Genomic DNA, 124,468 nt, shown 5'->3' on the forward strand with positions numbered 1-124,468 from the left:
CAGTGTTAGGGGTCAAGTATAGGATGACAACTGAGATTTTTTATTGAAAGCGGCAAAAATAGGGTCAATAATGTTATCTTTCAAACGAGGATGTGTTGTGCCTATATATAAAACACATCAATTATAAAGCTGAGGTTCACCTTTCTAGAAATGGGTTCAGGCTATCTTGGGTACCATTTGCCCACAATGAATTTCTCAAAAGCATTGCTCCAGGTTGTCAATTCGTTTAAACTAAAACTATTATATGGGTTGGTGTAAATGCCAATTGAGATTGGATTTGTAATGAAAGCGTACACGCGATTACGTTACTAAAATCGCAGCATCTTAATATACAGCAGACTGATCTACATGCTTATCTGCAAAATCGACATACTGAATTTTCCGTTATTTTTATTGCGAAAAATAACGGCAGGCTGAAAAACAAATGAAAACGGTTCGATTAAGATGGCGACATGGCATCATACCAATCCACCTAAACTCGATTCGCAATTACGCCATACTTGCAACTTAATCCATTCAAGCCGGTATAAAACCGACATTATCATTTTTATATTACGGTTGTTTTACTTAGTTTTATGAGTTTGTTTTTACGATTCTTAAAAATTATGCTTCTTGTGATGTATCGTGTAAAAAAAAGTAGCCTATGCCTTTTCTCCCAATATATTATCCCGTAATCCAGTTGTGCTCAATCTTGAGTGGGTGTACCTCTGGTGTCTGTGAGAAATATTTAAGCGGTCTTGCAACATCTTTGAAATACCTTTGACAAGCAAATTAACAGTTTTTCATGACTTTGCACTTGAGTCACTGTTATCAAATGTCTTGACCTAAAACGTTTTGGTAAAATGACTTGACATAAGTCGTTTGGACAAATGACTTTACTTGGACTTCAGTCATTGAGTCAAATGACTTGGGTTGAAATTAGGTTTATTTATTTTAAAATTAGGCTATTCATTTCAGATTTTTCACGTAAAACGATTCGAAGCAAGATGTTTTTTTGGTAGTTCCCAGTTAAATTATTGGTCAAATCGGACGAGTTTACCAATTTTAACGGTTTATCGTTTTATTATTATATCTGACTGGGGATTACTTGCCTGGGACTTAAGTCATTTCAAAATCACTTGTTTATAGCACTACAAATTAAATTAGCGTAGTGCATTCTTTGTCAATATTTGTATGCAAATAATTAATTTGACAGCTTATAGCAAGTGTGAGTCATTGATTCAGTGTTGTACCGTGTTTTTAAAAAAGCAAAGGGGTTCGATAAAATGTTCTAATGTTTGCAAAATTTCGCAACTCTTCGTTTTTTTTTGTCAAAACAATGCGATAAAGCAACAAAAAATCATCAGTAGACGCTTATGTATGCCGCATGGTAACGGGAGTGTTTTTTTTCTGGCAACATTTAGAGACAATATATTCTTTTATAGTTCTACAATTGTATAACAACGCAATGTCTCACACGGTATAGGTTGAACTATTGTACTCACACAACGAAAATTTCCAGCCTGTTCACGCAATCGTTTGCGGAATAACACGCGGACGATAAGCTCCTTTGACATTAAACAGTTTACAGTTTTACCGACTCCAAAAAACAAGGTTTTAAATATACTTGTTCATGAACGATTTTACTCAAGTTTTCCGATCCATTTTGATTCGTTAAAGAGACAGCGAAGCTAACAAAATGGCTAAATATGACACTCGTTTCGTGCAGCGGGCATTGGGCAAAGAGAATGATATTTTTACGATTACAAGGCTTTTAATGCCTGTTTGGCGCAGCAACATGTTAAATCACAATTGCAAAGATAAACCTGTTTTTATTGTGGTTACACGTTTTTAATTTTATTACACTAAATTACTAGTGGACGCTATTTCCTAACCTTCGATTTAGCAGAAGCCAAAAGACTCGACTTATTCAATCGTAAACAATTGATAAAACAAAATAATAATACGGTCAATTAATTTATTACAGTTATATATTGCACGAAACAAAACAGTAAGAAATAGAAAGATTTCAAAGGCGTTACAAGTCGCCCACTTGTGTCAATTTATTTGCATTTTTACATTTATAAAATGATATGCATGATAATGACTGAATAAGATTGGATATATGTAAATGGAAAAAGCGGAGTAAAGCTGAAACACATTTAACAGGTGCTCGCGAATGAGACGACTAGAGGTGGTCAGATTATTCATGGGTGATAAAAAAAGCATAGCATAACACACTTCGAGGACCTCGTATAGTTTCACGCATCAGTTTTTTCCCGAAATCATCGATAAAACGATTAAAAAACGGTGCGCTCACGGAATTACTGTTTAATCGTAAGGTATTGGTGACCCTTGATTGGCGAAAGTACGATGTTAAACTTCAGGATGGAGCAACGGACGAGATTTGGTCCCTGATGGTGGCCAGCGAATGAAGCATCGTATCCAGACTCGCTTTACTCATCTCAATATTGGCCGGGCTTGCGCTGCCCACTGTCTGCGGCCGAAAAACACAATTTACAGGTCAGGTTTTTTTCCGGCGCGATTTTGAGCGCAAGTGCTTACTTTAATGTTGAAGACGCAGGTCGCCTGACGTGTCGTTCCCTGATTGGCTCGAACTTTCCACGTCATCTCGTCAAGCTTCGGAAAACTGACTGAAAAGCAAAAGTATGGCCAAAGGTAAAGGTGAATTCCAAGGGCCGGAGTCCGCAATTTTATCGTTTTATTGGGCCTTGTATCTTTTTTTTGTTTTTCACTTCCTAAACAAAAAAAGTTAAAGTTCAGTACTAAACGTTTCCAGCATTGCAGGCCTAAAATCGGCAGAAAATTTTTATTGCTCAGGTCAGTGTTTCAAACAAGTCATTATAAATTGACTTTACTCCCAGTTATTAGTCGCTTAGCCAGTAAACTCGTTAGTTCGCATAGTTTAAATATTGAAGTAAATAAATCTAACTTTACTCAAAACGTTAAATAAAAACACCAAGTCAGAGTGTAATTTGCCAACTTAAGTCATTTATCTACAAGACTTCACGTATAGGTAAAGACATTTTGCCTTTAAGAAAAACATTGACTTAGTGCACGTAAATCAATCAATAGATTAAGTCGTTATCACACTACAGTGTAGGCTAAACATTTCTTCGAAAAAAGTCATGTGATAATTTAACGGAAGTACAATATATGTAAAGGCCAATGCGAACCTTTGCACAAAATAGCAGCTTTAATTTGAATATTGCCTGAGGTGCCATGTTTCTTTCTTCAGACAAGCGTAGCAAAATATTGTGGCAAACAACATGAATTTCAGCTAGTAACTATTATGTGGGTTCGCATTTGGACAACCTAACAGTACGAAGGGTCACTTTCAGGTTAGCAAATCAGGTTAGCTTAGCCGACAACTTCAAAGTTCCCTTATATTTGCACAATTTCGTATTTGTGTTGCAGCCAGGCATACAGTTGATGCGGCTCACTGTATCTTCGAAAGGCCAAAACAAAATCTGGGGCGCAGCAGACGCAGATTGCGATTGTAAGTTGTTGACGGGACCGGTTTCGCCCGCGCAGATCGAAGGGGAAGATTGCTTGGCGATCTTCTGACGCGCGCGCGCACACCGCTGCCCTACTTCTGAGCCGCAGCTTACGCATCCCGCACTTTAGCGGGCTCAGCGCCGACACGAGCCTTACCAAGAAAAAGAGACGCGGGCTTTCATGAGCCAGAACAAACAACCGCCGCCGATCGATCGATCGCTTCCCAGAGAGGCTCGGCGAGCGGCAACAACACGTACCTGGGCCGATTGTCGGCTAAACAAGCAGTTCGCGCGAAACATCGTTTTTGCAGAGTCCGCAAAAAATCGCCGGTTCGTCGCAAGTTCACGCCTTGCCTGACGGGGTGGGATTGCGTCGTGTTTTCCAGCGAATTGCTTGATTTGATTTTTGCGGATTCGGGCAGTCTTCTTGATTTTAAGGGCTGGCAAACTGGTGAGCATTCGATTTTGAAAATAGGCACTAAGGTAAGGAATACCCTAAGAAATTGCAGTTTTATCTAATGTTTATTTCTGTATATTTGAATGAAACTTTCGCATTAATTGGTAGTAAACGCGAAGTAATAAACGTTATTAGACAGTAAGGACTTCACACAATATTTTTTTCTCTTTCCTTTTTTTTAAATCTAAAAGAAGAAAATTATAAAACCTTAAAAACCTAAGCAGACCAACTTATACCGGAATAAACAAATACTTTTCAGCGGGAACAAGCGTTGTTCATAAACGGTAAAATCGTCGAAAAAGTCGATGCGATATGTAAGCTGCGGCGCGATCTTCGTGACGCCGTAAGCCTTTGTGACGCGATAAACAAGTCGACCGCGAAATAAACGAGAAAGGCGTGAAGCTTCGCAGAAATCTGGAATCAGGCCATTTCGGCAAAACACGTCTTTTGTGTGCCCGAAAACGGTTCGCGGAAGCCGTCGGACACGTCGGTTTAGAGGTGTCGCAAAGTTGAGGCGTAGACATCTTGTATTTTGCGCTCGTATTCGTGCAACGGGGATCAGATTGTCATCTTTTAATCTTGTCGCTTTCAGGAAACATTTTGAGTTTCAATTTCCCGGAAAACGGCAAAGCGCATTTCTTCCACACAACGCTTTTTTCTGTTTTTATTTTATTTTTTTTAAAGACGACGGGCCATGCAATTGTTTGTTAGTTTGAAACCCATTTCTATTCAGTTCCGCCGTCAAATACAGGCATTTCGCGATATCAAATAGCAGTGTTGGAATGACTGGAGTCAATGACTTGACTCAAGTGCATTTAAGTCAGTCTTTTCAAATGACTTGACTTAAGCTGAGGTATTTTGGACAAACGATTTGAAATGGCAATAAGTCATAAAACATGGGTTGAAATTAAGTGTTTTATTAAATATTTTTTAATATAATTTTGTTTTTATTTTAATATGTGCACGTAAAACAAAAGTTGCTATATGTTGGATTTTTGAAATTATTTAGTTGAGTTATTGCTCATCAGACGAATTTACAAATTTAGTGGTTTTACGTTTTTTTTATATCAATGTCTTGACTTGGAATTGACTTGACTGGGGTCTGGAGACTTAATGACTTGTTTACAACACTGTCAAATAGTTAAATCGAAATGGCGATACAAAACATGAAATGTATCAGTTCAACAAATAAATAAAAAATGAAGCAAAACGAAACTAATGGCATCTACCTTGATTTTGCAATACGTCTCCCCTCCAACGATCGAAGTTATCGCCGATAATTTTTGCGAGCAGGTCGCTTAAGTTTGGATGAAAGTCGGCCGGAAGAGCTTTTTTAATGGATGGCGTATCACTTGAACCTGTAACAAATTAAAACAAATTTCTCAGCTGTTCAAAATTCATCAACTGTCTCATTTCACTTGCCATTGTACAGCACATCGCTCAGAAGTTTAGTCAAATCTTTAACGAGTGAATCGGCCTCGGCTTCACTCAGATTCAGGTCGTCGCGAACCGATGTGACAATGCCAGACGCGCCTGAACCAGAAATCACTTGGGCGACCTTGCAACATATCTCGACCACAGTTTTCTTGTTTGAAGCCTGGGTAAACAAAAAAAAAATCGAATTGCAAGAATAGAAAGTTTATTTGAAGAATACAAAATGTCGAGGTTAAATGCTTAACAAATTGTCTTCCATTTGAAGAAATTTACGTTTAAGTTTTGCATTTCATAGAGAATAAACAACAATACACATATAATTGTATAAATTAACATGACACTGTGTTAAATTTGGGTTCTGTGTTACATAAAGAGTTCAATGGTGAGTAACCAAAACGGAACTATGACATTTTAAGTTTATCAAATCAATAGAAAATCCAACCAATGTCGCTCATTTTTAAAAGCGAAACAACTGCCATTTTGGACACAAAAATGTCTGTATTTAAAATATAAAAAAGTACGGTTAGCTATAAACCTTGGGAGAAAAATGAGCAATCTACTTTATTACAGAAATTGCACAATCGTTTTGTTTTACATAAATACCTTTAAGAGGTGTAGAAGACCAGCGTAGTCACCTTCCAACTCTGCGCCCATGGCAAACCAACGTCAAAACCTATCACTATAAAATAAAACCTCCTGCAAATAATAAAAAAAAAACAATGTAGTGCAATTCGGAAAAAATTCTCTTTCTGAACAAGGTGCTGTCGTTTAGCGCTAAACAATCGAGAATTGATGGCAACCGTATAACGAAGTAATTTCAAAAAAATAAAAGATATTTTACCGGAGACATCAGCGGTACAATTTTCGTTTTACATACAGTCTAATAATATCGCAATAGTTTTACATAGCAGTTTAGTTGCACAACATCGCAAACAAAAGACTGGTAATAACAGTTATGTTGAGTATTAACAAATTCTTAAAAATTCAGGTAGTGTACACGTAAATCAGCTTTTACAAATTCATTTAATACACAAACGTCGAAATAAACTTTTGTCATTGAAAATTGCAAGAAAAAAAGATATTAAATTTAGGATTTATCTTAGAATAAAGCGGCTCAGGTCAGCATTGTTTACGTTAGAAGTGTGTAAAATGTTCAAAATGTCATGAGTGTCCGAGATGGTTGGGGTGGCGCCTAGGCCCTAGGCGTGTGATAATTCCAATTAACAACCAGGCGCTCGTTTCTTTTGAGTGCGAACGAAAAAGTACATCAGCAAAAGTTTCGCTCCGAAACATCCGCCTCGCTTTTTGCTCATTTCGTTCTTCCCAGTTGAGCAAGCACGTGAATGTAATCCTGGCGAGCTTCGGCTATCCGTATAGTGAGGTCGCCCAGCTCACTCTGGAACCGCATCTGCGACACATTTCGGTTATTTTTAAATTAAAAGCTTTAGCCACCATTTGACTGTTTTCACGCTGAATCTTCATATTGCTCGTTTATGAGTCACATATCTTACAAAAATAGTTTCGCGTCATTTTAAACAGTTTTCTTAACAGCCGGTCTGCGATAAATTTTTTTCCAGTTCGTCAAAAACGACTTTATTTGTGCAGCTTGTATCGTGTTTTTACATAAGTAAAAAAAACAGTGGCTTTGACATTTTTGAAAAGCACTGTACAAAATAGCAGAACGTTTTATTAAAACACCTGGTATGGGTTTTCCAGTAGGCTGCGATGGTCTATGTGTCGCTACAGGTAGGAAACCCATGATAACAATACATATTGTTTTTAGTGTAGTTGTGATCCACAAACGTGAAGAAAGCAGTAATATTCCTTTTAAAAATACATACCTTTAACTTTTCGTTCTTAATGTTTTCCCCCTTGATGAGGTTTTCTTTACGCTGCTTTCGCTTCTTTAGCTCAGCCAGTTCTAAAGCAAGTTGCTCCAAGCGAACTTCCAACCGAGCTATGAAGAATAACAAAATTTGTTTGGAACACTGTAGCAGAATATTTAGCTCCAATGAATGTATATAGAAAGAGATGAAGTTTAAAATTATATTTACCAATTAAAAATCAAATAAAAAGTTTGCATGCTTGTCCATTTATGAACACTTATAATTATAATCTTAAGTCATAACTATTAGGTGTTTGTCAACCTAAAAAAAAAGTAGACACATTTTTTTTGTATCACAAACAAAAGCTATCATAGAGACTGACCCACGAAATGACAACTATACATTTATTTAGATTAGCAAAGGCTTACATCTTTCCTGCTTGTCTGTGATGACGGCAACTGATTTAGGAATTTCACTGGGATCAATATCCTTTAAAAAATGCATCAAAATTGTTAAAACTTATAAACTAATATTTAAATTAAGTACAAATGAGAAAGTCAAACCTTTATGTCATCAACCTCGTCAACAATGATCTCATCCTTTTCATTTTCACTCTCAGAACTTGTAAGATCTTGAAAGATTTTGTGTAACTCATCTTGCTCTGTAAAATGGAATTGTAAACAAGTGTTTATACAGGAATCAGTTAATTGTCTTACAAGCAAAAAAACATATTAATTAAATTAATAAAAAAATGAGCATGAATACCAGTGACATCGCTGTCACGAGATTGTGAAGCTCCAGCCTTGGGTTTATCAACTGGTTTGTCTTCTTCATTTATAATCTCATAGTCTTTGAAGTAAGTTAGTCAGACAGTAAAAGAAAGAACATGACAGTAAATGCAATTATATACAATAAAATGCTAACAAAAATGCTTGAATGCATTAAATCAACATTAATTTTGATTTAGTAAAATAAGAATTTTTTTTTTTAATATATTTAGTCCTATTTTCTTTTACAGGTTACATTAATGAGTACAGTGGTGAAGCATACGCAAGTTACAGTCTTTGCAAAATTACCACTAGTAGCGGAGTTGGTCATCTTAGAAAAAAAACTTTTTTTCAATGATGTGCATTAATTATGTTGGATACATTATGTAATGCAGAAAATAAAAGTTTGCTGACATATTTTTGTATTATACTGTAGTTATTCAGAATAATGACAAAGGATACGGACACTGACTGCTTCCATATCGGCTTTCAAAAGTCGCTTTACTTCCTTTTCAATGTCAGGAGAGTCAATATACTGTCAACATAATATAATAATTATTAGAAAAAAGAACAATCCTGTAAATGAATAGACATTCATATATTTTTTTACAAATATTCTGTTATTAATACTATTTCCAATTTAACAATTTTTTATGTAACATATACCTTTTTGCGTGCAGTCTTGCGAAAGCGCCGTTTACGGACATTTTTCAAAGGAGGTGTAACTAAAATCACGTTTAGTTTAAAAAATCTCTATATGCAAAAAGTTGTGTTGTATTGATCAGTACAATTACCTCCATGTGGCCACAGAAACTTCTTATCTTTGCCACCAATTGTTTTATCGGGTGTTATGTTTTCGGCGTTGTCTTCAGGTATAGAACATGAGAGAAGCTGTAATATTAAAACACTTTTTATATGCATTAAAATTTTAGTTTATTTGAAAAATGTTAAGAAAAGTTTTTTTAGGACTGCCTGTTGAAAAAATATAAATAACAATACGGCATAAGTTGTTTTTTATTTGATAAATTAGGTGAACAAATAACCTAAAAATTGGTTATTTATATTTAAATTTATCTTTTCATTTATTATAACATATCTCACCACATATTTATAAATAACTTTATACTTTTTACCTGTGATATGTCTGATGTTTTATAAAAGTTTTTCATGTCAAGAGTTTTTAGACTTTCAATAATGCTGGGTAAATCCACAAGTTTAGCTGACAACACTTCACCATCCAAAGACACCATTCCATGGCGATTGTCAGCTAAAATCAAAAGTTACTTTAGATTTGTTCAACCAAGGATATTACAGACTTGTGTGCAAAATAAATAAAATGTCATTCATATACTTACCGTGCATTTCTATTGAGAAGCGATCTTTGAGATTTCCAGCTAGCAGTATTTCCTTTAGTTTTTCGGCTTGCTCCTGTGAAATTGCAAAGCTCAATTATTTACCAAATTTATAAAAAATTAAAGCATAGCTTACAGTGATTAGTCTTTTGACAAGTGAGATTTACTTATTTAGGTAGTTTTAGCTGGTCATTCATCAATACAACATACATAAACTAATTATAAGTAACCTACATCGGGCAATCTTAGCAAGAATTGGTTTTCAAGCTCATAAGGTTTATCAAACACATCCATGGTTGTGGCGTCGGCAGTGATGAATTACTGACAAAATCACGAGTACTGGTTTATTTGTAAACTTGTTGTTGTTATTCAACTGTATAGTTTTTGCAAATCAGATACTAAACAAATGGGAATTCCCCTATATGTAACTGAATTAAGTCGTATCCACACCCTAATGTTAATTTTTTTTCAACATAAGCTAAAAGAATACATAAATATCCAGTTATATTTAAAATAAGAATGAAAACATTTCCACAATGTAAAAACCCTACTCAGACTTTAGTTAGAAATATACAACAGCGAAAGTAAATAAATTTAATTTACGTTTTGTTTTTAATATTTTTGAGTTGTCCAATGAGCGTATTATGGTGTTGTTCGCTCTAGTTGCGTACACGCAGCAGCACGTTGTTCAGGCATTGCACGGCTTTCTCGTAGTATGATTTACAAAATTTAGCGTTATAAGAGTTTTAAGGCGTTTGTGAGGAAGGTGTTACATCTTTACACCACCCATCGCCTAATTGGTACAGCATTTAAGGTTTGTTAGAATTAATTAGTTTATTGGATCGTCCTAAACAATCTGTATATTCTAACTATTAAACAATATGTTTCGCAGCACACAAATTTAGGCTGCGATTAGTTTGAAAGTATATTAGGGAAGTAAAAATTCAAAAGTTTCGTCGTAATCAAATTTCACTCAGTAAGAGCTTTCATGTTTTAAAATGTGAGCCATCAAATTTTTATTGCCAAAAAAATAGTTTTAAAGTTGTCAAGTTCAATTTTCCAACAGCAAATGAATACGCCAGGAAGAGGCTATTTGTCTAGGAACTAGGGATGGAACTTTTAAATTTGCACTTACACCATAAACGTTATATAAATGTTAAATTCATTGTTTGGCAACTGGCTAGAAAATTAATTTGAATAGTAGTTACAAAATTGGGCGCTGGTTTAGAATCCTACCACAACTAGGGTTCCTCTTTTTCCCGGATTTCTTCACTCCCGGAAATCGGGATTAAAAAATGAAACTTCCTTTTGCAATCTTGCAAGACCTTCTCGTACTAAAGTCAGGACCTTTATTTGTTTTAATTTAAAAAAAGCGCAGGCAGGGCACATTTTATTGGTAGAATAATAATTTTCCGCTGGTAAGCGCATATAATGCAACAGGCAATGATGCGCTCCTTCACTTCTGCACATAGAAATTTATACAAAAAAAACAAAAATACCACATACCATATAACGCACATTATTTGGGTTAGGGTGAGGGTGAGGGTGGGTCAAGTGTTATTATATTTATTATTAATAATACCACCTTACCCACCCTCATTCAAATGCTAACGCGCACCCTAACCCAAATATTGTGCGTTATGGTGTGCAGTATTTATAGACCTTGTTTTTGCATAACTTTCTACGTGCAAAAGTGAAGGAGTGCCCTATTTTTTTCTTTTTATTTGTCAAAAACGAATTTTAAAGTTTTGCTATGTTGCCGAATACCCGGGATTATAAAAAAATTCCCGGGATTCGGGATTGTTATTTTGCGGGAATTTCCCATCGAAACAATCCCGGAGAGGAACCCTAAACACAACGCACATTTTTTTGGTTAGGGTACGGGTTAGTGTTTGGGTTAGGGTGGGTGAGTATTATTATTAAAAAATGAATATAATAATACGAAACCCACACACACTCAATACGCAAACTCGCACCCTAACCCAAATATTGTGCGCTGATTTAATAATTGTTGTAGGAGTGCTCAATTTTGGGCGTACTACACACATATAATAGTAATATTTGACCCACCCAAACGCTAACTCTCACCCTAACCCAAATATTGTTAGCAACATAAACCCCCCATTAAAATGTGGTAGGATTCAACACCAGTGCCCAAAATTGTGGTCTATGAAAAATTGCAGGTATCATGTGGCCACTGAAAGAATGTCAAGTGCTCCAAGTATTTTTACCAACCCAAACTTGCAAAATCAAATATGCTCACATAGACCACTGTGGAAAGTGTGCCGAGTGCACCGCGAGTTTTTTTCCACCTTGTAAAAGTGCACCCTGAAAAAATTCTGAACTGCACCCGAAATGTGTAAAACGCTTAGCGGCATAAGTTTACAGTGCAATGTATGCAATACAGAGTGCAAGTGAACCCGGAAATTTAAAAGTGCACCCAAACCTTTGTTGCACCCGGGCACCCGGATTTTTTCGGCCATGCATGCTCGAGATCTTGTCAAAATCTTCCATACATTTGATAAACATAAAGCTTACAACTGTTTGGGTTAAAATAGCATCATTAAAAATTATAAAATTTATGTTTTTAAATTTGTATTATTTTCTATTTTAACCTCTGTTTCTAATCTAAATTTCCATAACTCTTTTTGGGTACCTGTATTGAACTTCCATAACTCTTTGTGGGTACCTGTATTGAATTCCACTTATTCACATTCTGGAACTATTTATAATTTAAATAATAAGCTTTACCTTTTAAGACAATACTTTTTTGTTGTCTATGGTACTATATTGTACCATACTTGAAAAGTTTTATATCTAATTATAAGGAAAAAGGCCAACGATGACGTTGCTCTGTCTGCCTCTTTAAGATTGATGCCAGCAACCGACCAGGCGAACATGTTGCATCCGACAATCGTCCACCGGTCAAACTTTGCCATACAATATATTAAATATATATTTCTTTAATTATGACACTAATCCAAGGTTCACCCTTCCTTATATCAACAATTAGGTTTTTAAAAGGGTTACTTAAACAGATATCACTAATGAAAAACAATTTTTATGCTTTAAACTCATTTGACTTATCTTAGGACATTTTTTTAGTTGTATTGGTATTTGCTTCTCTTATGAACAACATGGTAATCCTCAGGAACAGTCACCAAAAATACTAACCCTATTATCTGTTGTTTGTAGTAAACTGTTAGGTTGAACAACGATAAATGATAACAAAACATAAGCAACTTCATCAGGTATGACTGTGTCACAGCAGATAGCTGCAGAAGTCTTTAAACCCAAAAGCCAATCAAACTCTGTGCGCAATGGATTCAGCATTGATCAGCAGCTTCGTTCTAACGCAAAAAAAGTATTGCTACAAAAGATCAAATTTGTGGATGCCAAGAGGCCATACAACATGGACATTAACAAACTGAAGGGCAAATATGTGAACCTCAACCCTACTGCGCATTTAAAGCCTGTTTCTGAACAAAACAAAACGAAACCTGTCAACGGTGAAAGCAAAAGTAAAAATGACGGAGTTCCAACACCAAAGTGTGTGCTCTTTGATCCTAAAAAGGTGGAATTACATTGGAAGAAAAATGGCAGAGTTGGCTCTGGCTTGGTCAATCTTGGTAACACCTGCTTTCTAAACTCAGCACTTCAATGTCTAAGCTACACACCTCCGCTTACCAATTACCTCTTGAGTGGAGACCATCGTATGGTTTGTAAAGTCAGTGGACAGTTCTGTATGCTATGTTCATTGCAGCAACATCTTCGTGCTTCATCTAGTAATGGAGGTCAAGCAATACGTCCTATGTGCATTCTGAAGAATCTACGCCTCATTGCAAAACACTTGCATTTTGGAAGACAAGAAGATGCCCATGAGTTTATTCGCTACAGCATTGATGCCATGCAAAAGTCTTGCTTGCAAGGTTACTCCAGCAAGTTGGATATTCACACAAAAGCTACAACCCTTGTGTACCAGATTTTTGGTGGATATCTACGCAGTCGTGTTCGGTGCTGTCAGTGTAAAGCTGTTTCTGACACCTTTGATCCATTTTTAGACATCAGTTTGGAAATCAGCAAAAAGAACTGTAATAATATCCCAAATTGCCTCAAACACTTTGTTAAATCTGAACTTTTGCAAGGTGACAATTCCTACAAATGCCACAGGTGCAAAAATTGTGTCCAAGCAAGCAAAACTTTTACCATTCACAGACCTCCCAATATTTTAACAATTCAACTAAAACGCTTCTCATCTTTCATGGGTAACAAAATAAACTCTGATGTCACTTATCCTTCCAAACTAAACCTGGGGCCGTACCTAAGCAGCCCACAGTCTGATGGTCCAATGTATGATCTTTATGCAGTTTTGGTACATTCTGGGTTCAGTTGCCAATCTGGTCATTATTACGCTTATGCAAAAGCATCAAATGGTCAGTGGTACTGTTTCAATGATTCTTCAGTGTACCAAGTCAGCACCAATCAAGCTTTAAACCAGCAAGCTTACTTACTATTCTACCATCGTTTAAAGGGACAATCCATGCACTGCAACACAAATGGAAATTCAAAAGTATTACCAGGATTTCAGAGGGAACCTATTCTAAGTGTTCTTTCAAAGGAAATTAGTAGGCAACCAAAAAATTCTGATTCCGCTTCACAGAACAAGAACAAGGAAAAGGTGATTCAACAAAATGGATATTCACTTCCTTCCAACTCATTGTCGACACAGGCCAGATCAAGTTTGTCAGAAAAAACAAAACCCTCATACTACAAGCCTGACTATTTTAAACCAGTTCAAAAACCAGTGAACAGCATTGATTCTGCTAAATTGGGTGGAAATATGAAACCGAAAATTACCTCTCCTGAAAAGGTAATTCCGACCAATCACACTGTTAAAAGAACTGAAAACAAACAAAACAAAGCTTTTGTTAAGGCTGAAGCTACTAACATTCTTAGCTCTGTTAACACTGCTGAAACAATGACAACAGATGACTGGTTGCAGACTAAAATTCGTCAACGAAGAGACAGTGAGGAAAGCTCCTCATCAAAAAAATCTGGAACAAAGCAGAGCATTTCTTTTCAAATCCGCCCATTTTCGGCCATGCCTAATCATCAAAAACACTGGAAAAAACTTCACTCCAAAGCAAGAAGTGACAGCTCAAAATCAAAACTGATCAGTGATAATCACTCTTCTTCTTCTTCAAACGACAGTCGGCGGTCAGACCGCGATCGTGAGATCTATGCAAAGAAGTTAAAACTCTTAGGAAAGCGGAAATCTCCAGAAAGAGACGGCTGCAATGGAAGTAATTTTCAAGAAAATAGTCATAACACACAGGAAAGTGGCCAAGCGAAAAAGAAGAAACTCGTGTTAACTGAAAATGACAAAGCACCCAAGGAACGCACAGGAATACTCTCAAAACTCTTGCAACAATCTTCAAGCAAAGCTTATGGCGGCCTGGTAAAGAGCTGGAGTGGGGAAAAGTCGGTTGTTGAGGATGATGCCAAGAAGGACTACGCCGAGCAAAAACAGTCACATTTGGACGGCTGGGATCGCGAATTTGACAGGGGAAAAGTGAAAAAGGTTAAGACCAAAAAGTTTTTTCACCACAACAACAATGGCAACCTTTTTCAAAAGTTTCAACACATAAAGTGGGACAAACGATCAAACTCTTTGTAGCTTTACTTTTTATAATTATAATGTCGTTTATTTAATTTGTGTGCTTGCAGTTTTATATTGGTTGACACTAAATTGTTTGAATATAAGCATCTAATTGCTTGTTTTTTTCATTGTCGGAAAATACTGTTTGTTTCTTTTTTAAATGTGTGAAAAATCTGAATACTTGTGTGAAGATGCTACCAGTTCATTAAGCATATTGAACTGCTTTTCAAATTAAATTGTTAAACGGCATATGAATATATCACTGGAATGAATGTTTGTGTGTAACGTTTAAGAATCGTTTTAAATGGTCTGGCGAGAAATAACTTTGTGTGTAAGTGGTTGAAGATTATGTTTACTGCTGTTCACTTTGTTGCTTATTATACAACAAGAGAAAAACTATTGTAAAGCAGCAGATGTGCTCGATATCCATTTAACTGGTATTATATATATACATTGTGTTTGTATATATCATAGTGTTTGTATGCAGGAAAGTTTTTTGCGTTAGCGGATTAATGGTGCTAGTTTGAAGAAATGTGTATTGTCATGTTATACTGAACTACTATTATTTTTCAAATGTCTGTGTGTAATTATGATATATACTGAATGATATGTGTTTGCATATAATATTAAGAACAAGACTAGTAATGATTTTTTTTTTAGTTTTACATCTGTTGTATTGTTTATTTAAAAAGGGTAATATAACTATAAATTTTTCCAAAACATGCAACAGGCTAGTGAACTATGTTATGGTGTGTGTTGGAATAAATGTTTGGTGAGTTTGTGGCTTGGTGGCTCGATATTTCTTTATTGCTCTTAAATATTCTTTCTTGCAATTTAAAACCACTCGTTTTTTTGTGCATTAACTCTCTGTCCGGTAGGCTGTATTTCTGTAACTCACTAGAAGATAGAAATCGTACATTTTTGTGCCAAACTGCTGTACTTTTATTTGGTATTCTATCGAACTACTGTCATCGGATTCTTGTGTGCAGCATTTTCTTTTTAAAGTCATGATTTGGCTTTGTTTTGTTATACTTATTATTTGTTGAGAGAAAAATTGGCAGGGTGTGTACTACATAACAAAAGAAGACTTAATTATAAAAATTGTGGGATTTCTTTTCATTAATGATTTAAATTAACATTTTGTCTTATTCACTAACAACTTTTTTTAGTGTTTTTATGTATATGAGAATGGACTTAAACCGTTAACTACAACTCAAGTTTTGAGCATATTATCTAATCACATTAATTGCTACATTTGTTTATTTTTTGAACTGCCAACTAGGTATTGTTGTAATACATATATTATTTGTCTGTCATTTAAAGCTCTGCCCATTCTCTTGTGTAATTTTAGATTTGAATCAGATTTGTTTGTGATAAGATGCTACGAAAGCACCATAAACCTTGCATTTGTCAAGATTATGCCTATAGATGTAATCATGTGGGTGTATATTTTGATTTATATTATTCGTAAACTTGATAGTACTTTACGTTGGCAATTTAAATGAATTTAAAGTCAAAGTGCCTACAGCTTGATCGCATTTACGTGGCTGCTTCCACTTAGTAACCTGACTTATTTCTGTACGCTAAAATGTGTTTTGTGTTGTGCCATTTGGCAATGAATCTTGTTCACAACTCTTAAGTAACTGATGTATCTCCTGTTTTAGATCTAACCAACTGTTTTAGACTTAACCAAGAGTCTTGGTAATATAAACAAGTAGAATCTGCAGCCGAAACATGTCAAAACGACATCGCCTTGACATCGGTGATGATCACAAAAAGAGGAGGGACAGAGATGATGATAGGTAACATGCACAATTATAGATTAATGTATAAAATTATATTTGCATTTAAGTATTACTTTTGTTCACTTTCAGTTGCCTATTGGGTTTGGTTTTCTGACAATGGCACGCTTTTATTTATAACTTTATTTATAATATTGTGGTAAAATAGTTCCAAAAACCTTTTATCTTTACTATTCAGATACCGAGATCGAGAAGACCGTAATGAAAGAAAAGCATCTATTACAAAATCTATTTCTGCCAACAAGTTGGTCAATCCAACTGCTGTAAGTGTTTACTAATATTTTGATTGTGTACTTTTAATTATGTTGCGTATATAATTGTAATTTTGATTTTCTGTGTATTGATTTTAAGGCTATATCAATAAGTATCTCCCAAGGTTATATTTTGCCTACATTTTCCTGTATTTGCAAGGTTCCTACCAACTCACTCACTGGCCTGCCATTCACCCAAAAGTACTACGACATTCTTAAAAAGCGACTCGGTCTGCCTGTTTGGGAATATAAAGAGCAGTTTATGACGCTTCTCGCAAAACATCAAACTCTTGTGCTTGTTGGCGAAACTGGGTCTGGAAAAACTACCCAGGTATTTTCCCCCTTATTTTATTAACCCTAACAGCTTGTTTGTGTATCACAAATTAAGCCAATTGAAGAAATTGTCTATTTTTCTGTGTGATCGATACTATTTAGCATGCAATTTGTCAACTTGGTGGCTAACTGATAATTTTACACTTTATCAATATATATATAAAGTTAGAATCACATTTCTTTGAAAAATATTACATCAGACGATCAAGAATAGTTACGTCTCACTAGTTGGTCAGCAGTGATATCATTGGTAACAGCGAACAAAACAAAATACTTTAAAAATGTCCTACTAATTAATTATCAAGCACAGCCAGCCTGGTCACTCAACCAAGGGTGTTACTAATGTGAAAATTTTGTTGCCGCAGATCCCACAGTGGTGCGTGGAGTACATTCGCCAGCACACCCCAGTAAACAATCGTAAGTCAGTGGCATGCACTCAGCCTCGACGGGTGGCAGCAATGAGTGTGGCGCAGCGTGTCGCCGAGGAAATGGATGTTATGCTTGGACAAGAAGTTGGGTACACCATCAGGTAATACTCTCTTTACAAATTCAATTTGCTAAGTTGCGACTTTTCATCCTATTGCAATGGATATTGTAAGTAGTTGGTTGCCATTTGTTGCATTAATAATTTGAAGATTTTTATTTTTCGTCAACCTTAATTTAGGGCCTTGAAAATGTATAAACATCCGGTAGGCAAATACACACTGCTAACCATGCCATACACTGCTGAACAGTGTTGTCAACAAGTCATTTCAAGTCCAAGACATGTTGTTTGCAAAACAACTAAAGTTCAAGTCAAGCCATTTGAAAACAGTGACTGAAGTGCACTTAGTCAAGTCATGACAACATTGCTCCTTAATTATGGCATACATATTAAGATTTGTTGCTTTACTGACTTTGATTAAGTCTACCTAATAAAGTACTATGTCAAAGCAATATTAACAAATTAGTATTCCATTTTTTTTAATGTCTAGGTTTGAAGATTGCTCCAGTGCGAAGACCCTGCTTAAGTACATGACTGACGGTATGTTGCTAAGAGAAGCCATGGCGGACCCTCTTATGGAGCGTTATGATGTTATCTTGCTTGACGAGGCTCACGAACGTACACTAGCCACCGATATTTTGCTTGGAGTGATCAAGGAAGTCTGCAAACAGCGACCTGACTTAAAGGCATGATTTATTTTTATTTTAATAAATAGGACCATTTATATCAGGGGTTGGCAACCTACAACTTGAGGGCTGGATCTGGCCCGCCAGTGTAAATCATCGAGCAGCTACACCTCTTTTACAACTGGGCTTGAGGCAGTATTTTTGTCTATTTTAACTATGTAAATGTAAAAATTTTTGTGATTAGCATGAATCTTAGTTATACTTCTAGTATATTTGTGTTTTATGAAGGAATGTTTTAAGCCAAAATACACCGTACATAACCTGGAACTATCAACGATGAAAGTTTTGCCAACTTAGTATATATATGAATTCATTTTATCATGCTACACACTAGTTCATTGCGTCTTTTAAATATTAATATAATTTTAAGAGCTTAACATTTACATTTAAGTAACACCATGAACTAGATCAGTGGTCCTTAACCTTTGTAACCTGTCGAACCCCCACGTTATTCTGCAATTGTTCGTTGAACCCCAAATTTATGCTCAGAATCCGTTTCTTCCTCCTAGCAGATGAAACTAGGCAGATTCAAATTATAAACTAGCATTTATATAGGTTAAATTGGCCAAACTTTCGATCGAACCCTGGTTAAGAACCACTGAACTAGATTAACAATTAAATTTATCGCGTTTCCTAGTATTAATATTGCACCTTTCAATTGTGATCATGAATGACGCCATGCTGACTCTAATTTTAAACCAAAACAAATGCAAAGCATTTTCTTTGGCGCTTTCTGATGATTGTGCAATAGGCCCAATTTTAAACTTCACAATTTAACAACAAAAGTAACAGTTAAAGTTTAAAACATTCTGATAAGACCTTTCGGAGTTTGGGTCAGGCCCGCGACTGGATAAAGGTTGCCGACACCAGTTTTATATGAAGATAGTAATTGCTTCTCTGTGTTTGACATTTTTGTTTGTCTATTTAAATTGTTTCTCTTCGCATTTTCACCATCGCATCTTTTTTATTTTTTCAAGGTTTTTGTTGTTGCTAATTGCTATAGAGTAAGAGTCCTCAGAGTTTACGTTTTTTGCCTTTTTTCATATAAGGTTACTGTACAAATCTGTTATTTGTAAATAAAATATCCGAATAATTTTTACTCCTAGATCATTGTGATGAGTGCAACATTGGACGCCGGCAAATTCCAGCAATACTTCAACGACGCTCCGTTGCTAACGATCCCGGGTCGAACCCATCCGGTGGAGATTTTTTACACCCCAGAGCCGGAGCGCGACTACTTGGAAGCAGCAATTCGAACTGTGGTCCAGATCCACATGTGTGAAGAAGACGAGGGAGATGTACTGCTATTTCTTACAGGACAAGAGGTTGAGATTTTTAATACAGTGAATCGTTGATGCAGTCGTATCTACTTTTGTAGACCACCTTGTTTAGTATTTCGAGAACACAAAATCTTGTGAATTGAGTATCATGTTCACTCAAACAGATTTTAAATCAATAAAGACTATTTAAAAAAGGTAATATATATACATAGATGAATTTTGTTTTCGTTGACTGACTTTCTGTATCTCAACAACTTTAAATCATTTTCGCTTAATTTGTAATAATTATGTAGTCCATGTGGTGATTAAGAACATATCTTTGTCTGAAACGATATATTGCAAAGTAAATTAAAGGATATTTTCTAAAGTGCCAAATTTTGTCATTTGTACTTTTTGTATACTAACATGGCTATGGTTTATTTTGTTTCAAATTTAAGGAAATTGATGAGTCCTGTCGTAGAATTAAACAGGAAGTGGATAACCTTGGTCCGGAGGTTGGTGATCTCAAGGTGATTCCCCTCTACTCGACCCTTCCCCCTGCCCAACAACAAAGGATCTTTGAAAAGGCTCCTCCAAAGAAAGAAAACGGAGCGATAGGCAGAAAGGTAATAAAGTTCCTTCACATTAAAAGCAAAATAAAATGACTAATGTTCAACCATTAGAAACTTTAAATCAGGGACAAGCCGCTTGCATTCTTTACCTGATTTTATTGGCATCTTATGTTTCGAACTACAGTTTCAATTTTTTAGCAAATCATTGAATATACTCTAGTCTAGACTTTTTGCTCCCATTTGAAGCCATTGTCGTCATTTACGGGTAAGGGCGAGGAGAAGAAGTAAGGTTCTTGTCTGGTGACTGCTTTAAATGATTAATATTTCACTGTGTTTGTTTATTATTATTTTTTTAATTATAACTAAAAAGTGTTTAATCTCATTTACAGGTTGTTGTGTCAACCAACATTGCAGAGACTTCCCTCACAATAGATGGGATCGTGTTTGTGATTGATCCGGGATTCTCAAAACAAAAGGTAAACATTATCGTTCTTAAGAATAATATAAAAAAGTATTTTTTGTCCAGCAAACATTGAGATATTGCCGGACACTAGAGAATGCAACTTGAAACCGAGCGGTGAAATAAACAAGCCGACTCTAGTCACGCGTTCACCTAAATTTTTTAAAGGGCGGACAAATACACATAGCCATGGTTGAAAAAAGCGTGTCTTTACTTTTCAAGTAGCCTCTGTAACGCTACGACCGCCTTTTCACCACCCAGGTGTACAATCCCCGCATCAGGGTCGAATCTCTCCTGGTGTCGGCCATCAGCAAAGCGAGTGCCCAGCAACGTTCGGGCCGCGGCGGCAGGACAAGGCCGGGAAAGTGCTTCCGGCTGTACACCGAAAAGGCTTACAAGACCGAAATGCAGGTGAGTTTTTTCGCGCAATGTTACACATTTTATTCGGCCGATACTTGGAATTTTCGAAACAATTTTTCGAAATTTAGGCACAGAAATAACGTGGTGCCTGGAAGGACTTAATTGATATTTTCTTATTTTTGTTCCCCACTGGTTTTATTCATACCCCTTGGCCACAGCAATTCATAAAAAAATACCAAACTCATTTTCGGAACCAGGCGATTACAACTTGATCTACCAGTCCAGCATAGATTCATTTAGTTGTGAATGATATTTCCGGTATAAAGTATGGTATTTAGGTATTAATTTGTGTACGCTTTTTTTCATATTATGGGCATACTTGTAACAGTGTGCTCCGTTTCGACTGCTAGATACGTAAAGAAAAATCTAATAAAGTAAGGCTTTGCAAAATACGTTAAAATAAAATAGAACTTGCCAGGAGACGCCATTCTGAAAAAATATCAATAAAGCAAACGCTGAAACGAACAAACAAAAACCAACAAAGCTGTTTGAATGTCTGGTCTTAAATCTAGCAGAACCCAAAAAGTACATTTGAAAACGTGTACTCGTATCGCCTGTTTACTATCCGACAACCGTATTATGTGCTTGCCGGGAATGACTGGAGATTTATGACGTCACATTGCGTCACGCAGGACAACACGTACCCGGAGATTCTTCGCTCGAACCTCGGCTCGGTTGTTCTGCATCTAAAAAAACTCGGCATCGACGACTTGGTCCACTTTGACTTCATGGATCCGCCAGGTGAGAAAAAACATCAACTTGTGAGCACTTTCTAATCGTTAATCTAATCCACGATTTGCTAAACACTGCGAATTGAATATGTAAATAACAACAGCGAGGTGTAACATCGTGTTTAAATTGAACACGAAGATAAACAAGACTATTTTACCTAGCAGCATAGTTTTTGCCATCCGAGCGGTTTAGTCGTCACCCGAATATTAAAAAATGGCAAAACATTCCGGACCTTTTTTAATTATTTTCTTTACCTAACTGTCTTCAACCGATGGATGTCACAAACAGCGTAGAAATGATAGGTTTAGATTACAATCAAACAATGGAAAGTGATGGAGCGATTTAACTGTCACCGGGACCCATTATACGCAACGCGAAATTGATGCCCCTTTTATAAAAGTTATGCCTTTTTTTTCTATTTGACGATCATGTCTCCTCTAAAATAATTAGTCTTCAAATTTTCAACTAAAAATAGATGATGAAGAATCAGCAATCGGTCTTTGCAATCGGATCGTTTCAGTCCACTTCCATTATAATTGCAACATAAATAGCATGCGTATCCGTCGGTTTCTTTAAATCTGTCATGCTAGGTCGAGGATTACATTACATCGATTTTCGAAATTAAACATTCCAATTTCAAACCGAAAAAAGGTAAAGAAATTAAGTGACCATCAAAATTCAGTGGCTGAACAGGTGTTGTTGCATTCAGAGCGAAAAGCTATTGATCGCTAGCAGGAGACAACAAGATGCGATTAAGCTTGTCAAAATCCCCGTTGCCACAGCTGATATATTTTGTAATTGCGTTGAAGAGAAAAGTTCAATCGGCATAACCTAAACCAGAGCGATTAGCTCAACGGAGCGCAATAGCCGTTTGCATCTGGAGGCACGCACAGCAAGTAATGAGACTTCTGAAAAGGATCCATTCACCATTGATATCGCAGTCTTGCAATTATAGTGTTGCGTCTATTGAGCAGTGTCTGCAACTTGTTACAGAGTCTTGAACCATAATAAAAAGAGCTCTTGTCTTTCTATTTTTTAGCACACTTCGTTTTTTAACAATGTTCAAGTATTTGATTCTTTAAAACTCTTTGAATGGCTTTGATTGATATCATATTGGAAGGTGTTTGAAAAACCCTGAATAATGTTTTAATATATTTAATGTCCACATTGTCCAGCCTATGCTATGTGTTTTCAAAAGTGCCGTCAAAAAACAGTTACACAATATTTTTTGACGTGTTGACCATGACATCTATTCACTGTTTTGTTTCCAAAAAGCGTCGAGCAAACCAATTTTAGTTTTTAAAAACCTGCAAATTTTTAAAAATGTTTTGAATTTTATTCTTAAAAATTTGTGGCAACCCTGAATGTTACTCTTTCCATTGGACAGCGCACGCAGTCAGACGAAGACAACCAGATAATTTGGGTATCATTTTATTTTCCATTTTACCGAAAATTTTACTTTGTCCAACGTGGTTAGGTGGTGTCTCAGTCGAAACACGTTGTTAGTCGGCGGGGTAATTGTATAGGCTGGACCAATGTTGTAATTCACGTTCTTATGATAAAAAAAACTTCTATTTTACTTCAATTGAATTCTCGTGCAGATTTTCTAGTTTTCTCCAATTCGAGAATTCTAATCATAAGATAATCTTTAATCTTAGTTTTAAACTAATTAGGAGCTGAAAAATTTCTAGTTAATTATAAAACGTTATATTATCCAAATCTACAAACAACAGTCCTTCAAACAAGTCGAGTTCGGTTGGGACATTTAAAAAAAAACACCACTCGAATGTCAACACTGCCTTTTAAAATCCATCTGGCTGGCAGAATTTTGCCAGTCTTCTGGTGACAAGCTTTTTTGACCAAATTTTAGAATGGTACAACAAAATCAATCCCGCCAATCGTAGTTAGAAATGTTCCTTCCTATTCGTGCTTGAAAAATATGAGATTAAATATTTGGCACATGTTTTTTTTCGATGAAATATTTTTTTTGGAACCCATATCTTTGGTTTCTGGCTGATTCTTAGGCCGACATGGTCGCTAGATCGCCAACATTCTGCCATACTAAATTCAGTATCAAAAATCACCGCAATGACATTTTTTATTCAGCCCCTGAAACCCTGATGCGTGCGCTGGAGCTTCTCAACTATCTCGCCGCCCTCAACGACGACGGCGATCTCACTGAGCTTGGCGCTATAATGGCTGAGTTTCCTCTCGATCCACAACTCTCCAAGATGCTGGTTGCAAGCTGCGAGTACAACTGCTCCAACGAGATCCTCAGCATTACCGCCATGTTGTCGGGTAACTTTTTCTTTGTCTACGTTGTTTTTTTAGCGAAGTGATTATACGCGCACTGTACAATGTATAGTTCGGACACTTTTTCGTAAGCTTTAATGAGAAACTGTTTTAATTTTTCCAAAATGTGTTCTTGCCTTCAAGCTTGTACTCTCTATAAGTCCCTCGTACAAGCCCATCGTACATAATTGCGATGGTCAGTAGTTAGTACGCGCACTGTACAATGTAGTTCGGACACTTTGTTGGTTTTAATGTGCTTCTAAGTCCCCTGTACAAGCCCCTCGTACACAGTTGCGATTGTTTAAGCATTGACTATAAAGATTTGCCCCCCCCCCCCTCCAATACAATTGTGTTTTTAAAGGAATTATGTATTTTACTGTAAGTTAATTTCTAAATATTCCTAACGCTTAGCTGCGTGTTTTGTGTAACGCGACTCATACAAGAGTTTACCTCATCATAAGGATCCCAATAACATTTAATAACAAGTGCCCACCTATTTTTGTTATTATCGTCCGTCATCATTGGGTGTAAGCCCCTTTAACCGTATAATAAGCCAACAAATTGGGCTCGCGTTGTTCCTTTGGAACGTCCAGCGCCTTCCCAACCTCCCTAGTGTCCCATTGTTCTAACGCTGTGGGGCGTGACGCGGCTGTTCCTTGCCCGTCCCTCTACTCCCGTCAGTTCCGCAGTGCTTCGTACGACCCGGAGACGCCAAGAAGCAAGCCGACGAAGCCAAGATGAGGTTCGCGCACATCGACGGCGATCACCTCACCATGCTCAACGTCTACCACGCCTACAAACAAAGTGAGTCGTCAGTTTTTTTTTTGTCGTAATTTTGTCGGAACTTGGCATGCCACACTCGTTGTACAAACGTGGTTATTTATGCAAATCGCGGGGTTTTGAACTTTTGTCCATCTGGAATGCAAGTAACACAAGTCTCCCTGTAGCTACTGAATAATCGTTTCGAAATAACTAACGATTAGGCCCGACACTTCTATCGCTGTTTTTTCTACAAATTGAAAACGTCGATGTCGAGGAATTGCACTATATCGCTTCCTATTTCGCAACCATTTAGCCGGAATTTCAGGAAATTCTATTTTAATTGATATTGTTACTCAATTCGACTTTTCTGCATTACGAATTCAAACCTTGTGCAAGATACCAGTTATCAACGAAATATAGATAAAATTTATCATCACGGAGTTTACAATGCGTCATATAAATCCACCTGTAATTTATGAAAAAAACGCCTTTTTTACGAATGTAAATGTCAAAATTTGTACATGATTAGCCATTTTTAGGCTGGACATTTCTCTTACATTTTTGAAAATTTGTTGTTGACTAAAAAACTGTAAAACGCCATTAGACAAAGTTGGAATTAGATTAGTTTTATGTATGACAGAATATCTAGAACAGTGGTCGGCAACCACCCGGCCGCAGCATTGTGCCGGTCCGCAAGAAAACTCTAGGTTCGTAGGTTCGTACTTTATTAGTTGTCTCTTGGAGTTTTTCAAGAACGTAACTATATGTTGTCGTATTTCACGCTCTTAGAACTCGTTGCGGCAAACAAATTCAAGTCTCTCATTGAATCAAAGTTTTTATATAATTCGATTTTTCGTTGTTGTAAATTTGTAAGACCGGTCCGTGATTAAATTTCAGTTTTAACCCAGCCTGAGTGCAAAAAAGGTTGCCGGCCCCTGATCTGGAACCATCTAGTTGTTCAAGTCTGCATTTCTTATTACTACCCTAAAACAACAAAATAGAAAGACGGACGAGAATAAAAAATAGCACCTATCAAGAAGCGTCAGGTTGGGCTAAAGGCCAGCCCACTTAACTTTATGAATTGCGAGATTTTCTGAATTTAAAGCACAGATATATTAGAGTGTTTTACAGACTTGATCATAAAAACAAACATGGAAAGCGTCGGTAATGTCTTTGCATACTTAGAACGGTATATAACGAAGCGCATAACAGTAAGCAATTCAACAAATCATTGTCAACATAAGTTCCAAACAGGAGAGTTACAGGGTTGTTTTGTAAATAAATTAAAAGTTTTGAAGAGATTCAAAATATAATTTCTTCCCAATAGCTTCCAATATGACGACAATTATTAAATATATGCGATATGGTTTCAGGGCCATTGCGACAGAAAACACATTGGTCGGAGTCAGTTTTTCCAAAGAAATGTAATGTTTCGTTTGAAGTCTGATACTAACGAATCCGTTTATCCGTCGTTGCAGACCAGGCCGCCCCCCAGTGGTGCTTCGACAACTATATCAACAACCGCTCGCTGGCGCAGTGCGACAACGTGCGCACTCAGCTGGCGCGCATCATGGACCGCTTCGCTCTGCCGCGTAGGAGCACCGAGTTCACCAGTCGCGACTACTACCTTAACATTCGCAAAGCACTGGTTGCTGGATTCTTTATGCAGGTTGGTCATTGCGTTAATATTCGGAATTAGCGATGTTCGATATTGACATTTGATTCCGATACCGATGCGATAGCCGATATTTTGGGCAAAAAGTATTGAGATCCAAACCAATACCAGTGACGTCGTTATTATGCTCAAAAAAGAAAAAATAGATGAAATTGCAAGGTTTGAAGGTATTTTTTCCAGGTTTTTCTGCTGCAATTTGTTTTATTGTTTACAATTCAAGTTACGGCCAGTTGTTAACCTAATATTTTGGTTGTATTTACTATTTTCGTTTTTCGCGTTTTTGATCAGGGTAATAACTTCATTTGCTTTTGAATCGGATCACATGCGTTTTTCGAATGAAATGTGACGTGTCGGCCATTCCTGGTAACGTTATTTATACGACCTTTCTAAAACTCTTTAACCAAGTCATGCTAAAAGTGTTATGCTTATTATATTGAAAGTTTAAATTAACTAATGACAATGTAGTACGAACGGTAAACACTGTCGTGTTTTAAAAAAAACTACGTAAATTAAAATGTAGGTTATATAATGTTAAGATACATGTTCTCATCCATTTCGTATTGTTAGAATCGGCTGTAAAACAATCCCCCTTATAGCAATAACATAACATTAATAATTTACCGTCACCAAAAAAATCAAAAATGTTAACATCTGTAGAGGATGCGAAACTACCGATGCCCCATTTAATATGGTAAAATGTACATTTCTGTCATATAAACAAATGACATTTTTTTAATCAAATAAATATTTTAAGAAGTCGTAGTATTTCTTCAGTAACTAAAATTCGACCTATATTTTAGGCGAAAAAACATTTATATAATTTTGTTTATTAAAAACTCATTTAAACAAATCACTTAGCGACCGACAAAAGCAATTGTTTTTCAATTCAGCTTTTTAATAAAAAGCTATACATATGCGGTTGAATGCTTCTCTTCAACCCAAGCGGAAGACTACTGATTCACATCCGAATGTCAGCAATGTTTGGCCTGTTACAATATGTTATATTCATACATCGCACGTATCACATAATATAAAATATAACGCTTCGTTGGCAAGTTTTGAACTCCCTGCTGTTCCCAGTGCCTTGGACCGCTAAGAATGGAATTCGAAAATATATTTGACCTGCTTAAAAATATTTAATTCAAACAAAACAAAATTATAACCTAAATAAACAATTATTTACCTCTCATTTTAATTTAATTTTCGATACTTTTTTTCATTTTGCGGGATCCTAAAATTCGCCAAGAACCGCTGAAAGCGAAAACCGTCGCACAGTTCAACTTTACCTCATCTTGCGATCCCTTAAATATTCTTTATTCCTACTTTAGGTGGCGCACTTGGAGCGCACAGGTCACTATCTGACAGTGAAGGACAACCAGGTTGTTCAGCTGCATCCATCCACGTGCCTGGACCACAAGCCCGAGTGGGTGCTCTACAACGAATTCGTGCTCACCACCAAGAACTACATCCGAACTTGCACCGACGTCAAGCCGGAATGGTGAGCTGACCAGGGCGAAATTATCTGTGTCAAAAACGAGAAATTATGATTAGAAGCGCAACCGATAACTGGATAATAGTATTGTGTTGTTTTAATGCATAGAAATGCCGATAGGTCATGTAACATACTTTGTGTGCTAAAAGTGCTATGCATTTTACCCCCTATATTAAACCCCTTTCTTTCAAATTTCGAATTTACCTATTCACCTTTACCAAAAATTACATTTTTTAATTTTATTTATTTTTTACTCGGCCATAGCATTCTGTCTCAAACAGTATTTATTTATTTATTTCATATAAGCGCCAAAGCCATTACAAGTTTTTAACAAGGCACTGTTAGCTCGTTAATATTTATAGTGACTTTGGTAATTTAAAAAAAATTGTATGTCGCAAAATAGATTTAAGTTCGATTGTTAAATTACATTAAACCAGTTAAACAGGTATACCAACTTTTGCGCAAAATCATTTACTTATTGCATTTAAAAAAAACATTTTATTTTTATTTTTTTTTAATTTTTAATCGGTATTTTTTAAAGGATTTATAAATTCGGTCTTGTAAAATACTATTTTTTAAGATTTTATTTATAAAAAAAAAATCAAATAAAAATAAATGTTTAGTCCCGTTTTTTTTTCTTGCTTTCCGCTTTGCGAAAGTTTGCGGTCTCAATTATAAACAAAGTTGCCTCGCGCCAAATTTATTTCACAATTTAAAAAAAATTAAAAGGATAAGGAATTTACCTTCACAATTTTCAAGAACTAAGAGTATAAGGAAAACCGAAAATTAAGTTTAAACGGAGGGGCTGGTTAGCGGTAAGCATTAGCTTGTTTTGGTTCGAGCCAACCTTTGCTAATTTAGTTCGTTTCGAAATAGAATCTAAATTTTTTTTCTCTTAATGAGCCATGGAATTTTGCTTTAAACATTATTTGTCTATTTCGTATTTAGGCACCAAAGTCACTATAAGATTTACCGGCGTGGTTAAGAACACTTTTTTATAAATATTAGTGACTTATATGTAAAATATACACGGTAAAATTTATTTTAGTTTAATTGTTAAATTACATTAAAACTAGGTGTACAACGTTTTGCGCAAAAGCATTCACTCATTCCATTAGAAAATAGAAACACTTAAATCTCCTAATCCCCAATTTTTTAAAAGTTTTATAAATTCGGTCGTTTAAAATACTGTTTTTTACGATTTTATATTTTACAAAAATCCTAATAAAAATAAATTTTGAGTCCTGATACAATTTTCTTTGCTTTTATTTTTGCAAAGCTTCCAGTCTCAACTGTTTAACAAAAATTAATCAAACAACAACCTGCTTTGCTCTGCAGGCTAGTCAAGATCGCGCCGCAGTACTACAACATGTCCAACTTCCCGCAATGTGAGGCCAAACGCCAGCTGGAGCGCCTTGTTGCCAAGCTGCAGGCACGTGACCGTGTAGAGCAGAACTCGTGAGCTCATCGCTCGAAACCGAAGCCTGATCCGACTCTTTCTGTTGACGTTTTGTTGCGCACCGACCACTTCCACTGAGGCCACCGCCACTGCCGAAAAACACCCGTTCCGTGCGACCGGTTCGAGCTGGTTCGAGCTGGCGAGATACTGACGAATAACAAGTCATGCTTTCTCTCTCTCTCTTTTTTTTTGTCTGGCGGCTCTGGACCTGTTGTTGTTGTGCGCTGCCGACTGCGCACGTTTTTCTCGCTTTCACCGGGTTTAACGTTATGTGCTCTCTCTCGTGGAATTTGTATATAGTGTATCGACCGGTGTGGTTAAGTTTGCGCAAGTAACACGTTTTGTGAACTTGGTTAATTTATAACGCTCACCAGTAGACCTAAAAGCAACGTTCATGCCGTATTGGCCTTTTTGGTGTCAACACGACTGTTTGAACTTCAACGCACCTCTCGCATTTGGCCGTAATTAAATAAGTTCGAAAAGTACCAACTTTGTTCTCACGAGTTTGTTTTTGACGTATAGGTTTTATAATTGTTTATTGTGACAGTGGGTTAGGAAGCAGCTTGCATGTAAGTTTATGGAAATGTCCGAAGAGGAAGGTTTTAATGTCAACAAATCCAGTCGCCAGTGGCACTGTCTCTCATTGTGCTTTACTGGGCCCTAATCCGCGCTAGGAAAACTATTTTTAAAAGCAGACCGCTTTTGATCTTGTTGTGCGACCCAATAGTATCTAGAAAAAAATAAGTTTAAAAATATTTAAAAGAAAACTTTAAATAGCATTGTTTTAACAATCTTGCAAGATTCAGGGTCGGATCCAGCATTTATGTTAGAGGGGTAGACTATCGTTAACCTCACAAAGTTACCTCATAAATAAGGCCGTTTAATGACAAAATGGTGACATTATTCACAAAAGACTGTATTGTGTGGGTCTTAAGTTTAGAAGATTTTGTAAGGTGATGACGACCGGCGGAATGCAAATCAGTTTTTTCGTGTATGTTATGTAAAATACTTAAAAAAGCAAAGTTATTATTTGTGGCACATCCTAAAGACAAAGGCTACTCTATACATATTCTTTAAAAAAACAAAATGTTCGTTTTTATAAAAAAATGTTAAGTTAAGTTAGGTAAATAGTTTATTTGAAATCAAAGTAAAAAAAAAGCAACACTTACTAAGGGTAGTATTATACAAAAGTTTCTTTTTTTTAATCTGGAAATGATATTACAAAATTAAGGGCAAATATTCATTTTAGCGTGTACTTGGTAAGAGGCAACACAACTAAGGTAACTTTTTCTGATAAGCGGCCAGATTCCCATTAACAATATACTAAACTTTATTAATTAATCTTTAACAATAACTCAACATAAAACTATTTTAGAATTAGATTTGCCAAACACATCACATGAAATTTACCTTATTTACGCAAACTTGTAGCGGCATTAAAGAAGTAGCATAGGAACATATAGGCTAGGGTTGCCATATTTTAAAACGCGCAATCCCTGACATACTTAGCCCGGTTGCTTAAAAAAAACCTAGAAATGACCTCGAAAAGTTATTGTCGATACGTGACATATTTTTTATATTAAAAGTTGGAAAATATTGGCGTGCTGCGTAAAAAATGCCTTTGAATAAAGTTTAAGTTTGCCCAAATTTTCATTTTGAATGTGCGATGAGACGCACGGCGCATATTGGGTAATCTGATTTCAACAAAACGGGCTAGACATAGATTTCGCGCTTTTTCAACTGATGTGCGATTTTAAATCAGCGCTATCTTTGTAGAAACTGAGATGTATGTGCTTGGATTGTAGACTAAACATTCTGTTTTCCATATAAATTCATGGATATTGTACTTATAATACTCTCGTGGAATTACATTTTCCCTAAGAAGTAAATTTAAGATCTTAACAAAATCAGCTCGAACCTTTGGAGATCATGTTTGATATAGAAATTCGGCTAATGAACAGCATCTTGGCCAGATAAAAAATTTGTGTGTAGCTAAATTTTTTTAAACAAATCAAAACAAGTGTTTCCACACGAAGTAGTATAGGTTTAGACTAGAGGTAGGCAAATCATGTTTACCTGCAACTCCATATTTGATAAAGAAAAATATCTAATTTTGCTTGTTTAGGATTTGCCATCATTTAACTTGTAGTACAAAATAAAAAAAACATGCTGGGTAAAAGTTTGTAACTGAGTTTTCTAAAATAGAACGCAAAACGCAAAAACTCTTTTCAAAAGCGAAAAAAAAAATGATTAAAAGCCATAAACTTGGTAATGTGTGACGTACCAATGAACAGTATTTCGCGAGTTCACTTTGTGTATATTTGACCTAACAGCACTAAAATTTCAACAAATTTTGATGTTAACAAATATCGTTTTCGTCATTGTGAATGTATTGGCGATATATTTTATACAGTACGGGTAAATCCCAAACATATAAGCAGATTTTGTCATTTCTCCCTGACGCAGATTTTAACACTAAATTGTCGGACATGTTAGGAAAAATCCTGACGCATGGCAACCCTAATATAGACTAACACAGAAAGTTGTGTCGTTGTATGTTTGCATAAATGTTAATTTAGAGCAAGAGTTCCGATTGCTTGTTATAATGGCATTTATCAAAATGTTTTGGCAAAAGTTGCGAGGGTCATTAACACCAAAGTTGTACAGCTACAAAGAAACCACGCTAAAAGTTTATGCAAGACCTAAAAATGTAGACCATATTTGCTTTGAGTTCAAGATGTGTTACGCTACCTACGATAGAATTTCAAGATGGCCAAATTTCAAAGACGGTTTAAATTTTCAAACAAATTTCATTGCCTTAACTTATAGGGCAAAAATTGGATTACGGCTCTTATACTTCTGATGAGTTATTCATGTTTAAAAGATTAATTAAAAATGGATTTATATTTATAAAAAAAAAAGTTTGCCAAACCCTAACCTTATCAGGCCTATGTTATAATCCAACTATAAAAAGTGTGGTTGTCTAACACTTTAACAAATGTAGCTTATTCAACACATTTCTTTGACAATAAGGTAAACAAAACGCCTGACTTCCTAGTTACCACGTTTTGTAAACGCAAGGGTCGCAGTTGCGAGAAATAATCGTTTTGTGGAAAATCAGCCGCGGGCCGAATTACGTTGCCTGGTGGGTCGGATTCGGCGCGCGGGCTTTAATTGATTCACAACTATTTATCATAAACTTGTAAAAACAAACAATAAAAAATATTTGATAAAAGCAACTTTAAACGTGTTAAATTTGGTTTATTTGAACTTAAACCGTTTTTTAGGAAGCCATTAGGAAAACGATTTGAATTATCTGTCGGTTTCAAGCTTAATGATTTTTTTGTTGCGAGGCCGTGATATAAATTTAAGAATATTCAAACTACATTATATCTTCCTGGCAAAAATGACTAAAACTAGATCTCGTACAACCAATGTTGTGTAAATTACAACCAATGTTTGTGTCCTAAATTTTCTGTTTTGTGCTTTGTTTTTTTAACCGCATTTGTAGCCTCAAAGCACTTGCTAAATTAATGAAACCAAGTCTAAATACCGGTACACTAAATTCTAGGAAACGGTTGCAAAGACGATGGACTTAAAATATGGTTTTGGCCCGACCTTACGCCCGCCTCACCATAATCCTTCCTGTCTAAAAGAAGCAAATGAAGTACGTTTTGCATTTGGTGTGCGTAACAATTTTTGCAATTGCAGGATGTGCAATGAAATAGATCCGGGATGAATCTTGTATTTTTTTAGGGTGGATATAATATAATGTTTTTGCAATACAGCCTTTGCATTGTGTTACATTATACCATTTAAAACACGATTAGCTCAATGTTTATTTTCTACGCTTCGGGTGACATTATTACGTGGTTTCTATGCAGTCCTAAAAACCTGTTTTTATGTTATCCAGTGCGTCATGTCTCCTAAATTACAGTTTATAGCCAATCAAAACAAAATAAACAAGCTGTCTGCGGATACATATTTTTCTTACAACGAGAACTCATCCGAAACCTAACTTGTTCCAAGACCTTTTTGTATACCATTTGCGAACATCAAAAACGACGTTTATCTTCGAATAACGAGTTACTTGTACCCTACCAATCAGTCATAACAGTTTTCTTTTAAGAGTGGGATTATTGGTTGACCTAAATTTGTTTTATAGTCATAACCAACTTGGATGTAATTTATCTTTAGGATAATACATTAATGAAGTCTAGTACGATAAGTCTATTTCACATGTTGAAAAGTGTATTTTTTTAAATATAATATTTCAGTGCTATGTATCACTAACGAATACGACTTAACAACGTACAGGCCTAAACGAAAGTCGTTGTTGTTTTTGAACTATATATTTGACAGTGTGTAGAGCAAGCAGACATACGAAAAAAGGCGATAACATTGAAACAACGAAGAACCAAAAAAACAAAGATAAACTCTTTCAACGCTGCGGCAAATAACAATTTCATCCGGGTCGGCAATCCTACACCGTACCCAGGCCAACTCAGGGGCATCGTTTTGTGCAAAACACTGAAGCAACCCATCCACCGCTTGGCTCCTCTTTTTTGGAACTTGACTGTTCGGTGAGGTGAGAAAATCCCTTTTGCCTCAGCGATAGCTGCTGGTTGCCGCTTGTTCGCGCAAAAGCTCGAACGTTGCCTTCTTGTCGCCTTGCACTGGGGAATCCCCGGCATCCTGGGCCTCCTCGGCGCCGGTTCGCTGGTTCTTCTGCTTGCGCCACTTGATGCGACGGTTTTGGAACCAAACTTTAACCTGAAAGCAATAACAAAAGCATGTTAATGATGATAAAAGGCGCTAGGTTTTTTTTCTTGTTGGGAATTGTACATTTTAAAGTTTGGCCTACAACAAGAAGCTGCTTTTAATAATGCAGCAGGATTCCAATGACACAGCCAAAACGACATTTAATTAAACTTGGCGTACCTGGGATTCGTTCAGGCTCAGACGCCGGGCTAAGTAATAGCGTTCGGTGCCGACCATGTAATGTTGCTTTGCGAATTCGTTCTCGAGGCACTGCAGCTGCTCTGAGGTAAACACGGTACGATTCCTCTTGCTCTTTCCCTCGCAAGACTGGTCGTCGTTCACTGGTGAAGTGGCGCTGCTGGTCGGGTGTCGCCCCAGGTTGGAGTCGAATTCGTGACCGAAGAAGTTGCGCGGCGGCTTGCCTGTGGATCGAGGAAAAGTCGGTTAGAGCGCTAATAAGGTAATTGTTCTTCTACGCGATGATAAACGTATTATAGTTATGCTTCAGCGTAATGATGACACCATAAATAAGCTAGTATATATTGTTATTTTCGTTGTAATGATTTCTTTACACAAATGATACACAGCCCCCAATGATGGATTACCCCTTACCCGGCATATTAGTGTTATATACGTTTTCGCTGCGAAACACACTAGCTAGTAGGCGGTTGGAAAAAGCGCTCAACATTAAAATAGTGGAAACTTACATTGTGGGTGAACCGGGTAATGTCCGTGTGGCGTTGCAAAGGCGGGTGACGTTAGCATGCCGGGGTGGAACTGAAACGCGGTGCCTGGGGTCATTGGCGGCGTCGGGAATCCGTCGCGGAAGTCGGCCAAGGAAGGCTGGTGACCGAAGCCGGGGGTGGCGAAATGCTGCTGGTAGTAGGTTTGAAGGCAGGCCTGGATGTAAGCGGTTTGCTGGTTAATCAAAGGCGATGTTCGGTGCTGGGGCGCGGACGGTGGTGACAGCTCGGTGCGCTTGACTTTCGCCGGCCTTTCACCTGAAAGCTCGCAAACACGCTTCAGCTTGAAGCCTTCCTCCTGAGGCTGCTTCTTATCGGCCAGGATCGAGTCGATGGTGAAGAGAGGTCGCTTCTTGCCGCGACGCTGAACCGTGTTGTTCTCCTCAGATTGACTCGAAGTGGACTTTGGCGTGAAACTGTCGTTGCTTGACGAACTCTCGGACGACCACGAAGTTGAGAACGGACGAACGCCGCGGAAGCTGTCGCCGCGCGAGGAGTAGGGCGAACTGGAGCAAAAAGAATCGCTCTGAGTGGTCTTCTCGCCGTCGTCGGATGTGTTTCCTTCGTTGCTTGTCGTACGAACCGAACTCCTTTGCTTCATGTAGGGCACAAAAGGTAGAACGTGCTGGCTTTCGCCTGAATAGCTCACTATAGATGTCGGTTGGTACTGGGTAGCTCCTGCCATCACTCCAGGCTTCTGTGACTTGCTATAAATAACTGAGCCTTTGATTGGAATAGTTATAGCTCTTTTAATTGATCGAGAAAAACGCCTCTTTTTTAAATATAGTACTCTGGCGATTCTTGCGGTAAATCCAAATAGGAATGTACTTTCTGCGGTTGGGTCCACTATTTAAATACCCTTGCACGGCTTGCATCGGCTCTCTCGCTTTCCCTTCTTTCCACGCGCCCTCTTCGCGTCTTTTTCTTTCTCTCTCGCGGCACGCTCGTTTAATTGCTCAGATAGCGGCCGGCAGGTTCCATTTGAATGTGCTTTATTATTGTTTTATCGCCGTCGCGCAATTAGACGCACAACTTTGAAGTGACAAGGTGCTGCGTGTTATCACTGCCCGGCATCGCTCGACTCACCGGCGATAGAAGCGCACGAGATAATTATTAATTAGTAACAACCATTGTTGTGATGCCATTCCAAATCGGAGATAAAGGTTTGAACGAGGGGGAGATAACATTTGCGCACTGAAGGGATTCTTCTAGACGGGCGCATTGTTTGGCTCGCGTGAATGGCCTTTTTATTATGCTTTCGTGTAATCTCCCCAACCCTCCTGTGATCTCGGCACGGCGAGGTTTTACGAGGCCTGCAACGACAAACAATCGAAAAACGATTAACACGTATTACAAAAACAGTGCGGCAATTTTTTTTATTTGCACGAAACGCGAGATCGCTAATCGTGTTTATTCGCGCTGATAAACGCAAAACGCGTGTTATTTGCACGAATGTTACATTTGTTTGGGTCTCGTTCATTAGCGATATTCGCCCAGATGAGATTCTTTAAATGAAATTTACCGCACTGTCGTACAAAAGGGCTGAAGGATGAATCGCATAAAAATTTCACAAACAAACTGTCAGGCCAGTAGTAAATATATAATTGTTATCTATGGCATGTGATAGATTCTTCTTAGCTTCGATTTTCTGATATATAGAAAGTAAAAACATCTTTACATCTTAATAATAGAAATTAGTCTTTTACCTCTGCGAAGGGGCCACCAGCGATACCACACGTTGACCCAAGCATTTATTAAAGTGGCGTTGTTTCTAAAAATAGTACACATTTTATTGATTGCCTTCCCTCCGTGTGAACAATTTCTCCAAATGCCAAATTGCCTGCTTGCCTATTTACGGTATGTCAGGACAAAAATAGGTTGTCATTCAGTCAAAAATTTAAGTCGAAAGAAATCGATCTCTGGTGCGAAGTGGAATACTAAAAAATAATTGTTTTTCGGTTCAGTGAGTGATTTTGTTTTGTGAGGTTTGCCCACGTGTGTTCTTGTATAGTTTGCAACTAAAACTAAAGTGATTTTATTTGAAGTTTTGGCAGATTTGCAAATAATAGGGCGATAAATCTTGCAGTTGCGAATGCAAATGGCTGTGAACCTCTAATCCCGTTAATGACAAATGCTTGCAATTACTCCCTTACACATAATAAACTTTCCTACAAAGTGGTTTTATTAAAATCGATTAATCCACAGCAAGAAAAATGAACAAAGTCTCCTAAAAGTTGTGTTATACTAAAAAAACAGGCCGTTTTATGTACGCCCTAAATGAATTCAAAGTGGTCAGTAATTTATTCAAGACAAACAATGGTCTCGGTGTTAAAATATCACGAAAAGATTTTGCAAAACAATGTTTTTGGGAATGGGGTGTTATCCAAGGGAGGTAACATTCGTATTTAAAGATGAAAAATATTTTTTCTTTTAAATATATTCCTCTTATCTCTCACTATATTTAAAAACAAATTCTATAGATTTTTTAATGTGATTATTCAAAAACGTGTCTGTTGACAAACGACCAACGAAAAATATTGACTTGTTGTGTTGACATACTGCATCTCTGAAGTAACACATTGGCCGAGCCGCGAGTGCTAGGCCAATTGGCCAGTTTAAATACACCAGTAATTTACGCCTCCGTGTTATGAATGAACTCTCGTTGGAAAAGAAACTTTATCGGCCTTTCATCATGGCCGCGTCTGCGACGTAATGAACACGTGGAGGTATTGCGGCAAGTCAAAATACATTCGCGTACTTACTTACGACGCTTGACTTTTTGAACTCGGAACGGGGCGAAACATTAAACCTCTAATGTTTATGATGCTCTTTAATATCGACGTGATTGAATTCCCGTCGGAATTTCACAACACTACTACTCAACTCGTTTTACTTGTAATGGCATAGTTTTCTTGACAATATTTTAACATATGAAAACATATTTTGTGGAAACGCTCAATATAAATAGCATAGATAAAAATAAACTGAGCTTTATTTCGACTATACTTCTGATATATTTGTGATATATCCAATGTTAGTTGAGTTTGCATTTTTAAACGTGTTAAGTTTAAGTATTAAGATCCACTTGTACTGAATTGCGGCTTTTTTGCCCTGATCGTAGAAGTTTAAACTCTTATTTACCAGGCTTTTGATGTATTTTGATGTTTACCGGGCTTTTTAATACTTGCTTAATAATATACTTAAGCGAATTTGAAATTGCAAAATGAAAGCTCTCTGCCGCAAAAAAAACAAATAAAATCGCGCCCGTTTTACTGATAAGTTTATTTGAATTGTTTTATTAGGGCTAGTCGGTCTAATTTGTTGGTTTACTTTCACCTTACCTCGTTAATGATAAAACGCGTTTGCCGCAAGTAAACATCGGCTTCAGAAGTGGCGGTCCAATCAAAGGACTTACAAATGTAGGAAAATTAAATTCGCGTGAAGAGTTGTACATCTTAACACTTTTGTTTCGCGACCGTAGCAATTTCGGTACATTATTTGTGCGTGAAGTCGTTTGCAATGTATTGTAATGTTGGCTGATATAAAACTTCAGGGTTTCTGTATATATATTATTGCGTCATACGCCGTCGAGTAGTGTTCACCAGCGAGTCGGCAAAACTTATGAATCGTGTTACGAAACTGTGCAAATTACAAAATAAATACCACGACCATAGGGCTACCTTATTCAGTGAGCTAAAAACTTTAATGAAATCAATTTTTATCACGGTTGGTGTCCTGCATACCTCTGTGTTTATACATTTTTTTGAAGTTTTGTAACCAAGCCTTAAAATGTTTATCATCTCTGTGGTTATAATATTTTGAGTATTGCGTAATCGATTTTTGTAACTTAACCTAATAAATATATAAAGAAGTTTATCCAAAAGTAAAAGCTGCAGTCCCGAAAAAAACAAAAAAAATGTACAGGCAAAATATGTGATACGAATTCAAAGTAATATACTCTTAACCGACACTTGGCGATCAGTTCAATTTTTTTACGTGATTACCCAAATTTCTGTAAGCTTATTTACAATGCTGGAATGTGTTGTATAGTTGGAGGCAATTCACTTAAATAAGAATACTCTTACATTTACGCTTAATTTAAAGAACATAATGTCTGTTGGACTTCTAAGTATATCAAAGACCAGAAAATATCACTATGTGTTTAAAATATAATCCGCAGCAGCGTGTACGATTAGCGGCCAGTTAATGAAACTGAAACGAGATTGTCCGCATTGAACAAAACGCAACAATTGAACAATTGGCCGACGACCAACTGCGAGGCAATCGCTTATCCCGTTGTAGTTAGGCAAGGATATTGCAAATTCGGCAATCCCGAGCACTAATCAATCGCATCTTAACCATGTCTGCCACATGCGAGCAACTGCTTAAAGGTCTAACAGCGTTTGATATGCTTCAGACGTTTGCGCTGCTCTTTGGGCCTTTGAGCTTACTGCACTCCCGCTAAGTATGGGAAACTCGGATGATGGCATTAAAATACTTCGGCGGGATTAAAAGACTTTCTCGCTGTTTGAATTGCCAAGTAAACATGACGACTTACTTGCAAGCCTTTAGACGTAACTTTTTTAAGTTGGCTATATGACGCATAATAAGTGACAGAGGGTAATCTAAGTCGGCAAAAACAAGGTATTTTTTTAAGTGGAAATAAAAAAATTCTTTGACCTTTTTCGACTTAAAAAACCCATAACCGACATGGCAACCTTGTTCTTTGTTTGACAGGAGCTTCCGTTGGTAATATTTTCCATTAATGCAAATTCATCGCTTGTTGGGTTTTAATATTAAATTCATTATTTTTCTAATTCGTCATCTATTAATAGGCCTAAAAGGCTATTTTAGGCAAGGCATGCTATTTGCAGCACCGGTGAACATAGCAGAAAAAGGCCTTCGCTATCAATTTATGATGGATTATGTCATTTATTACCACCTGGTAGTTTGATGCAATGCCCTTTACTACCCACGCGGAGTTGCTTATAAACCAATGCAGTTTGTTTTCGAGGAAATCCGGATGTTTTGCCCTTTAATTAAAAATCATTTCGATTCGCATTATAGCAAATAACATAATTTTGGTAGATTTCGCTGTCCTTAGGCTATCTTATTTATATCCAAATGGTTTCCTGTTACTTAACAATTAACTGGGATAGAGATAAAGATTGACGTTTAACCAGAGTACGCGTACCGCCATGCACCCCCTTAGATTTTTGTCGAACACGTACCGCCATGCACCCCCTTAGATTTTTGTCGAACACGTACCGCATGTAACTCCTTAGTTTTTTTTGTCGATTACATATCATTAAATGAGACTTAAAGAATTCACAAATAGCCATTTATTTCTTTGGTTTAAGTTGATGCTTTTTATTGAAAAGAGATTTCACGCTATGTGCAGTGTGCACAAAAATATACCCCCCCCTGATATGTTTTTTTTTTGATTGATAGATTATTTACCCCCTAAAACTCGGACAATTTACCCAAGCCCCCCTCTACACGTCCAAATTTTTTAGGGAAACAATTGCACAGTATAAAAATGGAAATAATAGCAAGCGTATAGCACAGAAATGTTAAAAAACACTTTACAAAAATATAATAGTTTGATGGAGCTTGTGACTTCCCACAGTTCAAAACTACTTCTATCAAGATAAACGCAATTATGTTGAACAAATGAATGTTCCTAATCCCTACGTCTCTATCGAAATTGTGAGATATGCCAATTTAAACCAAACAAACGTGTTTTTTCGCACCTCGCACCAATCCTTTGGCGCCATCTTGTTAATTGTATTTAGATAATTTCAACTGCCCATTTCCCAAGAGCTCGGGCAGGGCACAGCAGTTTCTAAATGGCAAGACTTATAAAGTTATTAAAATCCGACGAGATTCACGAGATTCTGCTGTTTGTATACAGAGCAGTGGTTCTCTAACCGGGGTCTGTACCAATAGGGGCCCGTTTTCAATTCATTGATTAATAAAATGTATTAAATAAAGCACTTCTTTTTATTCCGTGTTTTTGATTTAAATCATTTGACAGCTTGTGATAAGTATAGCTGGTAAACACGATTGATCGTTAAACGTGATTTATTTACTTTTTTTTATTATTTTAAGGAAGCAAACAGGTCGACCAAGTGACAGATGAGAACCGCTAGGGAAAAAAATGGTATCAATGAAGTCCCGTCTTTCCCTGCTAATAAAGCCACCAATTAAAGCACGCAGAGCTCTTGTTCGTTACACATTAGTAAGGTAAAAATATTTTTTTTGTAAAAGCGAAAGCCTGTCAAAAAATATCCTTGCCTAAAAATAAAATATTAAATTATCTGATTTACATGCACGTATTCGAATCTAGAAAGTCTTCACATAAACGGTAGGTTTGATAAGCCTAAGCAGAGGCGGACCCAGAAATCCACTTAAGGAATGGGGGAACATTTTTTATTTCAAAAATATTTGAATTCTTGATTTTAGTAAAACTTTCTAATTACGCCGAATAACAAAGATGTATTTAGGTTTACTTATGCGCTTGGTTGTGCTTTCGATTGCTTCAGTAGTTACCAGTATGTCCCAAATTATATTTTTACGAGGACCTCGGGTGTATATTTAACAATAACAAATATTAAATAATCCTATTCTAGAACCAGCTTCAGCAGACAAGACTAAACTTGTTCAAACAATTGTCGGCGACTTTTCTATCACTTGTTGTCTACCTGGGAATTGGTTTGTGTGAAACTAGAACTGGTGTGTAGCTACAGCCTTGCAAGGTTTTGTATTCATATAAAACAAGGTATTTTTTCGAATTTTCTAAGGCGATCAGGCTGAATTCGCACGACGCAATTCTTTAAGCCAGTGATTCTCAATCTTTTATGGCTTACGGCACGTTCAAAAATATTAAATAGGTTTTCAGCACCCCGATTGGAATTTTCTATGTTTATTATACTGAAATTTAACTATAAATGGAACTTGAACAACACAATCAACTTAAAACATGTAGGAAAATGTAATTTGATATAATGGTCTTTAATCGTAAACAATTAGTTGTTTCAAGAAGCTTACCAACTGAGCAAAAATCATATTCTTAAAAATTCACAAATACACCCTTCAGCATTAGAAATGGCTTAACAGGGCGCCGCGAACCCGGTTGAGAACCACTGATTTCAGCGTTTAGCGCAGGTTTTACGTGTTTTTTGGGAAACTAAACTGTGGGTGGAAGTGGCCCTCTTAAAAGTATCTTAATACTACATAAAATACCCGGCGTTGCGCAGATTAGAGTATATACCAGTTTAATTTTAACTGTTAAAGGACTAATGTAGCTGGCCGTCTATGTAAATTAAAGCGCAATAATTTGTGAAGTTTAGCTGACAGGCGGTAACGCATTTCGGCCTCCAACGCATCCTTGATGCACTACACGGCGATACACGTTCGGTAAATGAAAATTTAAAATAATACCACAGAGTGATTTTGCCAAAGCCACGTATTATAAACCAATACGCAGCATTTAAACGTGACGAAAACATTACTTTTGAAAACCACCAATAAACTCATACGCAAATTTTCCGAATACGCTTTATAATTTCGCACTTTTGTGAAAGCACTTAGCAAAAAAGTCTTGACTTCGCAAAAGTGATGACTTTAATTTGTTTTTTAAGGTTACGAAAAAACTGCTTCAAGCGTTAAACAAACCCGTAAACCATTTGAAATAAAATTGCTTACTGTTAAAAGTATAACCGCTGCAATAAACGCGATATCCTACGAATTCTGCCTAAGAACCATTTAAACTTAAGAATCTTCACTTTGAACGTTACACTATGACTAGGTAGCGAGCGCTACACGTACGGTTAATATAAATTTCATTACGTGCAGCTATTGGGAAGAAATAACATCTTGGATTTCTTGAAAACTTTAAAAAAAAAAAAATTCCTGAAATAATTTTTCCTTGCAAAACGACCCTGTAACTCTCCTGTTAGGAACTAGTGTTGACAATGATTTGTTAAATTGCTTACTGTTATGTGCGCGCTTCGTTATGTAACGTTGTAAGTATATGCAAAGACATTACCGACGATTTCAATGTTTGTTTTTATGATCAAGTCTATAAAGCATTCTGAGTATATCTGTGCTTTAAATTCATCTGGCAATTCATAAAGTTAAGTGGGCTGGCCTTTAGCCCAACCTGTCGCTTCTTGATAGGTGCTATTTTTATTCTCGTCCGTCTTTCTATTTTGTTGTTTCAGCGTAATAAAAAAAATACTGCCCCACAATATGACTACCGCCTTACAAGGATAAGGTCTGTGTGAAAGCTACATTGAATCTACTGGCGGGGTATAAATAATTATCGCAATTATCTGCGTGACTGTAAAAAATAAAATAAAATTTTTCGTCTTTTGAGATTAATTTACTCTTGGTACACAGATTTTTCTACAATGCAAAAAATGTAACCCAAACGATGTTTTGTGCTACGAAACTGTATCCAACGTAAAAATAATTTTGTTTAAAAATCATAATTACTTATTGCATATTACATCGTAACATGAGAAAAATTGTCTAGCATACAAATATGTGTCGACCTCGTGGAAAGACCATGACCATGAAAAACAACGTGGAAATGCACACGTAACCCAAAAGTGATGTTATACGAATATGTCAGAGGGCTAAATAATGTAAAAATATATTTTAACCTAAAGGGTTTACCTAAATGCATTTTCACAAAAAGCGCATGAATTTCTATTTTACTCTATCGCCCGGCTTCTCGCTTAAGAGCGACGTTGCTCTGTCTGTCTCTTTAAAATCACATGCCGGCGACCGACCGGCGAACGTATGCCGGCGAACGTATGCCGGCGGACAAACTTTGCCATTTATTATAAGAGACAAAACTTGATATATGCTTTATAGTGCATCCTATAGTTTTATTTAGATAAAAGGTATTACAAATTAACGCAATTGTTTGGCCTCTTGTGTGAAGGGTAAACAGCTTAAATTTGCGTAGACTGAGTTAAAGTTGCCCATTCAAGTTTGAATGAGCATAAAACTTTATTGGAGTCATTTAATGTATCACTTGTCTCTGAAAAAGTTTAACATCTCTGTATTTACGGCACCGGAAAGTACGGCTTCGAGAAAGAGGCATTTATCCTGGCAACCCTCTTATCCAGGGGTGGGCAATTATTTGTAACCGCGGACCGCATAAGAAAGTTAAAGTGTTGTGGTTGGCCGGGTCAAAAATAGGCTCTCAAATCTCACGCGCATATGCGATAAGCACAGTTGAAAAAATGTACACTGCTTTATATATAGGCGTTTATCAAGTTATGGGGCGCGTTGAAATTAAGGTCAAAATACGTAAAAAATCGAACAAAATAACTTACAATGTATTTTTTGCCTTTAAATGGTTTAAGTTACCGATGTGTTACTTGCGGTACAATTGCCATATTGCAAACTCTGTATAAATCGGGAGATACACACAACATGGCATTAACTAAATTCGGTTGACAATTTGTAAATCGGTATGTTTCAGAGTTTAGAAAACGGCCGGTATTTGGTTCATATTTTAATGACGGAATACAATCGACCGAAGCGCGAAAACTGGATTTATAAATATTAGGCTAAATTTGATAAACTTTCGTTGGAGAGAGTGCCACAGTGCAGAGGATGCTTTTTTACAAATATGTCAAAAAATCACCGAGCACATACGAGAAAGACAGAATAGATTCGCGCTGTTAGAGTTTGGCGGGGTCATGACTAGATCCGTCCCTGGAAAGATTGTATCTCGTACCAATGTTTACCCAATAAGCCTAATCGTTACAGTACAGTTATTTTCAGCCTCATAGAAATCAGTATAACTAAAAATATTATGTATCTATATTTTGTGGTAAACCGCCTAGTGCAGACCGGTTGGAAATCGTATGGCTTACTGCAGTTTTGTAAGTAAGTCATTTCCAAATAACTTCAGTCCAAGTCAAGTCTTCTGCAAAAATAGAAAGTCAAGTCCCAGTCCAAATCATCGGTTGCCCAAGTCAAGTCCCAGTCAAGTCATAATGAGATTAAGTCATTTCAAGTCATGTCACTGACATAAAAGTAAACCGTTAAGCCATTAAAATTGGTAACCTCGTCCGATTATGAGCAGCAAATCAACTAAAAATAATGCAAACGCAATATACAGCAATAAAATTGTTTATTTTGCAAAACTTGAGACACAATTCAAGGAAAAACATTTAATTTAATCCCAAGATGTTTAAAAAAATGATTTAAGTCCAAGTCAAGCAATTTATCCAAAATACTTAAGTCAAGTCAAGTCAGCCAGGTCAAAAGACTAATGTCAAGTCATTTGAAAACAGTGACTTAAGTCAAGTCAATGACTTAAGTTATTACAACACTGTGGTTTGTGGTCTAGTGATATAAAACGATCTGGACGAATAATAAAAACATAAGTAAATATCTAATCTACTGAGGCTTTCTAAAACTAAAAAAAACATAGCCAAAGAACAGGCCCTACTTAATAATAAACCGTTTTTAACAAGGTGCTGACCGCCAAGCGGCGCAACGGCGCAGGGACTTGGAAGCGGCGTGGAAGTCACGTGTTTGTAAAACCCTAATCGGGCGAAACTTGAGAGCAAAGTTCAGACCACAACATGCAGCGGCAACGTGTTCGTCCCGTGCCCTGGTTTGTACTTGCATTTGCCCCGCGCTTGTTAGCCTACTGATAAATCGTGATTTGGACCGCGCAACAAGTTGTAAGTAACCCTGGGAGTCATGGTACTCTTTGCGGCTTTCGGCATTGCACTTGGAACTTCAAAAGGCAATGCGAAACATGAAGAATGTGTTGTCAGCCGTTATGTGCGGGCACAGCAATTAAACACAATTCACAGTTGCTTGTGCAATGCGTTCTGGAAGCGACACGAATAAATAGATCGCCCACGCTATGCTGACCTAAGCGATATCATCTCACTTTATATACACGAGCCAGTCTGGGTGGCTAAAAATAGACATTCGATAGGCTGACTCGAAGTCTGAATAGGAACCGTCAGTCCGGCTTGGTTTTGTTTGGTCGAGCCTGTGCGCGCCGCTTGCTCCAAATCAGGTTCCTTTCAGAAACTTTATCATCGTCGTTTCGCGTCAATAACACAACAGAGAAGCGAAACGCGCCCGGAGCTCGGTTGCGCCAAAGTGGTGTCATATGCTTGGCTGCGGTCACTTGGCGAAACAAAACACAAGAAACTCCCAGCAGGTAACTTACGAATCCCAGCGGCTCTGGGGTCGGCGTTTGGTGGGGTAGACTGGCGCGATGTTTGACATTTTCCGAAGGCGTGACACCGGCAAACAACCAAGTGCTGGGTCCGTTACAGCGTTTGATGCCAGACCCGGCGCCATTCCTAAATGCGTGTTTGTAAACAGCAGACTGTTTGCTGTCAACATTCGGAACATCAAGTTGACCTTAAGCAGAGCAGATCATGTCTTCTCTAATTCTAACTTGCTGGACAAATTAGTATACTGAAATCCGGTCTTGCGTCGCAATAAAATTATGAGTTTTAAAAAAATATAGATTAAATAAAAAAACAGTTGTTTAGCTCATGTTATAAGTATGAAGGTATTTTTATTTGGTAGTGTACATTTTGTGTAGCCAGTTTTGACAAAGTTATTACATTCCCAAACAGAATATATATTTACACAATAAAGATACAAATCTGGCCACCCTTTATTTAAAAACCGCGTTATTTTGTTGATTCGTTTTGCTGCCGCTACACCCAAATTATACCCCACCTTCTATTCGTGTGCAACGACCCCTTTTGTCTGGCGTTTTTTTGCAGAGTAAAAAGCAGAACGACTGCGGCAAACAAAATTTCTTGAAGCAGTCTGAAAAATACTTGTCGCGTGGCGGACATAAGGTGTTCTAAACACGCATTTTATTAAATTTTGACAATGATTTTTACATTAGGTTCATTAAGTTATAGTTTAGCAGCAAACCAGTTTCGTGTTTAAGTATTCGAAAAAGCATTAACTCGCAGCATTAATTTATATATTAGGATAAATAAAGTACAACACAAGTATAGATTAGTCAGTGAAAGGTACGAAGGCCGTAAAATATTTTTATGGTGCAGGTGCGCACACACCAAAGAGGTGCGCACCTCATTTGATTTGCGGTTTAAATAAAATATTAAGTTGATTTTACTGTCTGGTCGTAACCTGAAAAGAACGAGCGCACAGCGTTATATGTGTTTATTGTTGACAGTCCCACGATTTTAGCTTCATCCCTATACAAATGACGTAGTCGTAGCCTATGCCGGTTTAGCCGACTGGTTGGTTGCGAAAACTTGTTTCAACAGACACAAAGAGTTGGTCACGTGTCAAAACAGCTGATAACCTGTTCTGACTGCGATTGCCGAAGCTGGTGCGACGGCTGCTCTGCGCCTATATTCTCTTTAAAGAGTGCTAGCGGGCTGCTCCGTCGGTTGGCAGCGCTTACCTTTTGAAGCAGGATACCGTCTCAACCAGAATCTAAGATACGCCTCAGTGATTATCAACATGAGTACACCATGGTATTATTTGTAATATAAATCAACCTAAATTAAAACAAACTTTGCAAATTTCGCTAATATATTAATCTAAATTTGATTAAAATCTACTGAAAATTATTTCTCTTGAAATTTTGTAAAAGAAGCATCGCGGGTGTGGCGATTTGCTCATACCATTGTGTTGCTGCTCACTGAGGCGAAACTTGTTTGAACCGAGCTAAAACCAGTGTCAGCTGGTTTAGAGCTGACCGACTCGGCACCTTCATCTGCTGAAGGCGGCGTCGGCGGCAATTTTCATGCTGCAGCGACAGCGTACGAGCATGTTCCGGAATGTTTGCGCTTTATTGTTGAAAATACAAATAAGTTATGTTGCCTAGAGACCGTGCCGTAGGTTGATTGGACAATGTGAATTAGTTTTTTTGTTATTCGAACAGAGATTTTTAGATGTTATCGCAACGTACCTTCGTTGAACGTGGTAAATTAAAGGTTGCAGGCTCAGTGCAAATAAACTGTTAAACGGAAAATTCGATAATAATTAATGTATAAGCCACATAGCGTGAATATTTGAAGCAGACTGTTGCCGATTATGAAATCGGCCTAATTTTGATTTACCATTTATGTCTAGCGAATTCTGGTATTGTATTGTACTGGTGTGTTGCGACGCTGAATTGAAGCGTTGTTTCAGATAAATAATGCTGACGCCTGTCGGCTAAGGTGGTGCTCGCAAGGTTACCATTCAAACCAACAAATCAGAATAAAATATTCTTGAATATTTATTCATTATTTTTAACAATTTTAAATACAAGGCTCAATTATAGGATACTGTAAAAGTGAAACTTGTAAATTAAATGCACTTTTTTTCAGAGGCCTTGAGACCTAAAACTAACTTTTTACGTTGTTTCTTTTAATAATATTACTACTTTCTTTTTTGTTTTTAATTGAATTATTTTATTGTTTTAAGAAGCAAAAGACATTCCCTAGTTTAATTTGTGTGTGAACGCAATATTTTGCGCCTACTACTACAAAGGTGCCAATCATAGAATGAACAACCTGGATTTTTTGAGACGACCTGGATATCAAAGAATACTGGCATTACTAATAATTTGTGTTAACCGCGTCTCCGGAAGAGTTGGTTATTCAGCAGATTCTTCTAAAAAGGTGAATATTTATTGTTTTTTTATATTTTAATCTGGTAAGTATAACCCTAATTAAATCACCTGAATAAGTTTGTATAGCTTATGTCTTAAACTGTATTGAAAACTTTTATTTTTAATTTGTTTAAACCACAATTATTTGCTAGCAAAGTTCAACATAAAATTATACTTCTACTGCATGGAATTTTGCACTAGATGTTCAAGACTTTTAAAATTAAATCCTAATTTAATAATTAGATCTAGATTAAATACCTAAAATTACTTAAATAACTATTATTTATATACAATGGTTTATTAAGAAGAAACAACAGCCCTTTTTGTTGAAACATTCGTCAATCAGATATTCCATGTGCTTTTGCTGTTTGTAATACCATTTTATATAAATATTGAACTAGTTTAATTGACCAACACAATTCATTTACAATAATTGCCTGTCAACTGAAAAGTGAACAAATGTTGGTTGTAAAGTCATGTTGATTTAACAACTCAACTAATCTTTACACTTTGATGGCAATTAATTCTGGTCGCAACACTATTGGTGGACTGTTGTGTTTTTTGATTAGCTTCACTTAATCTTGGTACCCGAGCATTAGCTGGCAAATATGGGAAGACTTGGTGACCAGCTTTTAGATTTCCCAGATAGAAAGGCGTCTGGGCATTTGGTAAGTTAAGGACCTCTCAAGGTATGCTGCAATGATGGAAATCTACATTCCTATTATACACACTTTTCCATGTATAGGCTATACTTATTGTACGTTGCGATGAACTGTAGATTCAGGTTTTTGAAAACCTTCCCTTTAATCCGGAATTAAAAAGGTTTTACATTTTTGCTTTGCCTAAATTGCATGTCAATGATCCTGGATTTTTTAATCCTGCATGACACGACTCACCTATAGTAGTGCTGTAATTTTTCCAAAACAAAGCAAAATATTAAACAGAACTTGAATATTATAATTTGAGTGAAGTTCACCCCCACCGATGAGAAAACATCCACAAATATATTAATTTATCTGTAAAGTTATTTCGTGTTGCACATTTTTGTTTTGTTATACTCGCAATTTGCAATAAAATATGTAAAACATTGTGTGACATTGATATTTGGTTTTCTGCTTCATATTTGTTTTTTACAACTGGAACAAAAGCTGAATCTGTGTTTCAGTTTTCAATTGTAAATTAGAAATATAATAATATAAGCTATGTGATAAACATTAGATTATCAAAATAAGTTGTTTTTAAACTTTTTGTTTTTCTGTATTATTTTAGAATACCGAGGAAACTTGCATCAATGCGGACAATGAAGAATATGTTTGTTCTGTTGGACATTGTTGTGGTGGAGATGGATGTTGCACCTATTACTATGAATTGTGGTGTAAGTATAATTATGATACTGTAATTAATACAATTTGTTGCACCTACATTTATTGTTCTGTGTGATAATAAAAAAAAATAGTTTTATTTTTTTTTTCCAAAAGTAAAGAAATATCTTCTTTAACAATTAAATTATGTTTATAATGTTAATGTTGCTGGTTTAATTTGATTTTCGTTTTGTTCCCTCTGTCCTCTTAGAATTTAAAACTGCATAAATCCCCTTAAGCCACACAAGAGGAAAACAGGAAAGCATTTGAGTTCTTGATAGAAATATTTACATTTACTGTTGACTTACATTGCCTGTACTTTGTTTCAGGGTTTTGGCTGATATGGGGAGTTATTATTTTGATGAGTTGTTGCTGTGCCTACCACCATCGGCAAAAACGCAGACAGGGACGAAACAGAAGAAACAACCACAATGCGAATAGCAATCGCCTCCCATATGCTGGTGTATGCAACTATCCCGGACCACCACTAGACAATAGTATGTTACAAGTTCTGTATTATACTAAGTTCACTAGTGATGTCTGATAATATCAGGTTAAAGCTCTTCACAAAAGATTTTAGTAATTTCCAAAACCAAAGTAACTAACAGGCTTTTTGCAAAAACAGTTTTTAGGGTAATAATCCTGAAAATAACATTATCTTGCACACTTTGATTTTTTAATAATTTCATATTTGACTAGAATGATGTCATATCAAATGACTGTATTTTTATTCAAAAGTATCATGTATTGCCGGGATTGTAATAAAGTATGAAGTATCTGTCATCCCTACTGCAAACATATAAAAGTTTTACATATCTCAATTACTGTTTATATCCCCTATATGCACTTTTGTTGTAAATAAATTAAACTTTTATTAGATTAATTCCTGCTTAATAAAATTTCGATAAAAAGTATCTCAAGATATCAAAGTGTAACACACACCACACTTTTATATTGAAATATTAGACCCAATTTATTAACCATGTGATCAAAAAACAGTGAAAACAGTCTGTGAGGTATATATGTCTGATAGGATCTTTATGGAATTATATTTGTTGTGTTTGCAGAAGTACTAGGTTACTGCAAGTTGCCGGTTTATGATGAGATCATCTGCTACCCCCCCTCAGCATCCCCACCACCACCGTACTCCAGACGTAGGTCAATTAACACAATCGCTTGTCTGCAACCAAATGAAGCCGGGTGAGTGCATACCATATGCATTTTGTGTGGCACAATGCCAATGCCAATGGTAATGCATACGTGACAGTTGTCATGTAACAGTTCTGCATCCAGTCATTAGCAAATTAATGTTGGCACATAATAGTCTCTATATTAAATAATATGTAACATGTGTTTATAAAAATGCTAGCAGTTTAAGTGTTGTATTCACAGGCGCCGAACTTCTAGATTTCCTAGTTTTACTATAAATGGTAATTCAGCAAATTTAAATTGGCTTTGGCTATCTAAGACTGTGCTACAGAAATTATTTTGCACATTTATTGAAAACTTGGTCGAATTCCAGGGCATTTTAACGCTCAACGAAAAATCCAGGGCATCTAAAATACGCTCTACACACGTTCGGCGCCTATGATTGTATTATCATGATTGTGCAACGTTTTGAAACCTCTTTTTTTCCCTCCGCAGTGTAATGCAGATGAATATCATTCCATGCCACATAACTGGATCTATGCTTTCTGTGGCATCACTTTCACACTATATTCCTCAAATTGTTTCTCAATCTGGAAATCCTGTCCTATCTACGGTGATTAGTTTTTCTATATACAGACTCATTTTATTGATATATTTATGCTCCTAAATGCAAAACAAAGATTCAATTTTTGTCCACTTATTCATTAACCTTACCACTTTCCCTTGGAAGCATTAGTTTTGTATGATTTGAAATCAATTAAAAATGTCCATTTTAAAACAGAATATAAGTTTTCGAAGTTTTGAAAACCTTAATCAATTGCTTTATTATGTACATTCTACAGCACTCCCAGAAATATCATGCCATTTGGCGTTCAGCTTGACTTATTTTTAACTAAATTTTAGAGAAAGTTTGCTGAAAGCACAACATGTTGGGTACTGTTCACTTAAAGAAGTCCTAAATACTAATCAACACATTTCTATTTAAAGGGTACCACATCTACGCCTTTTCAACAAAGCAGTTCCATTTCTGCTGCATCCAGCACAACAGAAGAGCAAACAGCACCCCCTCTACCGAAAAAGGAATCGGTGGAAAACGGAAACAATGGTTTGCCCAAAAAATGCCCTCTTACAAAATCCGCACCACCTTCATCCCAAGGTTGCTCGCAACATGTTAATCGTGAATGCCCAATAAAATACAGTGACGTTTCATCACTAGATGGCAGCAGTGACGAAGAAGACGAAATGCTGTACGGCATTGATTCCAACAACAACATGTGTGGTCAGAAGGAGTTGCTTTGTCAAAGCAAGCCCTTGCTGCCAAATGACAGTCCTAGCTACGATTTACCATGCCAGGAAACCAGCCTATTGTCCCAAAGTGAAATAGTCCTTAATCTGTCACAGTGATGATTTGTACTGAATACTGATTGTTTACTGTTTTCTAGTGGACTTAATTGTATGTTGGCAATGTTGAGTACCAGGACTACTCTTCATACATAAATCTGTGTGTCATATCATACATTTTAGTGCATATGATGTACCCAAACTCTTCTAAGGAGTTTGATTGCACTAAGCTGCCAGTCGGCCATGATGTTCTTTTGAGTGATGTGGATAGCACGAAACTGTAACGTTGGCACATTTTATGTTTCTTTTTTTAGAGAGTTCTCCTGTGCCATTTTGCGCCACTACAAAAAAGCATCATCGTGTCTTGCAGTATTTTCGGATTGTCCTTTGAAATGTACCTTTTCCCTGTCAGCACTGTGGCCTCCCTGTTTTAAGCTGTAGCCGTTTTCTTGTACAAAAACTCGCGTGCATATATGCTCATTCGGTAGCTAGTATTTGCGCCGTTGATCGCTGCATTTCTCGTGGTGACAATTTTACTTGCAACATTCATGACAACCTTGCTTTGTCGCCTGCTTTTGCCTCGTACGTTCGCGTTATAAGTTTCCCGGGTTTTATACTCTTGTTTCTTGTTGTACTTTTATTCACTCGCTTGCTTCTGTGGTTTGCCTACAGAGAGTTCCAATGTTTTTTGCCATTACACCTTGTTTCTCTTGAAGAATTCGGCTACGCGTGATTATCACAGTTTTGTCGTTGGTCTTTCATGTTCTTTGTTTACCTGCCTGGTATCAAAAGGATCTCGCACAGAGCAATGGTTTATTCGTGCCTTGTTTCGATTTTGCCGCTTTTTTTGTATTGCAACAGGTTTTTTGGTAAGCATCCCGCGCGTTACTTTTTTTACTTCCTTCCAATAACAGAACAGGTTCTTTTGTTAGCAAAGGTTTTTCAAGCGTGTTAGCTTTGAGCATATTATACCAATTACAGCTTGCAATATTAAACTAGTATCATAAAGCAGCCTTAGTCGTCAGTTGAGGCGTTAAAAACCATTCGAATTTGTTGAGCAGCAATTCACAGCATAACAGAGTTTGATCTTATGAAGTGAGCAAAACTATTTCGTTACTAAATGTACAACGCCGGTTTAATCAAGGACCACAGTTTTTCGTTGCACAATTTACGTCGTTGGACGGAATGGTCGGAAACGACTCATTTCAATTGAATCACAAGTCCAGTCATATTGCGTTCAAGATAATTGATGTGTGCACTTTTAGGTTTAAGCTATAAAGACGCTTTTTTAACGCGTAATTTTTTTGACGGTAATGACTTGACGGTAATGATATTTTTAATTGCTATACACTTAAAACTCATTTAATTGTTATACACTATACCGTTCAAAAAGCCTAAGGGTGACCGACATCAACGGGGCCCTGAGAATCTTCAATTGTTTTTACAAATCGAATTCCGATCTCTATAGTTGCCGTATCGTTCATGTAGTTTGTGTGCGGCCAAAGAAACTTTACAAATAAGAGTTTTTTGTTTTTGGTAGGTTTACGAGTGGTGGTATTGTAGAATTATGTTGGATTTCAAAGAGGGGCCAAAACCGAAAGCAGATTGTCTCAGTAAAATGGATGTCGACGTGTATTATTAGAACAAAAGGTCTACTTAACATTGTTTACCTTTTTTGCCTCAGCCAATGCTTTTAATCTCTCGAACCAGAAATAAAAAAATGAACTTCGGTTTGCGTTGCGGAAGTTCGTATCAGCGTTTCCTCAATCGCCTGGTGACCTTTACTTGCCACAGGGCACTCCTGGCATGCCATTCAGTAGTGAGGCGACAGTAGCCTATATCACGCTAAGTCCTTCTTGTTTCTTCAGCAACAAATCAAACCCACGCGCATGTTGTTGTTGTTGTTTTCAACCAGTAGCCTCGGGCTACGGTTGAATTCAAGTTCAGCGATAGAAACTATAATCACGAGTATATCGCTCTCATTCCAGGAAAAACCGCACCACGCCATAGTGATTTTACGCTCCCGCAAACGGCGAAAAACTTATAGAACTAGAGCCTTACAAATAAAGCCTCAGCAAGCACCCATTCCTTAGACTTTATTAACTTACAATGGTCTAACTACACAAAAAATCGAAGATGTTCATGGGCTCTTTGTTCCACCTCTACTTGTTTTGCCATATGGCATTCTTAGTATATCTCTGCAATACTAGAATGCCGTGTGTGCTGTGTGAGCAAATTATATTGCACAATACAAAGCAGTAAATGTTTGGTGCACATTTGATCCATCTTTTTGAATGCGCGTTGCAATTTTATCGTTTTTATCAAACAAAGTTTTGCAGGAATGCATTCAAGTCAAAGATTTGGAACGCTGTCAAAAAAGTTTAGGCAACACTGCCTTATCTTGTTTTCAATTGCTTGAAAGCCTTATCCTACACTCTTTGGGATTAACAATCGTTAGCACTGTGGTTACGTTTGTCTAAAAGTTAACCAAGCCTATAAAAAATTGTTAAAACAATTTTGCATGTAAACTATTTAAGGAAACCACGCCACATTTTAGTTACAAATTGTACATAACACCCTATGTTGTACATTGTGGTGTAAAAAAAACTGTTCTACCATTTAACGCACTTGCCAACCCTTACGCGTCGCCCGCGCTGCCAGATGGTGAAATTGGGCTTAATGCTTCCAATCAGCCTCGACAATCATTGGGTTATAGCGTTATTACATCATATGCCGTATCTATAAAATTGAAATGCAATTCCTGGACTTCTTTTTAAAACCCTTTTTTGCTTTTCTAATGTGTTTTTATTCAACTGTGAGAAAACTCATATAAAAATGCATGGTTCACATTTTCCATTTTTTAGTGCATTCGTTAGGTTTTCTTTTTACTGCTCGTTTTTATTTCTAAACAAAGAATTGTATTGCGCCTAAATTATCACCTAGGCCAGGGATGTCCAACCTTTCAGCAGAATGGGCCGAATTTCGATGGGCCGCAAAACCTCTCAAAACGGAAATGTTATATGTACGTAAATGTGTAGACTCCCAGAATGATCCAGTGCTGACTTTTCTATAACGTCATACAAAATAGTTACGTGGCGTAAATGTGTAGATTACCAGAAACATACTCACAACGTTGTGCTTGCTTTAAAAATATATTAAAAATCAAATTTTAGAAAAGAAAAGCTATTGTGGGTGAATGATGTCAAATGATATTCCTACGAATCCATACTGTATTTCTGACATGCTATTTACGAAAAGTTGTAACAAAGTAAAATAAAACATAAAGTAACTTGCTAATTTATATTGGTGATTTGGCTTTATACTTATACTTTTTACTTGGTTATCTATCTATGCAGTCTACTGTTCCCACGTCGGACTCGGAAGTAGGACTCGAGTTGTTTCAAACCGACTTCGCAGTCCTCAATTGCTGGCAAAATGACACTTAACGACCTGGATAACCACTTCAACGCGCCAAAGGTTTACTTTTCAGCATTAAGGCAAGGTTCAGTTATTCATTTAGCCGTTGCTAATTCGGTGTGGGATGTCCGAAACCTGACATATTTTCCGATACCGACACCGGTACTCAATACTTTGTCCGAAAAGTATCGCGATCCGACACCGAATGACGTCATACCTATCCTCAAAATGACCATATATATAAATTCGTGCAAAGGCATTTTTTTCTAAGTTATGAGCCGAAATTTGCTGCAACGTTGAGGAGTTTAGTTCGGACGAGTATCGATACTATTACTTGACATCGTGCAGTGGCGTAGCCTGCCGAAAATTTGGGTGGGGCTAAAAAGTTTGAACTTTTTTGTTTAGCTTTTGTCATTGTATTAACTGCCGTAACGAACACAAATAACAATGCTAGCAAACCGTTTGAAGCAGCTGACGGAGTGTTAACGCAATACTTAAAAAACAGTCAAAGAGCAAAAACTGTCTAACAGTAGTAAAACTACAATAATGTATAGCAAACGTTATATTAACTACATCGTTTGTGACGTAACAATGCATGACAATTGACGGTGTGGCATTACTGTGATCGACTGTTATAATACTGCTCATAAATACTAAAAAACAAATTGTTAACAGTAAAATATATATATATATATTTTGGGGGGGCATGGCCCCTGAGGCCCCCTGGCTACGCCTATGATATCGGGTATCGGCTCCAATCTGATATTAACGCATATTCCTAATTAAAAGTGTTAAATTCGTTTTAGGTGCGAACGGTCCTTAATACTACGCTCTACAAAACGTCTTGTCGTAATGAATAGTCTGACAAGAGTTACTGTGGAATTCGCATTTCCTATTGTGTCAAACGTTGTACACCATTAAATTGATATTTTATGTGGATATATATATATATACTTGGGGAAAACACCATAAGGCAAACTCTAAAGTTGATTAAATAATATTTTTATATATATTTTTAAAACCCGTATACCACAAATGCACTTCAATGAAACTCCTCGCACCTTGGATAAAACGTATTTGCCCCCACTTTTTAGCGGGACACTTCATAAAAAGATAAAGTTCATATTTAAATAAATACTGAGACATTTTCCACACAATATTACTTACTCGGTAATGACTGTTCATAAATGATGTCATTACACTGCGGTTTTAGCAAGAGTTCAGTAGAATTTATTTTGGTAAGAAACTTTTCTTTTGCATGTATATGCATAATTAAAACGTCGGAGTTAGATTATGTACCTCTAGGTGCATGCATAACAAAAGAAAAAAAACTTATTCTTGAAGTATAATTATTTTTCTAAATTTTATTAGAATTTTGTCAAGTGTTAGTTTTGTGGTATACGCGATTTTAAAACATAAATATATTAAAAAATAAGAATTGTGAACAACAATCTGTTTACATTTTATGAAACTGATTTTAAAACAAAAAACTATGTTTTTTAGTAAATAAGTCCATTATTTGATTAACGTCTATGGTGCCGCGTTTACTTATAGGCCTATTTCATACACATTTAAGTATTATTTTTTAACAATATTGCTTAAGCCCACCCAAACCTCAACGCTCACCCGAATCCTAACACAAATAATGTTCATTGTGGTAGGATTCTAGACCAGCCCCAAAGCTTGAGACTAATTTGTAATGATATAATTTAGCATTGTTATTTTTTTGTTGGTGCTAATTGATCGCCCTGTTTAATAAATGTAACTTATGACGCTGATCTATAATCCTACACCATTTTTTTTTTGGGGGTGGGGAGGGCGTACAATAATGAAACCACCCGTCAAGATTGAAATTGCAAACTGCGAAAATAAATTTATTAATACTTGGCCCAGGGACTCACTATGAAAAGTATGCTAATTTCTAAGTGCACTGGTGATTTTTTTCAACAGACTAGACCTGCGCCCCTAGAAAATGAATATGCACCTGGTTTTCCCATATGTTATAATAGTGGGGTGCACTTTTGACCTTAGTTGCACCGAGTCCTCCTAATTTTTTCAGCCGTTCACACTCAAGATCTGCTATCTTTTGCAGACGGCTATGCACCCAACTCAAACGCTAACAGTAGCCCAAATAATGTGCATTGATTTTATAGTTATTTGAACGCCATGCTGGGTAATAGGCTCAAACTCTGTGGGCATAAAATAATTTTCAAACCGTAGTTTATAGTTTTGCTGACATTATTTGAGTTAGGGTTTGGATTGGTCAAGTATTTATTATTATATTCCTTCTCCCATATTTTTTTCTTCCTCGCAATTTCAATCTTGACAATTCGACAATTAAGTACTACATTTTGTTACTGTTTAAAATATGCTGTAAATATAGACCAGCACCAAATTTATTTAGTTGTTTTTTTCTGTAATAAAACACGTTTACTATTAGGTAAAAACTGCATTCTTTAAAATATTTCTTGTCCGTTGCCTAGCTTTATCTGGTCTATGTTGCAATATATAACATTTAATTTAATTTTAATACTATTTAATCTCTCCTGGTGTTTAGGTATACAGTTGTTGAAGCATGGATATGTACCTACACTGCATCAATGCTTCGCATCATGACATACTTTTACCAGATGGCAAACCCACTTTTATTGGTAGGTCTGCCCAGACCAAGATAACAGACAAAAAATGTTCAAGGTTAGTTGGATTTTTAATTTTACACTGAAATAGGAAGTATTAAATAATTTCAAAAAAATAACTTATTAATGACTTATGTTAGGGACTTACACTTTAATCCAGTGATTCCCAAACTGTGTGCCGCGGCACACTAGTTCGACCCCAGAGATTGTCAAGTGTGCAGCGAAACTTTTTGTAATTTCGGAAAAGAGAGTATTTGTATTACAAATAGGCATACATGCAAACATTTAAGACTTAAATATGCACTTTAATCATATTGAAATCTACATAAAGTTAAATCATATATTTACAAATTAATCATGTTGAGACATTTACATACCGGTATAGTTTGTCAGGTGTTAAGGGTGATTGTTTTATGGTACTATGTGTTGTATGTATATGAAACACAAAATACATTAGGTTAAAGTTTAACACATTCTGGCTAACTCCTACAAATAAATTTCATGATATTTAAAAATAAAATTATTATCCAAGCTACCTAGACCCAACCTAAATTCATAAATAGTATATATATGTGCAGTATAGGAAAAAAATAAATATGGAATTGTTATTTGGCCATAACCAAAGTTCTTGATGTTAATTATTATAAAAGCTAACATTATTTCAATTTTTTAGGCAACAGCTGGAAGTGGTGGCAAATTATGCTTCAAGGTCTATACAAGTAAATGTTGTTGGGACCACACCTACCACAGTTAACAATAATTCTTTACAAAAGGGAGACTGTGCATCTATGAAGGAAAATGAAATTTTGTACATTATAAACAACTTATACCCACATAAACTTATTTTACTGGACAACAAACCAGGCAAGCATTGAGCTAAAAAGATTATATATTCACTTTATATTTTAGGTTATTTTCTCTGATATATATAAATTGGATAAATGATCTGCCACTTATGGCTCTTTTTATTCCTGTTTTGTGCTTCTTAAAATTTTAATTGATTTTCTTGATTTCAAAGAATCTACCAGTAGTAAAAAGAGGACCATCTCAGATTTTTTTGGTGGAGACAACAAAGCTAAGAAGTCAAGGGTTGATCAAGACAATAAAGAACACTCAGGTTAACTATTTATTGTATGACAAAAAGTGTTACTTATTTTTGTGTAATATACAGGTACCTTTTTTATTGGCTGGCTTATAGTTCTAATCTATTGCATTTGGGCCATAGAAAGCATTTATTTAAACAATGATTTAATTGCTGTATACTGTAGATAAAGAAGAATCGGAAGTAATGAAAAAGTTGTCAATGTTACAGCAAAAAAATACTCCAAATATGCCAGGTTAGGAAAACTTAATCTCTTAAAAGATGCTTTTTGAAATTTAATTTTTTGGTATTCTCTATTTATTTTAAACATTTGTTAAAATTATAAAGTATAGTAAATATCTATTCTATAATTTAAACAACACATCATTTATCACTGCAAAACTGCTTAATAGGTTTAAAAATATTAGTCTTCCATATCTAGGTACTCAATTGCACCAATAAAATAGTAGGTAACTCTTTGGTGTTATTATATACTATTCAGATGTAAAATGTTCAGAAATTGAATCAACATCAGTACTAACCACTGAGAGCACCAGACCTCCTGGTTGGTACAAAGAGGGTAGTGACATGTTGGTGTTTGAAACAAAGGGATTGAAGCATTCCAATAAAGTCACAGCATTTGACATGGATTCTACTCTTATTACTACAAAATCAGGTTTATTTCAAATCAGAAGAGTTTATGTCAGTAGGTTATTACTAGGGCCCACAAAAGTCAATAAAGTTAAAAAATTTTAAGGACCTCGTCTGTCCACGAATCAAAGAATAAAGTTGTTTTTTAGCACCTATGGGACTGTTTTTAAAAAGTTTATAGGTCAAAATAAAGTTAAAGTTTACAATAAAGTTAAACATTTTTACTAAAGTCCAAATTTGTCAAATTATGGCTTTTGACAACGTTTTTGTGTTTCTTGAGAGTAATTTTTGTAAAAAATCGTCATGGAAACGTTGCAAATCAGGAACTGCGACACAATTAAACCATATTAACCCATAAATGCAGGAAAATTGTCACAATGCCCACTTGGATCAGCAGTAGTTTTTTTTTTTTTTTTCAAACTGTCCATTTTTTGTTTATTTTACGTATTTAAATAATTCTTATAAAACGCTTCATCTTCACAAACGTGGTCTTTTCGAAGATCAACAGTTTGGATTCTAGGAATAGCCTACTGACATTCTGTAATACAAAAATGCCTAAGCAAGCTAAATCTATCGCCAAGAAACCCGACGCACTTTTATAATCCATTTCATATAGAAGTTTCCTCCAAATTGCTATAAGCAATAAACAATAAGCAAAAAATGTTCAAAGGCCATACAAGAATGCATTGCAATTTGCAATATATTAAAAGTGGTGGAATTGACTTTGTAAACTGTACAAGCACTGGAAAAAATAGGGTTAAACCATACCAAAACAAATTTTAACTAGTTTTGCATACAAACAATTTGTTTTATGTAGCAGTATTTTCCGGTGAAATATGAAATTCAATAATAGGTTAAAATTGTGTAAAATGTGATTTTTTATTTTCCAAAAACAGGTAAAACTTTTGCAGTTGACAAAAATGACTGGAAAATTTTGTACAGTGAAATTCCTAGGAAACTTAAAGAAATAATCTCTGATGGTAAGTATGAATGTAATTTTCTAATTCAAACAAAATGCTAATATTTTAATTTATTTTCAAGGAGCAAAAATTGTTATAATAACAAATCAATTAGGAATAGGAAAGGGCAAAGTAAAAGAAAGTGACTTTAAAGATAAGATTGAGGCCCTTCTGAAAAAACTTGGTATTCCATGCCAGGTAGGTTAATAAATGTAAAAATAATAAAATGCTGAAGAAAAATTGGCAAAACTTTGCAGGTCATAGCAATCATAAAGCGTGGTAAAAACAGGAAACCCAATATTGGCACCTGGAAGTGGATAAAAAATGAAGGAAATGGTGGCACAGAGTTAAAAAATTTTACTTATGTTGGAGATGCGGCAGGGAGGCCTAAAAATTGGGCACCTGGAAGAAAGAAAGATTTCAGCTGTGGGGATAGGTAAATTATACGTTTTTGCCAAAGGTTTATATTTAAGGTTTAACAAAATTATTTTGTCACCTGCCTTCCAGCTCAAACAGATATTTTGTGTTTTATTAAGGTTGTTTGCATTAAATTTGGGAGTTCCCTTTTACACTCCTGAAGAATTTTTTCTTGGTCAAAAGCCAGCAAAGTTTGACATGCCTGAATTTAATCCTGTGAGTATGACGCTCTTATAAAGTTTTAAACTATGTTGTAAAGTAGGATAAAAAATGACTATATTTGAAGTAATAATTTGTGATACAATAATTCTAAAACTTTAGTTGCACTCTTAGAATGATTCTTTTTCCTGGTTATGATCTTTATTTTTTTAGAAAAGCCTGCTAAGCGACTTACCCCTAACAGAAGGTGGACCACTTACTACCGATAGTCAAGAAGTCATTGTTATGGTTGGATATCCAGCAAGTAAGTTATTTTAATCTTACAGACCAAAGATATCTTTGTGATATTTAACACTGAATTGGTCAATTGGGATTGTTTCCTATCAATAAGATAAAGGTTGAACAGTATTATAGAAAGATTTAAAAGTAGTTTAAAAAATTAAAAAGTTGTTTAGTATTATTCCAGGGGTGGAAGTGTAAAAAATTGAAACGCATTTTCTGTTCAGGTGGAAAATCAACTTTTGTGAAGCAGAATTTGTTGCCAAAGGGATACTACCATATCAATAGGGTATTTATGTAATTTTTCACCATAAACAAAGCTAATTAACTCTAGTCACCAACTGCTTAACTTTTATTAAATTAAAAAAATATTACAGGACAAAATGAAGACATGGCAAAAGTGTGTAGCAGCTTGCAAACAAGCTCTAACTGCCGGAAAGAGTGTAGTAGTGGATAACACAAATCCAGATATTGCATCAAGAAAAAGGTTAGTCTTCTGAATACTAAGTTTAAAAGGACACCATAAAAAGTGGCGTGATTACATTGTTTCTAAATAGGTCATAGACCAGGGATGGGCAATTATTTTAAACCGCGGGCCGCATGAGAAACTTAAAATGTTGTGGCGGGCCAGGTCAAACATAGGATCTCAAATGCACGCGCAAATGTACAATTTAAGTCGAATTAAAAAAAAATGCTACTATAGGCGATTTGTTTCAAAATGCAATTTTAATTTAGACATAAAGGGGGATGTCACGCATTGAACACGGATAAAAATATGTACATTGCTTGATGTATTGTCGTTTATCAAGTTGTGGAGCGCGTTGACTTAAAAATTAAGGTTAAAATACGTAAAAATTTCGTACAAAAAACATACAATGTTTTTTTGGCTTTTAAGTTACCGATGTGTTATTTGCAGTACAATGGCCATGTTGCAAATACAGCATTAATCGGGAAAAACACACAATGGTATTCACTAAATTAAGTTAACAAAGTGTGAATCGGTATGTTTTAGACTTAAGAGTTTAGAAAACCGATGGCATTTTTTTCATATTTTAAAGATAAATAAGACGTAATAAGAATATCAAAGCCCATACAGAAGTAGGTATCATTTTGAACGTTTCGAATAACTCTTTATTCATTTTCAACATTATTTTTTTTTCTATTTCATTTTCTGATGTTGAAAATGAATAAAGAGTTATTCGAAACGTTAAAAATGATACCTACTTCTGTATGGGCTTTGATATTCTTATTACGTCTTACTACAACCTCCAACCATTATGCTCTAAAGATAAATACATTCGACCGAAGCGCAAAAAATATATAAATATTAGGCTAAGTTTGGTAAACTTTTATTGGAGAGAGTACCACGGTACAGAGGACGCTTTCGTCTGTAAAGGTGCCCAAAAACTGCGTGGAACACGAAAAAGGTAAAAGAGAGTAGTGCGAAGCGCGAAAAAAAATTCATTTTAGTCTTTAAAACAGGCTTAAAATAGAGTTTGGATCAGGGAGTCGAACCGGAACTGAACCGGAACTTTATGAACCGGGTTTTGAATTATCGATTGTCGAACCGGAGCTAAACCGGAACTTTTAAATTGCTTCGAACCGAAACCGGAACTGATCCGGATTTTGAAAAAATCGTTGAACCCGAACCGAACCTGAACCGGAAAAGTCAAACGGTTCGACTCAAACTCGCCGTTTTTTTCGCTTAGCTTATGTATTTTAAGAAAACTAAGCCGCGGGCCGGATTGAATCGTCTGGCGGGCCGTATGTTGCCCAGGTCTGTCATAGACGATACATTTTTTCGAATAGAAATCGTGTATTAATATGTGAATAATCTCGTTTTTTAATATTTGGCTCAGGTATGTGGACTGTGCCAAAGAAGTTAAATGCCAATGTCGATGTTTTCTTTCAAAAACTTCTATTGAACACGCCTTTCACAATAACAGGTTTATTTATTTAGCTCTGTTGTGCATTTTTATTTCCAACTTAATAAAATAAATTGATAATAAATTTGTTTTAGATTCCGGGAACTATCAGGCGATGAACATGATATTGTTCCCGCCATGATACTATATTCATTTCGAAAGAATTTTGTTGAACCTAAAAAATCGGAAGGCTTTGATGAAATAGTCAAGTTTAACTTTGTACCTCAGTTTGCGGATAAAGAACAAGAAAACATGTACCGAATGTTTCTAGATTAAATAATCACAAAAAGTTTTTCCGTGTTCCATATATTTGTATTTTATATTATTAACTTGTGAGTAGAAGTGTTTTAATCCTGAATTATTTTGCTTTATTGTAATTTATTTGTTCACTGTTTGCGCAAATTGGTTCATGATCATGCGCATGTTTATTACATACCGGTATGCAATTTATGTTGTTCCGGTTAGATTTGGATTTTATGTGGGGTGTGTACTTTATCTAACCTGCACCAAATCAAACTATGACAATTACATGCCAAATAAACGTTTCTGTTGGTATAAAGAAAGGATTCAATTAAAAATGTTCGCTGGTATTGATTTTCATTTCCAATGTTTTGTTTCTGGCCTATCCTTTCTTAGATACTGAAAACATGTGTTATGTTATTATTTATGACTGGTACTTTTTGGCTTATATGCTTTAAAACCAACTATGGTATTTAGCGCCTCTTCTGGCCAGGTATAAGTTGAGGCTCCGCCGGACATTTTGCAAATCATCGGAATCTTTAAATGTAACTTCAAGCGTAGGCTATACATGCTTTTAGTTTTTTGATAAGGGATGTAGCGTATGCAGTGAAATAAGGGGAAGGCGATTTCTTTGAAATCTACTCATAATGAAGTTTGGCGTTATTTACGCTGTTTGCTGTATATTGTGTTTTTGGTATTTTTAGTTACAGTATTGCTCATAATCGGACGAAAACGTGTAAAATTTATGACAGGGACTCGGCTTTGGAAATGACGCTCTAATTTAGATGCGACTTGTTAGTTATTCAAAAATACTTCTCTAGGACTTTTTTATTTTACAAATGATTTCTGTGACTTTCAAAATGACTTGTTTACAACACTGAGTAGCCTACAAGTGAATCGTGATAACTTCTGCGTTGAATCGGCTTTACAGTACTTTCATGGTTCAGTATATCTTATTCGTCAACTGCTTGATTTACTCGCTCAGGGAACGATTCAGTTAAAACCGTCTTTCGCTTTGTTGTCAATCCTCCCTACTAATAAACCTTAGCCTGTAGAGATTTTCCAGAAGTGCTCAAGCTAAGAATGAATGTTTACAGGATTTTTTTAAAGGCATAAGATTTCCCAAGCGGTGGCACAGCAATCCAATCATCGTGATGTTACCGGCAACAACCATTGAGACTAAGCGGTCTTTTTCCTGCACATAAGGGGGTCAAAGTACGATAAGCGACGAATGTATTTTAATAGTCGTGTCATTGCTGATTTTTTTTGTAAATATTTGATTATTTTTTTGTAACTTAATATTTGATGTAAATTGGTTTTGTGAGGTAGCGGCTTCAGTGTCAAGTATTAAGTTATAGTTCGCCCACCTAACGTATTTTGCCTTCCCTAACAACTCTTGACAATATTCACATAAATGTGATGAATATTCGTTATTTGACTTATGGTTATCAACTACGCATCGTTCGAATAAACTTTTGGTTTTCTTTTGAACAAAATTACTTGACTTAAGTATTTTGAAAAATGACTTGGATTGAAATAAAGTGTTTTCATTAAGCAGTTTTCATTATAAAGTTAAGTTATTTATCTTAAGTCTCGCAAAACACACACATTTTGCTTGCAACACGTTGGGTTTTTGTTTTTTATTGTAGAGGGTAATGCTTATAAACGAAGTAATTTACAAATTTTACTAGTTTAAGGTCGATATTTATGACAAGGACTTGACTTGTCATTTATTTAAAATGACTTGACTTGGATTTAAGTTTTTTCACAAATGACTTGAATGGGACTTACGTCATTTCAAAAAACTTGTTTAAAACACTTGGAATTCCTCTTTAAAAATCTGTCAGGAAGTAACTTTGTGACGTCTCGTTATATTCCAAGATTTTCAAGGACAACTCAAACAAAACGCGAGCTATGCTTTCTGTGTTAACTGGGTTTGTTACCATCCAAGGGGTCCATCACACTGAAAAGTTTTCCTAAACCTATGCTCTCACAAAATATAATATACGTCCCCCAAATGCTTGTACATAGGACTACGCGCACTGACGTCAATTGTGTTGTGTTGTGCATTTTTCACTGCAACATATTCAAGCATATGTTTCTACTCGTGGCTGTTTTTCAATTAATCCAATGCCACATATGATTAAATTCTGGATATATCATTATATTACGGTTTATTTTAATCGTTTTTGCTTTAAAATACTTTAATTACCAATTACCATAATTTTAATTATATATTTAATAACATCAACTTAACTATAAAATTTTGCAGACAAAATGCTTGTTGTTAGGAGTTTTTTTGCAACATTAGTGACTGTAACGGCATGGACATGAGTGCATTCGACCGAATCAGTATTTGGCACGATTCTGTTAGAAATCAGGATCCAAGTTAACTTTTATTTTATCGAAGTTAATGTGGTTTGTGCTACTGCCCAGTGCCTACTGCGTATATTCATACTGTTAGATCTGTTTAATTTTTTTAGATATAAGTATTACGCTAAACGTAAGACATAGTTTGCTCGATATGAAGTTTTACCACTCTTACCTATGGAAAACGATAGCGGAAGTGCGGAACAAGGGCGCTGGTCTATAGTCCTACCACAATGAACATTATTTGGGTTAAGGTGTGGGTTAGCGTTTTGGTTTGGGTAAATTAAGCAATATCTTTAAATAATAAAAATTTACTCACTCTTCCCAAAACACTAACGGACGCCCGAACCCCAGGTTGGAAAGTTTGGCCTGCGCGGGGGATTTATCCCCCGCGCAGTAGCACTTTCAGCCGCGGTCACAGCCGCGCATTTTATAGAAAATGTGTTCAGCCGCGCAAATCTGACTCGAGCAAACGCGCAAAACTTCAGCCGCGCAAACTTCTGTATGAAACTTAACAAGCACAAAAAAAATTGGAGGGCCGCATACTGAAGTTGCATAACATTTTTTAACGCTAGTTTATAAGACGTATATAATATAATGCATCAAATAGAATCACTTGCGAAACGCTGAAAACGCACAGTTCGGCGATTTGGTCACGCATTAGTGGACAACGGTCACGTGTTTAGTGACGTCAAATTAGGCAATTTCGAGTAATATTGCATATTAAATGCTATACTATCCAACTTTTTAAATATTTACCTGCGCACTGCGCCCGCACACCAACCAAAAATTGCGCAGTGATTCAAGTATTCTATGAACGCTGTAAGTTTAATATAAATTCGCAATATACAACTTTCGGTAGCCTGATGGTTTATTTTCAGCCGCGCAAGTTCAAGTCGAAATTTTATTTTCAGCCGCGCATTTTTTCAGCTGCAAAACATCTCCCCCGCGCAATATCCAAAGTTTCCAATCTGGCCCGAACCCAAGTATTATGCCTTGCTTTAATAACTGTTTTAATGCTGTGGTAGGATTCTAGATCAGCGCCCGAAGAAAAACTAATGCTTTCATTCCTTAATAAATGCACAAAAAAATTCAGGCTTGCATTTTTTTTATTCTGTCTTGCATGATATGCCATTATCCTGATGAATGCGCCTTTATAGGACGTTGAAACGTCGATTGATTATAATAAAACTACTGGATGAGCAACACTAGGTTTTACATTTTTTTGCTCAGACATTTTTTTGATTTGCATGTCTTTGAAAAATAATGTATATAGGGTCCCAAATTGCATGCATGGTTTATTGAAAAAAACTCACAGGTTGTTACACTTTCCATAGCTGTGTATACAAACGAAGTTTACATTATTTTAAATTGGTGCAATTTACTAATTCAGGTTTATACATAGAGTGCTTGGAAACGTCTTGGTCATGTACCTGGCACAGAATGCATGCAGGCCTCGTTGAGGGTTTGATATGAAGGTTAATCGCAATTAATAAATATATAAAACTAAATTTTTGTTTAGATGAAATATTTCGCTTAATTTAAAAATAGAGTTTTAAGGTCTTTGGTGATTGGTGAACCTCCCAAAATGGAGATGTTCGACGATCTGCGTCGGATGAACAAGCGACAGGTAGAGATTACTCTGTTTATAAATTGTTGCATTCCATAAATCATAGTTTGTGAAAAGATTTTTTGCTGAAATCCTAGGCCAAAATTCTGCAAGATGTACGGCAGAAAAGTTGTTCTTTAAAGTGATATCAATATGCAGGCATCAGCAGCAACATATGCTGTCATTTGCAAGATTTTAGGCTGGGGTATCATGTCAAACATCTTTAGCAGAAATGGGACTCAAATGCAGTCCAGTTGCCCTGTATTATTTGTACTTTTATTTTAAATATTGCCATGCATTCACAGTAGAAAAATGGATAAATGTTTGAATAATCCTCATAACTTTTTGTGTTAGTAAATACTGTGCTATAACCTGTGCTGTAATGACTTAGGTAATTGACTTGACTTGAGTGCACTTAAGTAACTGTTATTAAATTACTTATGGTTTTAGTTAAATGTTTTTCATTACAATTTATTTCAAGTTTTGCATGTTAAACACTTTTATTGCAGTATATTGCGTTTATGTTATTTTTTTAGTTAACTTGTTGCTTGAAATTTGACGAGTTTACTGTTTACCCATTTTAATAGTTTTACAGTTTACTTTTCTGTCAATTACATTGACCTGAAATTGACTTGCTCTTTTAATGACTTGACTTGACTTGGGCTTGACTTGGGCAACCGATGACCTGGACTGGGACTTGACTTGTTATTTTTGCAAACTACTTTACTTGGACTTAAAGTTATTTTTCAAATGACTTGGCTGGGAGTTGGGACTTAAGTCATTTCAAAATGACTTGTTTACGAAATGACTTGTTTACAACACTGGCTATAACTAAAAATACTTTTTACTTAACATATTGTGTATGTATAATATTAAATAAGTCTTCTAAGTTACAATTAATACTTTTTAGGTTTATTTCCAATTTCTCAATTTTGCGATGATTGTTGCATCTGCCCTAATGATATGGAAAGGCTTGATGGTTGTCACTGGTAGTGAAAGTCCAATTGTTGTGGTTTTAAGGTAACATGGTTGTATTTGGACGTTATCGATATTTAACTAAACTCAAAAACTTTGTCAAGCTTAAAATTCTCTTAATATTGTAAAAAAACATGCATCTTTTTGGAAATTTTAAAATTGTTATACTCAAAATTTACGGTTACTATTTTGGATAAATATAAAAGTAGAAATTTCAGTAAGAAGGTAGTATTATATTTCTCTATAACAAGATAAAAACACTAAAACCTTTATCACAGTGGAAGTATGGAACCAGCATTTTATCGTGGTGACTTGTTATTTTTAACCAACTACCAACAAGACAAAATCAGAGCCGGAGAAATTGTTGTGTTTAAGATAGATGGAAGAGATATACCTATTGTTCATCGGGTGATAAAAGTACATGAAAGGTTTGTTTTAAAAGTATTTGTTGTTCTTTTGTTACCACTTAAAAAACGGAAGTATTTTTGTTGTTATTGGCATGTTGTTTTTTACCAAAACTTGAATACTTTACTGCTGCATTTTATTGTTTTTACATTTTTGGCTAAGCTGTTTCATCACAAATACTTGTTTAATTTATATATATAATATAAATATATATATTTTTTATATTGAAACTTTATACCACAGACCGGATGGCAAAGTAAAGTTTCTAACGAAAGGTGATAACAATGAAGTGGATGACCGTGGTCTGTACAAACCCGGTCAGCTTTGGGTGGAGCGTGATCATGTTGTTGGCAGAGCGCGAGGTTTTGTTCCTTATGTTGGAATGGTCACTATCTTAATGAATGATTATCCCAAACTAAAGGTAAACAATAAGTACTAATTGGAGCTTTACCAGTAGTTCTCAAGTCAGTTGTAAAATTCTAATGGCATCTGGACTCAAATAATACCTTTGAAAAATTAAGTCCGCTTTTATAGCTGGTAAGTGGAAGTGAGTCATATAGTGGTTTAAATAAGGTTCTTTCTTCCTTGGATGAAGTTCAAAACTTTAAGACATTGTTAAACAAGATGCACTTTTTATTGAAATATAGTTTTATTGTATAATTAATTAGTGGGTATAAAATTAATTAGAAATGATTTTTGAAATGTCTGCGTAAAAACCTGTATTCCTTAAATATAACTCCTTTGCTGCATATGTGTGTGTGTGTTTTTGGCTCGATTCAAAAGACTGGTATCATTTTAGTATATGTATTTAGATTTTATTTAGAATTGTAATTTTAAATTTTGTAATGTAGCCTTAATGTATGATTTTACTCATTTAACTGTAACCGATTTTTGTATTTGTCTTTTAGTATGCAGTACTGGGACTTCTCGGAATCTTTGTGTTGGTACACAGGGAATGAATTTCCCTCAAGATATGTTACCACACAATGAGTTCTTTTCAACCATGCGACTCTGCTGAATGCAGTAGTGTGTTTTTCTTTGTGTCATAGGCTGGAATTGTAACATTTTATAAAATGGTTTGTTCTGCTTAGCTAATGTGTTCTTAGGAGTAGTGGGAAATTTACAACTTTGCTTTCTTTTGTTCAAATTCTCTTAATGAAATACGGTTTGCATTATATTGAATTTTAAAAAAGCGTTAAATTAAATCTCAAACCTATTTCTGTTCAAATCAGTTCGAATTTGTGTTTTCCTATTTTCATCGGTGTGTTTTTTCTCGTTTTTAAACGTGGTTTATTGTGTTTGCAATAAAATAGCTTACTTGACTATCATTTATTACACTAGTTATGTCTAGTTTTCTATTACATTTTTTATACTCTTCTTTCGACCGTAGGAATGTAGATTTCTTGAAACATTTACTAAAAGTTACATATTAAATATAATTAATTGCTAAATCAAAATTTTGTTTTTAGCTGAATAAACACCTTAATTTATTGTAGGTAGCTAACTAGGTAATGCTGTTGTGGTTATCAGTTGTTCCGAAGTTAACTATTAGGCGTTTTCGTCTAAAACCAGGTGTCCGTATATTTTATTGCACATCCAAGGTTATTGGTTATAACGTGAATTTTAATTTAGTGTTCTAACAAATCCAAACCGTATTATGCCTATTTTTCGATATGCGCGAACTTTCTACGTGGTTTATTTGCGTGTTGGAAACCACTGATCAATTATTATTAACAGCCTTGCATCTAGGAAAAGTAATTTAGATGCCAGATTCATTTGTTCGATCCCTACAGTATTGTCATGATCCGTTTAGCAAGTTGTATTTCGAGTACCCGGTTACGAGCCTATATTTAACTTTATCACAAGTGGGCGGGCGATAGTAAACTGTTGGGTTATACGACGGCCAACCATAAGGCTCACTTTTAAGGCCTATGCCCCGGTCAGTCAACCAAAAGTCCTGATTTGGCATTTAGACAGCCAAAATTGTCCGCAACTACACATGTGTTTAGCCAACTTGCAAAAATATTTTGGAATAATTTGTGTATTTGGTTTATGGGTTGGTAATTGTTACGTCTGTCGCCACTATATAGCAGGTAACTGGTCCAGTCGTGGATTGTATGTTTCAGTTAAGAATTGGGCATCATTATTCGGTGCAAACATCCTGAATTATTTATATATGATTCGCGCGCGTGTTTGACTGGCAGCAACAGGCATATTTTTGACGTTAGGCCTTGGCGAATTTTTTGACGCCATGTCTGAATACCCACATAAAACATCCTGGAACCGCTGAAAAGCGTCCTGGTTTAAAGTTTCAAAAAGTTAGTACGCGTATATCCAGTTATTTTCAGACGATGAGGCGCTCTCATTGGCCACACCTTTGACATTTTTTTATCGTCTACAGCAGAGGTTACCAAACTGTACGTAGGACTTCGCACAATGGCCCGTTTCGTATTCAAACCCAATTGCGATATTAAAACGCTAACAGCTATTATTATGATTATTCCCTGACAAGTGCGTTACAACTGATTGTTTGTAAAACTGCAGGCATTGATTAGTTATAATATTCAGCACCGAACAAAAAATAAATTGGATTTAATGTAAAATTGTAATGAAAATTAGTAAACATTCTATGGCTTGGTGCGTTGTCCAAAACTTTTCTAAATGCGTCGCAAGAAAAAAGTGGACAACCAGGGCCCAGGGGTGTAGGCTAGGCTACACGAAGAATTTATAAAGTCGTTTAATACGGTAAATCGCAAGTAGGCTACAATGCCAGAATGCTACTTTGCAAATATTATCATGCCAAGTTTTAAGCTGTAGAGGTGGGTAGATAATGAGTCTCAATTCAATTGTCTTTGTGTCTCGGTGTATCAATCTCACGACTAAGATAGATACTGCATTCAAATTAAATTGTTCATTGTCGACTGCTTCTAACATACGAGCACTTCAATTGGTTCCTTGAGTAACTGACAAGACTTTATTCGATACAATTCATAACGATACTTCATAATTCATAAATCATTAATAATGATAAAGAATCTTATAACGCAAGCTTATAAAGGGGTTAGAAGAGATCTGTATAAAGAAAGGCAAGACGTACATACTCAATAAAATAGTTATTTGTTATATTATAATACGTAGGCATTCACGTGACAAGGGCGGTTCCAGTTTAGCTTTTTTCTCTCGACTCTCTTATACACGGAAATAATATTTTTGTCCCAATATGGCTAAAACAAAAGCCCTTCGATCGACAAAGCCACGTAACGGGCCAAACGCATATTCGATTCTAAAAATACCGAATTGTTGACAATATTGCGAATTTCAAAACATGCGTTAACATTAAAACCTGACTCAGTGAAAAATGGTGTCTTTGCAAAATCTTGCTAGATCGGCAATTGATGTTTTTTTACAGAAAACTTTCCATGACGAAACATTACAGCGATAAAACAAAAATTATCTGTGATAAATAACAATGTGACGAAGTGTTACTACAAGGCTATGGTCTACTTCTATGAATTAAATATGTAAAGTGTCATTCATAGCCTGAAGAAAGCCAGATGATTTTTCTTGCTTTAATTACGACAACATAATTTGGGAATTTAACCAAATGAGAGAATGGTGGTGTTGATATGCGAATATTATGTTTTAAAACGTTTCCCTATTTTCTTCGTGCAGAGCGCTAACGGGTATTGACTGTGCACAAACTATGACTTTACTGCAAGGTTCCGAGACCGCGTAAGCAGCGTGCGTCATAATAGCGGGTGTTGCCCATTCACACACCTCCTCGCCATCCAATCACAGACAAGCACGATCGTTTTGAGGGCGTTTTTACAAGTTTTAGTTTTTTGTTTTAGCTTATATTAGTTTAAGTCTTCAACATTCGAGGCAAAAGTTTGTTTCGCTGTTGTTTATAAGAACCTTGTTGTAACTTGGTAACACTTTTAAATGTTTAACAGTTATAGAGAATACGATTACTGCCACTGTAAGCAGCCAAGAATACGATTACTGCTACTGTAAGCAGCCTGACTCGTATAAATCTATTGATTAGTTTTGTTAGGCAGCGAATTAGAAAATTGTTTGGTAATTTGAGTAGCTTTGTAATCAATTTTCTCTCCCTGGGTGACTAAATTATTTGACCACGCCCCTGAGGCCAAGTCATTTACGATTTGTTACTTTATTGCATGTTTACTGACATACATTAACTTAGTTGCATTTGGGGCTTCTCTTAGCGCATTTTTGTCTGACTCGGCAATTTCGCGTTCGAGCATAACACGGGCCTACGTGACAGTGGCAACACGTCGTCGCAGACCAGAGTAAACAGAAGAAAGTTCGAGGAGCAGCAAACAAGATATATGCCACATGTTATTCAGTTTGTGGTTTAGTGCAGTAGAAAACTTGAGCCGAGCAGTCGGGCACGCAGAGTGCTCTGAAAAAAGTGTATTGAATGCCTTTAACTGACTTCGAGTCAAGTGTGCAGCCATTATTGTTAAGTGTACGCTATAGTTTTCGAAATGTGTTACATAAAATAAAATTATGCATTTGGAAATAGTTTTACCACAGTAGAAATTTGGTTTGCTTAAAGTTAAAACCATAAACTGAAGTCTTTAGGGCGACTTGATTAAGCGAAAGGTAATGTTATGCGTGCGACATTGCTAAGTCTCAGCCGGTTTCCGAGTACTTTTGTTTAGGTCACGTTTCGGTTACGCTTCAGGCCCAATCGTAACGTCAGTTCCAAAGTTCACAAAAACAAACAGGACACGTGCGCGCTGCGTGAGTAATAATGACGTTTTGAAGTAGAGTTTGTCGACGGACCCACAGATATAACTAACCTTGAGCCATGAAAACATAATAACGCTGTTTTAAATAAATTAAACTCGAGCAGACTAGAAATTCAGCGCCAAATTGAAATACAAAGCTCACATAAAACAGTTGCATTTTTGCACTGAGCTTACGTCTCTTAAACATATGTTTGGGTTATTTAATCGCACAACACACCATTGTCGGGCGGCGAAACAGCCGGAAAAATAGGTCACCGGAATGAGTTTATTTTCCGTTGCCTTTTTAGTTCAGTAGCAACGCACTAATGCGCAGCAGCAAAACGTGCATTGTGCAAAAAGTGGAAGATTGTTGCAATGACAACATGTTGTTTGTTGAAAACTTGACGGTTTTTGTCGCTAGTACTACAGAGCGTAAATGTAGACGAATATTTCATGTTTGCATTTTGCTACATAATATTGTTTTCGATATATGTCTACTATACAATTATTTGCATTTGCAGTTTTGCTTATAATTTTCAACTATTTTATTCAACCTGGGCGACATGTAATGATTATTATTGGCTGACTTTTTGTTTTAAACAATATTTTCGGCAAATATTACATATTGCTTTTAAGAATCAAGATGCAGTTGTTAAAGTTCGGTTCAGTTTTCAGCAGATCACAAAAATCTTGTAGATTGAATGCCGGTGGTAATTCTGCTGCTCTGCAGGTATTATTATTTTTAATTTTTATAAAACTATGGTGTTTATTTTTTGAATTAAAGTATGAACTATGCTTTTCACTAAATTTATTTCCATGTGTGTTTAAACAGGTGTGCCGTCATTACAAAACAACATTTGGAGTTACATATCCAAACAAAAGCTCAAGTGATGGGGCCATCAAACCAATCAATAAGGTTAATAAGAATTTATTTTATATAAACTTTGCAAGTTTGTTTGAAGGGTTTAATGAGATTAAAACCTGTATGCATCAAAATATAAGTTAAGACTGTTTTGGCATTTAATTTAAGTCCCATATTTTTTAAATGTTAAACATAAATATTAATATATTTCGCTACAATGGCCTACCTAAATGGTTTATTAAAATAGAAGTCAAAATAAGCAAAACATATTTATTTTTATTATTTCAAAATACTCATTAATTTGCAAGGGGGAGGCAATTAATTTAAAAAACAATTAGATTTTGCTATGCATGTATTTTAGTCTTTAGTTGGTAAATACTGGTTTACAATAACTGCAAGGCCAATTTTTTTAAGTTGACTTAATGTAGAACATTGGTAATTGCATGTTCTAAACTCTATGTCACAGGTTATGGTTGCAAACCGAGGAGAAATCGCAATTCGAGTGTTCCGAGCATGCACAGAGCTTGGCATACGAACTGTGGCTGTTTACTCAGAGCAAGACAGACAACACATGCACAGACAAAAAGCAGATGAATCATATCTCGTGGGAAAGGGACTAGCACCTGTTGAAGCTTACCTAAATTATCCTGAAATCATTTCTGTAGCAAAGGTACTGTGCAACATTTAGTTCACTTAAAGAATTATTTTTTTTACTTTTGTCAAAATCCACATATTTGTTGAGTTAATTTGCTGTACTGCAACCCGGACTCATTTTAATTTAAACAAATGTTAATGTTTTTGCAGGAAGTAGGAGTAGATGCCATTCACCCAGGTTATGGATTGCTATCAGAACGGTCTGATTTTGCACAAGCTTGCATTGATGCTGGAATACGATTTGTTGGGCCTTCACCGAAAGTTGTTGAACAAATGGGAAACAAAGTTGAAGCCCGAAAAATTGCGGTGGCAGCAGGTAAATTGTTTCCATTTTTTTTGTTTTTTTTAACAGGAAATAAAGCTTGAGAATTGCTTTTCCAAAGACCAGTTTTCTAAACCAGTGGTTCTCAGCCTTTTTAGCTTACGGACCGGTAAAATTTTAAACAAAATTTGCGGACTGGTGAACTTGAAAAATCAAAATCAACCCAAAATGTAATTACGACAAAACTATGCAACTTAAAACCAAACAACGGAAATTTAATCAACAACTTCCTGTTGTCGTTTTGATAGCGTATCATACTTGAAATATGTAATTCTATTGAAGTTTTACATATAACTGGTCTTAAAGTTTAAGACTTGAACGAGTTGTAGCCTACCGTACTTTTAAACAGTTGGGCAAAACACTTGCAGCATTGTGACGTATGATAAGTCCAAAGTAGAGCATTCACTCTATGTTACGTCACAATGCTTCCTGCAAATTACGGAAATGGCGAAATTCTAAATTTGTTTGACAACTTTGCTTTAAACATCTTGCATTTGAGATATAAAATTGTAATATTTGGCGGACTGGCGGTTGAGAACCACTGATCTAAACTACCGGCTTTTATCACAGGTGTGCCAGTTATTCCTGGAACAGATTTTCCTATCACCACATTACAGGAAGCCCAGGACTTTGTGGGTCAACATGGATTCCCAGTTATCTTGAAAGCTGCTTTCGGTGGAGGGGGACGCGGAATGAGATTGGTGAACAGCATGGCGGTAAGAAAAATGTTTCAGTTACACAGTTTGCTACAAATGTTTTTACAAACATCTTTTGTTAACTTTGCATCATTTTGTTTAAGCTTTAAACCCCTTTAATTATCAGTGTTTACATTTGTGTTTTTCCAATAAAAAAGATCAATCTTTTTACCGTTTTGTTACTATTTACAAAATCCTTACCAAAGGCTAGTCGTTTAAGTTGTACTACTGGATTGCTTCAATTTAATACTAAAAAACCCGACCTTATATTGAATTATATATAATACTTGCTTAAATAAGGTGTATTTTAAATTTACCAAAACTGTATTATTTTGAGACCTACATGAAACATTGTTTTAAACATAACACAAAACTGTTTTGATATTTTTTGTTCAATATTTTTAAACCAGGAGCTTGAGGATAACTTTAGCCGAGCAGTTTCCGAAGCTGAAAAAGCTTTTGGTAATGGAGCAATGTTTGTGGAACGCTATTTGGAGGGACCAAGACACATAGAAGTGCAGATCTTAGGTAAATTAATTTTTAACACTTGTTTAGTTCCTTGCAGCTTGAAGTAAATACTCTTAACTTTCAATCAATGGGTTTCAGTCTGCTCTTCCTAAACCATAGTTTTGCAACAATATCAGGCGATCGAGCTGGCAACCTTGTTCACTTGCACGAGCGTGATTGCTCAATTCAAAGGCGATACCAGAAGGTGGTGGAACTTGCACCAGCTTCCAATTTGCCAATAACACTCCGTCGTATGCTTGCTGATGATGCTTTAAGGATAGCGAGATTTGTCGGATATGAAAATGCAGGCACTGTAGAATTCCTTCTAGATTCACAGGTAGGTCCCTTTGGTTTATTGCAGGGGTCAAGAACCTTTTTACCTAAGTGAGCCATAAAAGCGGAATACTTTCGGTTGTATTTCAATGAGAGTCATTTAACATGTTTTAACATCTAGTTTGTTGGAATTGGAACTGAAAACTAATGGATCCGATCCGATACTGAAGTCTTTATCAGTGTACACGTACAGGAATTTATTAATACACGCAAAGGCTTAAACAAGTGGATTCCTTATTCAAATAGAATGATACAAAACAATGTTAATAAAACAGAAACAGAATCAGTAAGTTAAACATCATTGCCAAACACTTACAAGTAACTAACAAAATGAGCTCCTACCGCGACAAGGTAGTAACACCAACTGCCGTAAGGACAACTACAATGTCAAGGCACCATGTGCTCAGTGGCCTTTGACCGCAAGTTATAGAATGATTACACAATTAAATAGGTCATAAAGCACTTACATAAAAATGCGGTTTAGCAAGCTCACTGTTAATCTTAACAGGAACAATAGTGTTTTTGAATAGGGTTTTTAGTTTGTTCTTATTTAAAAAGCAGGCCGCTTTTTATCGCGAAAAAACTACATTGGCTAAGTTTAAAAAACTTGGATTACAGGAAGCCATGATAAGAACATTATGTTTAAACCCTAATAGATTCCGTCAAACAGACTTATCGCCACCAACAGACAAATAGGCGAAGCGCTGAAAAATTGCTACTATTCTTGTTTTAAAAATATACAAAATACTATTTGCAAAGGGACTATGACCGCATGCTGTTTTATTCACATCATGCTAGAATGATAGATTAGATTTTACTGCAGGCAAAATTCCTTTATCAAAAGAGCCACATGGCGTCACCAAAAGAGCCATATATGGCTTGCGAGGCATACGTTTGTGACCCCTGATTTATTGGTATGTTTTGTTTTGAAAAGTATATTCTAAAATTTTTGTGACTTAGTTAAACAATATCATCAGATCTATGTTGGTTTGTGTTTAGGGTCGCCACTACTTCATTGAAGTGAATTCTCGGTTGCAAGTTGAGCACACCATAACTGAACAGATTACCGGGTAGGTGTTTTTCAACAAATAACTTCTTATTGCAATTTCTGATTACAGTCTCTTTATTGGTGCTTCCTTGTCAGTGTAATTGTACATTTCTATTTTTGTTTACTAAAAATGTGTTCACTTCACTTCAGTGTTGATCTTGTTCAATCACAACTGAGGCTTGCAGAAGGTTATCTTCTTCCTGACTTGAAGCTAACTCAGGAGCAAATCCAAGTGAATGGGTGCGCCATCCAGTGTAGGGTTACCACTGAAGATCCTGCTCATGATTTCCGACCAGATACCGGAAGAATAGAGGTATTATTTTTTTGGTTGTTACAAAAAAATGTTCATAAAAATTAATTTGTATTAAATCAAGTAAATTTGTTGTGTTAATTTGTTGTACTAATAGCAACACTATGCATGCATAATTATCTTGTTTTTTTATTAAGGTTTTCCGTAGTGGTGAAGGTATGGGTATTCGCCTTGACAGTGCCTCAGCATTTGCAGGAGCAATAGTGTCGCCGCATTATGATTCACTGCTTGTCAAAGTCATTGCGCATGCTGCAGACATGCCATCAGCTGCAAGAAAAATGCACAGAGCTCTTCGAGAGTTCAGAATACGTGGCGTTAAGGTACATATGAAATCACTATTTACATTTAATATTTTTTAAACATCAAACATTAATGTAATGTAAGCCGATTTCTTTAAAAAAACAAGTATTGGTGGTGAATTGTAAATACCAGGCGTATTAAGTTGACTTTGTTGTTTTAACCAATAGTGTGCTTTAAGCTTGGTTAGATAAAGGCTACATTCAATAAAACAGACAGGAAGCCATTAAAACTGAAGGCCCTAGTTATTTAGGAAGTAAGGCTGTGATGAATTATAACAAGTGACTTGTGTTCGGAATGTTCTTCGTTCAGTGGCAGATAGTTTTCACTTAGAGTTGCAACACTCCAGCATTTCTTTATAAAAAAAATTTCAAGAAAAAAAAATGTTAAATGAATAAACATAATCTAAAAAACATTTAAATTGATTTTATGTATGATATCCTTTTATTTTGTTTAGACGAATATTCCTTTTTTGTTGAATGTCATTACCAATGAAACATTTCTTCATGGCACCATTACAACTCAATTCATTGACAGCAACCCACAGGTTTGCATTGTTCACCTTTAAATTTGTGGACGTTTTCTATGTAGTTTTATATTTGCTGTATATACAAAATATGAAACAATATGTTTTAGTTAGACATTGCCATTATAAATGGCCATGAGAAAAAAAAACACTTTTTTAAAGAATCTTAAAATATAATTTGTCTATAGAAAACAAGTTTTTTGTGTTACACAATGCCTGCCGAGAATTACTTATTATGTTTTATCATGTGGTAAACATGAGTAGACAATAGGCTGTTTCACCGATCTGACTCATTTCAGCTTGAACTTTGCTTTGTTTGAAAGAGGGTTAACTGGGCGTGATAAATTTTATTGACTTTGTTGAAGGTTAAAACTTTGTCATGATCCAGCATTTTTTTATAGCTTTTCAAACTCGCCCCCAGCAAGAACCGAGCAGGACGCCTTCTTCAATATTTGGCAGAAGTTATGGTTAACGGGCCGTCCACACCATTACCAACCACTTTAAAGCCACCTTATACTGAAGTGGATGTTCCAAAGTTACCTCCAAGTAATCAATATTTTTAGTATAGCACTTATACAGAGCTTGTGTTTATTTGCCTTTGGTGTAAAACACTGAGCATATGCCTTTTTAGAATATAAGAGTTTGTAGCCTGACAAAATAGTAAAAAAACTAGTGAAATAAAAGTTTTAATTGGCACAAAATTAATATCTCTTTTAAGGGCAGCTTAACTTGAAGACTAGAAGCTTTTCATTGTTCTTTTCACATTTTAAACTTGCACAAAAATAAAGAAAATTGAAATCTTAAAGGCAAACTATTTTTAGCATATATACTAGTTAAGGGCAGCTTAACTGAATGACCAAAATGTTGTTGTTTTGTACTGTCTTTTCACATTTTAACTTTTAAGTCACACAAAAATAACATAAAAACTATTTTCAGCAAATTCTAATTTATTATATTGCTTTAGATTTCCTGCTGTTTCTCTTTTTATTATTCTAAAATATTCTTGGTTTAAGGTCAGTACACACCTACTGGCTGGAGGGATGTACTTCTGGAAAAGGGCCCAGAAGGATTTGCAAAAGCTATAAGAGCAAACAATGGTCTTCTCATCACTGATACAACCATGCGCGATGCACATCAGTCCTTGCTGGCTACTAGAGTGCGGACTTATGACCTAGAAAAGATTTCACCGTTTGTGTCAAGAAGATTGAATAACCTTTTTTCATTGGAAAACTGGGGAGGTATGCGAAAAATTGTTTTGTCAAACATCAATTGTTTAAAACAAAATAGGTTTTATTTGTAACTTAGGTGATGGTAAATGGATGAAAACGTACTTTTTGTAGTTAATTTCCATTTTGAATTCTTCAGTTATTATTTTAAATATAAGACATAATAAGAATATCAAAACCAATACAGAAGTCTCTAAAGAGTTATTCAAAACGTTCAAACTGATACCTACTTCTGTATGGGCTTTGATATTCTTATTGCATCTTACTACAACCTCCAACCATTATGCTCCAATATTTTAAATTTATTTTGGTTTATTAGGAGCCACTTTTGATGTTGCGCTGAGATTCCTTCATGAGTGTCCCTGGGAGAGATTGCGAATTTTGCGAGAAAGGATACCCAACATACCTTTTCAGATGCTGCTGCGTGGAGCCAATGGTGTTGGGTACACAAGCTACCCAGACAATGTTGTCAAAAGGTAAATGTTTGCCAACTCAAACAAGTTGTCTTATATGAATGACCTACAGGCCATCTCCTAGAATGTTACACTCACTGATAGGGATTTCTCACAATTTTTTTCACTTTTGGATTTCTTTTTCTTTATTATAGATTTTAGTTTCTGAAAAAAATTAAACTACAAAGTCAAGAAAAGCAAAAAAACACATGGCAGTATCATTATGCATGGAAACCTGTTAACTTAAAAAAAAAACTTGTGACTAGCTAAAAACATAAGTAAATTGCCTCCAAGCCAATAATATTGGCACATACCCTTTCTGAATTTACTAAAAACCGTTACTCAATGTGTAAATGTTACAAGTTATTGGTTTTCCGTCAATTGAATGTTTACCGATTAGCCAATCATGTTAAATTGATGAATGCTAACCAACTGTCATCCACAGATTTTGTGAGCTGGCTTGCGATAATGGCATGGACATCTTTCGCATTTTTGACTCGATGAACTATCTTCCCAACATGCAACTTGGTATGGAGGCAGTTGGTGAAGCAGGTGGTGTGGTTCAGGCTGCTATTTCCTATACAGGGGATGTGTCTGACCCAAGCAGAGTAACAAAGTATGATCTGAAGTACTACCTCAACCTTGCTGATGAACTGGTGAAGATTGGAACACATATTCTTTGTATAAAGGTAAGTTGTCTTTTTTTTAAATAGAAGTTGGCACTAATTGCTTTTAACAAATTCACAGTTGTAGCTAAATGTGCAAACAGAAAGAAGTGATTTGCAAACAAATTATTACTTTTATTTTAAGTCTGCGCTATTAATATTTCTTTCAGCCCTTTAAAAAAGATTTTTTTTGCAAAGTCTGAGTAAAAGAAGTCATTTACTATGTCTAAAAACTTCGTTAAGGGATTTTTGGTATGACAATTGTGGTACTCTGTTTTTCTCAAATAAGGTGCGGGTCTTATTTATTTTATAGTACAGAGATTTGAATAAATATATATATAATATATATATATAACAAAAAATAACATTTTTTACAATTTCCTGTTTCCTTTAAGGACATGGCTGGACTTCTTAAACCACAAGCTGCCCGAATTCTTGTGTCTGAGCTAAGAGAGAAATACCCTGACATGCCAATACACGTCCACACTCACGACACATCTGGTGCAGGTACTAAAACTTAAAGTTGTGCATTTTAAATTTTTGTAAACTACTAGTAATTAATTTTTTAACACAACCCTGAGATTGTGTGTTTGGTGTTTTCCAGTGGGTTTAGGCAACTATACATTTTGTATTTTTTTAATAAAATTTTCAGGGTAAAAGTGACATGATAAGTAAAAACATCTTGATTTTATTTTTTGGAAAAGGGTTACTGGAATTAGTTAGCCCAAGGATATCCTTGCAAGAAGACCAAGGCTTAAACGTTGTTATGGTGTTTTAGTAGGGCAACTAACCTAGTAGGGCAACTAACCCAGGTATTTGCTGGGGTCGAACCTGAAAACCTCTTTGTGAGTAGGAGGATTTTTTTAACCTGCCCTTGCCTGCACAAAATTATTTAACCATACTTTTTTGTAAGGCTTACAAAGTGCTTTTATAGTGATTTGTGTCATTGTTCAATAGGTGTTGCATCTATGATCGCGGCAGCAGAGTCAGGTGCTGATATTGTTGATGCAGCGATCGACTCTATGTCAGGCATGACGTCACAACCAAGTCTTGGTGCATTGGTTACATCGCTGGAAAGAACAAAATTAGATACAGGTCAGTTGTGTGAGTTGTATAACACTTTTAAGCTTGTTTGTTGATAAATATATCACCACTTATGTTTAAACTACAAAGCATTTATGGTTGTTATTAACATTGATTAAAATTGTTACTTCAAAGTATTAAAAGCAATTAATGTGCTTAACAGAAATATACCAACACAAATTTAATGACGAAAATCAACTTTCAAAAATAAAACACAAATACATAAGCAATTTGTTGTCAAAACAGTCAAACGTCATATGTAAAATATAAAGGCAATAGGAAGGCATGATTTAATGAAACCATAAATGGTTACTGTATGTTTATCCTAAACTAAAATTTCACTATACACCAGCAGTTGTTAAGCCGTTTACCTTTTGAAGATTGTTAGGTTTGCGCGAAACATTTCATAGTTTAGAAAAATATTCAAGTTACAATTGGCGGCAAGCGTGCTAGACTTCTATGCACACTATTCATTACAAAACTTAAAATATTATGTTAATACTTACTGCCTGATTTGACAAAGCTTTTAAAAGCTGTACTTTATTGGGAACCCTTATATTAGGTTTTACCTTCCCCGCTTAAGCAAATATTTCATGGGTATTATATATACAGGCCTTCCAATGAATCACTTGACCGAATACAATGACTACTGGGAACAAGCTCGTCAGCTGTATGCTCCGTTTGAGTGCACTATAACAATGAAGTCTGGTGACTCTGGAGTTTATAAGCATGAAATTCCAGGAGGGCAATACACCAACCTGCACTTCCAAGGTAACCCGTTTTGTTCATTCAACTGTAAAAAGTTATTTCAATGCTTTTTTTAATGATTTTAATTTTTCATCTTAGTTTAAAGTTAGACTGATGTTATTTAAAAAAAAATAATTTAACAGCACATTCCATGGGATTGGGGAACCAGTTTTCCAAGGTGAAAGAAAGATACATTGAGGCCAACAAGATGTTTGGGGATCTTGTAAAGGTAATTTATATTATATGCAATGTATTTGCTGTTAAAGGTGGTCTTACCTAGTTGGAGTGTTATTTAATAATATTAAAAGACTGAAAAAACTCGTAATTAAGTCAATTCCAATTTTTTATCTATCAATAAATTCTTCTTTATATGGGACTAGAAGAATATTTATAAATGATGTAATGTAAGTGTTAATAACATTAAAACTGTGTTACAGCTTAGTAAAAAAACTTTTACCCTGTGTAAATGCTGGTTTAATCGCATTAACATGGACATATGCTTTTTATCAAGGTGACGCCATCTTCAAAAGTTGTTGGTGACATGGCCCAGTTTATGGTACAAAATGACTTGTCAGCTGAAGACGTTGAGGCAAGAGCTGACGAACTGTCTTTTCCCAAATCAGTCATTGACATGCTCAAAGGTGCTATTGGTTATCCACCAGGTGGTTTCCCAGAACCTCTACGGAGCAAGGTAGGTTCTATCAAGCAGACTTGGACAACTAGATAATTAGTTTTGTAGTTAAAGGAATTAGAGCAAAATGTGTCTAATTCTAATTGCAATCTAATTCGAGAATTGCATGTGTGCGATAATTCTAGTTATAATCTAATTCGGATTTTACCAAAAAATTATACTTTGTTTAACGGCATTTTTAGTATCTCAGTCAAAAAAAGATTTTCAATTAAAACTTTTTGGTCGGAACGACTTGTGAAAAGCATAGGCTATGCTAAAAGGAATAACATCAGAACAGGAATACTTAGCACTCACATTCTTATGATAATAATTTTAAACTAATTTCATTGTGAATAATAAATGTAATTCTAGTTTAAATTCGTTTTTTATAAGAATTCGGTAATTCAAATCTAATTTGGAAAATCTGTTGCACAAAATACAAATATGTTTTTGTATCATAATTTTCTGTACACCTAACTTTTCGTGAATATGTATCTACAGTGTTTTTTATACAACCTTAGATTTTGCGTGACGAGCCAATCATTGAAGGTCGGCCCGGTGAATCCCTCGAACCACTTGACTGCGACCAACTCAAGCGTGACATGATCGAGGAGCACGGGGACCATATTACCGATGAAGATGTTATGAGTGCTGCCATGTACCCCAAGGTAGAATTTCGCTTCTGTTCTTGACACCAACGTTAAATAAATTCTGTCACAGATTAAAGTGAAAAGTTGTACCACATAAGAATACAACCAAAAAGAAAAAAAATTTCAAAAGAAACAGGACCGTAATTTTTTTATGTTTTTTTAAAAGGCCGAAATAATTTGTCTGATTAAGGGTAGTATACCTTACCACACATCATAACTATTGTTTCAGGTAACTAACGACTATCTCCGCTTCTTTGCCAAATACGGTCCAGTGGAGAAACTAGACACTCCCACATTCCTGCTGGGCCCCAGGATTGCAGACGAGTTAAAGGTAACTTTGGAGCCAGGAAAAACTCTGCATATTAAACCTCTTGCTGTGGGCGACTTGAAAGCAGAAACTGGAGAGCGAGAGGTTTTCATGGAACTCAACGGCCAGTTGAGAACTGTTTTGGTCAAAGACCAAGAAGCCCTAAAGGTATAATTGTGATAGAACCATCTGAATGGTGCTCAATTTATTTCTTATATAAAATTGCATGTTTAGGAAATGCATTTCCACCCAAAAGCAAGGGAAGGTGTAAAGGGCTCAATTGGTTCTCCAATGCCTGGCGATGTTCTTGAAGTTAAAGTCAAAGTGAGTGTTGTGTTTTCATTTTTCCTTTTTGTAAGAATGTTATCATATTTCGTCAAATAATTGTTACCATTAATTTAAGAGTTTAAGAAATACTTGTTGCAAACAACTTATTTTTGCTGTTACCATTGATCCAAGACCTATAAGAAATACTTCAAAAACTACTTGTATTTGTAACAGGAAGGTGACATCGTTAGCAAGGGACAACCACTGTTGGTGATAAGTGCTATGAAAATGGAAATGGTTGTTGCGGCAACTGTCGATGGTGAAGTAAAAGATTTGTCTGTGAAATCTGGAATGCATGTGGAGGGTGATGACCTGCTTTTGGAGATTCAATAGTCTTACTATGCGCTGTTGCACAGTAATGTCTCTGCTTTGGGTGTATTATTTTCTGATACAACATTTCCTGCAAAGAACGAAAGGCTTGTGCATCATGGTACACCTCAAGAGTTATTTTTGTTTATTTTATTTGATCAAAATAGATGTCATTTTAAAAGTGGTGATCTTTTTCTTGCTTAGATAGTGCTTGTCATCTGGTTTATTCCATTTAGTAATTAGATACAACTACTTTTAAAGGCTAAAAACGCACTTGCTATAAAATTAGTTTTTATGTCGCCTTTTCTGTGCATAAATGCTATGTTATTTTGGCCATTTACATAGCTATCTAAAAATTAGTCTAAAACATGTTGAAGATCAAATTTTTTTACATTTTCTAGACAACATCCTATTAAGCACCTGGGTCAGAACGCACCGTAATATCATGTTTTAAGTTGCTATTCTTATGTTGCCTGTATTTTGAAATGCCACCATAAACTTTTATAGCTGTAACAAATGTGTGTTTCCGGAGTTATGCAAGATACTATTTTTTCTCAACTGCTGTTTTCACTGAATATCATTCACTTGTATCATATGGTGGTTTATTAAGGATGCCTTTTTAAAAAGGGTAAAAAATGCATATTGTATATTATAAGTTTGAGTTCCTTGTTGCACTGCTGCACAACCTATTTTATGCATAATTTACCTATTTTTAGCAATAAATTTCCTGCCACACCAACTTGAATGTGAAATACTTAATCAAAAGAACCTTACAATATTTGTAGAACAAGATGTACCAAGCTTTTAGTTGTACATTTATTTTAAATTAAGTACTGCGTTTAACAAAGTTACATTGTAGATTACTTGCTGCGAAAGAGTCATAAACAAAAATGTAAACACATTTTTATGGTGTCCATGATAGCTAAAGAAACTTCAGACTCACAATAAGTTTGATTTCCTCATTTAGTGATTGCAATCCTGTTTTTGTTTATTAAAAATTTATCTTGTTTGTTTCATTAATATCTATCTTGAGAAAATACACATTTATTCCTGTATTTTGTTGACGATACAAAAAGTTGCTTATAAATACAAAAATGTAATATTCTAAAGTTATTATTGCATTATTACAGTGGTCTTCAGGTGAGAGTAGTATATATTACTATGTGACATAAGTTTTCAGTGTTAAGATAATATGCTCAGTTCCTCTTTATTTCGTGAATCTGACAATTTTACAAGAATATTTTCCAGTAGATTTTGAAATGACTCCTGTATATCTTCAGACTTGTTTTCAAAGTTTGTACTTAGCTGCAAAAGAAACAGGCCATTTACTTTACATTTTTTTTATTTTACTGTTTATAAAAAAATTGATATGATACATATATTTACTGTCGATGCTAAGACAGAAATACATGAAACAAAAATTACTTGAAGCAAAAAAAGAATAGGTCTGTTTACAACATTGTATTCACAAATTAAGCTAAATAAATCAAAACTTACAATTGGAACATCTTTAACAGGAGAAGTCATGCTTTTGAAATCCTTTGATCTAAAATTTGCAACAATAAGGCAAAATCGCTCTTTGATATTCTGGTTAGTAACAAAAAAATTGAAAAGGGTTGGAATAGAAGGGTTCGGCCTTGTCCTATTTGGATCGTACACAATGATGACACCTTTAAAAACAAACAACATAAAAATTGAAAATGACTAATTATTTATGCAGATTGTAGATTAACTAATAAATGTTTGAAATATCTATACATATGGAAAGTACTACCTATATTGACATAAAGAAAACCTAATATCCTTTACCGTCGGATTGATGTGCCATTGCAGGCCAACAACTTTCTAAATCTTCATTTCCACTGCAATCCCAAAGTTCAACATCGACTTTTACTTGGGATCCGTTTTCATTATTCACCAAGGTTTCAAATTCCAAAATTCTTACGCCAGCAGTAGGTTTGTAAGGGCTGTTTAAGACATCTGTCTGATAACAACACAAAAATGCATGATTAACAAAATATCCTGCAACAGATGTTTTTTAAACAAGCATTAATGCCATAAAAAATATCCCAAAGAACAATTAAAAAAAAACATTGTTTTATTATTACCTGATCTCCCAAAATGTTTGATAGCGCTGTCTTCCCTGATTCGCATGGACCGACTACCACTATTTTTGCTTTATACATGCTAAAAATGTTTTCTTTGCCTTCAAATTCAATTCTACAGGCGAAAAATTAAACTCAACAATTTGACCAAAGAATGCTACGCCTGGATGGTTGTTGTTAAAAACAAGTTCATTGAAGCATGACTGATAACGGAACTTCAGTAAAAAAGATCCAAACAAATGTTTTTTATTCTTGCAATGAATCACATTAATGGAAATTAGAGTGTTAACTTGTACATTAACAAATTTTATGCAAAGCATTCACACGAAAAGCGCACTTATTAAATGAAAATTTTTTATTCTTTTTTTTTACTCTAGCGCCACAAGTGTACAAATAACATAGCTTCGTTTTTTTGCGCGATTTAAAATGTTGTCACTAATAATTTGTTAAAAACATATTTTTAAAAGTTTTATTTAATCCAACTACTAGTAATTCTTCAAAACTTTAATGGGCGCTGGTCTAGAATCCTACCACAACGAAACACCATTTGGGTTAAGGTACAGGTTAGCGTTTAGGCTGGTTCACACTAGACGCGTCTAGCGTTAACGTAAAGCGTTTTCAAAAACGCTTTCGGTTGCGGAAAAGTTGAAATATTTCAACTTTGACGCTTTCGGTTAGAAGCGAGGAAATTTGCCGTTAACGCTGGCAACGCGTTATGTGTGAACTGGACGACGTTAGCCGTTAGACGCCAGACGCTTGACGCTTGCCGTTAACGCGTCTAGTGTGAACCAGCCTTTTGGGTTAAGGTAGGTCAAGTATTATTATTAAATTTGGAATATAATAATACTTGACCCACCCACACCCAAACGCTAACCCGCATGCTAACTCAAATTTTATGCGTTGATTTTAGGACTGTGGTAGGATTCTAGACCAGCGCCCTTTAATGTTCAATTATCCAATCGTTTTATGTAGTATACTGCTTTTGTTCTTATATTTAGGCAACGAAATAAAGTGCTTTTGGCCAGCATTGTCAGGTTTAGTTTGTTTGGATTTCGGTTAATTATGGCTCAATGACTAACTGCAAAAATATAGCTAAACGTTTATCCAAAGAAATGCAACTTTATTTTTTTTCTTAAACTGATTTTCTTTGAAATTTCGCGCTGGTCTAGAATCCTACCAAATTTATTTTTGACAATACTGAGATAAGCTGTCAACATTAAAATTTTCAGGAAAGGAATAAATATGGGAGAATAACTATAATAATAATACCCAACCCTTCAAAACCGAAAAGCTAACTTGCATCCTAACAAGAATAATGTTGGCAATATAAAGCTATGGACATAAATGAGCGCTGGTCTAGAATCCTACCACAACAAACATTATTTTAGTTAGGGTGCGGGTTAGCGTTTGGGTTAAGGTGGGTCAAGTATTATTATTGAACAAAGAATATAATAACACTTTACACACCCTAACGCTAACCCCCACCCTAACCCAAATAATGTGCTTTGATTTCATAACTGTGGTATAGGATTCTAGACCAGCTACCCCAAAATATACTCAGTCTGTTTAATAGTAATATTCATCAATTGTTAAAATTGTAGCAAAAATTTACCCTGAAAGTGATAAAGTTTTTTCTATTCTTTATAATAATGCTTTCAATCAAAAGATTAGATAGGGTTAAAATTTACCAAGTTTTACGACAAATTGGCCCATATTACGAAATTTTATCATGACTAAAAAGCATTAAACTGTTTGGCTACTCTGCTTTTGACAATAATAAATTCTTAATAGTCCGTTTTAAGACAGTTTTACTGCAAACTATTAAATAAGTTTAGAGTATTCCATGATTACGTGTGAAATATATAAAACTTAGTTTGTGCTAAGCTATTTTTGTTATAGAAAAGCAGTAAATTGTGTCTACATTTTATTCTGAGTTGCATAAAAGTACAAATATAAATTATACAAAATGCTGACGTTGAATTTTGCTTTTCAGATTTAATGGCTCTCACTTTTGTAATATGAATCTGATTCCGCAATTGTAATATGAATTCCCTACCTCCTGTTCTTTCTGAAGGCAGACAAAGTCCATCAGAAGAGCTTTTAAATCGCAGAAAAATTCGACTCATACAAGTAAGACAACAAGAGCAACTCATTGCAAAGCGTGTCCGAAACCAAGTCAAGCAACAAAAAGAAAATGTGATTAAAGATGTTGCAGAAAAATTAAGCAAAGAATTTGACACTAAACAAGCATCAAAGTATGCAGAATCTAAAGAAAAATATATGGAAGGTTTGTCGAAATTTGGAGGGGCTCACAAAAATGCAGAAAGCGATGTGGTTGATCAGGCCCTATGCATGGCAAATTTTGAAAAACAAAAGGTTGCTGCTCGCAAGCGATACAATGAAGCAGTTAAACAAGCAAGGATGATAAGTGCTATTGAAGAGGAAAATAAAAAAATAATAAAGGAAAGAAAACTACTTGTCATGAAAAAAGAAATGGTTCGTGCAAAACAAATTGCTATGTTGCCTAAAAAGGAAACCAATACTCCTGAAAGTATTGATGCATTTAAAAGTGAAACCACTATTTTGGCTAATGGCACCGAGACGTTTTTGGTTGAGCGAGCTTCTGATGAAAATAATAAAAATGCAAAGGTACTTGCAGAAGATGAGCAAGAAAGATGCACCGAGTTGGATAAGGATCGGATTTGCGATCATGAAGCACAAATTGAAAGGGCCAGGGTTCGACACTTGGCAGCACTGCAGAAAACCAGGATGAACATTGAATATCAGAAGCTTGAATCAGACGTTAAGTATTTGCAAAGGAAATCTGCTTTTGCTCGCAAAAATAACTTTTCGGGGCCTACAGCATTTTCAGGAAATTTTGGACAAGCCACTGATGCTGAAATGCTTGAAACGCTGGGAATACCCCCTGCATGGAACACTGACTTAGTTGATGTGCCAGACACAAAATTAGAGCAAGAAGAAGAAAGTTTAACCTCTGAGCTTCTTACTTCACATGTTACAACAACAGATACAGAGATTGAAGAAACCAATACTACTGAACAATCCGATATTGAATCATCTGAATACTCTTCTGGATTAATGACAAGTGATGCTTCTGGTGCTGACAGTCAAGAACCTTTAATTAAGCAAAGTGTGGCCCTAAAGGACAACCCAATTCCTAGGGTGAGCGTAAATAAAAAGAAGAAGGCTGTTGCATTTGAAATTCCCACTAAAGACTCACCCCCACAAAAAAGAGCATATGAAGATAATAAGGTAAGTATTGCCACTTCACTGGAGGATAAAAATATTCCAGATGCCTCATCTGATGAGTGGGAAGATGTTGAAGAGGAGGAAACAACATCTAATGAAGACTTGCCCCAAAAGACCCAAGAACAAAATGCTGTAGATGATTTGCATAAGGTGAAAACCAGAAAAACTGCACCCAGTCCAAAAAAGCTAGTAACGGTTTCACATGAAGATGTAAAAAGGAGATTACTCCACCCAGATGTGATTGCATTTCAAAAACGCATTTTAGAAGCCCATTCTTCGTCAGTCAGTGAAACATCCAGTAAAAACACAACACAATCTTTTGACGAAACCTCAAGTCCTTCAAATACAAGCACGACGGAGCATGGCAAATCACTTTTGGTTAATAACTATGCTTCAAATGAAACTATTCCACCAAACATGGCCAAAAGTGTATCTAGTGATGATTCGGTTGTTTCTTTGGAAGATGGACTGCAGAAGATTGCTACTGGTATTACTAAACGGGAAGAAGAATTAAAAAGACATCAAGCTATCTTAGAAGATTATAAAGCAAAACTTTTAGCCCAGCAGAAACAACATGCTGTTATTGCAAAGCTATCTGCTAAAATAGGAAAAGAAATGTCACCTGAACCAGACTCTAAACCGGCAGAGTCAAATAAAAGTTGGAATGACAGTACCTCAAACATTCAGAACACAAGTAACTTAGGAAAACCTTTAAACATTCCAAGTTTGCTCCTAATGACAGATCCAAATATTGGACAACTGTCCCAAAACACTTCTACTTTAGATACTACATCACCCCAAAGCAGCCTATTTGCAAAGTCTGAATCGCCTCAATCAGGAAGTGTAAGCGTCCATGAAATAAGTTCAAACAGTGCACATGCCGATTCAGGATTGTCTGGTGAAAACGACAAAACCATTGAAGATGAACCCTTTACTCCTGTAATTGATGTGCATTCCTCTCACTCATCTGACCCAATGAGTCAGAGTAGTTTTTCCTTTGTGAAGCTCACTCCAGATGCAAACGAATCCAATTTCAGAGAGCCCGCGCCAATATCACAACATAGTAGCATTACCTTTTCTGATATTAGCTTTGACAAACAATCCTTTATTCAACTCCAGCCAGAGGCCTATGATCCAAAAAATACAACTGCTCAAAGTGAAACTCCTGCAAATATGTCTTCTTTTGTTGAGCTCACACCTCAAAATACAGATGTGGACTTGAGGGATGTTAGTACCTCAGAAGCATTGTCCAACTTGGACATTTCGGAGCATCCATTGTCCACCCATGAGCACAGTGAAGTTTCCTTTCCTCCATTGTCCAGTGTGGAAGACACAGGAGGCAGTATTCAGGTCAGAACTGATTCAGAAACTGAGCAAGCCAACAGTGACCCTGAATTTAACCAATCCTCATGGAAATCTTTACTTGGTGAAGCTTACAGCAACACAACAACTTCAGAATCTACTGTCTCTGATAAAGATTCCTCTGTAGAGACACTTAGATTTGATGACACCGTTATTGATACTCAAGCAAAAGGACTGTTTGATGTTACAGAAATGAGTTTAGTTTCCTTAAATTCAACAGTAGAAGATGCTTTTAATTTAGATTCCAGCAGGGCTTACAGAAACCCGAATGGAAATAATAGAATGAAAAGGTGTGGTGCGATTTTGAAGGAAAAGTTACCATCCCCCAATGTGACTGCCGACAGGACAATGTCACCCATGTTGATCAATCCATCACCTTCAACTGAAGTTAAGCCATCAGACAAGCATCTTGAAACTTTGTTGGCATATCTAAAGCGAATAGATTTGCAACAACAATAATCCATTAAACACAAAACACTTTGTGTCGCTTGGGTTTTATTTGATTTGTTTTTCTAAAAATTAAAATGTTTTTTATTATCCTAATAGAATAATTATACTTTTTATATGAGTTTTTTCTTTGTAAACTTATTATTTGTCTAACAATATTTTAAAAAAATATTCTGTGTGATAATACGCCAATAGTTTTTGGTATTGGTCATAAATGGAGTGCTAAATGAAATGTTAAAGAGTGGTATGTAATCTCACCCTTTTCTGTTGTGGATTGTTATTTAAAAAAATCCTTAGTGTTTTTTTATTCACTTTGGAAGATAAATATGCATATATATAGTGAACTAAATGTGTATTTTACTCTTGTAGCAAAATAATGGATGATTTAAGCAATACTATAAAATTGTTAAGTAGTTCTGGAACAGCTGAATGGAATGAATGCATTCTCACCAACAAACTTGAAACTGTTTCATCTTTAACAAAGGATGACAGCGAATCTAAAAAGTCAATTTCCACTGTTTTAAAGAAACTATTTGGTCTCCTTAGTGGCGAAAACCTACCCCAGGTTAAAACCTTTTTATTTGCAAAGTCGAAAAAGGACGATTCTTTCGCTGAGTATATGCCGGAGCCAGAACTTGACCAAAGTAACTTATCAGCTGCAGAAGTCGAGCAGTTAAAGTTTGAAAAGAGCCTTCTTCCTGAGTCCAACTTAATCGCCCTCAACACAGCACGCGAACTACTCTCCTTGTTAACTTATTATATTGCAAATGGCAATGCCCACCTTACAAAGTTCTTGCCTCTGATGGCATTTTGTGATGGCCATGTCAACCAGCGACAGATTTATTTTATGTTAATGTGGCCTTCACCTCCGGTTGAAGGTCAGGCAGTTCAAATCAACACTGAATCAGTATCTTGTCATGGCCCCTTTCTTTTCGCAACTTGGACTGTTGACAATAGCCAAAAACTATCCTCATTGGGCATATTTCAGTCGAGGCAACCTTCTGGTGGTAATCAGGAGGCACAAAATGTTGCAATGGACGTCTATGCCGAGTTTACTGCTTTCGGGAACTGCACTTCTGATGCAAATGATGGCGTTTTGCAAGTACCAAAGACCAAAATCAATGTGTCTTGTTCTCAGGTGACTGTCTTGTTGTTACCTTATAACAGCTGTAGGCAAACATTTAACAGTGTAAAAAAGAGCATACAACAATTAATCTAAAAAACACCTGTTGTCTTCGGGATAAAATTGTGTGCAAATATGCACCTGAAATCCAATCTTGTCATGCAAAATGTGTTTATTTATTTCAAATTAACAAACCTTGATTTAAAAGGATATGTAACTCAGGAGGCACAAAAACTGTTTTTTATAGTCTAACTTAGTGCTTCTCAACCTTTTTGCTGGAGTGAAATCCTATGGAAACATTCCACTGGCTCGGGGAACCCCAGTGCAATAATTTGGTTGTCTCATACATGCATGCAGCTAAACAATTTAAAAATTGCGGAACCCTGGTTGAAAACCACTGTCTAACTTAACATATATTGGTCTTTGTAGAGTTTATGAGTCACACCGCACAACATTTTATTGGAGTTATAGATTTGTTATTTGGGAATAGATTTGTTTCAAATGGAAAAATGTTGTAGCAGTTTAAAAAAAAACCTAACAGCAGTGGATTGCATTGTATGAGCAGTTTGCATTGTATGAGCAGTTAAAATTTGCCTACAACTGAATAAAAAACAACTTATAAAATTATATTTCTTAGGTTGGAAATATCCTTTCACTGGATGTATCTTCCATTACTAACATTACATTAGACGTTTCTCCTGTTCCTGGATCTATTGGAAGCCCGGCATATTGTTTGTATCAAGAAGTGGCTGTTGTTGAAGGTAACCTTTGTTGTAAAGTTGTCGTTGATTTTCTATCATATTTATAGTTTTTCATAGGTGTGTGTCTTTGTCTTGTATTTGTTTTTGTCATAAGATTATTATTTACATCAGCGAGGTCCAACTATATTTTGACTCTGGCCGTCAAAAGCAATTCCATTCATATAGCAGCCAAAGTTGCAAGGGGCTTTTCAACGTTTTTAGTTCAATGGGAGGGGGTCATATTATGATGTGACAAGTCAATCGTTTTTGCACTTTGAAGCAAAAAAAGCTTTTCTTTCTTTAGTTTAAGTTGGCAAAAAATATAGTTTGGGGCTGCTCACAGCAAAGCTAACACAGTCATCAATTGGTATTCATTCAATTTGGCAACAAAAAAATACAATTTTTTGATTTTATTACTGCCACATAAAAATAAAATGGTGAGCCATATTTGACCTGCACGCGGCATATCTGTCTGTAGTTGGATCATGCTGATCTAAATTACAAACAAAACCTAATAAAATGAAAAAAGGTTGTACTTGTGAGTTGTGACGTTGTATACTACTATCTTTAAGAGTCACATAGGGTCTGCAAGTCAAATTTTTAAATCTCTTTGGTAACTTTTACAAAATATAATTATAACCTCAACTGTAATAATACTCAAATCAACCACTCTTCAATATTTGCTTTACAAAGGTTTACTCGGTCTTTTTGGCAAAGACAAGCAAGTAAAGTGGACGGAACAATCTGGCAGTGGTTTGGTGATTTGCTTTTTTTTTCAAGCCTTTATTATAAATTTGCTTTATTTTTTGTGTATATTTTTAAGAATCTTTTTTACTTTATATTCTATGTTTTGTTTTAAGGATGTATTTTCTGGCCTAAAGGAGGTGTTTGCATCATTCAATAAACCAGAAAAGCATCAATCAACTATAGGAAAGTTGGAAAATAAAGGTAGTTCAGTTTTGTGATATTTTACTCAAGGGTGCTTAAAATCTTCCACTAAATAAAAACTTGAAATCCACATTATGAATTAGCATCTAACTTCTAAGACAAATAATTGATACTTTATTTTATTTTACAGATGGGGAATCAAATGAGATTGAAGTTACTATAATTTCTCCCAGGACTGAATTGGATTTCACAGAAAAAGTTTGGGAAGTTTTAAAAGTAAGCCAATTTGATTTTTAACAAAATTATACCCATATTGAAAATACACTAAAAACTCCTTGTATATTGAACATATTTCCTTTTATCTTTTTTATTTACATTCATTCGGCTTTTGTTTTTCAAGTCAACCACATTCACACTTAAACATTTTGATATATTAAATCCAATTTGACGAACATTTTGCAATTCAATAGTTATGAAAAATATTTGCTTTATTTATTTATCTATTGTAGAAAGTGGGAAGTTATGAAGAGCTGAAGAAATCGATTGAATTAATATGGAAAGAGATTGAAGGAGGACGGTCCTGTAACTTTTGGCTCCATGCAGACAATGACACTTCCTTGGCCAAACTTATTAAACAATCATACCAGGTGGCTAATAAACAATCATACCTTTCAAGATTTATGTTTGTAAAAAACTGTGAGAATTATGTAGTGTTTTTAGAATAACAATATAAAAAACTAAACTAAAAGAGCAACAAGAAGTTTTCCCTTTTATGTATGCTTAATGCTTATTGCTTACAATACCACTCAGCCTTAAAACACAGGAAGACAAGTTCGAATCTCACCGTAGACCGTTTTCAATTGTGCAGATTAGTTTTTGAGTGATTGATTTCGCTTAGGGACAAAGAGGTAGTATGTTGTCATTTGATAAGAAAAAAACTTTAGTCGTTCTCACTCTGTAGTGTATGATAAACTTTTAATATACCCTTAAATTTAGCTGCTATACTTTATAAAACTATTCAAAACATAGTTTTACAATTTATTTAGGATAAAATTACGCCTCCAGCGTTGTTGGGAGACTTGCCTATCCGCATCCTTGCAGAAATTGGAATGGAGAAGCTAAAGAAAGATTACGTTAACTTCTTTTTCACCAATCGCTTGGCCACCGTGGGCCGAATAGAACAATTCACCAGTTTTGAAAATGCTGACAGCTACGAAAAAAAGATCATGAAAAAGTTCGACGGCCTGTTGAAACTACACCATTTGGTCGAACTGGCTGTTCACTGCAAAGTGACGATGAACCTGACACCAGCCAAAGTTTTGAAAGTTGTCCGGTGAGATTTATATTAGCGATGTCCGTTTACTTGGTATTTTCTTCTGATATCGATAACCGATAATTCGGACAAAGAGTATCGCACTCCGATCCGATACAAAACAACATCATTACTATGTCTATAAAAGCGAAATTAATCAACTTGAGTGCAAAAATCATTTTCAAAGTTTGGAAACGTATTAATCTTATAATGGAGTTTTACTGTAATACTTTCTATGAAACTTACCTTAGTAAAATCTACGTCGGAACATGACTCTAATCTACAAACTAATTTGGATTGGCATCGATACCACCCTAGTAATGGACGAGTACCGATACTATCGCTTAGGAAATCGGCCCCAATCCGATATTATTGCAGGTTACCCCTTTATATTCCTGGTTCAGGTGTTGGCAACATTTTCAAACTTATCGTATTTCGGCGAACGTAATAAATTTCCACCGAAAGATTCGTAGTTAAAACGTGTGGCCTGTTAAGCAATTTATTACAAATCAGGGACATAACTTTCAGCAGCCGCAATATTATTACAATTGCGTTACCTTGCTTAACTCCGATTAAGGCCCGCTCGTACCAAATAAATAATACCGTACCACATGAAAAGCTATTGCTTCCGTTCCTCCATTGGTAGTGTACCACAGGTTGAGAACCACCACAGTAAATCATCAAACCGTGCTTTCTAGTTACTGTTCGCATTAATGTCAGTTGCACGCGAAATACGTATAACATAATATGTAGGTCTGCATTACACGGCTATGTCGAAGGAAAGCTCGACTTCTCCAAGACTTTTTCCTTTGAAGTTTCCTATAACGAAGTGGAGGCGTTTATCGAGGAACGACAACCACGATTATGGCGAGTGACATCTAAAAACAAACTTCAGGTATGTTAACTCACAGAAGACATTCTGGCAAAATTTGTGTAAAACAGGTTTATTGTTTAGCGACCGACGAAGCTAAATCTGATCCGCTTTTAGTCACCTCCCTTTTATGTTGCTCAAATCTAAATTATTTTAAAGTGAGACCTTGTTCAAATCTGCCCGCCTGAAATGTTTGTATATATAAACGGTCTTTAACAATTGAGCGAACTTTGTTCTGTCGTTTACAGCCTTAACCTTTGCTTATCAAGTCCAAAAAGCCAGGCTTACAAAAACGTAATTTATTAGTGCCTTATTCGTTTTATAAAATGTTTCACGCCCAGCTCGTTTGCTTTAAATGAAAATTATAAGCGACACTGTACAATTGAACATTACGGTTAAGACTGTTTTAGAACGAACATAAAGCAAAATAAGGTAAACGTCCTTGTGTTTAAAGCTCTTACAGTTTCACTTAGAACTGCTTTTATTTAATTTGTTTTTATTTATTACGTGAAGGAACTTTGTAGCCTCTGCTGGACAAATTCCTTTCCATTTGGCGACATTTTTAACGTCAGTCACTTCAACGATTCCATGAATGTATCCAACGAAAGTATTGAGGAGGAAAACGGATATTATTATGTCACAATGAAAAATCGCTGCATGCACTGCTAGCTAAATCAATTCAAGCGCAACTGTCCTTCTCGTTTTCTTTCTTTTAGCCGTTTAACGATATTATACTGGTAACTGCCAACGTTCTAAAATGTTACCTTTTGTTAATACTTGTCAAATATAAATATATTGACGTTGAATTGGCGTTTGATTTAGCTGTTTAGCGGTTCTAGCTTATGAGTTTTTCGCTGAGGCAGTGCTACACAAATTAAAATGCAGGTAGCATGCCACTAGAGCAGAGGTTCTTTAACAGTGTTTATTTTGTGGTCAAATTGTAACTTGCAAAATGTAGATATTGTCTTACGGGCTGTAAATTTCTTTCGCGATAGAAAGCTTAGTTACCTCCAACGGTAAACATGCAAATCTGTTACCTTACAAAGTGGAAAACACTACTTTAAAACGTAAACTATGGCTGATATGCCTAAATTAATTTGGTATAAGGTTGGCAGCAATACGACTATACGAAATTGCGGCTGAAAATGTTTTTTATTAAATTTTTTTTTAGCTCTGGATTTCTTGAGACTGCGGCGCAGTCGCGTAGGGTGGGAAGACAAAAACACTCCGCGCGTTAGGTAGTCTGATTTCTGTTTATTGCAGAGTAGTGATTCTAGTGATAGCCAATGTAAACTGTCCGCTTGCGATCACACAACAACGTCCATTCTTGCTACATCACCCTAGTATGTGACGAGTAACCAATAACCATCATACTACAATTGTTCATCGGGTATCAGCTCCATCCGATATTATCGGACATTCCTAGAAAGGTTTTAACACATGGGCTTTTTTTGGCAACCCAAGTCCGGCCCTGACCCTACAGCCTGTATTCCGCCTATTTACGTAACTAAAATAAAGTGGATGATGAGCAATCCACTTATAGGGGTTTCGTATAAGTCATTCACTCACAATACGTGGTTGGCAAATATTTCACCATATGTTATTCCACTTATACAATTTCCAGTTGGCGGCCATATCAGGTCGAGTCCCGAGCCTGGATCCAGCAAAACAAACCGACTCCTCGAGTCCCGAGCCCGCCTTCGACTCCGCTGCCCTGACCGTGGCCTAATGTTTTTCTTTTTTTTAATTTAAAAAAAAACAACTTTGCATTTAGCCACACATAATAGGCGGCAACAAAAACTTCATACTCACGAACGGTAGCAAAGTTCGAAAGTGCATTTTTAGGGGCGCAGATGGCCGGGTACCGCGAGCTAATATTGTTATACAAAACCTTTTTTAGCGCTCATCCATTTTTCTACTGGTAGTAAAGCTTCCTGTCGAATGCTAACTGTGCACGCCAAACTTTATGTTCAAAGGTAAGGATAAACTTTATGTTCGACTGTTATTCGTTTCTGTTGATGTAAAATAGGTTTTATTCAGCAGTACAAGTCGTTTGCTTTTTATCCCCATTTGTTTAACTAATAAAAACATACTGCATAAGTTAACCAAACTTTGCAAAAACGTGCCCTTCCGCTGCCTTGTGTGTATATTGCAGTAGTAAATTTACGTCACCAGAACTAGCAATTTTAGCCGCAATTTTTCCCCGTAACAGTCTTGTTTTTTCTTATAGGTAATTTTGTTTGGCACAAGTGACAGGTTTAATGCAATGGAAACTGAAGATAGACAAGACAGTTATAACTTTGAAAAGCTAAAAACTTTTCACATACCAAGAAAAAAGGAGCATCAAAATAGTAGAGGTGTGTATGCCTGAAGATTTCAAGTAAACATATGAAAAAACAGTTATTTTCATATTAATCAATAAACATGCTTTCAGGCAATTAGCAAAATCTGTTGTATTTGTATCTCATGAATGTAATTAAGTGGTATTATCTCCACAACATGTTTTAGTTTGGAGTGAGTTGAATGAATTTATTCAGTTAAATTTATGATTAACAGTCCTTTTGTATTCTTTTTAAAGGTTATTTATTTTTGAAAAAAGGGTGTATATGATTTTTGTATCTTTCCAAACTTGTTATTCACATTAATATTAATTTTTTTGCTTTTAAATAACATTTGACAATATTATTGTGCAGTTAGAAACATTTGCCGAATAAAAGAAAACTGTAGTACGAAACTAATTTTGCCTAACTGTGTGTTATGCCGATATGCTTTCTGTTTTCAAAAGTTTTACCAATTATTTTGTTATTAAAAACATTTTTTAATATTTATACATATTGTATATATGTGTATAGTACCTTACTTTCTAAATTATGTAATAACTTCAAAATAATTTGTGAAGCTAACACATCTTAGGCCATTACATTTTAGGTGAGACCCAGATTGGAAACTCAGGATTTTGCGCAGGGGAGACGATTTTGCAGCTAAAAATTACGCGGCTGTAATAACGTTATTTGTAAAATTTGCACAGCTAAAAATGAAGTACTATACTAAAACAGTTAGCTTGACGAAAGTCTGCGCGTTTAAGCATTTTTAGCGGCTGGCCGCATTTTATGTTGATTTTACATAAATTGTGCGGCTTTGACTTTGACTGAGCAGGAAACTGCGCGGGGGATTTTATCAGGCCTTACTTTTCAACCTGGAGAGAGACAAGCATTCTTTATTCATGTTTTTTATTTTTTATAGATATCCTCAACGAACTCTCGGTAAACTCTCGTGAATTCACACATACAATTCTTCCTGCAATTAAGTCTACATATTTCTATCCACAAACCTCAAGGCGAATGAAATTTGATAAGGTTAAAATTGTACGCAACAATACCCTTCAGAAGGAGGTTGGTGTTTACAAATTTCTGTTTATAACAAGAAAAATCATTCTTTATTATATTTTATAAACTTTAACCCAGATGTGTGTCAGTCATAAACGTCTCCTGTTTTATGGGTATATTATTTGATTGATTTTAATTTGGTTTTAAATTTTTGGGAAATATGTTCTGTGACATCAAGCTTATCTTAAAATTTATATTTTTTTATATTAGTTTTTGCAAAAAAAGAAAGATTTAAAGGATGAAGGCCGAACGGAAAAAGAGCTTGCTGAATGTTATGGATTCTACTGCTGCCAAGACCGCAGTGATGTATACAACTATATTCTTAACCATTCAGTATTTTGGGGCATAATGGTTGGAGGTTTTAGTAAGACATGTAGTAAGAGTATTCAAACCCATAAAGAAATAGGTAGCATTTTGAATGCTTTGAATATCTCTTTATTCATTTACTACAAAATGCAAGTCTCTAACTCTAAATACTTTTTTATGGGCTTTAATATTTTTATTAAGTGTTTAGTATGTGCATTGTAAACAATGTAACTGTTGACAGATACTGATATGGACTGTTGATTGCGTAGGTCGAGATGATTTGCAGTAAGGGTCTCGAAGTTGGAAACACATCCCTGGTTACCCTGGGAAAACCACGGATGGGAGTCTACCTCAGCAAGCATGCTGATGTTGTGTTACCAAACAACTTTATAAATGGCGACCAGGGCTATATAGTTGTTTTCAAACTGATTAAGGTATATATTGCATATTTGTTTTTTATGTAAATCCTTTCTTGCTTTAGTTTTTCCATTTATCTGTTACATTATATCACAAGGCATTACATTGATCTGATTGACATGTTTTGTAGTATATGCATATGAGATAGTTCGACAGGCAATTTTGTGTGTTTTACATTGGCACATTTGCACATTTGCTTACTGTTTTTAAATTCAAATTAAGTGAAGTTTTCCTGTTACAAGACCTAGATTGAACTCACTTTCACAACAAACGTTTTTAAACAGGGTAAAACCAAAGTTGTAATGGAGTGCCGGGGAGCAACCACCACACAAGAACCAACTCCTTTGTTTGATTGTCACATCACAAAGATGAATGCAGATCAGTCCAAGGCGAATCATAATAGGGCATTTCAAGCATTACAGGTATGTATATACAATTATTTATTTAAGTGACCGATTACGTCCTCCAACCAATGCTTTCTTTGAGGCGACTAACTGTAGCAAATCAAGTTATTTTTAAACTTTTTTGCCAGTCTTTAAACAATTTAGCTAAAAAAACATGTTAACTACAGCTTCTAATGTTAAAAAAAGTTTTATGTTGTTCATATTATATATTTTGGTGTTAAAAGACATTATGTGCATTTGGAAAAAAAAAATGGGATCCTAGTGAACAGTTTATTGCTATGTATTTTTCTAACATAAATTATGGCCAATTGATTGTTAGCCTTGTATGATGTACATTTTATTTTGAAATTCTTGTCATTTCATGTAAATAATTGAAGCTACTTTTTAAATTTTATTCAAAAAAAATACTAAATTTGTTTGTTTTTTAGGAACAACTATATCATATTTTCATAGTAAAAATCGGCTAAAATATCTGCCAAAATTTACACATACTGATATAATGGTAAAAGCAATATCTCTAAAATATATTAAACCACTTAAAATAAATATGACCTTTATTGTTGTAGTATTATCTCTACGAGTATGGTGAAATTGACATCATTAAAAGGCCGCGGCAGGTAATTCCACATGCTGTTGTGCATTTCTGCTATGCTGATGAGCAATCTGTTCCGAGAAAAGAGAGGTAAAAGAACAATGAATAACAAAACTACCAATTTTTTTAGTTTTAAATAGTGATAAAAAATGTGTATTGTCACTCAGAGGTTTTACAACTGGGTTTCCAGGACTAGTTTTGAGGGTCGATTAAGGCCTTTTGAGGTTATTTGAAATAAACGCTTTGGTATTTTGTTAAACCCATTTAGACTCAACTTCAGTTGTATGTTTGTTCAGGAAAAAATAATATTACAAAATTAGTTTAAGAGCCCCTGCTCTAACCTGTATAGTACATTTATAGTACACACCAGAAAATTGTTATCAAACTGCTATTGATTTGTAGAGATTATTTTAAGAAAATGTTTGTATTATAAAATCAATTTTCAAAATTGTACACTGGTCATTGGTCGTAATTGTAATTGTGGTGGTTACTGTAAGTAAATATAATACCTTTATTCTTCTGGAAAATTTAAGGGAAATCCCATGACTGGTATCATAACTAAGTGGTGTTTTTCGTGTTTCAGTGTCACCTCAGTTGACCTGAGCTCTGAACAGTCTCACAAACCTGGCACACCCAGCAGTAAAAATACGGACATGGTTCAGCTTTGGAAAGGCAAGCTTCTTGTGAGAGGAGGCTTGTTTTGTTCCATCAGACTGGTGGCTGACGTTGAAACAGCCGTAAATGTTGCATTCTTGTAAGTATTTATTATAAACGGACTGCTTCTGCTGTTCCGTTTAGTTGTACAACAATACGTATTTCCTATGTAGTTTGAAACCAATAAGCACTTTATCTAGCATGTTAAAATTTTCCGTTATGTTCTTGAATTAAAAGTTAACTGGCTCAAGTGACCTGTCAATCTCATTTTTTCAGGGATCGTCATTTAAATGTGAAATCTTCCATGTCTATTGATAAGTTTACTCGCCAACTTCCACCAACACTGCTAAACAAGACAGGAAAAAGACACAATGGTTTGTTGATATCAACAATTCTAAATGTTTTTGTTTCAGTTCAAAATACATGTGCACCAAGAAGTCTTTAGTTAAGTTATGTGTTTGCTCAACTCTTTTTCCCCCATTAGTTAGTTGAACAACTTTACCTTGCAATACCATACAAGAATTCAAAAAATGGCATTTATGTGCAGTGAGCAATAATACTGGTTGTGGCAATGAAATAAAAGCTACGACAAACTTTTGTTGAGCTTAACTTCAATCGAATCTACCAAGAGCACACAATAAGACCTAAAAAGCAACAATACCTAAAACAAAAAATCTATAAAACCATAGTATTAAGATCAACGAAATAATAAAGCCAAATATGCCACAAAGATTTCATGCAGCGCCGGAAAAACTGAAGTTACAAAAGCCAAACAAAACCATATCCCGAGGGAAAGAACGTCAGCGGGTGACTCTAAAATGGCCGATTCCTTTCGCAGACCTATCACTCGATATGGCCCCAAAGGTTAAGACGATAGTTAAATTTGTGCCAACGTGTATAGCGGCATTTTGCTTTAAACCTAAGGAGTGAACCGGGACAGATTTATTTGTTACTGATTTTAATTAAATGAATTGTATGTAAACTTGTGTGTTCTATTTCCAGTAATCTACCGAGGAAGGAATTACAACATTTTCACCATTCTACCAGTCAGTGAAAATGGCGTGATGAAGTTCCGCCAGCTGATTGCCAGCCTGGTGCAAAGCGACAGTGTTGCCACCATTCCTTTGCGACAATCTTCGTGTCTTTACCTCTTGCCCAAATGCCATTTGACCCAAAATAAAATGGGGTTGGTGTTGTCAAAGGAGGAGCGGCCAATTGGCAAGAATGACTTTCTTTATGCAGTAGTCGTAACTCCAAAGTATCTTGGCTCAAAAGTGAATGGTAAGATATTCTTCTTTGCGCCCTTAACAATTTTAATTTATTATTATATAAAACAACAATAAGTAAGGTTGAATCCTATGGCATTTTTTATCTTTTACGAATGCTTTTATCAGGCATGCACTTTTATAGTCCACTGCAAAAAGAATGCAGAAAAGTAAGCCCAAGTTGTATATCACTAACCAGTGGTGACCTATGGCAAAATGTATGTGTTCGTTGTTTCTTAAGCCGTCAGATTGCTATTTTTGTAGAACTAAAGGTGTTTAACATCCTTCACGTGCGAAAAAAGAAGGAGGAAAACTTGGCCAATGTCCCGGTTGATCTTGATCAGAAACTCCTTCAGATGAACATCAATTCTGCGGCGGCTGTGGGCTCAATGCAACCCGATAATATGACAAAAATACATCAGATAATAAAGGACAAGAAAAGGATTCAGGTTTGGCTCTGCAAATTTTTGAACGCATTAAGCCAAAACGAAATTCGTCCTGGTGAAGGTAATCACTGAGTTATATATATCTCTTTTAGACTTCTGAGAAATTTCTCCATCACCACTTTAAGGATTCTGAAAGGTTGCTGTTCACCGCCAAAGATCACAACAGGTTTTCTGGCAAGATTGGAAGTCTTTGGTCTTCAACATGCCAAGCTCGTTTGGAGTTCACTACACCTAAGGTAAAACTACTGGGTAAAAACGTTTAGTTATAAATTAGATTATTGTTTGGTCAATGTTTGTCAAAGGGCAGGGCGCTTTATAAATATAACGGTCACCGTTTAAAAAATGAAAAATTAAACATAGCGCCAAAAATTTTAGGAAATTCAGTCAAATAACAAGGAAAGGAGGCCTTCAGCGTCGTCACACAAAGAAGAGGAGGCGACATTCAGTGACGAAGATGGTGTAGACATGGACATATCAGATTCGCCAGACTCCGATCCCGTGCCAACTTTACCTAGCAAGGATCCTCGGTCAAGATCAAGCTCTCTCGATCAAATTAAATCGCCTCCATCGGTAACAGTTGTTGAAAAGCGGAAGATTTCGACCGATCTGCCGGCCGATGAGATGCCTGCTGTTCCGGCCAAGATATCCAGGCCTTCCTTTAAACCATTGGAGGAAGTATTGTATGGCACTGATGCAAATGAACTACTCCTCCATCCAGATTTTGTGTTAGTATTGGTTATTTGGATGTTAATTTTATTTGTTTGTGAAAATACCAGTATATATTTCCGTTGTTCTACATATGTGCAAAAATATCTACCTCAGAACAGTTAATAACTATGTAATGGCTATTCTAGTAGCTAGATAAGCGTACTATTTTCTTCTTTTAAAAGTTTTTTTTTTAAATAAAATGTTGAATAAATGGATCATTTAATATTCACGGTATTCTAACATTTATTTTTCCTGATTTTTACACAATGTAAATACTATATACAGTTCATACTAATTCGAGGTTGTTTTCAGATTAAGCGAACGTTTTGCCAAAACACACACAATGATGAAGGGTGAAGGCTTCGGTTCAACGCTGGATGTTGATAGACCTAATCAGCTTTCGCTTGTGATTTGCCAGCAAGTGCCATTTTCAACGGAGAAAGATTGTCCATATGCGTGCGACGGCGATCCGATTATAAAGTCAATGATCAGAGCTGTATACGGGTAAATCAATGTGTATATCAAATTTACTACGTTTTGAAGTGTTATTGCTATGTATTAAGTCAATGAGAATTACCTACCACATCACAATTACCTACTTTTGGAAGTGTTATCGCTAGATTTGAAGAGTTTTCTATTGGTAAATCGTAATGTATTGCAGCAATATTATTAATTAGACGTATGGTAATCGTTTTGGTTTAAACGGGTAGATATTCTTCCCAGAAAAAGATATGCTGTGGCCCACATGCTAATACGCAGAATTGTTCATCTGAATAAAGAAAACTTAACTAGAGATAGACCCATATATCGGCTTACCGATGATATCCGCCTATATTTGACTTCTACCAATATATTGGTATCGGTAAATGTAGGCTGGTATTTTAGTACGAAAATATGATATATTTTTCCTGTACAACTCTCAACTTTTTTAATAGTTAGTAAAGGTATATAATTATAATATAACGGTATTTGGATTTTATTTAATTTAATTTAAGTTTTGAACATTTTCCAGGTATATAAAAATATCGGTATCGGTACCGGGTATCGCTTGACAAAATTGTAAAAAATCGGGTATTGGTATCGGTCCAAAAAAGTGATATTGGTCGATCTCTAAACTTAACACATTGTTGAATCTTACCACCCTCAGGGTTTGGGAGGGCGACTCCAATGTGGAGGATCGTGAGAAAGTGCTGTGGGTGCGACAGATGCTGCATCTACATAAAGTGCGCAACGCAAACGACCCGCGAATGTTCGCCGAGAGTTCCTCCGAAGATGGTAGAAAGATTGTTGAAGACGGAACGATATCTTCACTCAGAGGTCAATCTGTTTAAATATTTCAAGTTGAATTTTGATGTGAACCGAACTTGATGGGCTAAAGCAGGGATGTCCAACCTGCGGCCACATTGCGGCCTGTCTGAAATTTTTGAGCTGCCCGCTATAGTCATTATCACTCCCAAGTAATATTTTAAACCTTCAATATTAGCCTAATTAAAATGTACCAGTCAGCTTTTAGGGGCGCATTAATAGTATAGTATGGGTAAAAAAATATATATATACCTCTAAAGGCCCGTTATAACTCTAAAGAGCAATACTAAATCTTGAAACTTAATAGGTTCTGCGGCCCATTAAATTATTTCAAGTGTCAATGCGGCCCACTATAATAAAATGTTGGACATCCCTGGGCTAAAGCGAAGTTTAAGTCTAGTGTCCTTTACGTAACGTATATAAGTCCAGAACCTAATGCCAACACCAGTGTCTGTTAAGCTACAGAAAAGCATACTGTAGGTAGGTGCATGTTTATTGGCGTTTTAAACACTGGCACGCGCATTTTAGCTAAAATCGCTCACTTCAGTAACCTTAAACATGGTTGCAGTCACTTGAATTGATGGTATCGTATTTGTCTATAAGCAAATCTATTGTTTCATAAATATTGTTTATCTATAAGCAAAATTATTTTTTCAAAAATATTCTAAGGTTGTTGTTGAAAAGTAATAGTAGTTCTGCGTTTTTTTAAATTATGAATGAATTTAGTCAAATTCTTCCCGCGATTCGAAGTTTGTACCTGGCTGTTGTTTTTTCAGACTCCTCTCCTTCAAATGGACCTGGAGGAAGTAGTTCCGATAGTGGTTTCCAGTCGTCGTCCACCACTACGACACCAAACCCAAGTAATTACTTTTTAATGTTTTTTTTGTAAAAAAAATCTGAAAACTATAGAAGATCTTGTTTTTGTAAAATTTGTAAAACTAGAATAAATAGTTAATAATAAATATCGTGTTTAAGAGGCTTTTCTTTAAAAATGCATTCTTACGAGCTAAAGACTCTGATTTTTGCTCTTATGAGCTAAGACAGCGGTTCTCAACCGGGGTTCCGCGGCGCCCTGGAGTGCCATTTCTGATGCTCAAGGGTACCGACTACCGATAGATATATGAGAATTTTTAAGAATCCTAATTTTTGCTTAATTGGTAAGCTTCTTAAAACAAATATTTTGGTACGATTGGAGACCATTACATCAAATGACATTTTTTCTACATTTCTAAGTTGATTGTGTTGTTTCAGTTCCATTTATAGTGTCCTTTCAGTAAAATACTCATCGAAATTTCAGGTAAAATCAATTTAGTATTTTTGAGGGGTTCCAAAAGCCATATACGGCTGAGAATCACTGAGCTTAGATATCTACAATGGGGTCAAGTTAAATGTTACACAACAACTACTAATTTCTTGATCACCCAGCAGGTCAATCGTCGATTTCTCCGAACACGTCCTCGCTTCACAACATTGCAAGTTTAATCGCCTCGGCTCTCGAAGATCAGTCTAGCGTGCCTTCCAAGAAAAGGGGGAGTGTGGACCCGAAGAGCCAGGAGGCCGCCCGGGATTTTCTCAAGGTTACTTTTTGTACATGTTTTGTAACGTTTTTTTGTGTGGCTGAAATCACTGGGTGAATTTGGATTGCAACCTTAAGGTTGTAAATTGGCCAAACAGTGTTGAGCAATCTATAAACCGTTTTTTAACAACCTGGACTTTGACGACAGTGGCATGTTATGTCGAATTCTGACGATTGCTTATAAAACTTCAACAATGTAATTTCTATCAGAAAAATAAACCAAATTTTGGCTCAAATTGGTTTGTATTACATTATTCTCAAAAAGGGTGAATTAAAAAGGATTTTGACTGTAATATTATGGGTATGTTGAGTTCTGACGATTGCTTGTAAAAACAAAGCTAAAAGGCTGATATTTGTTACCATTACTCGATTCTTGAAAAGGGTGACATTATATCGTTGCCGTAGGTGATTGCCGAAACTGTCAACGAAAACGAAGCAACTTCAACAAAGAAAGAAACGCTGAATGGAAGTATCTCAAGCTCAAATGCGAGTAATTCTATGGGAATGCAACATTCAAATTCAACGGTATGTCAAAAACATTCAGATGTGACTGAATTTTATTTTACTAAAACTTGCAAAAAATGGTAAGCGTATTTATTTGATTAGAAGGCCATGTAACTCCATGTAATGAACAACAATATTTTGTTAACTTTATGTCAATCCTAATTCGATTATTTTAGCATATTTGAAACATGTTGGACAGCTGTACACTTCAAAGCATTGTCGAGTTATTATTTCCATTACAAACAATGAAAGCAAGGTACAGAACGTTTCTAATTTAAAAAATATTCTTTCCATCTTGCAGCCCCTTGGCCAATCACCAGTCGGAAAGTCAAACTGGAACAAGACACCTCACCAAGAGGAAGTTTACCCTGCCTCTGATCTACCACAAGGTTCATCAAACATGTATGATTTTCCTCCATCCCTCCCTCCGCCACATTTTCGATTTTGCAGAAGTGTCTTCTGTATAGGTTACAAATGAAATCAATACCCGCCCAGTATTTGCGTTGTAATGTTCGAAAGACCCACATCTGACTATTTTAGGAGCGAATGGGCCGGCAATGAAAAACCATAAAGTATAATAATTTTAGATTAGTAAAACATCAAAAATGGATAAAACTTAATTTGGAAAACATCCAACTGCACCCTTTGCATAGGTTTTTTTACACATTTTAACTGACCTTTTTACACAGGATGGCCCAAACCATTGACGCATTTGGCACAATTGCAATTGCAAATGCATTCAGGCGACTTAACTAATAAGGCTACAAGATAGATTGGTGAAAGACACTGTAAAAACGCACCAATCTTAGGAAAACGCACGTTTTGCTCAAGACTATAAGTGACCCTCGCCAGCGTTGAAACAAACGCCACATTTGACTTACCAAAAAAATTATTTAGAAACTACAATGCCGTGAATCTTTCACTTTTCGATACTTTTGTTGTGTTGATTTCATTTGGAACGCTTTATTGCACACCTTGTTTTTGATTAGAAATGCTTTATGTTTTCTAAATGATTAAAACATTACTTTAGTTCCTTGATTTATGGTTGGTTGAATCTATTTGTGATTGCATGACGATGCCACTATTTTGCTAGATCAAAGTTCCTTTTAAAAAATTATGGTTCCATGTTTCAATAAATATGGGATATCAATAGGCGTATAGCATTAAAAACAGAGGCATCCAAACTTCACAGAATTACGAAAAATGTGGGCCTGGCTTTAAGCGGAGTGTATAATATCAAAGTCGAGATAATTTGTGTTTTTCAAGGCACGCTTATCCGAGACCGGCCGTGTAGGTTGGTTAGTAAAAATGAAAAAAGAGCAACATTGCTAATATATTGTTGAACCTGACCAACAAGCAGTTTTTGAAATATAATATCAGCAACAAGCCTTTTGTACATTTAAGATGCACCTGCCAATTTGTGTTAAACAATGGTTGAGTAAAACGGTTGAAAGTTCTATTCCCCTAGCCAAAAGAAGCTTTCCATTAAGCGAATTTTCACAGCAACGTTTTTTTATTTTTGTGTTCTATAAACACGTTGCCGTCGTGTAAACTCTCGTTTTTGTTGCCCGCCTCTCGCGCAGATCCCCGTCTGACGAAGCGGAGCGCACACTCACGCCGCCGCCTCAACCTCCCGGTCTATCGCTTCCCGCCTTCGACCAAGGCAGCTGCCTCCCTCCCCAACGACGCCAAAGCGGCGCGCGATCTCCTTCTCCGCCCGTCGCCGCCTACAGAACCCAGCAACAACCTCACCAGCAGCAACCTCACCAACCCCAGCAACCGCAGCACCAGCAGAAGCAGCATCCTTCGCCAGGCGACAAGTGGCGTGATACTTATGAAGACAGGCGACGCCTCGCGCCGGAATCCGTCCTCTGTCGCTCCCCGGTCCGCGCTCGCCGCCGCAGCCCCTCGTTCGACCCCCCTGCTGAAACTTGGCGGCCGCCGGCCCATGCAAGGCCCCTCAGTCCTTTTTCCCCAGCGTCTCAAAACCGCGGCGGGCCTCCGACGGAATATCCGGGTCGCGAGCGCTGGTCTCAACAAACCGCCAGATACTCACCCGAGCGGCCCCTCGAAGCGCGCCCGCGTTGGCGCCGCGACGGCCCCGGCCCTGGCCCCGATCAGATCGTCCTCCACGGACGCCGAGCATACGAGGCGCCGCCCAGACAGAGAGAGTTTCCCGACCACAGGCACGTCGAGCGAAAGCACTCCCCGCCCCCGCCAGCACTCGACCAGCATCGAAGGGACTTCTTCCCCGGGCGCGTCGTCAAAAGTTACCGCTCTCCGGAAGAAAGAAAGGCCTGGCCAGAGCCGCCAGTCGCCAGGTGGCGTGAATGCCCAAAACCTGATCTATATCCCGCAGCAGTCCGACAGGGCGACACGCCGCCCCGACCTCGCGCCCCACTCCGCCCTCCGCCAGGCCGTGGCGAGCCGCCGCGCGAGTGGGGAAGTCCCGAGTACCGCGCCTGGCAGCAAGGCCACCAGCGGCGGTGGTGACGTCATTGTCGCGACCCGCAAAAACTATATGACTGTGCCTCCCGCCACAAAAACACTTTCTTCCTCCGACGTCGCTTTCACTTCAGCCCAAGTGTCGTCACTTCACTCCCCCTCAGGTGCTAAACTTCCAGCGTTCGATCGTTCGAAGCCTGGCAAAGGCAAGTCACCGCTGGTGATCGACATCAGCACAATCCCGCGCACCATTCTAGACAACGCATTTGATGCGCTCAAACTCTTGCTGGTGACGAATAAGAAAAACGCAGTCGGCAAGGAAGGATCAAGCAATTCCGATAAAAACCCGACGTTGATACAAAGTGCCTCCGCAGCGCCACCGAGTGTCCCTTCAATGGGGGTTTCCCTGTCCGAGCAGGACATAATGCGCATGCGCGAAAAAATGAAGAAAATGAGAGAGAAGAAGCTGTCCACCATGAAGCGCGCCAAGCAGCAGCAGTCAGGCTTGCAAACCAAGCAATCCAGCGCCTCGGCCTCTCCCAGTTCCGACCAACGTCCAAACCCGGAGAAAATGGATTCGTCCAAAGAGCAGCAGGAAAAGAAACAAACCGCCATCGTAGCTTCTGCGAGCTCGACGCAGCCCGAGGAAATCGCCCAAAGTATTCCCACTGTCAAAATAACCCAGCGCATCTCCGTTCCAAGTGCCACCTTTTCGCCGAACCAAGGATCGACCAACCCTGCCGCATCTGCCGATACAACTAAAGAGAACGACGAGAAACCTGTAGAAACAACACCAAAGCCTGAAACTTATCAGCCAACTTCCACTAATCAACCTGAGAAACCAAATTCGCCAGTGTCGGTAAGTAAACCAACAGCTTCCCCCAGCAACCAGCAAATCGAGGCTGATAAACCGACCGCGGCCGCCACGGCCGTCACCGACAAGCCCATCACCGGCCCCTTGACCGGCGGTCAAGTGCTGTCCGAGCTGGACAAGATCATCACGCAAGTGAGGAGCGACAGCAAAGTGGACGCGACCGAAGCGTTGTCCAATCGTCTCCTAGAGCTCGCCATGCAACTGAAGGGTTTCACCTACACGCAGTCAAAGCCGCCTCAGTCCCTTGCAACATCAAATGACAGCGCCCAGAGCTCGGCTCCTTCGTCGGTCAAAAGCTCAGAACCCGAAAGCGTTGACGTCGCTGCTGACCAAGTGAAGTCATCGTCAAATGAGTCCGTTGTAGAACAAGAGGAAGAGTCTAAACCCGAGATGGTAACCGTTGAAGAAACTCCTACATCTTCCCCTGCCCCTGATATTGCTGTGAAGAAGCGAAATCCCGAACCGGTCTCGCCCGCGAAACAACACGAGCGCGACGCGGCCACGCCCACCCAGGACGACACCTCCAATCCGCAGATCGAGACACGCTACAAGGAGAGCTGGGCTCAGAGCTACCACCGCTTCTCGCCGTTGTCCGAAGTGTGCCGCGGCAAGATAGACAACTCGGGCAACATTCCGGGGCGCCTGCTAGAGTCTTTCCTCAAAGAGGCGAGCGCGTACGAAGCCGAGCACCTGCCGGAAAGCGAAAGCGAAAGCGATCGAACAAGAAGCCCCGGGCCACGACTGGGTCGGTATTCTTCCAGCAAGCAAACCCGTATCGATGACAGAGGCAGGTGGGACTCCCCTTATCGCAGCAGAGCTGGTAGGAAGTCGATCGACGCTGCGAAGAAACAGCAATTGGTCGCTCACGTTCAGCCGCAGCCACAAACCAAGATGCCGTCCGTCGGTCCTGCCTTTTTCGTATTTAACCCGCGACAAAATGACGACTGCGCTGCGATCGGCCGTTGTCTCGCGTCCTTGCAGGGAGACTCGTTCCCCCTCGCTCGTCGCCTGAGTGACGTCATCATGGAGATGAACCCCCTGAAGCAGAAAGGCCGCTCGTTGGTCGCCATCACTGACGAGCTGCTCAACAGGTCGCTGCCGGTTGGGACCCTTTGGGTTGTTATCAGGTTAGTGCATGTTCACAAGTGCGTAGTCTTGTCCGAAAAAAATGACTAATTAAAACGCGCTGTGATGGAATGAATGCAACGATAATGTTGTTAAATGCTACGTAGGTTGTTCCCTGGCATTCGGGTTTTTGGCCACTAACAGAGAGACCCTTTAGCCTCCGTGTTGGATCCCTGTCGATAAACCATAGGCTATACTTCCGATTTGAATAAATTTGTTAATGTGTTGAGTCCATTTTTTTCAATTTTACTGATTTAATTACAACAGATATAAATTTGGTATTCAGATATAATGTTTTCATATTAAATAAGGAAATACCCTAGAATCCTGAATATTAGTAACTTTTTTAGGGTATTTGTAAAAATGTTTATTTTATCGCAGTAATTAAGTTTTACGGCGAATAATTCGAAACGACGAAAAGCAATAAATATCAACTATGCTTTCATTAAGGCAATCAAGTAAAGCGACAGAGCATAACTAGATTAACGGCAAAAAGTTCAATCCATGAACGGTTAGTGGCAGAACGAATAAATCTCCTTATACATTCTTAGGTCGGCCGACTTGGAGCTTCTCCACAAACTTCCTCACCTGTCACTGCTCAAGTGCGCCGGACCCCGCGTCAAATTTATCCGGGTCGACACAGCCGATGACGTCACAGAACGGCGCTACAAGCACGTCATGAGCGGGGAGGGCGGCATCTTGCTGATCGACTCGATTGACGTCATGATCAACAACTATGGTGAGAGCGTTATGAAATTAAACCCAAATTGTGAACTGCTTGTGCGTTTTAATTCTCGTTCTAATTTCATTATTTTTTAACAAAAATGCTGCTTTGCCAACGTCGTTTTTGAGTTTCTTAGTCCGGTTTTCACCTATGTAGGTAAATTAACAGCGTGGTGTTCTAATTTTTGACATTCACATACCTGTAAAAAAAGGTTTATCAAAATGCGAAGTTATCAAAAATGATTCGGAATTAAATAAAAGTAATCCAGTTCAGATGTGGGTTTGATTTCGAGTTTTCGCAAGCTCAATAATTCTAAATTAATTTTCGGAAACTAAAAAGCTGTTTATTATTATTATTATTGTTATTTAGAAAAGCTGAAAATCCACTAGCTGTTAAATCAATAGAAGCTGACGTTAAAACTCGACTTGCTGTGTCATACGTCGCTGGAAACTCGTGTCACTAAGAACCCTTGATGTTTTGTAATTATTTATATTTTCTTTCAGATGTGGTAAAGCACATATTGCAGTGGGTCGTCCGAACTGCGCAAAGCCATCCTAAAGACCAAAAAAACGTCAACGTGTGGAAAGTGGCAGTTTACCGCCACACTTTAACGGAGTTGAAAACTACTGTGTAAGTGTAAACATTTTACCATCTACATTCTACATATTAGAACAAATTGTTGATTCTGCTTGTCGCCCGTTCAATATTTTTCCACCATCTCTAACAAAAAACATTCCTATTGCCAGAAATTATAGCTTTTTGGAGAAATGTATAAATTTTATTTTTATAGGAGGGGGGGGGGGGGTCATAGCTCTCAAATTATAGCTAATTGGAATAATGTTTAAGTTTAATAATTTGGGAGGGTGGAGTCATACCTTCAAATAATTGTGCCTCTCATTAATGTAACAATACAGACCGACGCCCCGTTTTATATATCAGGAAAAAGAGCTTGTGAAAAAAAATGAGAATCCATATACATTATACACTTGTGAAAAAATAAAATTCGGAGTAAATAATAACCTTACGACCTTATAGTTGCACAATGCCCATTAAAATGTTAATTTTTCACCAAGAAAAGTAAAATTAATTAGCTGAATTGTTTTCAAATGCTATACCTAAACATTTTAACTCGTTTCATGAACAAAAAATTGATTTATTTTCAGCAACGATCTGCTCTTCAGTGACGACTGGAAGCGCGTCATGGCGCGTCACCTACTGGACGTTATTCAGTCCCACCCGGCCTCCTTGCTTCATGTTGCGACGCCCAGTGGCATGAGCTCGGTAACTCACGCAGATGTGGCGCAGGCGGCCATTAAACTGCAAGCCGAACACGCCGATCAAACACGGCACATGGTTGTCATTACAGGTTGGCATTGGATTGTGTATAACAAACCACATGGTTACTTACCTGACGGTGGTCTTTAACCGGATCACTGTGGGGTTTGTGTCTTGGCATTTTTTTTCCCGGGTAAAACCGTTTTTTGGGGGGCCAGTAAAATATTAAAATTATTACCAATACTGACACTATATTTATATTACCCATTATCTACACCAAAACAAAAAGGCGAAAAGTTGACCTTCTGCCAATGCGCAGTTATAACTCGGGCACTACCTCCCTGTGGCGGCGCCATCTCCCTTGGGAATGGTTGTCCGGAGGAGGGCCTGAACCATTTCTGACATTTCATTCCCTCCTTTTTGGCCAACGGGAAGAAGAAGCCACTACCCCTTTTTTACCCTTTACTTTGCTTTTACTTTCTTTGCTTTCTTTTAGTTCGCAAAAAATAATAATAATAACAATAAAAAAAATCACATGGTTAAAAATTAATAAATATATATTCTAAAACTTCAAAACGATGCTTTTCTATTGGTTTTATTATTCTTACTACGTCCCACTACAACCTCCAACCCTTATGCTTCAAATCGCTTAAGTTGTAAACATTTCACTGTTACAAATTTACAGTAACGTTTCGCCGGTAAGCCAAAATATTCCGTTGTAATATTGTGTAATAATGTCTACATAGGTTGCACTTTTATACAAAACTACTTAATTAACAACTTGCTTGTTAAATATGTAAAGGAAATGTCATCTAGCAACTAACCAGACCCCCAATAGGTAAATAAACGAACCAACTGATATACGCTGTGAAACCGAATTCAATTGATGCCTTTGTGTTTAAAAACATATATCATGTGACATAATTTGCAGGTATTACATCGGTTGGCTAATCATCTAGCATTCTAGCTGTATTACTGGTTTTACCTCCCTTCTAAATATATCACCTGCGCTTTATTAAAAAAATGCACTTTTGCATTTTAATTTGTATTATTGTTAAACAAAAAATGGCCTAATTACAATGCTATATATTCCTATGAAGTAATGCTGCTATATTAGTTTGAAATTATTTTGTCGTTACCAGAGCACACAGAAGCAGAAGAATGGAAAAATCTGCGTTCATCCGGCATAGCGGTGGCCACAGTACAGCAATTCACCAACTCTGTAAGGGAGGCGAAACACACCAAAAGCGGCCAGAAGTTTAGCGCGTTGATGAGAATTTACCAGACTGAGGTTGCCTGACTGATGGGATGATTGACTGTTATTGCCTCAGCATTGCTTGATCTTTCCTGTTGACTTTTCTTTCGTTCCAACGGAATCGTTTGTTTCGCTCGGCTAATTCTTTTTTTTGTGTGCTGTTAATTATTATCAAGCATTCGTTCGCGTCATACAGAAAAACCTGTCTAAAGTGTCGTTCTTGAAAATCAAAGCTGCTAGTGGTAGCTTATATTACCGATAGCATACAACTCAGTCGGGGTTTAGTGATCCTACACTACTGCTTCGGGATTTATGCAGTTACTTTTGCTTTTAACCCTTCTTTATATAAAAAAAGGTATGGAAATAGGTTTGATGAAACGCCATTTTCGTGGTACTGGTATATTTACTGTAAATGTAATCCATTAATATACAAAAAACTTAAGTTGTTTATTTTTTATTTGGTATTTAAAATGGGACACATAAAAAGATCTGAAAAGCACCAATGTCCAAACCAAAATAATTTAGAGGCAAATGACTTAATAAAACCATTTGCAGTCGAAAAATAACACGTAAACTCTGTAAAGCAAGACATAAATAAGCCTGTCTGAAGAAGTCAAAAATCCCTCGGAATAAAATGAAAATAGCCTAAAGTAAAATCTTAAATCGTATAAAGAGTATATTGGGCGACTGGACGACGCTGTTTGGACGTCGGTCGTTCTGACATTGACGTTTATATGTCCCTATTTTAAAAGCGCTGATTTTTTTCGTACCTTTGTGGGTCAGATGTAGGAGGTAGCCTAATTGGTTGGGTTAGACATTGGCTTAGGGTTGGAATTATTAGAGTTTGTGATGAAGTTAGGGGTGGACTTTCAGGTGAGGTAAATGGTTGTTTTTAGATCCTATTCTGACAGTAGGACTTATTTTGACACATTTACGCCTTATTTCGTTTCATTCTTTATTCTGAATAGTGGGTGGTATTTGTTTAGGCCTAAATCCTGTTTTATTCCGACTGTAATGTTATTTTGGTTTTATTGGTAGTGTCTGTTTTTCGGCGTACCGGTATGTACTGCCACACTGCGGGCAATATAAATTTAAACATGTATCTTGAATATTTTTGTTCACCCCAACCACAGAATGCTTCATTCCATTCACCCAAATGCTAAATAATTTGTCCTTAATGTCTCAACTAACAACAACGTTTTTCATTGAATTTTAACAATTTTTCAAGATCGAGGAGTAAGGTTCGACTTGTGATCGAGTATTTTTTGTAAAAATCCGCTTCAGCTTAGGTTACATTAAGATACTACTTCGGTTTGGTTAGCCTACCAGTTGGGTTCTCGAAATCAAATAAAAATGGTTCGGGTTCCCTTACGGTTCGGGAATAATTAGCTAATAAGCGTTTGGGTTCGGCTTTATGTTTTGCGATTAGAAACCTCCTCCATATCTACAGTTAATAGGATGCAAATCAATGAAAGTGAAAAACATAATTATCTGAACCATTTCATTGAAAGACAACGCTTGACAAAAACATAAAATCCGTAACAATATAATCAAAAATATCGTTCATCCTTCGTTTTATGTGTCGTTGGTTCGCCCCTTTCTGTTGGTTCACCAAAAATTATTCACCCTTGCATTGGATGAAACAAAGAGATTATAACCTCTTTGAATGAACCAATGACATATCAAAAAATGTTATATTTTGTTGGAAGAACCAATAACCACTCACCAGTTTAATAAACACTGGCGCAATATAATCATCTATTTTATTTTATACGACTTTTTGTATATTAGAACTAATGATTACTCCGACCAAAAAAATCACTTTTAAAATTAAAAAAAGATATGAAAGATTCCCCTAGTGTTCATTTGAATAAAATAATAGAAACTTTAGAAAACACTTTGTTTTCGGTTTTTATATTTGTTTGTGTTTTTTTCCAGCTTTTTAACTTGGTAGAGACTTTAAGCAAGATAAGCTACGAACGCAGCTTGCCACACATAGAATACTTAATTTTTTTGTTTTTTGACGATCTTTATGTTTTTGCCGCCTAATTGTATTTCGCCATTCTTTATCCTTTCACCTGTTAAATTTAGCCCGGTAGTTATATTTTTTTGGCGAACTTTAGGAATAATTGTAATTTACCTGGACCATTTTGCCATTCTTTTCCCTTTCACCTGTTAAATTTAGCCCGGTATAATATTTTTTTGGCGAACTTTAGGAATAACGATGATTACCGCATTCGACCCTATGGAATATCGGAAATGTCGGATGTGCGTCCCCACCCATAGGTCTATTCTCCTAACCGAACACCCCAGTGTACCTCCCGACCCATTTGCAGCCCCACGGTCTATCTCCCCATGCCCAATAGTACACCCCGACCCAGTTAAACCTCATGCAGAAAACAAAGTGGTTTCCAATCATTTCAGTTTAGGAACCGATACAAGACAGTTATCAGCAACCCAGCTTCAGAGTTTGTTTGATATAAAAAATAAAGTATATAAATATTGTGTAATGTATTGGTGTTTATAAGTAAACTGAAAATTATATTATATACCATTTTTAGTGGTTTGAGACCTACCAGAACGCCAGACTTATTTTGGATGACATGTCAAAATCAAAAGAAACTAGGGTTGGGCATTTGACCAGTCAAATAAAATCCAGTCAATTGACCGGTCAAATACTCGTCAAATAGGTCAAATATTGGTCAAATACTATAAACACTATCATAATGCAATTGAAGTTAAAAATATACCTTGATGTTTCCTTAAACAAATATATATGAACGTTTTGGCTCAGATACAGTGGTTTGTAAAACAAAAACAATTTATTTTTGACTATCAATAAAAAAAATGTTAAAAAAAAGTTAATGCTTAAAAAAGTTATTGTTTTGCATGATTATTTTGTTTTTTACAACCAAAAAATGTTAAAAAAAAGTTAATGTTTAAAAAAAGTTATTGTTTTGCATGATTATTTTGTTTTTTACAAGCAAAAAATGTTAAAAAAAAGTTAATGCTTAAAAAAGTTATTGTTTTGCATGATTGTTCTGTTTTTTACAACCAAAAAATGTTAAAAAAATGTAAATGTTTAAACAAATTTATTGTTTTGTTTTGTTACAACCAAAAAATGTTAAAAAAAAGTTAATGTTTAAAAAAAGTTATTGTTTTGCATGATTGTTTTGTTTTTTACAAGCAAAAAATGTTAAAAAAAGTTTATGTTTAAAAAAAGTTATTGTTTTGCATGATTGTTCTGTTTTTTTGTTTGTTTTTTGCATGCTGGGGAAGGAGATGACAACCTTCACGTGGTCTTCCCTGTTGCTTTCACTAATAGTCATCACAGCCTATTTTTTTGTATTGTTGTTTTTCTATTTCCTATATTTACAATCGTGCTGCAATAAACCAAACACGAGTTTCATTACCTACGCATTGTTTGTTTTACCTTTAACAATTGAATATGCATTTGTAGAGGAACGACGCATGTCTGTTTGTGCTTGTAATTGTTAAATATTTCACCTCAATGCCATTTTACTTTCCTGGCCGTTCTGATTTTGGCTTACCAACGCAGTCGCTCTTGTGCTATATAGTGTCATGAATGCCTTATTTGCGAGATGTGTTTTTACTGCGCTGTATAAGCTATTTCATTGAAAGCGAACTATGCTGAATTATGTGAATGTACAATAAATCTATAAGCGACCTGACAGTATGCACTTTGAAATGCTACGACAGTTTGTTTAGTTTCGATTTAGTAGAGTTCAGATAGCACGATGGTCATGTCTCACCTGTTGAATTAAAAAAAATAACAATAAATTAAACAACGATGAGTGGGTGACACAAACACCACATGAAAATGCAGCAAATATGTAATTAGGGCCCATAAGATATGTAAAGCATTCAAATTAAATATCTGATTCTGCTTACGCATATAGCTACAATTAAACCTTACTACTAACTCCTGCTGCTGTTAGGTATTATATTAAAATAAATGCTAGGAAACGTTGTTATCAGAATAGCGTTACCAACCAGCATAGTAAAATGTACATAATAAATACATTAACTAGACTGATCAAAAAAGCCAATCCAAAAATTCGTATATCATATAACTTCATTTCAATTAACTTGACGTTGCCTTGTTGCAATAGGAAATAATCTCTTCTGCAGCCAGTAAACACGAAATAGTACATAGCATACAAATACGTCATTAATCTCTTACAAATTCGGCAAAATGTTGATGATTCTGCGTTATACCAACATAGAGACCAGCAAAAAAATAACTTAAGTACTCTATGTCAGCATGCTGCGTTATCACTGATCTCTATAAAACCTGGATAGCGCAACTAGTGGTTGAAAATTGAAGCCAATTAGAACGCTGAAACTCCATCTTGAAAAGGTCCTAAAGTGCGTAAATTTTGCATTACGGCTTATGGAGGAAGGTGCTAGTAACAGCGTTTTCCGACTATTTATTAACATTTATTACTTAAAATTAATGGTTTCTAAGGCTGCAAGCCATACTCTAATCATTTGGAAGAGAAAAAAACCTAATACTGTATAATTAACGCAAAAATCGGCATTTTTAGAACGACGAAACCCGTGCCTATATATATTCAATATATAGGCACGGCGCTGGTCTAGAATCCTACCACAATTATTAAATCAACGCACAATATTTGGGTTTGGGTGCGAGTTGGCCTTTGGATTTGGGTGGGTCAGGTATTATTATATTCATTATTGACCCACCCTAACCCAAAACGCTAACGCACACCCTAACACAAATTATGTGCGTTCAATTCAATTTTATTATTTTGGCACATAACGTTAATACAACAACAAATGCAATAAGAATATTATGCCAGGAGGCACCGAGGCGCTGGTCTAGAATCCTACCACTATTATTAAATCAACGCACAATATTTGGGTTAGGGTGCGGGTTAGTGTTTGGGTGAGGGTGGGTCAAGTATTATTATATTAATGATTGAATAATAATACTTGACCCACCCTAACCCAAAACGCTAACCCCCACCCTAACCCAAATAAAGTGTGTTGTGGTAGGATTCTAGACCTGCGCCGGCACCGATACAACCAACAGGTTTACCAGTCAAGGTGCCCCATTTCACTATATATAATGATTTTAAATTGATATCAATATTTCCCTATACCACTGGTCCTTGATAGCCAAGTGATCTCTGCTCTAGTGATGTGTTTGTGCGAGGTAAAAATAATTGCCTAGTATCCTTTAACCTAGTAACATGATCGTGTATATCAGAAATTTTAGTAAAGTAAGAGCTAAATGTGGGAGGTAGAGCATTGCTGTGGAATTTGTGCATAAATTTCCCAAATTCTAATTTATATATTTCTGAAATTTTAAGTAATTGCAATTCCTTAAAAAGTTTTGTCGGGTCATCGTTGTGGTATAATTCTAGGTCAGTATGAATTTTTTCCCACTTCAATGCCACCCAACCTTTCAGCTTAGTTTTTGATTGAGAAGCTGCTGGTAAAACTCTGGAGTATAGACAGTTACCGGCCAGAAATTTATTAATAGTAATTTTGAGCACAACATGAACAGATTGGCCATTTTCTGTCTATTTTTTTCTTAGGAGGCACTGACAGTGGCATGTATATAAATACTTTTGAAGTAGCTATTTTTCACAAATTCAAACTAGATGGGTAACACTAATTTATGGAAAGATAAATGGTCGGAACGCTCACAGTATTATTATTAAATATAATAACACTTGACCCACCTTCACCCAAACGCTAACCCCCACTGTAACCCAAATATTGTGCGTTGGTTTAATAATTGTTTTAACGGGGTAACACTTAAATTATTGAGCGTTCCGACATTTCCGACCATTCATCATTCCATAAATTAGTATTACCCAACTATAGATGGGTAATGAGAATCGACTGCTGATGATAATATTTGAATATGTATTGCAGTTGACCAGTTTTGCTTTAACTATCCAAATAAAGTATGAAAATGCCAGGCATGCAATGCTGTGCGTTTGGTTGCCTAAAGCGCAAACGCAAAAAAGCTAGTAGAAGTGACAGTGATGGTAGCTCGGATGAAGAAACAGTCCTAAAGAGAAAATTTCCGAGAACTTTTCATAAGTATGATAATTATAATAGATGTCAGAAATATCCAGTTTGAGTGTTGTCTTACTGGTTATAAAACTCATAATAACTGTAGTAGTATAGCCAATCTTTGAAAATGGTTTTCTTGGTCAGTGTTGTAGATGTATTTCAATTTGGTACATCTTTACTATGCTGGTTGATAATACTGTTTTTGACCAACAACGCTTATAATCAGTTGGCCCTGTAAATATACATACTTTTAATAAATGCAGTTAGCTTAGATAGTTGCAGATTGAATATTAGTTTACCTACTCACTTAGCTAATTGAAAATATTAGTTCTTAATTTAGCTTAACTTTCAGTTACTAGTTACCTATAAGCTATGAGGACAGATTAAAGTCGTTAGTATTAGACAGGTTTTAATACTAGTAATTAGCATTTAGAAGTCACATCAATTTCTATATAATTATTACAAATCACTTCCGTAGAATT

The 124,468-nt window shown here is 36.2% G+C and overlaps 13 protein-coding genes across 17 annotated transcripts; 9 read left to right on the plus strand and 4 right to left on the minus strand.

Annotated features, from left to right (window-relative positions):
• Positions 1-1,418: 1,418 nt before the first annotated feature.
• Positions 1,419-6,653, minus strand: LOC146163718 (COMM domain-containing protein 9-like). The gene is made up of 5 exons (XM_083383199.1): positions 5,992-6,653; positions 5,377-5,551; positions 5,184-5,312; positions 2,545-2,633; positions 1,419-2,476 (listed from the first exon to the last, which is right to left on the minus strand). The coding sequence occupies exons 1-5, from the start codon at positions 6,040-6,042 to the stop codon at positions 2,363-2,365; spliced, it is 558 nt and encodes a 185-aa protein (XP_083239325.1). The 5' UTR covers positions 6,043-6,653; the 3' UTR covers positions 1,419-2,362.
• LOC146163719 (transcription initiation factor TFIID subunit 7-like) lies at positions 6,085-9,711 on the minus strand. The gene is made up of 11 exons (XM_083383198.1): positions 9,568-9,711; positions 9,337-9,409; positions 9,115-9,248; positions 8,776-8,872; positions 8,648-8,706; positions 8,444-8,516; positions 7,980-8,063; positions 7,778-7,875; positions 7,643-7,703; positions 7,230-7,345; positions 6,085-6,796 (listed from the first exon to the last, which is right to left on the minus strand). Exons 1-11 carry the CDS (start codon positions 9,625-9,627, stop codon positions 6,698-6,700), a joined length of 954 nt encoding a protein of 317 aa, XP_083239324.1. The 5' UTR covers positions 9,628-9,711; the 3' UTR covers positions 6,085-6,697.
• A 2,823-nt stretch (positions 9,712-12,534) lies between these two features.
• Positions 12,535-15,642, plus strand: LOC146163720 (ubiquitin carboxyl-terminal hydrolase 36-like). Its single transcript, XM_083383197.1, has one exon. It carries the CDS (start codon positions 12,587-12,589, stop codon positions 15,008-15,010), a length of 2,424 nt encoding a protein of 807 aa, XP_083239323.1. The 5' UTR covers positions 12,535-12,586; the 3' UTR covers positions 15,011-15,642.
• A 534-nt stretch (positions 15,643-16,176) lies between these two features.
• LOC146163721 (putative pre-mRNA-splicing factor ATP-dependent RNA helicase PRP1) lies at positions 16,177-30,143 on the plus strand. Its single transcript, XM_083382637.1, has 15 exons — positions 16,177-16,794; positions 16,973-17,057; positions 17,206-17,376; positions 17,744-17,907; positions 18,353-18,548; positions 19,655-19,873; positions 20,266-20,433; positions 20,769-20,855; positions 21,101-21,250; positions 21,892-22,000; positions 24,098-24,289; positions 24,965-25,087; positions 26,524-26,714; positions 28,049-28,218; positions 29,551-30,143. Exons 1-15 carry the CDS (start codon positions 16,727-16,729, stop codon positions 29,672-29,674), a joined length of 2,217 nt encoding a protein of 738 aa, XP_083238763.1. The 5' UTR covers positions 16,177-16,726; the 3' UTR covers positions 29,675-30,143.
• Positions 30,144-34,279: 4,136 nt separating this feature from the next.
• Positions 34,280-35,860, minus strand: LOC146163722 (uncharacterized). Its single transcript, XM_083380574.1, has 3 exons — positions 35,140-35,860; positions 34,613-34,854; positions 34,280-34,444 (listed from the first exon to the last, which is right to left on the minus strand). Exons 1-3 carry the CDS (start codon positions 35,858-35,860, stop codon positions 34,280-34,282), a joined length of 1,128 nt encoding a protein of 375 aa, XP_083236700.1.
• Positions 35,861-48,575: 12,715 nt separating this feature from the next.
• LOC146163723 (uncharacterized) lies at positions 48,576-52,974 on the plus strand. Of its 3 annotated transcripts, XM_083382301.1 has the most exons (7): positions 48,689-48,827; positions 49,387-49,485; positions 50,087-50,192; positions 50,508-50,675; positions 51,246-51,378; positions 51,823-51,940; positions 52,315-52,974. In XM_083382301.1, the coding sequence occupies exons 2-7, from the start codon at positions 49,426-49,428 to the stop codon at positions 52,729-52,731; spliced, it is 1,002 nt and encodes a 333-aa protein (XP_083238427.1). In that variant the 5' UTR covers positions 48,689-48,827; positions 49,387-49,425; the 3' UTR covers positions 52,732-52,974. The 3 variants fall into 3 exon arrangements, with proteins under 3 accessions (XP_083238425.1, XP_083238426.1, XP_083238427.1); XM_083382299.1 differs by lacking the exon at positions 49,387-49,485 and having other exon boundaries at positions 48,576-48,827; XM_083382300.1 differs by having other exon boundaries at positions 48,681-49,485.
• Positions 52,975-58,660: 5,686 nt separating this feature from the next.
• LOC146163724 (bifunctional polynucleotide phosphatase/kinase-like) lies at positions 58,661-65,178 on the plus strand. Its single transcript, XM_083380575.1, has 14 exons — positions 58,661-58,779; positions 59,395-59,585; positions 59,740-59,838; positions 59,990-60,058; positions 60,305-60,478; positions 61,350-61,433; positions 61,495-61,610; positions 61,670-61,848; positions 61,949-62,045; positions 62,202-62,292; positions 62,495-62,556; positions 62,645-62,754; positions 64,127-64,213; positions 64,288-65,178. Exons 1-14 carry the CDS (start codon positions 58,661-58,663, stop codon positions 64,466-64,468), a joined length of 1,659 nt encoding a protein of 552 aa, XP_083236701.1. The 3' UTR covers positions 64,469-65,178.
• Positions 65,179-68,322: 3,144 nt separating this feature from the next.
• LOC146163725 (signal peptidase complex catalytic subunit SEC11A-like) lies at positions 68,323-71,119 on the plus strand. 3 transcript variants are annotated; one of them, XM_083382780.1, is made up of 5 exons: positions 68,323-68,432; positions 69,322-69,431; positions 69,665-69,814; positions 70,035-70,212; positions 70,700-71,119. In XM_083382780.1, exons 1-5 carry the CDS (start codon positions 68,391-68,393, stop codon positions 70,748-70,750), a joined length of 531 nt encoding a protein of 176 aa, XP_083238906.1. In that variant the 5' UTR covers positions 68,323-68,390; the 3' UTR covers positions 70,751-71,119. The 3 variants fall into 3 exon arrangements, with proteins under 3 accessions (XP_083238906.1, XP_083238907.1, XP_083238908.1); XM_083382781.1 differs by having other exon boundaries at positions 70,146-70,212; XM_083382782.1 differs by lacking the exon at positions 69,665-69,814.
• Positions 71,120-74,942: 3,823 nt separating this feature from the next.
• Positions 74,943-87,326, plus strand: LOC146163726 (pyruvate carboxylase, mitochondrial-like). The gene is made up of 24 exons (XM_083382629.1): positions 74,943-75,275; positions 75,378-75,461; positions 75,874-76,077; positions 76,212-76,377; positions 76,954-77,099; positions 77,489-77,606; positions 77,723-77,922; positions 78,918-78,988; positions 79,117-79,279; positions 79,414-79,596; positions 80,031-80,120; positions 80,501-80,645; positions 81,113-81,337; positions 81,645-81,801; positions 82,223-82,466; positions 82,838-82,949; positions 83,400-83,537; positions 84,138-84,296; positions 84,416-84,501; positions 84,784-84,963; positions 85,464-85,610; positions 85,822-86,067; positions 86,134-86,223; positions 86,401-87,326. The coding sequence occupies exons 1-24, from the start codon at positions 75,189-75,191 to the stop codon at positions 86,557-86,559; spliced, it is 3,600 nt and encodes a 1,199-aa protein (XP_083238755.1). The 5' UTR covers positions 74,943-75,188; the 3' UTR covers positions 86,560-87,326.
• A 12-nt stretch (positions 87,327-87,338) lies between these two features.
• LOC146163727 (intraflagellar transport protein 22 homolog) lies at positions 87,339-88,786 on the minus strand. Its single transcript, XM_083382630.1, has 4 exons — positions 88,644-88,786; positions 88,345-88,519; positions 88,033-88,205; positions 87,339-87,840 (listed from the first exon to the last, which is right to left on the minus strand). The coding sequence occupies exons 1-4, from the start codon at positions 88,719-88,721 to the stop codon at positions 87,718-87,720; spliced, it is 549 nt and encodes a 182-aa protein (XP_083238756.1). The 5' UTR covers positions 88,722-88,786; the 3' UTR covers positions 87,339-87,717.
• A 1,884-nt stretch (positions 88,787-90,670) lies between these two features.
• On the plus strand, positions 90,671-93,736 carry LOC146163728 (uncharacterized). Its single transcript, XM_083381472.1, has one exon. The coding sequence runs from the start codon at positions 90,684-90,686 to the stop codon at positions 93,729-93,731; it is 3,048 nt and encodes a 1,015-aa protein (XP_083237598.1). The 5' UTR covers positions 90,671-90,683; the 3' UTR covers positions 93,732-93,736.
• Positions 93,737-94,086: 350 nt separating this feature from the next.
• Positions 94,087-99,390, plus strand: LOC146163729 (protein zwilch homolog). Its single transcript, XM_083381473.1, has 9 exons — positions 94,087-94,857; positions 95,480-95,603; positions 96,276-96,340; positions 96,443-96,530; positions 96,661-96,746; positions 96,980-97,117; positions 97,517-97,803; positions 98,536-98,677; positions 99,167-99,390. The coding sequence occupies exons 1-9, from the start codon at positions 94,096-94,098 to the stop codon at positions 99,320-99,322; spliced, it is 1,848 nt and encodes a 615-aa protein (XP_083237599.1). The 5' UTR covers positions 94,087-94,095; the 3' UTR covers positions 99,323-99,390.
• Positions 99,391-100,887: 1,497 nt separating this feature from the next.
• Positions 100,888-118,060, plus strand: LOC146163730 (uncharacterized). Its single transcript, XM_083380576.1, has 23 exons — positions 100,888-101,010; positions 101,897-102,045; positions 102,250-102,345; positions 102,615-102,779; positions 103,047-103,184; positions 103,733-103,848; positions 104,342-104,512; positions 104,689-104,786; positions 105,415-105,693; positions 105,942-106,126; positions 106,216-106,380; positions 106,508-106,848; positions 107,144-107,335; positions 107,979-108,148; positions 108,913-108,996; positions 109,562-109,713; positions 110,118-110,296; positions 110,518-110,618; positions 111,800-114,662; positions 115,212-115,399; positions 115,888-116,014; positions 116,548-116,750; positions 117,802-118,060. Exons 1-23 carry the CDS (start codon positions 100,920-100,922, stop codon positions 117,957-117,959), a joined length of 6,411 nt encoding a protein of 2,136 aa, XP_083236702.1. The 5' UTR covers positions 100,888-100,919; the 3' UTR covers positions 117,960-118,060.
• Positions 118,061-124,468: the final 6,408 nt, after the last annotated feature.

The sequence above is a fragment of the Ascidiella aspersa genome, chromosome 2 (genome assembly GCF_963924565.1).
Source record: "Ascidiella aspersa chromosome 2, kaAscAspe10.2, whole genome shotgun sequence".
Classification (NCBI taxonomy): domain Eukaryota; kingdom Metazoa; phylum Chordata; class Ascidiacea; order Phlebobranchia; family Ascidiidae; genus Ascidiella; species Ascidiella aspersa.

What these genes read in the sequence shown, in the direction of transcription:
- LOC146163718 (XM_083383199.1), bottom strand. Translation starts at nt 6,042, where the DNA reads ATGGGCGCAGAGTTGGAAGGTGACTACGCTGGTCTTCTACACCTCTTA. An exon ending in GTCTTCTACACCTCTTAAAG is followed by an intron (nt 5,552 to 5,991) that starts GTATTTATGTAA and finishes TTGTTTACCCAG; the next exon opens with GCTTCAAACAAGAAAACTGT. An exon ending in GAGCGATGTGCTGTACAATG is followed by an intron (nt 5,313 to 5,376) that starts GCAAGTGAAATG and finishes AATTTGTTACAG; the next exon opens with GTTCAAGTGATACGCCATCC.
- LOC146163719 (XM_083383198.1), bottom strand. Translation starts at nt 9,627, where the DNA reads ATGGATGTGTTTGATAAACCTTATGAGCTTGAAAACCAATTCTTGCTA. An exon ending in GTTTCTGTGGCCACATGGAG is followed by an intron (nt 8,707 to 8,775) that starts GTAATTGTACTG and finishes ACGTGATTTTAG; the next exon opens with TTACACCTCCTTTGAAAAAT. An exon ending in ACGAGGTTGATGACATAAAG is followed by an intron (nt 7,704 to 7,777) that starts GTTTGACTTTCT and finishes CATTTTTTAAAG; the next exon opens with GATATTGATCCCAGTGAAAT.
- LOC146163720 (XM_083383197.1), top strand. Translation starts at nt 12,587, where the DNA reads ATGACTGTGTCACAGCAGATAGCTGCAGAAGTCTTTAAACCCAAAAGC.
- LOC146163721 (XM_083382637.1), top strand. Translation starts at nt 16,727, where the DNA reads ATGTCAAAACGACATCGCCTTGACATCGGTGATGATCACAAAAAGAGG. An exon ending in AACAGCGACCTGACTTAAAG is followed by an intron (nt 18,549 to 19,654) that starts GCATGATTTATT and finishes TTTTACTCCTAG; the next exon opens with ATCATTGTGATGAGTGCAAC. An exon ending in ACGGAGCGATAGGCAGAAAG is followed by an intron (nt 20,434 to 20,768) that starts GTAATAAAGTTC and finishes TCTCATTTACAG; the next exon opens with GTTGTTGTGTCAACCAACAT.
- LOC146163722 (XM_083380574.1), bottom strand. Translation starts at nt 35,860, where the DNA reads ATGGCAGGAGCTACCCAGTACCAACCGACATCTATAGTGAGCTATTCA. An exon ending in TTACCCGGTTCACCCACAAT is followed by an intron (nt 34,855 to 35,139) that starts GTAAGTTTCCAC and finishes CTCGATCCACAG; the next exon opens with GCAAGCCGCCGCGCAACTTC. An exon ending in TGAGCCTGAACGAATCCCAG is followed by an intron (nt 34,445 to 34,612) that starts GTACGCCAAGTT and finishes TATTGCTTTCAG; the next exon opens with GTTAAAGTTTGGTTCCAAAA.
- LOC146163723 (XM_083382299.1), top strand. Translation starts at nt 48,711, where the DNA reads ATGAACAACCTGGATTTTTTGAGACGACCTGGATATCAAAGAATACTG. An exon ending in CAGCAGATTCTTCTAAAAAG is followed by an intron (nt 48,828 to 50,086) that starts GTGAATATTTAT and finishes GTATTATTTTAG; the next exon opens with AATACCGAGGAAACTTGCAT. An exon ending in CTATTACTATGAATTGTGGT is followed by an intron (nt 50,193 to 50,507) that starts GTAAGTATAATT and finishes ACTTTGTTTCAG; the next exon opens with GGTTTTGGCTGATATGGGGA.
- LOC146163724 (XM_083380575.1), top strand. Translation starts at nt 58,661, where the DNA reads ATGGATATGTACCTACACTGCATCAATGCTTCGCATCATGACATACTT. An exon ending in AGACAATAAAGAACACTCAG is followed by an intron (nt 59,839 to 59,989) that starts GTTAACTATTTA and finishes TGTATACTGTAG; the next exon opens with ATAAAGAAGAATCGGAAGTA. An exon ending in TATGGTTGGATATCCAGCAA is followed by an intron (nt 62,293 to 62,494) that starts GTAAGTTATTTT and finishes TTTTCTGTTCAG; the next exon opens with GTGGAAAATCAACTTTTGTG.
- LOC146163725 (XM_083382780.1), top strand. Translation starts at nt 68,391, where the DNA reads ATGGAGATGTTCGACGATCTGCGTCGGATGAACAAGCGACAG. An exon ending in GTGATAAAAGTACATGAAAG is followed by an intron (nt 69,815 to 70,034) that starts GTTTGTTTTAAA and finishes TTTATACCACAG; the next exon opens with ACCGGATGGCAAAGTAAAGT. An exon ending in ATGATTATCCCAAACTAAAG is followed by an intron (nt 70,213 to 70,699) that starts GTAAACAATAAG and finishes TTTGTCTTTTAG; the next exon opens with TATGCAGTACTGGGACTTCT.
- LOC146163726 (XM_083382629.1), top strand. Translation starts at nt 75,189, where the DNA reads ATGCAGTTGTTAAAGTTCGGTTCAGTTTTCAGCAGATCACAAAAATCT. An exon ending in GATTGGTGAACAGCATGGCG is followed by an intron (nt 77,100 to 77,488) that starts GTAAGAAAAATG and finishes TTTTTAAACCAG; the next exon opens with GAGCTTGAGGATAACTTTAG. An exon ending in TTCATTGGAAAACTGGGGAG is followed by an intron (nt 81,338 to 81,644) that starts GTATGCGAAAAA and finishes TTGGTTTATTAG; the next exon opens with GAGCCACTTTTGATGTTGCG.
- LOC146163727 (XM_083382630.1), bottom strand. Translation starts at nt 88,721, where the DNA reads ATGTATAAAGCAAAAATAGTGGTAGTCGGTCCATGCGAATCAGGGAAG. An exon ending in AATGGCACATCAATCCGACG is followed by an intron (nt 88,206 to 88,344) that starts GTAAAGGATATT and finishes TTGTTTTTAAAG; the next exon opens with GTGTCATCATTGTGTACGAT. An exon ending in CTGTTAAAGATGTTCCAATT is followed by an intron (nt 87,841 to 88,032) that starts GTAAGTTTTGAT and finishes TTTCTTTTGCAG; the next exon opens with CTAAGTACAAACTTTGAAAA.
- LOC146163728 (XM_083381472.1), top strand. Translation starts at nt 90,684, where the DNA reads ATGAATTCCCTACCTCCTGTTCTTTCTGAAGGCAGACAAAGTCCATCA.
- LOC146163729 (XM_083381473.1), top strand. Translation starts at nt 94,096, where the DNA reads ATGGATGATTTAAGCAATACTATAAAATTGTTAAGTAGTTCTGGAACA. An exon ending in TTATTAAACAATCATACCAG is followed by an intron (nt 97,118 to 97,516) that starts GTGGCTAATAAA and finishes CAATTTATTTAG; the next exon opens with GATAAAATTACGCCTCCAGC. An exon ending in CATCTAAAAACAAACTTCAG is followed by an intron (nt 98,678 to 99,166) that starts GTATGTTAACTC and finishes TATTACGTGAAG; the next exon opens with GAACTTTGTAGCCTCTGCTG.
- LOC146163730 (XM_083380576.1), top strand. Translation starts at nt 100,920, where the DNA reads ATGGAAACTGAAGATAGACAAGACAGTTATAACTTTGAAAAGCTAAAA. An exon ending in GACAGGAAAAAGACACAATG is followed by an intron (nt 104,787 to 105,414) that starts GTTTGTTGATAT and finishes TTCTATTTCCAG; the next exon opens with TAATCTACCGAGGAAGGAAT. An exon ending in GCACATGGTTGTCATTACAG is followed by an intron (nt 116,751 to 117,801) that starts GTTGGCATTGGA and finishes TGTCGTTACCAG; the next exon opens with AGCACACAGAAGCAGAAGAA.